Source organism: Bubalus bubalis, chromosome 17, assembly GCF_019923935.1.
Source record: "Bubalus bubalis isolate 160015118507 breed Murrah chromosome 17, NDDB_SH_1, whole genome shotgun sequence".
Classification (NCBI taxonomy): Eukaryota; Metazoa; Chordata; class Mammalia; order Artiodactyla; family Bovidae; genus Bubalus; species Bubalus bubalis.
Window position 1 is genome coordinate 56210680 of NC_059173.1, and position 144179 is coordinate 56354858.

The window sequence follows — 144179 nt, forward strand, 5'->3', positions numbered from 1 at the left end:
TAAGAAATCTTTACCTACGTCTAGATTGTAAAGCATTTTCTTTTATGCTTTCTTCTGGAAAGTTTATATATTTTTATCTTTTCCATTTTGGGCTATGAACCATTTGTGTTAATTTTCACAAATGATGTCATTGCTGTTGTTCAGTCACTCAGTTGTGTCTGATATTTGCGACTCCATGGACTGCAGCACGCCAGACTTCCCTGCCTTTCACTATCTCCTGGAGTTTGCTCAAACTCATGTCCATTAAGTCGATGATGCCATTCAAGCATCTCATCCTCTTTCACCCCCTTTTCCTGCCCTCAATCTTTCTTAGCATCAGGGTCTTTTCCAGTGAGTTGGCTCTTCGAATCAGGTGGCCAAAGTATTGGAGCTTCAGCTTTAGCAACATTCCTTCCAATGAATATTCAGGGTTGATTTCCTGTAGGAATGACTGGATTGATCTCCTTGCTGTCCAAGGGACTCTCAAGAGTTTTCTCCAGCACCATAGTTCGAAAGCATCAATTCTTCGGCACTCAGCTTTCTTTATAGTCTAACTCTCATACTTGTACGTGACAACTGGAAAAACCCTGGCTTTGACTAGATGGACCTTTGTCAGCAAAGTGATGTCTCTGCTTTTTAATATGCTGTCTAGGTTTACCATAACTTTTCTTCCAAGGAGCAAACATCTTTTAATTTCATGACTCCAGTACTGTCTGCAGTGATTTTGGAGCCAAGAAAATAAAGTCTGGCACTGTTTCCATTTTTTCCCCTTCTATTTGCTATGAAGTGATGGGACTGGATGCCATGATCTTAGTTCTATGAAGGTTGAGTTTTAAGCCAGCTTTTTCACTCTGCTTTTTCACCTTCATCAAGAGGCTGTTTAGTTCCTCTTCACTTTGTGCTATTTCTGAGGTTGTTGATACTTCACCCAGTAATCTTGACTTCAGCTTGTGATTCATCCAGCCTGGCATTTCCTATGATATTCTCTGCATATAAGTTAAATAACCAAGGTGAATATACAGCCTTGATGTAATCCTTTCCCAATTTGAAACCAGTCCATTGTTCCATTTCTGGATCTAACCATTGCATCTTGACCTGCATACAAGTTTCTTAGGAAGCATGTAAGCTGGTCTGGTATTCCCATCTCATTAAGACTTTTCCACAGTTTGTTGTGATCCACACAGTAAAAGTCTTTAGCGTAGTCAATGAAGCAAATGTTTTTTCTGGAATTCTCTTGCTTTCTCTATTATCCAATGAATGTTGGCAATTTGATCTCTGGTTCCTCTGCGTTTTCTAAATTCAGGTTGTACATCTGGAAGTTTTTGGTGCATGTACTGCTGAAGCCTAGCTTGAAGGATTTTGAGCATTACTTTGCTAGCATGTGAAGTGAGTGTAATCATACAGTAGTTTGAACATTCTTTGGCATTGTACTTCTTTGGTATTGGGATGAAAACTGACCTTTTCCATTTCTGTGGCCACTGCTGAGTTTCCCACATTGGTTGGCATATTGAGTGCAGCATTTTAACAGCATCATATTTTAGGATTTGAAATAGCTCAGCTGGAATTCCATCAGCTTCACTAGCTTTGTTCATAGTGATGCTGCCTAAGGTCCACTTGACTTCAAACTCCAGGATGTTGGGCTCTCAGTGCGTGACCACACCATCATAGCTTTCTAGGTCATTAAGACCCCCCCCGCCTTTTGTTTTTAATACTTCTTCTGGGTATTCTTGCCACCTCTTCTTAATCTCTTCTGCTTCTGTTAGGTCTTTACTGTTTATGACCTTTATTGTGCCCATCCTTGCATGAAATGTTCCCTTGATCTCCAATTTTCTTGGAGAGATCTCTAATTTTTCCCATTCTATTGTTTTCCTCTATTTCTTTACGTTGTTCATTTAAGAAGACCTTCTTATCTCTCCTTGCTATTCTCTGGATCTCTGCATTCAGTTGGGTATATCTGTTTTTTCCCTCTTGCTTTTAACTTCTCTTCTTTGTGTATGTATTAAATGCATACATACACATGTATATGTACAATACATATGTATATGTGTACATATGTATTTATATATGGAGAAGGCAATGGGAATCCAGTCCAGTACTCTTGCCTGGAAATTCCCATGGACGGAGGAGCCTGGTAGGCTGCAGTCCATGGGGTTGCTCAGAGTTGGACACGACTGAGCGACTTCACTTTCACTTTTCACTTTCATGCATTGGAGAAGGAAATGGCAACCCCTCCAGTGCTCTTGCCTGGAGAATCCCAGGGTGGCGAAGCATGGTGGGCTGCCATCTACGGGGTTGCACAGAGTCAGACATGACTGATGTGACTTAGCAGCAGCAGCAGTATTTATATACATACGTACACACATATCTATATGTTCTCAAAGTTTTGATTTTAGCAAGAATTTAAAACCAATAAATGACAGATGAAACTATTTTTTAACAAAAATAAACTCAAATATTTATATAGGGCCTATTTGCTAGCCATATGATCAAAATCAAAGTCAATGTCAGTTTAACTTGCTCATGTAGATATTACTGGTGTTGACTCTGGTTCACATCCTTTCATTAAAATTGTGACATATTGTAAAAAGTGCTTCATTTAAATTAGAGGACTAACTCAAGTAATGTGTCTTTTCCATCCTCAGCAAGTATATGTGATGAAAATGAAATCCCTTTTTATAATTAGTCATTGAAATAAATGCCAAAAAACCCAGTTATATTGTGTACATTTATAGTACACTCTCATAAACCTAAGTAAGGTAATTAATGTATTTTGAACTAGATTGTAATTGATAAGATCAATCTTCAAAGACTGTTCAGAGTAGTATTATTAGCACATTAAATTTCTCTTGGTTCTATTTAAACACCTTCTTACTAAATAACAAAACATTTAAGATACTATATACTTTTAATCATATTAAGTATTATGTCATTATTTAATTATTTTAAATTCATTTACAGCTTGACACTAGGGGCCCTTTCTCCTTCTATGCCACGGGCATGCTTTGACTCTGCAGTCCAAACAAAATTACTATCTTTAATGGGCATCTGCCGAAGGTATCAGCCACTAGTTCTTCTGTTTATGACCTGCAGCAGAGCTCTGCCAGCCTGTTGTCAGTGATTTTATTCAAATAATCTTTTTCATAAAGTAGTTGCAAATTTCATGGCAGTTTCATTACAGAAACACAAGGAGATCAGGAAGCAGAAGGGAACTGATGAGTTTCCTCCCTGGTGGCAGCTAAAATTACTCTAGAGCAAATAAAATATAACCGTCAGATACTGCCTGAGAGCAAAGGCTTCTTTTCTCAGAAGCCGTGGAAGGTGGGTCAGTTTAGAGGTGGCAGGGGTTAGGGGTAGACCCAAGCTAGACCACCCAAGATCAGATCCTTGTGGGGGACTACCCAACTGCATGTGAATTGCAGGAAAATTGTGAAATTTCTTGTGGCCTTGGTTTCTCCATCAGTAAAATGGAGGTAATAGTTGTTCATATTTCATAGCATTATCATGAGGATTTAATGAGCTAATTTTTGTCTTAGTAGGCACACTTCTAGGAACTACAGAAATCAAAGCTAGTATTGCTCTACCTCTGAGAAAGCAGTAATTTAAGAAACTCTTAAAAACTTTCTTTAAGAGGAAGAATGTTGCTCTTTGTTGTCAGGACCACCAAAAACACTGGAAGCAATCTCGAGGTAAGGTTTTAACCAAAATGGCACCTTGAGGGGTCCCAGTCTATGTTTTACATAGACCAGAAGGTCAGCTTTTTCTTGTTCTGTGATCTGCTCCTTAGGAGAACCATAAATAAGGTCACAGTCGTGGACTTTGAACACGAAGTCAGATGAGCTAACTTTCAACTGCTTTGATGTAGTCACCAAAGCTACAGAAAACATTCGTTAGCCATTTATTTTAAAGAAGACTAGCCAATTAGGTAATATTGTATTTTGAATGAAAAATCAGATATTAAAATTTATTCCATTATTATTTTATTATTTTTTTAATTCAAAGAAAGATTATTATTGTCACTTCTGTGAGATTTAGTTAATTTTTAACTTCTTTCTACATGGTACTTTTATTAGTTACCTTTAGGCAATTTGATCAATCTTGGCCTTTGCTTTTAATTTATACAGTGGGATTTACTTGTTCATTGGTGTGAGCAATTTTTAATACCCTGCCAAACAACCTGTGGCAACTGAAAATACAAGTTGCATACTTTAGATTTCTCTTTTTGAGGCACTGCAACAAAAACATGCTGAAAACCCAACCTCATTGAATTGCATGCATTTATATAACCAGTTCAAATATACATTTGTGTGTGTAATTGAGAAAACAAATTTGACCTACATGCTCAGGAGGCAAGTATGTAGTTGAGCAAAGTCTCTCCTACGGCCATCATCAGTTTCAATTTCAATTTGTCAATTTAAAAAATATTCACAACCTAAAAGCTAAGAGTTATGTTTTTTTTCAACGGGAATTTTTAGACCTTTGAGCCTGGGAGACAGCATCTCAAGTGACCCTGAGAGAACTGTGCTGAGGAGGCAAGGGGAGAAGCCAGGTTATATACAAGTTTTGCAACAAAGGGCCAGTAGTCTGAACGTCACATGATTGCTGTTAATTAAAGAAAACCAGATAGCCCTAGTTAAGGAACTTAGAGCTTTCTATGTATGGGAAGATGCAAGAGTCTGAGCTCACGGAAATCATTTCTTTCTTTTGCATCTCAGCTATCTGGGGCCAGTTTCTGGTGTTTTTCACATCCTGAGCTTCCTCTCCTCAGGGCTCACCATAGGGAGTGGCTGTAGTCCCATGGCTGCTAGCTCGAAGGTATTCTTCTCCTTCCTGAGTGCCCTTAGGGTTCACCAGCTCGCACTGGAGGGTTGCAATCACTGATGATTGTGACATCTTTGTTCACTGATGACGTCACATGTGTGTGTGCTCAGTTGTGTCCGACTCTTTACAACCCCATTGACTGTAGATGCCAGGTTTCTCTGTCTCTGGAATTTTCCAGGCAAGAATACTGGAGTAGGTTGCCATTTCCTACTCCAGGGGGTCTTCCTGACCCAGGGATCAACCTGCTTACCATGTGTCTCCTGCATTGGCAGGCAGATTCTTTACCACTGAGCCATAGGGCAGGAAATATTCCGTTCCTCAACTTTCTTGTCATTTGTGTTATTTTATCTCCTGACTAAATGCTTCATATTTCATTCAGTCCATCTTGTTCTAGAGTTTATACATGTATTAGAAGCTCAATCAACATCCAGAGACCATTTATACTGATTGTATTTTACAGTTTGGCTACATGAAGAAAATTCCCATCAGTTTCACAGCACCATGAAAACTTCTCCAGTAGCTCAGAAAATTCATGGCGGCCACGTATTAAAAGTGTGCTGTCAGACACTGATGTCTCTCAGCCCTGGGGTCAGCCAGAGCCACCAGGCTAGTGAGCTCCAGCTAAGAGTAACTTTTCTAAAGTGCTCTTAGGCAGCCAAGTGCAGCATGTAATGACCTGACCTCTGGTGGCAGTGATATTTACTTCTGCTAGTTGTTGCTGAATGAAGCCAAAGAGGGGCCTTCCTATCTGGACAACTGCTTCAGCCATCAGCTGCAGATCACACAACATCTGTAGGGGGGCTGAAGGACGTATGGGAGTTCATCTTGCAGGAGCCAAGAAAGACTGGAGCAGTTCAAGTCGATGAGCAGACACAGATCCACTTCTCCGTCATTAATTTCCATATTCACATACACACATGTTTTGCCTTTGGGGCTGCTATGTCTATTGTAACAGAAACCAATCCTGTACACACCTGATCTCAGGATGCATGTTTGTTCTGCAAATCAGAGCTTCAGTGTATAGTTAGTCCCCTGCATACAAAAATCTCGGAGTTGAATTCCGAGAGCACATTCCTTAAGTCCAACAAAGTTAGCCTAGGTGCCCAACTAACACAGTCAGTTATATAGTACTGTACCATAATAGTTTTATAACACTTTTCACTCAAATAGTACATAACACATGCAAAAAATAAACATTTTAAATCTTATAGTACAGAACCTTGAAAAGTACAGTAGCATGTATCAGTACCAACTACATCACTGTTACTTTTACCTTACTTCCAGAGATTCTGAGCTTGAAATATACTGAGCTACTATACTCTATACAGTACTGTATAGTAAAGTGCACAGAAGCACAGTCACTTGTAGACAATGCACATACATGACAATGTATGCCAGACAAATGAGCTAACTCATATGACTGGATGTGTGAACGCACATTTGCATCTTTGAAAGTTTACAACTTGAAAGTTTGTATGTAGGGGACTTAGCTTTGCCATGGACAAGTCTGATTGGATTTTAAATCACTGGCATTATCATAGGAAAAATCAGTATTACATTGTCTTAAACAGAAAAGAATAATTGCTTTATTTCTTTAAATATAATTTCCAACTATGGTAAAATTTTGAATGGTTGTAAAAGAGTATTTACATTTTCATCTCATTTTGTTGATAGTGACTACCTAGAGCTCAAACTTTTCATAAAAAGTGAAGTGATTTTATATGGAACTTTAGGTACATTTAATATTTAAATCACTTCTAATATGTTTCTATTTTATTTTTAACATGTTTATGTGATGCAAAAGAAAGTTAGTGAAATGCTTTACCAAGCTCTGGGGAGCTTTATTTTTTCTATGACATAACTCTGAAAAATTTGGGGAAGCACCCTTCCCTTAGGGATTTTCAGTGATTCACAATGTGTGCAAGATTCTCCAAAGTGCCTCCAAAAAACTGAAACCTTTTCTGCAGGCTTTAAGGCATTAGAATACCTTAGCCTCAAGGAACTTGGTTCTTTCAGCAGTAACACCCTACAATAACAACATTTCACATGGTCCTATTGTAATATGTCACACTGGACTATGCACTAGACTGGGAAAGTGGCCGGCAGCCAGGCTCCTTTCAATTTCATTCACCCTCCGTGCCAACTGCCTTGGACAAAGTAGTCGCCCAGACGTCTTCCTTCCATGGTTTCTTTAGCAGAACTTCAGCTTCCCGTCTACCTACCGGGGAGGGTCAAGGTCTGAGGCAGCCGCCCATCCCTACTCAACACATTTTCCCTCTCTTGCAGACGCCTTGGACCTGCGCCGCGCCCAGGTCTCAGTCGCAGCTCAGACAGCCTCGCGTCCCATGGGCCCGTGGATGCGCAGATGGACTTCGGGTCACCTTCTCGCTCCTTCCCTGCATGTGTCCCAAGAGGGAGGGATAGGCCAAGGCCACGGCCAACGTCCCAGGAGGCGGGGCAGGAGCGCCTAGCCTGCCTTCCTCCCCCCTGCCCTCCAGGTTCTGCGCCCCCGGGCTTGGCACTGGAGTACACCTCCCAGGGGGCGTGGAGCCAAGACACCTGGGGCACCCGGCCAAGAGCTGCTGCCACCCGCCCCTCCCCCAGCCTGCGCTGGGGGTGTTTATCTTGGCCGTTCCTCCTCGCTCTCTTCTCTTTCACTTTTCTTTTCGTTGGGGGTTGGGACTCCTTGGGTTCCAGGAGCCCAGGGAAACCCCAGCTGATTTGTTTGTGGCCGCAGAGGCCCGACGCCCGGGATGGGAGCCGGGTGACCGCGCCCGCCCCGCTGCACTGCCTGCCGCCCCTGACCCTGCAGCCCGGAGTCGATGGAGGTACAGAGCTTGGCTTCTCCGCTTCGGGAGGGGAGGTGCTGGTGGCTGGAAAGGGCAAGGGAATTTTCCCCGAAAGCCTTCGTCTCGGTCCCCTCCCAGCACTGGCCGGACCCACCCGTCTCCCCGCCGACTAGCTGCCAGCCGGGCCGCCCCGCCCTCTTACGGGGGAAACACTTGACCGTGACTTCGGTTTTCGGTGGCGCTAGGCGCAGAGGTTTTTCCCCTTCTGACCCTTTATTCCTGTCGCGGGCTCTCCACGCCATCCTCCGCTTCCAGCCGAGCACAGACTGCTAGTCCACTTGTGGCTCCCGCGCGGGTCCCCAGCGGCCCCGCGGTGCGCTCTGCTCTTTCCGCGGGGTGCCGTGCGCTCCACCTACTCCGCGCCGGGAGGCGGAGAGCAAGGGAAGCGCACCCGGCTGCCCGCGCCGAGCTGCGGGGTTCGGAGAAAGAGAAGTCCTGCCGCACAGAGCGCTGAGTTCTGCACCTCATCCAGCTCAGAAAGTTCAAGTAAGGTACTGCAGTTCCCCGCTTCTTCCCTCCCTCCTCCCAAACCTCCCACCGACCGTTGCCAACTCGCCGACCGGTGCCAACTCCTGTGTGAGCTTGCACGTCTGACTCTATGTTTGTCAGTCAAATTGCCCTCCTCTTTTTTGATCAGGACACTTATCTGCCTTGGAAGAGGAATTTATAGAATGGCTACCTTTTGACAGTCAGGCCTGGCTTTATATTATTTCCGGAAAATCAGTGCTAGAAACTTCAAAGAAATGCAGGAGACTTGTATTGCTGTGAACTGCTTATTCAAAGGGGCTTTAAATGAAAATTCAGTTAATTTTTCCAAGTGTTGTTGAGATGTTGCAAGCATATACAATGTATTTGAATTTAGCTTATAATGTATTGAATTTAACTTGATTTTCTATGCGTTTAAAAGTTTCTTAACGTCGAAGTATACGTAAAGCAAGGTTAATTTTTAAGTGATGCTTATAATAGGTTCTTAAATAGGGTGAATCAGAAGTTTCAAAACTGGAAGTAAAGTGGTTGTCACTAGCGATTCCCATGATGTTTTTAAACACTACTGTCTGATGTTATGACACTGGGGATGGCATCTCCTTGTAACTGATAGGCATTCTCATTTTGTCAGTGTGTTTAAAGCGGCTTAGTTGATTTGACTGAATAAACAGATGAGATCTAGGTGGTTACAGCATCCTACTCTGCAGAGGTGGATGTTCTATGATAATGCATCAAGGTACAAGATACATTAAACTCCTGTCGTTTTATTGGAAAGCAGTGCAGAGAGCATGATAGATAAAGAGGGAGCAGATACAAAGAGAGAAACATAAAGATATAGAAAGGAAAGGACTGATGACAAAGCAATAGCCATTTTAGAGTTAAAAAATGGTGAAAAAAATTAAAATTTTGCTTAATAAAGTTAAGAAGTCTAGAAGATTGTGAAGGTTTGTTCTGGTAGGCAGAAAAGGCACATCCTTGTATTTCTTCCTCAGTTTTCTTGCAGAGTTTTGATCATACTCAGAATGGCCTTTCCAGCAGGATTGTCTGCTCTAGGACAGGGTGACAGAGGGGTTAGGTTGGGTGCTGGCCTGGACTTGTGGTAGGCAGAATGTTCACCATTCTCTGCTGATTTGGAATGGAAACTCCAGAACCTGATTTAAAGCTACAGTTTCTGGAATTAGGAATTTTCCTACAGCTTACTAGGTGGGTTTAAGAAAAACAATTTGATGCTTTTTGTTTTAATCCATGAAATTAATATGTAAATGTCAACAGCTGTATCTCAGGACATAATGTTTGTCAGTGAAATACATGTTTATAAATTTCTTTGGAGGAAGGGGGAAAGCAGTGGTCTAAAGTTTGATAATTGAAAATTTTAAATCCTAAAAGGGTCTCCATCTCAGGTTTTATCAAACCTGGACTTCGGGAAGGCTGTGAATAAAGGGACTTTTTCTGAAGAAAATAGCAGTAACTCTAATGATCTTTTTAAATGGATCTTGAACACAAAACAGTTTGAAAAACATTAAAAACTTACAAAACTGCCCTTTCTTCCTGTCTCCCATTGAGTATACTAAGTTTTATTCATTATGTAACAGTTCCTTTGCAGGTTAGTTAGTGATAATGCAGAGAGTGATAATGCAGAGAGTCCTGTTTCAGGTCCACAACTTGAACTATGGGAAATAATATGAATCATAGCTAACACTTGATGACTTCTTATTATGTCCCAGACATTGTTCTAAATATGTGTGTAGTTTTTTTTTTAAATATCATAATAAACTTTTGTGGTAGTAGGGACTGTATTTTATAACTGGAGAAATTGAACCATAGAGTCATTAAATAACTTTCCCAAAGTCACAGAGAGAGAAAGTGGTAGAGATTTAAAAACACCAGTATTTATGAAGGCTATTATTTCCATAGAAATATTTCTCACAATTTGACAGTGACAGCCATGATTTCATTGCAATGTAGTGTGAGATAATGATGGAACACTGGTTTTATAGTAACACTTATATGGTACTTTCATTCTAACATTATTAATTATATATTTAAAGATTACATTTAAGAACAAATAGTAGTCACATCACATGGATGTCTATATGAGTTTGGTTCTTGAAGAAAATCTTTTTATGGTTCCTGAATGAAAACATTTGTCCATTTCACATAGTTTTTGCTGATAGAGCTTGACAAATGGTAGGCAAATGTGGATTGATGTATGTCTGTATCTAGCATTCATCCAAGTGAAAGGCTGGGATTGAGGGAGTCTTCAGAAGACATTCACATAACACAGGGGAGGTGGGTGTGGTCAACTGTATGGGAAGTCTCCTTTTCAGAAAATATTTCTGGTCTGAGTGTTGGCAAGAAGCCAGCTTCTTTCTTTAGCTCAATATTAGCTCTTATATTTATTGATCCAGTGGTTACAGATTATTGTGTGAGACTATTGAGTTGAACATTGTTTATATGCTGGCTGGTATCCTATTTTATGGATTGGGTGGAAACATCCCATAGGAAAGTTGAGAGAACATTTGTGAGTTTTGCTAGTAGTATTTACTCCTAATTAATCGTGAATTTTATTAAAATAACTGCGGTCAACTTTGTATGTGTTATTATTTACTAACTTGCTGCATGTCGGGGAATGTTACCCTTTTTTTAAGTTATTCAGTACTAGAATCAGAAATAGGAAATAAAATGCTCTTTGATCTCAGCTCAATCCAATGGTAGTATTTGTACATATTCTATATCTGGAGGCAGAGTATGTGTACTCATATATTTTCCAGTGTTTTATCCCACTGAAAATCTAATGGTGCACGGCAGGTCATTTTTTGGAAGAGCAGAAGACTGTATATGGACCACATGAAAATGAATTTTAAAAAGTCAGAATGCCTATTAGGTGGCCATGTTCTAAGTCACGTCTTTTCCAAATGCTGAAGGAGAGTGACAGAAAGTGTTTGGTTAAGTAAAGGAACTGAAACTGAAAATGATCCCAGAAGAGGAAAATATGATGACTGTAAGGTTGGGGGTGGGGATTCTAACGATCTTTGTGACATACCAGCCCAGTGACGTAGGCAATGAAACCTGCACCACTGAAGTCTCCTTACCTGCTCTTCTGCTCATACGCCTTCTGACACAACTTTGGGAGAGGAAGTACATTGGCCCTTGAATGACAGAAGTTTAAACTGTGAGATCTACTTATATGAGACTTTTTTGGACAGTAAATACCACAGTGCTACAGTATCCGTGGCTGGTTGACTCTGTGATGCAGAACTATGGACACTAAGGAACCGAGGTACCCAGGGCTTGCTGTAAGTTACAGCAGATTTTCCATGGAGCGGAGTGTTGGAGCCCCAACCCTGCGTTATTCAAGCGTCATCTGTATCATTTGCACACTTTTAGCACTGACTGCTAACATTTTCAAATTATTTTCTAATTGAACATTTTAGTTAGATCTTTAGCCATATATTTTTCCAACTTGTTTGCTCTCCTTACTCCTCGGCGAGCTTCCCAGATGGCGCAGTGGTAAAGAATTCGCCTGCCAATGCAGGAAACATAGTTTCCATGGAAAATTCCATGCATAAAGGAGCCTCGCACACTACAGTTCATGGAGCTGCAGAGTCAGATGCAACTAAGCACACACAGAAATACACCTCAGCACCAAAAAGAAGCATATACTTAGAGATTCCATTTTAAAATAAATATTAATATTTATATTGTGAAAATTATTATTTATGTTATTTTAAGCATAGTTATTAGTACACAACTAACCAAAATAACCCATTCACTTTTGATAAGTAATTATTGCTGCTGCTGCTGCCGCTAAGTCGCTTCAGTCGTGTCCTACCCTCTGCAGCCCCATAGACGGCAGCCCACCAGGCTCCGCCGTCCCTGGGATTCTCCAGTCAAGAACACTGGAGTGGGTTGCCATGTCCTTCTCCAATGCATGAAAGTGAAAAATGAAAGTGAAGGCGCTTAGTCGTGTCCAACTCTTAGTGACCCCATGGACTGCAGCCCTCCAGGCTCCACTGCTTTGATTTAAAGAAGTGTCTCTAATAGCAATTTTCCCCCTTTCCCCTATGATTGACACCCTGGACAGGCAAGGCACGAAGCAGGATTCTGAGTGGAGGCGAGGTCCACCTTTCTTTTGTAAAATGGGACAAGCATGGTTATGAAAGAGGAAGAGGGAAAAGAGAACTTGCTAGAAATCTGCTTGCTTCAGGGTCATTTCAGGCATATCATTCATAAAAAGGGGCTCCTATGGAAGTAGTGGATCTGGAAATTCATTTCTTTAGAACTCTCTGTGGTCGTTCAGACCTTGGAAAGTCATGGAGGTTCCCTGACGAGCTCTGATCTAGTTCAGCCTTATCCCCAACAGCCCCTTCCCATGGTTTCTGAACTGCCAGGGCTCACTGTGCTTCAAAGCAAGTGTGTGTGTGTGTCCACACACATGTGTGAGTGTGCCTTGTGGGGCAGACAATAAAAGAGGGAATCTGGCTGCAATAGAGTCTTCCCAATGATAGGACTGAAGAGTAGGTTCTAGTCAGGCTTAGACAGCCTTTGTAGCTTCATTTCCAGTCATCTCTTCTGTGCTCCAGACACACTTGCCATACATATACCTCATCACTCCTTGACAGCCAAGTGTCCTGCTCACAAAGCCCACCCTCTCTAACTTTGGCTGCCCCTTTCTACTGCCCAGGAAAAAGTATTCTCTCCCTTCTCTGAATTTATTTGGTGCTGTCTACATTCCTTTATGGGCTTCCCAGGTGGCACTGGTATAAAGAACCTGCCTGCCAGTGCAACAGACATAAGAGATGCAGATTCACTCCCTGGGTCAGGAAGATCCCCTAAAGGAGGGCATGGCAACCTACTCCAGTGTTCTTGCCTGGAGAATTCCATGGAGAGCAGAGCCTGGCAGGCTACAGGCCACAGGGTCACAAAGAGTTGAACGTAATTGAAGCAACTTAGCAGGCACACGAACATTCCCCTGTAATAGCATTTCTCTCTGTGAATTCATCTTATTATGTGTCTGTCTCTACACTTACATTCTGAGTAAAGACAGGACAATGTGTCCCATGTCCCCAGCCAGGGGTTGGACACGTAGGTGACTTCTATTGACTTCAGTGATCATTGAACAGTTTAACAGCTAAGCAGAGGCATATACAAAACAGGTAGGAAACAAGAAACTCAGCAAAACACATTGCTGGAACATTATCATATAGGCAGTATTTTAGGAAAATTAGTGTAGGATAGGCTTTATTGAAGAGAAGAAAGAATTGGAGCTAAGGAAACCAGCCAGAAGTCCATTCAGGGATATGCTCTTGTTCCTATCATCTTCTCAAGGACCTGCCTGTGTCATTTTGCCTGCTAAGTCGCTTCAGTCACATCCGGCTCTTTGGGATCCTTTAGACTGTAGCTCGCCAGGTTCCTCTGTTCATGGGATTCTCCAGACAAGAATGCTGGAGTGAGTTGCCATGCTCTTCTCCATGGGGTCTTCCCAACCCAGGTCTCCCGCATCTCCTGCATTGGCAGGCAGGTTCATTGTTACTAGTACCACCTGGGAAACTGAGCTAATGCTAGCAATTCTTCTTTTTTTAAAATTCGTCATCAGTTTTTCTTCTGTCTCTAATGAGTCTTTCCTTCACCATGCAGCTTTGCTATAATTTTTCCCATTAAAAAGGGAAACCAGAAAGACTCTCTTGATCTCATGTTTCTCTCCAGCTACCACCTGGTTTTTCTGTCCCCATTTTATAGGACAACCTTGATAGAACAACTCTGGTCCGTATCCAGCATGTCTTTCTCATCTTCTCTTGACCCAGCGAGACAGTCATCCCCACCACCCTGTGAAAAATGCACTTGTCAAAGGTACTAGGAACCCACGAGAAATCCAGTAACCAGAGCTTGGTCTGCTTCCTAGGTGCCACATTAGCAGAACCGGAAGGTTCTTTGTATGGCTTCCAGGGAATCCCTCATCCTGATTGTCCTTTTTCCTCACCAGCATCAAATTTAGTCTCCTTTGCCACCTCACTTTCTTAACCTCTGAATATAGGCATCTGAGGGCTCAGTTCATGGCCTTTTCTCTGTCTATGCTCACTCCCTTGGTGATCTTAGTCTCTTGGCTTTCAATACCTTCCTAAATGATGACTCATCAATGTATGTGTTAGTCATGACCCCTCTCTGAATTCCAGAGTTATACATAAAAGTCCCTTCACCACTCCCAATCGGATATCTAGTGCTCATTGGATTCTTGTGAAGTGAAAGTCACCCAGTTGTGTCCAACATTTGGGACCCCATGGACTGTAGCCCGCCAGGCTCCTCTGTCCATGGGATTTCCCAGGCAAGAATACTGAAATAGGCTGCTGTGCCCTTCTCCAGGGGATCTTCCCGACCCAGGGATCGAACCCGAATCTCCTGCATTGCAGGCAGGTTCTTTGCTGTTTGAGCCACCAGATGGTAAAGACCTGGATTCCTGACTTTACCCCCAAAATTGCTACACCCATGACAAGTCCATTCTTGTAACTGCACAGATCACCAATCAACCTATTAACCGTGGAGTATTCCCTTCTTCCCCTTCACACCCCGCCATTTATTCCGCTGAATCACTTAGCTGTGCCTTCAAAATAGATCCCACGTCTGCCCAGGTCCAGGTCACTATTATCCTGTCTCGAGGTACAGTGGCAAGAGTGGGTCTCTCTTTTGCAACTCTTGTCCCTCCCCTCGCCCCCCACCAAAGTTTCAGTTATCTGTTTTTACTTACATTTTTCTTATCTACAAACAAATGAAAACCACTCCAGTATGTCGTGGCTTAAAAAAACAATAGCATGTTATTTGTCATGATTCCGAGATTTGGGCTACATGCAGCTCCTCCAAGGCTGCTGGGAGTGACGCACCCAGGAAGATTTCCTCATCTTCCTGCCACACACCCAGGCGGATCTAGCACCTGGTGTCTACAGTCTAGCACTGGACTGGCTATGAAATTAAAGGCACCTCCTTTCTTTCTTCCTTTTCCATAAGAAATAGTTCTTATTAGTGGTTGAGCATGCCATTTCTTTAGAGATTTAGGGATCTAGAGACTTTCTCCGTCCTTCTTTTTGTTTAGCCGGTGGTGCTTTTAAGGGGGGTACATTTTTCTTATAAACCTTGGAGGCTTCCCATTTGTCTATTAAGGATCGGTCCATTGGAAAAGACATACCCAGAAAACTCTTGAGACAGGCTGCAGCTGACCTTGACTGTGAGTCAGAATGCTGTAGGAAAAACCTTCAAGGTCTTTAGAAACTGCTTTTCCTCCTGGACAGGGTCTATGAGGTGCCACCTTAAATCTCTTCTAGGTCTTAATGAGACATCTTCCAGCCACATGCTTGATTTAATATTTAACCTCAGGGGACACTGTACTAATAGACCCTGGATTTGATCTTTGTCCTAAGACTGCTTCTTTGAGAATCTTGTGTTGCCTCGAGAGGCAAGAAGGACAGTAATTTTTGTTTTCCAACCTCATAAGTCCTAGTTTGAATGATTTCCTCTAAGTACAACTTGAACATTTTAGTTCCTCTTTCTCTTCCTGTAATTAATCCTAGGTCACAGAGTAAAGCCGATTATCACATTCAGAAATTTTCTTAGCCAGGTCCACAAGTTTTTATTAGACACATTTTCTTTTGTTCATACTATTGCAGGCAGTTATGCAGCATGGAATCACCTTCTCTCCAGCCTCTAATAATGATTTCATCACACCCTTTCTAGGCTCACTAACAGTGAGTATCCGTGCTACATACTCCTCAGGTGTCTACTCCTCACCTGAGCTCATACCAATTTCAGTCAATTATTAATTACCATGTATTTAACTACCCCCAAATTTAGTAGGGTAAGATAAGAATTATTTTATATGTTTGAAGCTCCGAGTGTAGAAATTTGGACAGGATCCCATGGCAATGGCTTGTCTCTATGTCAGAATGTCTGTGATCTCAGTTGTTATGACTCCAAAGGTCCAGGATTGTCCGAGATTGTACAAGAAATTGGGTCATGTGTGGGGCCTCGGTTCTGCCTGTTGCCTGGTTTCCTTTGTTCTTCTCCACTTCACTTTTTCTACGTGACTAGATTGGACTCATTCGCAACATAGTGGTCTCAGGGTTGTCAGACTCCTCACGCAGTACCCAGCTTCTATAAAAGAGGAAGTGGAAACTGCCGAGGCTCGGAAAGCCTAGGTCTGAAATTCCTAGACTGTCCAGTTTGTCTCATTTTATCAGGAAAAGCAAGTCCGGAGGCCATCTCGATTCAAGAGGAGAGGACATAGACTCAGCCTCCTGCTGGGCTGTATGTTACGCTTGTTCCTAGAAGGAAGACGTTGATTAGTGGCCACTGTCTTGGAGATCATCTGCCACACGTTGTGATCCTGTTAAAGCCTTGATCCGGTCATGCCACTCCTCTATTCAGAACTCTCCGTTGCCTACTCATTTTACTTCAGTAAAAGCCAAATTCTATTATAGTAGTCAGTAAGGCCCTCAGTGATTTGTCCCTCTGTTACCTCATCTTCTCCTCCTCTTTTAGCTCAGGGCTTTGGTAACTCTGACAACCTTTCTTTTTAAAAATTATTTATTTTCAATGGAAGGATAATTGCTTTACAATATTGTATTGGTTTCTGCCATCTATCAACATGAATCAGCCATAAGTATGCATATGTCCCCTCCCTCGTGAACCTCATTCCCATCTCTCACCCCATCCCACCCCTCTAGTTTGTCACAGAGCCCCAGTTTGAGCTTCCTGAGTCTTACAGCAAGTATGGTAATGTGTATGTTTCCACGCTACACTCTCCATTCATCCCACCTTCTCCTTCCCCTCTCGTGTCCACAAGTCCGTTTTCTATGTCTGTGTCTCCATTGCTGCCTTGCAAATAGGTTCATCAGTCCCATCTTTCTAGATTCCATATATATGCATTGATATATGGTATTTGTTTCCATTCATTGTGTGTACTGTGCTGTTCTTGTCTCTGGGTCTTTGAACTTGCTATTCTTCTGCCTAGAACGCTTCCTTTCAGATGTGGCCCACTCCCTTACCTCATGCGGGGCTTGGCTCAAATACCCGCCTTCCTGGGAGGCTTTCCCTGACTGGTGTACTTCCTGTTGCATTACCACATACACTGTCTCTCAGCTCAAACATTTCTCCAGACACCCATAACTACCCGACATACCACCAGGTTTCTGCTACCTTATCCAAAACACTTAGGGTCAGATGTCTTTGGAATTCAGATTTTTTTCAGCCTTTGGAAAGGTAATTGTGATAGACTGAGTTGTGTCTCTCCCTCTCCCCACTAAATCCATGTATAGAAGTTCAGCCTCCAATGTGACAACATTTGGAGACAGTGCTTTCAGGAGTAATTCAGGGTAAGTGAGGTCAAAAAGGCGGGGCCCTAATGGACTAGAACTGCTGTCTTTATAAGATGAGAAAGAGACCTTAGGAGTCCACATGTGCAGAGGAAAGGCTGTGTGCAGACCTAGTGAGAAGGGGGCTGCCTGCAAGCCAGGAAGCAAGACCTCACCAGAAACCAACCATTCCAGCACCTTGACCTTGTACTTCCAGCCTCCAGAACTATGAGAAAATAAATTTCCATTGTGTGACCCACCCCATCTATGGTATTCTGCAATGGCAATCCTAGAAGAACAGACTAATAAAGTGACATAATGCCTTTGCTATATATCATGTGACAACTCTGGTATATAGTAAGCTTATTCAGGAAGCTACTCAAAAGTGAAACAGATACAGATTCTAAGTAGTTTTATGCCAGTTCATGTTTTGTTAACCAACAAATTAAGCAAAACCTTCAGTTCTTAGAGTCTTTTCAATTTAAGATTTTCAGATAAGGGATGATGTTTTATTCAGTCATGTTTGTTAATTCCCACCTTTCCCCATTTGTACATGAGCTACAGGAGAGCATTTTTGTTATTTTGTTCATTGGCATATCCCTATCATCTGTTAGTGCTTGGCAAATGGTTGTGCCTCATAAATATTTGCTGAATGAATGCCAAAGAATATGATATGTTCAAAGTAATGGGGAATAAAACAAGAGCTATGTCAAGGAAGGTCTAATTTATTCATATGCTTTATTTGTTCATAGAATTTATTTGTAATAATTTTGAGTGCCTACTATGGGCCAGGCACTCTTCAAAGCCCTTGACTGGCTTTGATTCAGTTGGAGGTTCAAAGTGCAGGGAAGATCCTGATGACTTTCAGATTTTAATCTTGGGAATCAGGAAAAGTAAACACTGTAGGAACCGATATGGATTGTGGCTAAAATGTGAGGGGAAGTCAGGGAAATGGATGAGTTTCATTTTAGAAACCTCAAAATTGAGGAAAAAGTGGAACAGAAAGCCAAAAATGTCCGGTGACTCATTAGAAGTACTGCACTAAAGACTGGGTGGGCTATTAGTCCAAGAGATGTTGGTTTATGAGTTCACTGTCAGGAATTACTGACTGAAGCCAATTGTGTGAATATTTCTCCAGGAGGCAAATGTAAGTAGAGAAGACCAGAGGCCCATTACTAAGCTGGCCACTCCAGAAAAGGAAATGCTCAGAAAGGATCTTCAAGAAAGGCTTGGCCAATTTCCAGGTCTTCAAAAGAGAATGTTAGGCTTTTCACATCTTCTAACCCTTGCTTGCATATCATATCCACACTGTCTGCTTCTGTTGTGATGGATTCCATATACCCCATAGGCCTATTCTTACACACAAATCTTTTCTTTTTCTAATTGAAGTATAATTGACATGTAAATTCTATGAGTTTCAGGTGTCTGACATAATGATTTGACTTTTGTTTATATGGCAAAATGATCACCACCATAAGTTCAGTTAATGTCTGTCACCACAGAGAGTTATCATTTGTTTTTCTTATCATGAGAACTTTTAAGATTTATTCTCTTATCAACTTTCAGTTATGCACTATAATATTGTTACCCAGGGATTTCCCCAGTGGCTCAGTGATAAAGAATCTGCCTGCAGTGCAGGAGACACAGGAGACATGAGTTCTATCCCTGGGTAAGGAAGATCTCTTGGAGACGAACCCACTCCAGTATTCCTGCCTGGAGAATGCCATGGACAGAGGAGCCTGGCAGGCTATAGTCTCATAGAGTTGCAAAAAGTTGGACACGACTGAAACAGACGAGCATGGCACAATTGTCTTATAGTCACCATTCTGCACATTGCAGCCCCGTGACTTACTTATATTCTAACTAAAAATTTATGCCTTTTGACACCTTGCATACATTTGCCTCTACCTCTGGCAACCACCCATGTGTTCTATGAGTTACTTCTTCTAATGTAGTTCTCTTGACAAAACCTCAAGTTTACCTGCTCTCTGTGCATGGATTCTAAGTCGCCTCAGTCATGTCCAACTCTATGTGACCCTGTGAACTGCAGCTCGTCAGGCTCCTCTGTCTGTAACATTCTCCAGGCAAGAAGGGGTTGCTTCAGGGGATCTTCCCGATGCAGGGATTAAGCCTGCGTCTTTTATGTCTTCTGCATTGGCTTACCTCCTCTCTAGCCAACTGGAAACATTGATCACATCCTGTTTTGTGCTCTTGCCACTGATGGATGCTTCTCTAAGTATCTGCAGTATTTTCTATATTGACTCATGTTCTTATTACCCGTCTCCTCAGATAAATGATACCGGTGGTGCAAAGGATGACAAGAATCATGAATGAGTTGGAAGGGCTAAAGTTTGGAAAACACTGTGTCTTCATGCACTTGCCTGGTACATGGTAAAACTCGAATAATGTTATTATTGTTGTCAGTAATCTTTCACGTATTGCTGAGAGGTCAGGTAATAATACTAGGTTCTGAGAAAAGGAGTTTGACTGGAAATAAATCATGAGTGATCACATAGCTCTTAGAATGTCCCAGCACATGCTTTTCTTGTCAGGATCAGGAAGGGAGATAGAATTTTCTGAGAGTCTAATTTGGGCCGAACTACAGATAGAATCTTTATGTTCATTTTTAGATAATACAGGTGAGCTTCTTAGATTAGTGTGATGGTTTTTAGAACTGACTGAAAAAAATAGGGTTGTTTAATATTTCTTTTTCCAGTTTTATTATCTGAGAGGATAATTTTAATCAATTGCAAAGTAAATGCTTCACTAAGTGAAAGGAAGTAGAAGCAAGCCACACCCTATTTTCTAAATTCCTTCAAATAGAAATTCTTTGGTTTTCCTAATTCAACAATATTTGCTAAGTATTTTGGAAAAAAAATATTCAATAGTACAAAAAAGATGAGAAAGCTTTTGTAAAAATAGTAGTAGCATTAATACTTAATTTATTTGATGCTTCTTTCCCTGGGAGGCCAAGAGAACAAATGTGCACTCATAGCAATACTATTTGTCACTTTTGATATTTGGCAAATCTAATACAGTTATGTTAAGTTTAAAAATAAAATAAAATTAAAAAAAAATGAATAAATCAAAAAAAAAATTTGCAGTAATTCTAAATGTGACTTTTTTTTTAATCTATGTTTCATATTTTTAACTTTACTTCTAGAAATAAAGATTCTCGTTTTGTTTTGTGAAGGACCTCTAAAACTTCAGACGTGTGGTTTTATGTTGGCATATTAGATTTAATATTGATATAGTTCTCTTCTATACTTTCACCTCTCGATTTAAGACACATTCCTCAGCCTCTGTAGTTCATAAAGCATTGGCTTGTAGGGATGGTTTTGAATCAGGTAGGATAACAACAGACCAGAAACTCTCCCAAACAATAGCAGATATTTATGACTTATTGAATACTTTCTCTGTGCTTGGGTGTCTATCAAGTGCTGTGAGAGATAAACACATGAACCAAACATGATTACTTTTAGGAACTTATTATCTAGTGGAGCAATGAATATTTGTATATGAAGAGCCAAGTTACCCAGGATACACTGTCCATTCTCTGAACAATCCATATTTTCTTTCATTGCTAAATGCACAGACATGCACATCCCTCACTGAGAATACTTCAACCAACATCTCTTCCTCACCTCTTTGTCCTGACTCACTTACCTGGTCCAGTTGTCTCATTTTGATATTGTTTTCTCTGGGACTATTTCTCTTAAGACTCCAAGATTGGGTTAGGTATCTCCCATTCTTAATTTCATGTAATAAATATTTCAGAACAGTTGGCCTACTCTATTTGTTGGGTGCCATAACCTCAGGATCAACCAACTGCAGATCGAAAATACTAAAAAAAAAAAATCTAGAAGGTTCCATAAAACAACTTGAATTTTTGGCTCATTGGCAACTATTTACATAACATTCATATTTAGTTAGGTATTACAAGTAATTTATAGATGGTTCAAAGGAGAAGGAAATGGCAACCCACTCTGGTGTCCTGGCCTGGAGAATCCCATGGACAGAGGAGCCTGGTGGGCTGCAGTCCATGGGGTTGCCAAGAGTCAGGCACGCCTGAGCAACTAACACACTTCAAAGTATACAAAAAGATGTATATAGGTTATAGGCCAATATTCCATCATTTTATATAAGACTAGTATCCATGGGGTTCCTTGGACTAGTCCCTGGTGTATACAGAAACAGGGCTGTGGTTAGCATTTATTGCCAGCCACATGCGAAGCACTTCCACTTGTGTAACCCTCCCAAGCTCCTTAAGGTGTTTACAATTTCACCACTTTTCCAGTGATGCAACTGAAGCCGCAAGAATTTAGGTGACTTGGCCAGGCTCCACAGTGAGATGGAATTAGACTTTTAACCCAGATCTCTCTCCAGAGCATGCACTGTTCACCTAGTTGGTGCTGCCTCAGTGTAAAAACTAATATGAGATATAAAGATTAAATGGGAGGAGATAAAATTATCATTGTTTATAAATGAAAGTTCTGAATATTAACAAACTACTACAAGTAGTTGGCAAGTTCAGCAAGATTGCCAGGCAGAAGAACAATGGAAAATCAATAGCATTTTTCAACACTAAATAGAATGTTAGCTAATGTAACAAACAATAATCACAGAGCAGACGGACTGAAAACCACAGTCACAGGAAACTAATCAATCTGATCACATGGACCACAGCCTTGTCTAACTCAGTGAAACCATGAGCCGTGATATGTAGGGCCACCCAAGATGGACTGGTCATGGTGGAGAGTTCTGACAAAACGTGGTCCACTGGAAAAGGGAATGGCAAACTACCTCGGTATTCTTGCCTTGAGAACCCCATGAACCATATGAAAAGGCAAAAAAGATAGGACATTGAAAGATGAACTCGCCAGGTCTGTAGGTGCCCAATATGCTCCTGCAGATCAGTAGAAAAATAACTCCAGAAAGAATAAAGAGATGGATCCAAAGCAATAACAACACTCAGTTGTGGATGTGACTGGTGATGGAAGTAAAGTCCAATGCTATAAAGAACAATATTGCATAGGAACCTGGAATGTTAGGTTCATGAATCAAGGCAAATTGGAAGTGGTCAAACAGGAGATAGCAAGAGTGAACATCAACATTTTAGGAAATCAGCGAACTAAAATGGACTGGAATGGGTGAATTTAACTCAGATGACCATTATATCTACCACTATGGGCAAGAATCCCTTAGAAGAAATGGAGTAGCCATCATAGTCAACAAAAGTCTGAAATGCAGTACTTGGATGCAATCTCAAAAATGACTCAAAAATGATTGATCTCTGTTCATTTCCAAGGCAAACCATTCAGTATCACAGTAATCCAAGTCTATGCCCCAACCAGTAATGCTGAAGAAGCTGAAGTTGAATGGCTCTATGAAGACCTACAAGATATTCTAGAACTAACACCAAAAAAAGGTGTCCTTTTCATTGTAGGGGACTGGAATGCAAAAGGAGGAAATCAAGAAATACCTGGCATAACAGGCAAATTTGGCCTTGGAGTACAGAATGAAGCAGGACAAAGGCTAATAGAGTTTTGCCAAGAGAATGCACTAGTCATAGCAAACACACTCTTCCAACAACACAAGAGAAGACTCAACACATGGGCATCACCAGATGGTCAATACCAAAATCAGATTGATTATATTCTTTGCAGCCAAAGATGGAGAAGCTCTATACAGTCAGCAAAAACAAGACCAGGAGCTGACTGTGGCTCAGATCATGAACTCCTTATTGCTAAATTCAGACTTAAATTGAAGAAAGTAGGTAAAACCACTTGACCATTCAGATATGACCTAAATAAGTCCCTTACGATTATAAGTGGAAGTGAAAAATAGATTCAAGGGATTAGATCTGAGAGACAGAGTGCCTGAACAACTATGGAGGGAGGTTCATGACATTGTACGGGAGGCAGGAATCAAGACCATCCCCAAGAAAAAGAAATGCAAAAAGGCAAAATGGTTGTCTGAGGAGGCTTTACAAATAGCTATGAAAAGAAGAGAAGCAAAAGGCAAAGGAGAAAAGAAAGATATACCCATTTGAATGCAGAGTTCAGTTCCAAAGAATAGCAAGGAGAAATAAGAAAGCCTTCCTCGGTGATCAATTCAGTGCAAAGAAATAGAGGAAAACAATGAAATGGGCAAGTCTAGAGATCTCTTCAAGAAAATTAGAGATACCAAGGGAACATTTCATGCAAAGGTGGGCACCATAAAGGATAGAAATGGTAGGGACCTAACAGAAGCAGAAGATACTAAGATGAGGTGGCAAGAATACACAGAACTGTACAAAAAAGATCTTCATGACCCAGATAATCACGATGGTGTGATCACTCACCTAGAACCAGACATCCTGGAATGTGAAGTCAAGTGGGCCTTAGAAAGCATCTCTACGAACAAAGCTAGTGGAGGTGATGGAATTCCAGTTGAGCTATTTCAAATCCTGAAAGATGATGCTGTGAAAGTGCTGCACTTGATATGCCAGCAAATTTGGAAAACTCAGCAGTGGCCACAGGACTGGAAAAGGTCAGTTTTCATTCCAATCCCAAAGAAAGGCAATGCCAAAGAATGCTCAAACTACCACACAATTGCACTCATCTCACACCCTAGCAAAGTAATGCTCAAAATTCTCCAAGCCAGACTTCAACAGTATGTGAACTGTGAACTTCCAGATGTTCAAGCTGTATTTAGAAAAAGCAGAGGAACCAGAGATGAAATTGCCAACATCTGTTGGATCATGGAAAAAGCAAGAGAGTTCTAGAAAAACATCTACTTCTGCTTTCTTGACTATCCAGAAGCCTTTGACTGTGTGGATCACAACACACTGTGAAAAATTCTGAAGGAGATAGAAATACCTGCCCACCTTACCTGCCTCCTGAGAAATCTGTATGCAGGTCAGGAAGCACCAGTTAGAATTGGACATGGAACAACAGACTGGTTCCAAATCTTGAAAGAAGTATGTTAAGACTATATATTGTCACCCTGCTTATTTAACTTATCTGCAGAGTACATTATGAGAAATGCTGGGCTGGATGAAGCATAAGCTGGAATCAAGATTGGCAGGAGAAATATCAATAACCTCAGATATGCAGATGACACCACCCTTATGGCAGAAAGTGAAGAATTAAAGAGTCTCTTGATGAAAGTGAAAGAGGAGAGTGAAAAAGCTGACTTAAAGGTCAACATTCAGAAAACTAAGGTCATGTCATCTGGTCCCATCACTTCCTGGCAGCTAGATGGGGACACAGTGGAAACAATGACAGACTTTATTATTTTGGGCTCCAGAATCACTGCAGAAGGTGACTGCAGCCATGAAATGAAAAGACTCTTGCTCCTCGGAAGTAAAGCTATGACTAACCTAGCCAGCATATTAAAAAGCAGAGACATTACTTTGCCCACAAAGGTCCATCTAGTCAAAGCTATTGTTTTTCCAGTGGTCATATATGTATATGAGAGTTGGACTATAAAGAAAGCTGAGTGCTGAAGCATTGACGCTTTTGAACTGTGGTGTTGAACTCTTGAGAGTCCCTTGGACTGCAAGGAGATCCAACCAGGCCATCCTAAAGGTAATCGGTCCTGAATATTCATTGGAAGGACTGATGCTGAAGCTGAAACTCCAATACTTTGGCCACCTGATGCAAAGAACTGACTCATTGGTAAAGACCCTGATGCGGGGAAACATCGAAGGCGGGAAGAGAAGGGGGACAGGATGAGATGGTTGGATGGCATCACCGACTCAATGGACTAGAGTTTGAGTAAACTCCGGGAGTTGGTGACAGACAGGGAGGCCTGGTGTGCTACTGTCCACGGGGTCACAAAGAGTTGGACATGATTGAGCGACTGAACCAAACTGAACTGAAATGAGCTATACAGTAGGTTCTCATTAGTTATCTATTTTATCTTAAATAAGAGCTTGATAATATTCAATGGGGTCATCCAAATAAATACATGAATGGATTAATGATATCCACTAAAAAATCTCTAGTAAACATCACACATATAGAACTTTAAAAAGCATTTTCTTTACTTTTTAGAGATTTCAATGCAACTATTTTAATCAGCAACTGAAGACCAAAATAATAGTAACAACGCATTTTCATGGAGTACTCACTATGTGCTAAGTAGTATTTTAAGTGCTTTCTATGTTTTGCTTATTTAAATATTAATAGAGTCTTAAGGGGCTTCCCAGGTGGTGATCGTGGTAAAGAACCCACCTGCCAATGCAGGAGACATAAAAGATACAGGCTTGATCCCTGGGTCAGGAAGATCCCCTGGAGAAGGACATGGCAACCAACTTGAGTCCTCTCCTGGGGAGTCCCAAGGACAGAGGAGCCTGGAGGGCAATACCATCTCAAAGAGTCGGACACAGCTGAGAAACTTTGGATGCGCACACACACACACACAGACTCTTCTTTACTTATCTTTGTTTCCTCTATCTTTTTGCTTTCTCCCCAAATTATTTCACAAATGGGAAATGAAGGGTGAATTTTTCAGAGGTCTCATATGCCTGTGGATATAGTCATTTTGTCTGCACATTTAAATAATGGTTTCCCTGGATATTTGATTCTAGGGGCAAGGCTATTTTTCTTCAACACTGTGGGGACTCTATTATCTTCTTGCATCTGGTGTTTCTTTCAAGAAGCCTGATGTCTGTCTGACTTTTGTCTGCTTTCACTGTAATGAATATTTCCAAGGTTTCTCCTTGGCCTGAATATTCTTGAATGCACTAAAATATTCCTGACTCCGAGTTTTTAATTTAACTTCTTTGCTACTCTATTATCTTCTTTATTTTGAGGTCTTACATTTGCAATTTTAGCAACATCTTGATTATTGTATTCTCATTTCTGTCCTTTTTTTTTTGTTTGCAGACCACAAGTGGACAGAAGTTGAAATTTCTGCTTTCATCTTCCATGTCATTTGACTCTTCCTTCCTTTTCCTTATGTAATTGTTAGGCCCAAATGCCTCTGAGGACGATGCCTGATGTAACTGTGTAGCTCATTCTTTCACTCTACCGTGGTTTTCATCCTGCATTCAAGCTATTTGGCTAATTCCTTACTTTATCACTTATTTTAAAAATATTTATTATACCCATTTATTTCTTCACAATTTCTTCTTCTTGACTCATGTTTCCAAAATCCTTCTTACTGCTCCAGTATTTATTATTTTAAAAAATTGTTGCAGTATAGTTGATTTATAATGTGTTAGTTTCAGCTGTACAGCCAAATGAATCAGTTGTACATATATACATATATACATATTCAGTCTTTTTATATTATTTTCCCATTTGGGTCATTATAGAGTATTACCTAGAGTTCCTTGTGCAATACAGTAGGTTCTAATAGTTATTTATTTTATATATAGTAGTGTGTACCGGAGAAGGCGATGGCACCCCACTCCAGTACTCTTGCCTGGAAAATCCCATGGATGGAGGGGCCTGGTAGGCTGCAGTCCATGGGGTCGCTAAGAGTTGGACATGACTGAGCGACTTCACTTTCCCTTTTCACTTTCATGCATTGGAGAAGGAAATGGCAACCCACTCCAGTGTTCTTTCCTGGAGAATCCCGGGGACAGGGGAGCCTGACGGGCTGCCGTCTATGGGGTCGCACAGAGTCGGACACAACTGAAGCGACTTAGCAGTGTGTACAAAGAAACTATACCCCAATTAAAAAAAAAGGTGCATTCTGGGGGAAGGTGAGGGATAAATTGGGAGATTGAGATTGACAGGTACATGCTGCAAGATGTTTATTATTTTTAAAAATTTTTGTTTAAATTCTGAGTTCTTCCATTAGGCTTTCCCCATCTGGCATATATTTTTCCAGTTTTTGTCACTCTTTTATGGAATTCCCACTAATATTGTTCCAGGTAAAATTATATTTCTTAAATTGATATCTTTGCTATCTTAGTATTATCAGCTTAAAGACAAAGCCCTTGGTTATGGTTGTATGGTTCTCCAAATGCGTTGGGTGGGGCACCCTTCAGGTTGAAGATTCTTTGTTGCCGTTGTTGCTCAGTTGCTAAGTCATGTCCAACTCTTTGCAACACCCTGGACTGCAGCATGCCAGGCTTCCCTGTCCTTCACTGTCTCCTGGAGTTTACTCAGTTTCATGCCCATTGAATCAGTGATGCTATCTAACCATCTCATCCTCTGCTGCCCCTCTCTCCTTTTGCCTTCAATCTTTCCTAGCATCAGGGTCTTTTCCAATGAGTCAACTCTTCGCATCAGATGGCAAAAAGTATTGGAGCTTCAGCTTCATATCAGTCATTCCAATGAATATTCAGGGTTGATTTCCTTTTGGATGAACTGGTTGGATCTCCTTGCTGCCCAAGGAACTCTCAAGAGTTATCTCCAGCACCACAGTTCAGAAGCATCAATTCTTCTGAAGACTTTTTACTGGATTTAACAATTCCATGGCTCTGTGCTCTTCCGATACCTTGTTTCCCAAGTATCCTTCCCAGTCTTTTGCTGTTGGTGCCCTGCTCTCTGGTAGTTATGATGGAAAGATCCGTGTTCTAATGATAAGAGCAATGTTCATAATGTTCTAATGATGAATAGAAGGATGCTAATCTGCATGGAGTCCAGTAAGAGAAAAGATAGTGACCATCACCATTATTTATATGAGTCCAAAGAGAAGGGTTTTATTTCTACAAAGATGGATGTTTGTGATCCAAGCACATGGTTGTGATACTTTTAATGCTATTTGTTTAGAAGGCTATGTCCTATAGCTGAAGAAGATAATTTTCCATCCCATAGCTATATTCTATAAAACTTTTTAGTTTTCTTTGTTCACTGAAGTTAATAGTGCAGCCTCTGTTATTTAGGAATAGCTCTGGTGCAAGAAGCAGCCTTCTACATTTACCTTTTTATAATCCTCTGTGATAACAAACAAAAAAGCTCTAAAAAAAAAAAATCTAGCATTTTAAACTACAAAAATGCAGCCATCTTGGGCATCTTGTACAAGTACACCCAGTAGAAAGGGTCAAACTCTTAAAGACTCTAACAAATATGTAATCCCATAGAAGGAATTGAGTATTTCAATCCCATGGAGGCACACTGGATATTTGATGATGTCTATAGCTCCAGGAGTTGATGATGGACCAGTAAGCCTGGCATGCTGCAGTCCATGGGGTCACAAAGAGTTGGACACAACTGAACTGATAGCCTATTTTCTTGGAAGAAAAGCTGAGGAGCTTGGAAGAAGTAAAAAGCAGAGAAAAATGGAAAGCAAAGTTTAGAAAGAATAAAGGAATAGCAGTCTATTCATAGTAGTAGTTTTAGTAGCTATTAAATAAGAATATTTAATGATCTCATGTCTGTGTCTCTAATAAAATCATCTGTAACATTTTCTAGAGTTTATATGTAAGTATTAATAATACTTATTAATAAATAATATTTATTGTACTTAATAAATACAATATTTATTTTTTTCTTTCTGACTTACTTCACTCTGTATGATAGTCTCTAGGTTTGTCCACATCCCTGTGAATGATCCAGTTTTGTTCTTTTTCATGGCCGAGTAATATTCCATTGTATATATGTATCAAGGGGGAAAGGGGAGGGTAGGATGAATTGGGAGGTTGAGAATGATGTATATACACTATTTATACCATGTATAAGATAGATAACTAATAAGAACCTACTGTATAGCTCAGGAGACTCTACTCAATCCTTTGTGGTGACCTACATGGGCAGGAAATCCAAAAAAGAGAATATACATGTATATGTATGGCTGATTCGCTCTGTTTACAGTAGAAACTAATACAGCATTGCAAAGGAACTGTACTCCAATAAAAATTCATTCAAAAAAAGAATAATGAGGCCAATGAAAGAAGAGGTAGAGAGCTAAAACTACTTTAAGTCTCCTAACTGAGGGGCAGCCATTCTGTTGGCTGTTCCCAGATAAGGACACACAGCTCTAGTGGAAAAGAAGGAACCCACCAGTGCTGAAAAGGTCGGGAAGTTCCACCATCCAGTCCAGGGAAGAGAAGGCCAGCAGCCCCACGGACCACATGGAACTTAGGAATGTAAGCATGCTGCCAGTTAAATAAACTTAATTGATAGAAACATCCAGCCACCTAGTTTTGTAAGCACTACTGACTTGAGAAGTTGAATCTACTTGTCAGGAAGGAACCTACAAGCAATGCCTTAGAAATAAGACCTTTGGGATTACTACACCAAATCTGTGGCCATGATGTTGATTCAGAGATTCAATGCTTAGGATAAATCATTTGACCCATTTCATAAAAAGCCCAATATCTGGAATGGGAAATATAAGAGGCCTAATCAGCAAGAAATATAAAACCATAGGAGAATGGTAATCAGCTCTTGTGAACTGGAAACGGGTTGCTGAGGAATTATTGGGCTAAAGTACATATGTGGTTAACAAAAGATCACGTTTGAATTAGATTTTTTTTTTCTTAATTTTAAGTGTTGTTTATGAGGATTGCGGTGATTCTCCTTTCTGCTTCTGTTAGGGATTGGTGAGAAGCAAGAGAAATGTTTGAATCCAGTTATTTGCCAGCGGGAGACGTGCTGTATAATTAAGCTGTCGTTTTCACTGATAGGTTATTATCAGCAGGTAATAAGAAATGCGCATCAGTATAAATTGTCACACGGCATTTCATGCCACAACAGATGAGGTATGTCTTCCACGGCAGCACCAAGCAATCATGTAGAGATTGGTGCCATTATGGCAGTTATAAATCACAACATACACTTTAATAGTTAAACAATTATCTGTAGTGGCAGTACTGGAAAATTGTTTAGTAATGATTGGCTGACTTTTATGATGAAGAATAATTTTGATATGGATCTTTTTCTATAAATACCTGAAGAAGGAAAAAGAACACTCATTTGAAACACGTACTTGGGAGCTTTTTGGTTTGGAGCTCATTTATCTTTAATTGCAAATATTTGAAGGATCAGAAAGTTGCCAAAATAGCTTTCCATATATAACTTTAGAGAGTTTAAAATTATTATGTATTTCATATTTTTATTCTAGGTAGATAGATACTGCATAATAGGACTAAGGATGCCCAAAATCAAGTCTATCTGATTTTCTCTTTGGAAAGCCATGACTTAACAAGGGAATGTCTGGGCTTAAGGGATAAGAGGAAAATACTGCTTTGTTCTTGAAGGGCTAAAGCTAAAGTCTTCTCTCCCATCTTTCTGTTTCCTTTTTCTTGATATTATTCCTTTGTTATTTTTCTTACTTATCTCTCTTTCCTCATCACAATTCTTATGTTCTTCAAAATTGAGCTCAGGGCTACCCACTATAAAAACTTCATTTACACTGACCCAGCTTTCTTTTGTCCTTTAATTCTGTTGTCTTAGACTTTGCTCTACTCATGGAAAGGTTTAATAGACTTCTTTGTGAGAATTTTTTTTTTCAAGAAGTATTATTATTTTTTAAATAAATTTATTCATTTTAATTGGAGGCTAATTACAATATTGTAGTGGCTTTGCCATACACTGACATGAATCAGCCACAGATCTACATGTGTTCCCCATCCTGAACCACACTCCTAGCTCCCTCCCTATCCATCGCTCTGGGTCATCCCAGTGCACCAGCCCCAAGCACCCTGTCTCATGCATCGAAACTGGACTGGCGATCCGTTTCTTTGTGAGAATTTTAAAACCATATCAAGGGGTTTATGTGTTTCTAACTAGACCATTGCAGGCCAAAGTATCAAAATGTTTGTTCCCAGAATTTGGCCCCGTGAAGAGCTTACCCCAGAATGTAAATGCACCACACCACTAACACGTATTTAGTTCAACTGACTTTTTTTTTTTAGCAAGACTTTTTTGAAGAAAGATTTAGTGCATGCTTCAGTTCAGTTCAGTTCAGTTCAGTCACTCAGTCATGTCTGACTCTTTGTGACCCTATGAATCACAGCACGCCAGGCCTCCCTGTCCATCACTGACTCCCGGAGTTCACTCAGACTCACGTCCATCAAGTCGGTGATGCTATCCAGCCATCTCATCCTCTGTCGTCCCCTTCTTCTCCTGCCCCCAATCCCTCCCAGCATCAGAGTCTTTTCCAATGAGTCTACTCTTTGCATGAGGTGGCCAAAGTATTGGAGTTTCAGCTTTAGCATCGGTCCTTCCAATGAACACCCAGGACTGATCTCCTTTAGGATGGACTGGTTGGATCTCCTTGCAGTCCAAGGGACTCTCAAGAGTCTTCTCCAACACCACAATTCAAAAGCATCAAGTCTTCGGCACTCAGCTTTCTTCACAGTCCAACTCTCGCATCCATACATGACCACTGGAAAAACCATAGCCTTGACTAGATGGACCTTTGTTGGCAAAGTAATATCTCTGTTTTTCAATATACTATCTAGGTTGGTCATAACTTTTCTTCCAAGGAGTAAGCATCTTTTAATTTTATGGCTGTAATCACCATCCGCAGTGATTTTGGAGCCTCTCAAAAATAAAGTCTGACACTGTTTCCACTGTTTGCCCATCTATTTCCCATGAGGTGATAGGACCAGATGCCATGATCTTCGTTTTCTGAATGTTGAGCTTTAAGCCAACTTTTTCACTCTCCTCTTTCACTTTCATCAAGAGGCTTTTTAGTTCCTCTTCATTTTCTCCCATAGGGTGGTGTCATCTGCATATCTGAGGTTATTGATATTTCTCCCAGCAATCTTGATTCCAGCTTGTGCTTCTTCCAGCCCAGCGTTTCTCATGATGCACTCTGCATAGAAGTTAAATAAGCAGGGTGACAATATACAGCCTTGACGTACTCCTTTTCCTATTTGGAACCAGTCTGTTGTTCCATGTCCAGTTCTAACTGTTGCTTCCTCACCTGCATATAGGTTTCTCAAGAGGCAGGTCAGGTGGTCTGGTAAAACTGGTATTTGAATAGCACTGACCTAGACTGTGAGAATGTTGAAGACTACTCTGTGGGAGGGGTGGAAGAACCTTTTTGGGAGGAACAAGATGACTGGCTCATGGTGAGGTGTAATATTCACAGTAGTGATAGTCACTGAGAGGTAACATTTTACGTGTTCACTGTGTCCTGTGAAATCTGCATGAAAGAGCTCGTTTGAGCCTCACAATGACCCAATGACATAAGTTTTCTCATTTTCCCTATTCTCCAGATGAGGAAACTGAGGCTTTGAGAGATCAACTTTCCCTAAACTGTACTTCTAGTAAGTGCCTAAGTTGGAATTCAATCTACTAATGTCCAAAATCAATTTCTGTACTATACCTCAAACAGTGTTATCCAGAAGTTTCTGCAGTGATGAAAATGTTCTCTGTCTGCTGTGTCCAGTATGGTACCCACTAACCATGTGTGACTTTTTGAGCACTTGAAATGTGGCTGGCTCAACTAGGGATGTGAATTTCTAGTTGCATTTCATTTTAATTAAATTACATTTATATGTAAATAGCCACATGTAGCTAGTGGCCATTGTATTGGACAGCGCTGCTTCAGATACTTTTAAGTGTTGCTGACTGTAGGCTTATAAGGGGAAAACCAAACCAGGAAAATACATTAAGAGAATGTGCTAGTCTTTCTCCATTTTTAGAATTTCCCTAGATCTCAAATTAAAAAAAATAATTTTTTTTCAGGAAGGAAGGACTGCTTTAAATCTATTGCTATATAGATGCAGTAGGATTCAATTAAAAAACAAACAAATGATCTACCATCTCCTCTGGTTCAGGCACTCCACTGGGCTTTGGAAATTATAAATAAATGAATAAAATATGATTCATGTCTTCAAGGAGCTCCCAGTATAAGTAACTTTGTAGAGGATGTTATACATTTTCCAGAGTTTCTTCATATATGATTAGACAAAGTATTTAAATATCTGCTATCTAATATTTTGCAGTGTTTTGCTTTTAATTTGTAATCGTTTCATTGTTTGAAGAGGTCATCTATTTCCATGGTTTAAAATGAAAAGGTCAAAGTGCTTTTCATTTTCTTCTACAGAAACAACTAGTGCTATCATTTTCTAATGTATGCCTTTCCAAATATTTTATGCATGCAGGAGAAAATGTACATGTATATTTAATCCTTCCCTTTTTCAAGAACAAGTACACACAGTCAGCTAACCTTGCTGTTTGGACTAAAAATATATACTTCAGATACTTTTTCATTCTAGAACTTAAAGAATTTCTTATTTCTTTCTATAGATTCATAATATTTCATGAAATATCATAATTTATATAAACATTCCTCTATTGTTTTCTTTATTGTTCCCCCATTGTTACTTCCCTTCTTTTGCCATTACAAGAGGGATTGACATGAGGAACTTTACCAATTATATTCTCATGTGAGCTCGAGTGAACTGCGTTCATGTTTCCCAGAGCATATTCCATACAGTATGGATCTCAGAAGATGTTCGATATAAGAAGAGCATTCTGTGGTTAAATAACTTCTGGATATTCATTGAAGATTCACAGTGCACATTGTCAAATTAAAGGAGATCCCCCTCAATCTAAGTAGGGTTGATCCAAATATTTCTCAACCATGCATTTTCTCAGCTAAGAGAGTATAATGTTTTTGTAGATTGGCTTCCCTGGGAAGCAGACTCTGAGACAGGAATGTACATGCAGGAGTTTCATGGGGTGTGTCTTCAGGAACACCTGATGGAAATGAAGGGGATGGAAGTAAGTGGGTAGAAGGACAAGTTGAACTGGGGTGCAGTTGGAGCAAAGACAGCCAGTCAATCCCATAAGGAGTTCTCTGAAGCTTGACGACCCTTTAGGAGTGTTCCAACTCCAGGGAAGGAGGCCAGGTCCCCAGAGAGGGGTCCATGGAGGGCATCTCTGCAGAGACTCAGTTCTGAGCTCTCAGCTAGTGTGACGACTGCCTCCATGTTCACGACAGTTCTGCCGAGCTTCTTTACATCTTTTATGGAAGGGCATAACAATCCTTAGATGGCTTTGCTGGTCAGAGGAAGGCATTTCCTTTGGGAACCATTTATCCTCTTTGAAATACGGATGCCTGGACGGAAGTTGTTTGGAGTATCAAACACTCTTTGATTCTATTCCATTTCAGTGTGTACAAATTGAAGTCCAAAGTAAGAGACAAAAATATTTCCCAAACATGCATTTGGCCACAGAGAGGCCAGTGATCTGGATCAGTCAGCCTTAACTGCAGTGTGGAGATGGAGGACATGCACTGTTATGGCATTTTCAAGAGGGTGTTATATTAGTTGAGGCAGGTTGTTGGGGCAAATGGCAGCAGAGCTGAGTTGAATTTGGTTTTTAAATATTTTGATTACCCCTTCTTAGGTATTTCCTGAAGAAGCTTCCCTCCTATTTTCTAGAAACATTATCCCTTGTTGCTAATAATTGGAACATTAGCCAACAGAGGACATGAAAGGCAGGGATCTATCTAGCTTTAAATCAGAGATGTAGGTGCTTTTATTCATCCTCTATTTTGAAGCTTAAAAGGGTAAATGTGCATGCGTGTGAAGTTGCTTCAGTCGTGTCCAACTCTTTGCAACCCTGTGAACTGTAGCCTGCCAGGCTCCTCTGTCCATGGGATTCTCCAGGCAACAATACTAGAGTGGATTGCCATTTACTTCTTTAGGGGAATCTTCCCAACCCAGGGATCGAACCCACATCTCTTATGTCTCCTGCATTAGTAGGTGGGTCCTTTATCACTAGCGTTACCTGGGAAGCCCAGGAGGTAGCCAAAAGTCATAGCAGCTCTCAGGGTCCTTCCTTTTGAGAATCAGATGGGTCTGCATGCTCATCCTTTGCCTTTCAGCATATTTGCTGATTTCATTCTCACACATTCTGTGGAATTCTCAGTTGTGGTGCCTATCCAGGAAGCTCATTTCTTGGTTGCAGAGGGAAAATGCCCAAGGAAGTGATTTCTCTTAGGCATTCCTGATCAAGTTGATGCATGTTTATAAAGTGGATGGGAAAATATCCAAGAAAAATCTCAAAGAATAAATTCTGAGATAATAGAGTTCAGTTCAGTTCAGTTTAGTCACTCAGTCGTTTCCGACTCTTTGCGACCCCATGGACTGCAGCACACCAGGCCTCCCTGCCCATCGTCAACTCCTGGAGTCTACCCAAACTCATGTCCACTGAATTGGTGATGCCATCCCATCTCATCCTCTGTCATCCCCGTCTCTGCTTGCCCTCAATCTTTCCCAGCATCAGGGTCTTTTCAAATGAGTCAGTTCTTTGCATCAGGTGGACAAAGTATTGGAGTTTCAGCTTCAGCATCTAATAAATCTTCTAATAAATACCCAGGACTGATCTCCTTTAGGATGGACTGGTTGGATCTCCTTGCAGTCCAAGGGACTCTTAAGAGTCTTCTCCAGCACCACAGTTCAAAAGCATCAATTCTTTAGTGCTCAGCCTTCTTCACTGTCCAACTCTCACATCCATACATGACCACAGGAAAAACCATAGCCTTTACTAGATGGACCTTTGTTGGCAAAGTAATGTCTCTGTTTTTCAATATACTGTCTAGGTTGGTCATAACTTTCCTTCCAAGTAGTAAGCATCCTTTAATTTCATGGCTGCAGTCACCATCTGCAGTGATTTTGGAGCCCCCCAAAATAAAGTCAGCCACTGTTTCCACTGTTTTCCCATCTATTTGCCATGAAGTGATGGGACCAGATGCCATGACCTTAGTTTTCTGAATGTTCAGCTTTAAGCCAACTTTTTCACTCTTCTCTTTTACTTTCATCAAGAGGCTCTTTAGTTCTTCTTCATTTTCTGCCATAAGGGTGGTATCATCTGCATATCTGAGGTTATTGATATTTCTCCCGGCAATCTTGATTCCAGCTTGTGCTTCATCTATCTCATGATGTAGTCTGCATAGAAGTTAAATAAGTAGGGTGACAATATACAGCCTTGACATACTCCTTTTCCTATTTGGATCCAGTCCATTGCTCCATGTCCAGTTCTAACTGTTGCTTCCTGACCTGCATACAGATAATACAAGTAGGAAGAAAAACCAGAGCTAAGGAGTTGGCTGTTGTATGAACATGATGTAGAGGAGAAAGCAAAAAAAAAAAAAAAGAGAGAGAGAGACAGAGAAAGAGAGAGAAAGGTTTGTTAATGGCTGTGTCTTAAGATCAACTTTTGAGTTGAATAAACATTTTCCTCAAAAATCTTTTTTTCTTTCAACAAAAAGCTTCATAAAAATCCTTGTTATTCTTATTGTTATATAATAGTAATGGATTAGGTGAAAGATTGTTAAAAAGGGAATCTGAAAGGGAATAAACTTGAAAAGTGAATTCTAGAAAGTGGGAGAAATGATAGAATAGGAATTTGCCTTAAAGCCAAAATGAGTTACTCTTTTTTGAACAGTCATTGCCTCTTCCTTTTTCCTTCATAACACATGGTATCAAACACCTAAGTATGTTGACTCTTCAGTGTTTCAGGTATAGCTTCTCTCATAATCCATTTGTAATTATCCAATCACAAAATTGTCAGATCAGGTGGCATCTTGCTGCTAAGTCACTTCAGTCGTGTCCGACTCTGTGCGACCCCATAGACGGCAGCCCACCAGGCTCCCCCGTCCCTGGGATTCTCCAGGGAAGAACACTGGAGTGGGTTGCCCTTTCCTTCTCCAATGCATGAAAGTGAAAAGTGAAAGTGAAGTCGCTCTGTCGTGTCCGACCTTCAGCGACCCCATGGACTTCAGCCTTCCAGGCTCCTCCATCCATGGGATTTTCCAGGCAAGAGTACTGGAGTGGGGTGCCATTGCCTTCTCCAGGTGGCATCTTGATCACTTCCAATTATTGAATTGTCTAGTCCATTTAAAATTCCAGTCTCATCTCCAGATGATGTTCACTCAGCTCAAGTTAGGCCTGTGGAACCAGTTGAGGGAAGAGGGTGTGATCAACATTTTCATGCTTTCTAACCTCCTTCTGGTTTTAACCACTGGAAGTTGAGGGCCTAAAGGGTGGTGAAGGACAGACGTACCAGATGGCTCCTGACTTAACTAGGCTATACTCTGTTATGTTGCTTCCCTTCCGAGCTAACAGGAACAGGTTATTGATACGTTCTCTGTGGAAGGTTCCAGAATTGGGCTTTTCCTGCCCTTTCAGATCCCTCCCCTGGGGGTACAGCACAAGATCAAGATGCCAGCTGATTGAGTTCCCTGGGGGAGGCCTCCCTTCCTGGCTTGCAGATGGTTGCCTTCTTGCTGTGTCCTCATGAGGTGTAGAGAGAGAAGGGAACAAGTGCTCTAATACCACTTCTCATAACTCCATATTAATCCCATCATGAGGGTCCCACCCTTATAACCTCATTTAACCCTACTCACCTTCCAAACCCCATCTTCAAATGCCGTTACAATGGGGGCTAGGGCCTCAACACAAGAATTTTGGTGAGACACAGCTCAGTTTATAATGCAGTGTCTCTTGTGTATAGTCCCATAGAACTTCCTGCCATGTTGCTGACTGGTGATTCCAATCATTGTCTCTCACTTCCCATGCTAGTATTTTAGTCTTCTGTATATGGACCAGTCGTGGGATCTTGGAGTTGATGGTGTTGAAGTAGAAGTAGAGTAAGGGTTTGCCTGCCTCTGAATTCTCCCTGAAGTAGGTGTCTAGACATAGCTACAAAACTCTCTTTAGAATGTAGGGCAGCTTAATGCTTCTTTATCCCCAATATTTGGTTCTCATCACCAGTTTCAGGGCAAGAGTAAAAAAATCCTCCTTTTGAATAATGTCTGATTATTTCTTTTCCCAAATGAAGCAGCTATATTCAACATGGATGTGAGTTAAATTATGAGGAAGACTGAAGATTTCAGGGACAATTAATTTTGAAAACTTCCTATTGACTTCTGAAGCTTTCTCCATATGAGTCTTCCTGTCTTTTCCAGCATCATGAGATGCAGAAGTCATTATAAATTCAAGGAAGGGAAGATTATTCAGTACATAATTTTTAATGTCTTTATCCTGCCTTTGACTCCTACAGAATCCATTCCTACATATGGTCACGTGGCTCTTCAAAATAATGTCTCATCATGTGCCATGTTGGTGATGTCACAGGAAGTCAAGAAGTCAATGTTAGCAGATAGCCAGCATATAGGAGGTCATGTAAGTAAGGTTTCAAGAATTACATCATGCAGTATAGACCCACTTATATAATAATGTAATTAACAATAATGAAGATGTGGCAAACTAGCAGATATTATATATGTACCTGAGATTTTTAAGAAGTGAGCATCTTAGTAAAAACTAAAATGACATTTATCATAGAAGGTTGAAAGCATTTTCTGAGGACAGAGAACATTGCACATAACAGGTGGGCAAATTTTCTTCCGAAAACAGCCAGACGGTAAATATTTTAGGCTTTTCAAGCCAAATGATGTCTTTTGCAACTACTCAACTCTGCCCCTATATACTGAAAGTATTGGGAAAGTATAGACATAGATGGGCATGGCTTTACGCTAACAAAACTTAACAAATGGCAAGTGAGATTTAGCCTGTGGGTCCGTTTGCCAACCCTTGGCATATTAGTTGAAGAAATTCTGCCTCCCACATTTTGCTATTATTAAGTCAATTTTAAAGAAACTAGTGTTCTTAGAATTAGATAATAAAGGTAATGCAGCGATCCAATCTCTGAATGATTTTACAAAGGTAAGGAGATCAGAGAATAATATAGATTAGAGTTCTAGAATGACTATTTGAAACTTTTGAAAAGTGAGAGCAATGTAAAATCAAGTAGTCTCAAGAACTAAACAAAATAAAGTCACAGAAATGGAAATCCAAGGAACTAGCTTCTTTTTGATAAAGTGAACACATGATTTAATTTTACTTTCAGTTATAACTCTGTGAGAAAAATTTCTGTATCATGTGTTTAGATCAGAATATGCAGTAGAGTAAATACAGGGGTTTATGAAAAGTGAAACCCTTTACAAGAATCCTAAGAGGGAAAAAAGTAATTCCTTTCTTATGCAATCATTTCTGGCATAATAAAATAATAAAGTAAATATAAATTGAAAGAAAAAGAATGAAGAAAATGTCCTTTGTAATTACCTACAAAGTAAGACATATCTTCTAACTTCATGTGTTTCTTTGAAACTGCTCTGTTTCCTAGAATCTTGATTAAGAATTCCCTAAACTTGAGAAACAACTTACTGAGAATCTTAGAGATAAACACATTTTGCGTGTTGCTACCATTGAAGGCTCAAAGAAGAAGTTGGAGGGTCCTTCGGATGTTGAGGAATAGAACTTGGGACATCGTTGCCACAGTAACGTAGCTCTAAATTGTCACTGATTATGAAAATTAATAAACATGTTATTTTAAAAATTCCATTATGATCAATTCTGGGGCAAAAACCAGGGGAATTTTCATTAAGTGAAATCATACTTGAAATATGCAAGAAATTAAGCATGATATTCCCCTCAGTTGTTTTCAAGTCATAACAAAAGTACTTTCTGTTTATTGGAATTTTTTATTCCTAGTTTTTGAGCAGGTGGTTTCTTAAGTTTAGGGATTCTTAATAAAAATGCAGAGCAGCTTCCTTTGGGGTCCTTAAAAACAACCCTTTTGATGGTTTGTGGAGGCCTGCAATAGCTGTTCTTATCTGTGGAAGAGTGTCTCAAGATTTTTGTTTTGTTATCTTTCTGATTATCAAAGTAACACGTGCTCACTATCATAAGAGTAAAGAGTACAGAAAAGTATAAAGTGAGAGAAACATTGCCGGTAATGCAGTAACTAAGAGGCAGATTATTACATGATTCTTTCCAGGGCTATTTTTTTCTACATGGTTGATATAAAAAATATTGAAAATTTGCCTTGTACTTTTGTCTGTTTAACAGCAAACTGTGACATTTCCTTGTGATATTACATAAGTTGATATTATTTTTCATGTGTGTATAATACTTCAATTTAAATATATCGTAACCTATTATAATGTCATTAACTTGTGGTTATTAAAAGAAAACTTCAGTAAGTATATTTTTTAATAAATCTGTGACCAGATTTTTGAAATTTTTATTAGGAAAATTTTCTAGGAAAATTCAAATGTTTAAAGTTATAAATGGTACTTCAGACATATTCCAGAAAATACATACAGATTTACGTCTTCATCATCCCATTGTGAGTTTTGGTGACACTACATTCTCTTCAGTGCTGACATTTAACAATTTTAAAGCAATCTTTCCTGCTTCCATGATGAGCAGTGGATTGGACCAAATGTAATTCTCATCCTGGAAATCATGTATTAATAGAATGGGACTGGGAAAGACTCACAAACTAAGTGTAAAGCAAAACTCAGAGATAGTGAAAAAGCTGTAAAATCTGAAATGAAACGCTGTAAAATCCAAACCTGTGGGCTGTACACTAAAGCACCTGAGGCTGGTAGCATTTGCCAGGAAGTTCCCTTGAGGGACTGAGAGAAATGGAAGTACGGAGGGGGCCCTGTGATGACGTTTGTCAGCAATCACCAATGGGAAAGAAAGAGCCCAGTTCTGTGTGGGGACTGAGCCTGAGCAAGGAGTCGTTGCCAGGGGAAACGGAGAAAGGTTCTTTGTCCCCGTGAGTGGACAGATCTCAGAAAGCACATTTTTCAAAAAGGAAGGAAAGGCATTGGTATGAAGTGGCTGTGTCCTTCAGTGACAGGTGGGGTGGGTTACAAGCTCATATCCTGGATTTCCTGCATGGGGTTTCCTCCTGATGGAAATGTTGGCAAGTTAACAGGCTGTCTGGCTAATCTTTGGCCGTGGGTTGTAGGAGTTAGTAACACATTTTTGCAAATCTTGCCCCTTCCTCTGCCTGGGGGTGACTGCAAAGGTGCTGTTTGTGTAGCTCTGTGCACTTAAGAATGGCCAGCCTGCCTGGGCACTTCCTTCTAGGGGCTCGCCCCTGTTCTCCGGCTTCCCATTTGTACCTTCTCTCGTTTTCTTGGAAGTGCACTATTTACTAGAATCCTTTTTCTGTGCCTAATGATGATGTCATATCTTTTTTATTTGCTTGAATTTGTGAGTTCTTTAAGAAGTCTATTGTTTATTTTTCACACAGTTGAGAATTGAGAAAATAAACTAAGAGTTTATTATTGATTTCACAGCCAGAATTCTATCAGATAGTAAACACTGAATAATTTTAGTTCTTTAAATATAATGACTTGCTTTGTGGTCCAGCACATGGTCACCTTTGGCAAATATTCCAGAAGTAGAAGAGTGAATTTTTCCATTTTGAGGTATAATGCATCATACATGTCAGGTAGATCAAGCTTTTTTTTTTTTTTTTCAGGCCTACTCTATCCTTGAATTTTGTTTCTCTGTTGTTCTATTAGCTTTTGAGAGAGATATTTTAAAGTCACCCAAATGATGGTGAATTTGCCTTTTTCTCTTTTCTCTAGTTCTACTTAGCTTTGCTTTATAAACTTTAAAGCTATAATTTTTAGGAGGCTGCATTTTTTTATCATGATACCCCCCCTAGTGCATGGACCTTTTACAGGGTATGAAATGCCAGCCTATCTTTCTAGTAAGTGACTGGCCTTCAAGTCTGCTTTATCCAACATGAGTAGAGCTGCCCCAGCTTATTTTTTTCAGTCTTTGCATGATACATATTTTCCCCTCCATTTCACCCTGACATTGTCCTTATATTACAGGTGTGCGTCCTGTAACAAGAGGTAGCTGTTTTACATTTTTGTTTTTAACTTAATCTGGCAATCCTAGTCTTTTACATAGAGTATTTAGTCCATTTTCATTTAGTATAATTACTGATATAGTTGGATTCATAGCTACCAGCCTACTATTTGTTTCCACTTGACTCATCTCTTTATGTAGTTTTATCCTTCCTTTCTTGACTTTACATGGACTAATGAATTTTTTGCTATCCTTATTTCCTCTACTAATTTATTAATTAATATTATTTCACTCTTTATTTTTCCCTTAAATATTAAATGTATCTTTAAAAATTGTACCTCAACATATTAATTGTTACCTAGATATTACAGTATGCATCATTTGTATATTACACCCTATCTAATGATTTTTTAAAAGAAGAGAGTACTTCAGTGTGATTTAAACCCTTCCAGAGGAATATAAAGTCAGCTTGTTTTAGTGAAGGGAGATTATCACTGACACCTAAATATGCTCAAAATTTCACAAGAAGAAAACTATTTTCAATTTTATTTATGAATATCAATGAAAAACTCTTCAGAAAGTTATTTGCAGCTCATTAAAGGAATTATGTATTCATGATGAAGTAAAGTTCATTCCAGGGATGAAAGATTATGAAGTCAATTAAAATATTTCATCGTAATAGTTGATCTAAGGGAAAAATCATATGTTAATTTCAACTCATTTGATAAAATTTAGCAACCATTCCGGATGTTTTAAAAAAGAGAGATAGCTCAATAAAGAAAGAGTCAAACATTTTATAACCATGACAAAACAATAAACTGTATGTTCACACCTACACATACACAAACATAACAGCTAAATGCTAGAGGTACTTCTGTTATTTCTGCTCAAAGAACAAACAAGATAATTGTTTACCTCTCACCCTTGCTAGTGATGTTGTACCAGAGATATTAGTTAACAAAACCAAAAAAAGGCAAAGGAATTTGAGGTATGAAATTTTAAAAAGTGTAAGTAAAGCTGTTATTTGTAAATGACTTAATACTTAAAAAGAAAAATGGAATCTAGCTGAACATTTTCTATTGCTCAATTCCAGCATCTAAAAGAGAGAGAGTAAAAAGGTAACTCTGACTCATTAAAAGAAATCCTTTGGTTGGCAAAAATACAAGCCAAAACAAAAGAAAAACTCTGGAGAAATTCTAAAGGAGAATGGTAAGCTGGGAAAAAATATTTGCCTCTCAAATGACCAGGAGTTTTCTCTCTTAAATATATTTTAGGAATTGTGGGAGTGTAAAGAAATACAAAGCACAGAACAGCGTGTTAGTCCCTAAGTTGTGTCCAACTCTTTGAGATCCCATGGACTGTAGCCCGCAAGGCTCCTCTGTCCATGGGATTCTCCAGGCAAGAATATTGGAGTGGGTTGCCATGCCCTCCTCCAGGGGATCTTCCTGACCTAGGGATCAAATCCAGGTCTCCCACACTGCAGGCAGATTCTTTCCCAACTGAGCCAAGTAGGCAAAGATAAATGAACATTAAAAAATACAAATAGTGGGCTTCCCTGGTGGCTCCATGGTAAAGAATCTGCCTGCCAGTACAAGAGACACAGGTTCGATTCCTGGTTCAAGAAGATCCCACGTACCACAGGACAGCTAAGCCTGTGCTCTAAAACCTATGTGCCGCAGCTACTGAAGCCCGAACACTCGAGAGACTGTGCTCTGCAGCAAGAGAAGCTGCTGCAATGAGAGCCCCATTAACCAACTAGAGTAGCCCCCACTCTCTGCGACTAGAGAAAAGCCCATTCAACAACAAAGACCCATTACAGTCAAATAAATAATACAAATAGTGTTTTGATTCATAAAAAATATGTTCAACCTCATGTGAAGTGCTGCTTGTTATTTAATTTTATTTGAGGAATATGGAAATATAAGTATATATTACTAAATTTGCTTGCATTTCATAAGGAAACTTTTAAGTATTTGCAAGAACTAAAAATGTTTGCCTAAATCAAGGCAGGAAGGTGGAGGGAAAACAGGTGAACAGGGACAGGAATCAAGGTACAGTTTCTAAAATGAATATCTTTTCTTTTTGTTTTGTTTTTCAACTATGTACATTACTTTTATAAAAAATATAACAAACTGTAATTTTTTAATTACATAAGTTTCAGCTGTACAATGTTATAATTTGACATATGCATACATAGTGATCACTTCCTAATGTCAATAAAATGTAACTTTTTCCCCAGATTTGAAAAGTAAGAAATGCATTTGAGTCTAATTTGCTTTCTTGATTACTGTAGATACTGGATTCCATAAAGTGTTCATTTGTTGTTTGTATTTTTACTGCAATGATCTTTGTTATTTATATTTAGAGATATTTTTGTTTTTCTTACCAAATTTTATAATCCTTTAAAAATATAAGGAACAAGTACATTTTAGTATTTTTTTCACTTTTCTTAACTGTTTACCCTTTCATTTGGTTTATTGTACATTAACTTATAGAAATATTAATTTTTATTTTGTCAACTCTATCATTTTTATTTTGTTGAATTTTTAAAAAATTGCTTTAAATCCTATCCCCAAGTCAAGCTTTTATACATTTGTTTCACATCTGTTAGGTCTGGTTCCTCTTTATTACTTTTCTACTTCAAAATTATTCTCACTGTTTTCACTAGTAGATTTTTCCGAGATGAACGTAAAGATTGTAATGTCAATTTCATTTCCTATGAAATAATTTGGAAAAATATCTCTGTAACATAGTGTTTCTATCCAGGAATAAAGTATACTTCTCAAATTATTTGTCTTTTTTGCTTTTTAGTTTAGCTTTATTGATTTTTATGTAGTTCTAATATAGTTTTTATCATAAATATCCTAATTGTACACTTTTGTCAATAATGTGAGTTACATAATTTCCTCTACATATTGCTAACATATAGAATGATGAATATGAAAATTATGGTTATTCAGTTTTTATTTATCATTTGTTTTGCTCCAAACCATCTTAAAGAACTTGCCATTTCAGTCTGTGATACCTCAAGTACTGTATTTAGCTTTGTTGTATTAAATACTTGTTGAATTTATAAAAGTGATGGTCTTATTTTTTTGAGTAGTTATAACTAGAATTTCTTATTTTTTATACTTTATTAATCAGAAATTCCAAAAAAAGTTCTTAAGAATAGCCACCAGGGTATCTTATTCTTAGTTCTGAATACGGTGGGGACACAGTGATTTGTTAGTAGGTTAGAAGTTGGTATTAGTTTAAAGAAGACTTGATTATGTTAAGAAGTAACTATGCTATTCCTTTTATTAAGAATTACTTTTTTTTAGGAGAATGGATGCTGAATTTTGTGAAATGCATTGTGGGACACTATTAGAATTTGAAGCCCGGCTCTAGCACTTAGGAGCACTGTATCAAACGCAGGCTAGCTAATGCTGCTCACAGCTCTATTGTTTGTAAAATGGACACAGCAGTTGTATGGTTTAATTCATACCCTATTTTTTCAGAACACCACTCTTAGTAAGTCACTCACCTTCAAAAAAAAAATGTATTTGCTTCTTCTAGTCAGCAAAATTAAGAAATAAGCTTGTCTTCTGCTTTTCAAGGCTCTGTTTATTCAGGAAGGAAGGGTGGAGTTGAGTTAGATACTAATTCTTGAGATGTTTAAGTTCTCGTAAGGTGGAGCGTGTTTATTTTTGTCTTGGTGTCCTAATGTGCATAATATTCAGGAAGTTGTCAAAATACTCTGACTGGTTAGTCATCTGCCCATATGTATGGAGGGCTAGTCACAATGTGTATAAGCATGAACCTCACTGCCAGTCTATGACTATCTGTTTTACTATTAGTAAGCTTACTTATTCATCTTCTGCATGTGTGCTTCAGTCCTGCCTGACTCTTTACTACCCTATGGACTGTAGCCCGCCAGGCTCTTCTATCCATGGGTTTCTTCAGACAAGAATACTGAAGTGGGTTGCAATCCCCTCCTCAGGGGATCTTCCTGACCCAGGGATGGAACTTGCATCTCTTATGTCTCCTGCATTGGCAGGCGGGTTCTTTCCTACTAACTAGTGCCACCTGGGAAGCCCCATTTTATCTTCTATCTTGTCTTAATTCTAATTTTCTTATACAGGTGGTTATTCTAATATTCTGTGGAAACCTCACCTGAAATCTTAACATTTTTTATGAGGCAGTGGAGATTTGTATACTGTGAGTAGTAGTAAACTTATGTTACAGAACTATAATTTGTACATTCAAATGTGCAGAAAGGAGGTATACCTTTTATTAATACATATTGTATAATTGTGGTTAAAACACTTTGTGGTTTAATTGAAACTTGTTAAATTATTGATTTTGTGATAGAGGTAATACTTAGTACTACATATGCACATCCATGTTAAGAAATCTTTTCTTCAGAATAAAGGATCCTTTTTTAAATTTAAAACATTTAAAAATTTTTGTTTGTTCATTTACTTTTGGCTGCCCTGGGTCTCGGTTACTGCCCACAGGCTCTCTCTAGTTGCAGCAAGCAGGGGCTACTCTCTGGTCGTGGTGGCCTCTCTTGCTGTGGAGCACCAGCTCTAGAGCGCTGGCTCAGTAGTTGTGGCTCAGGGGCTTAGTTGCTCCATAGCATGTGGGTTCCCGGTCCAGCAATTGAACCCATGTCCCCTGCATTGACCAGTGGATTCTTTACCACTCGACACCAGGGGAGTCCAATGGAGGACCTTTTGCAAGATAGATCCTGCAGATCCTCTGAGCCTCGGTCTACCTATTCAGGCAATGCTTTTAAACTATCTCTGCTTTAATTGGCTTATCTTCCTTTATGTCACCTCACCACTGCCTCTCCCATACAAGTATGGCTCTCTCCTTAGCTATCCTTACCATTCTTTTGTGGGTTTTGGCAGAAACTTCTGGATCCCTTCCAGTGAGGAGGCTTGGGTGTGTTAATTCAGTCCTCTCTGCCTAGTTAATCCTCACCTTTATTTTTCTATCACATTTGGCTGCCTGTTTAGTGGGGGTACCCTTTTTGTTGATATCCATCAAGGAATTCCAAAGCATGAGCCAGGACTAAGCCTTGTCACCAAATGTACTATCAATCCACTCCACCAAGGGTACTGATCCCTCAATGGAGAGTTTATCTCGCATCTGTCGTCTCCTACCTGTTTTAGCTTTCTCTCCCTCCTGGCTGAAACATTCACTTGGATCACATCTTTCTGATCTTGAGAATTTTCTACCTGTCTCTTTCTACTTCTACTGTAAAAGAAACTCTATTTAGACCCACTTTCATTTTCAAGGAGCCTCAGGAGAGCCAAGTGGTAGGAATTTTCCAAACAGGAGGTGACATTAGTTTAATTCTGAGAGGAGCATGGTGCAAGGAAGCAAGCCAGCCTTCCTGCTTTCCTGCCCTGGTGCTGACACTTACTGGCTGTGTAACTTTGGACCTGGAATCCCTGTTCCTCAGATTTCTTAACTTTAGAATGATGATAGCAATCCTTTCCTTACAAAGTTGTTGTAACAAAAAAAATTGGTTCATACTATGTAAATGTAATAGCTTAGAACAGTAACTAAGTAGTCAGAACTTGATATTTGTTAGTAATTATTCTTTTATTATGATTTTAAATAATAGTTTAAAAATCCTTCTTTTATATATTGGAATATGGAGAGCATAAGTAGAATACAATAAAGTGAGGAGTCTAACTGAAGGTAGGTAAGTAACTTCTTATTTGTGTGTGCTAAGTTGCTCAGTCTTGTCCGTCTCTTTGTGACCCATTGTACTGGAGCCCACCAGGCTCCTCTGTCCATGGGATTTTTCAGACAAGAATACTGGAGTGGGTTGCCATTTCCTCCCCCAGGGGATCTTCCCAACCAGTGATTGAACTTCACCTCCTGTGTCTCCTGCATTACAGGCATATTCTTTACCACTGAACCATAAGAGAAGCCCAAAGTACACAGGTAGAGGAGGTGGGGGTTGAACCTGGGGCCTCGTGCATGCAAAGCATGCAATATACCACTGAGCTACACCCCCTGCAACTTTTTATTGGCCACCATTTAATTGGAAAATAAAGTTAAAAATGAAGGTGTCTGATTATGAAGGACTTTGAAAATGCTATATAATTTATTTATTATCTTTAAAGAAACTTTTCCTTTTATTAAAGAAACTCTTTAAATCATTCAGACTTCTTTGTAAACTCCTCTTTTGGCTGTACCTCTGTCCTATAAGATCTAAACTCCTAAATAGGTACTTTTACCTGGGGTTTATTTTCCTTTTTCTTTTTTCAGCTTTTTGTTTTTTATTGGTGGATAGCCAGTTAACAATGTTGTGATAGTTTCAAGTGAACAGTAAAGAGACTCAGCCATACATATACATGTATCCACTCTCCCCACAAACCCCTCTCCCATCCAAGCTGCCACGGAACAGTCAGCAGAGATCCATGTGCTATATAATAGGTCCTTTGTTGGTTATCTATTTTAAGTATAGCAGTGTGTACATGACCATCCCAAGCTCCCTACCTATCTCTCCTCCTCGGCAACCATAAACTCGAATAATGCCATGTAATTTATACATACAATAGTAAGCAATGGAAAACTTGATACACTTTAAGTGATCTATGATGATAATAAAGTTGTTGTTTTAAATTAACACATTAGAGGCACAGACAGCAGAATTAAAGCGTGAAACAGAGATTATAGTTATGGGCATTCAGCCTTAAGGTGATGCAAGTTTCAACTAAGTTGTTGAAAATAGCAGTGGTGAAACTCAAAAGCATAGAAATGGTTATCGGGGCTCAGAGGGAGGCTCTGGCGATAGGTGCTTCTGAGCCAGGGGTCATGGTCGAAGCAAGTTGACTGAAAAGTTAGCAGAAGGTGTTATCTCAGCAGAAAAGCTTTGCTCTTAGATTAATGAAGTTTGAGAAAGTGATACCCTATTTGGGTGGAAATACCATTGATAGCGATCAAACTTTTTTGTATAAAGGGTCAACTATTTTAATTGTTGTGGGACAACTATTGTCTCTGTTACATATTCTTCTTTTTTAAATTTCTTTTTTTTTTTTTTTTACCAATTTTAAACTGTAGAACAGAAGCTTCAACCTGATTTTCCCCATCAAGCCATATTTCCCAAACCCCTGCTATAAGTCATTGTCAGAGAACAGAATGTTGGCAGACATGTCTGGGCTAGAAATCTAGATTTCCTAATCTTTAGCATATATATGTTTTGAAAAGTCATTACTGAAGTGGGTTGCCATGCCCTCCTCCAGGAGATCTTCCCAACCCAGAGATCAAACCCACATCTCTTACATCTCCTGCATTGGCAGGCTGGTTCTTTACCCCTAGTGCCATCTGGGAAGCCCAAAATTAATATAGACTTTAAAAAAATTGTTAGAATTAACATAATAGTTTCTGAAAATTCTTAAGTTCATAATTCTAAAGAAATTACTGTAAAGTTCAGCTTACATTTGGTATATGAGAGCATGATGGTAAATGATAGAACAAAACAGCACATAATTGTAGCTAGCTGCACTTGGCATCAAGGATTGGGGATTATTTATGTTTTAGCCATGGGATTAAAGGGTGTTATAATCTTTTAAAACTGACCAAAATAAATGCATTATAAAAAGCATTTAATGAAACAACTTGAGTTCTTTAATTCTATCTAAATTAACCAAAATCAATGGCACAGATTAAAGAAGCCTCTTAAACTAGCTAAAATTAATGAGTCCATTTATTCCCTCAATTCAAGTAGATCACAAGAGAATAATTATATTTTCCTGACTGAGTTTTATTGATCTTAAGTTTAACTAAGGCATTTTGCTTCTTACAACAGATTTCTAGAGAGATTCAATCTCATCCCATTAGAACCAAGACATTATTTTATTGGTTTTCTTTAACGTGATACCTTATTTCAGACAAACTTTTGAAATTTACAAAGCATTGCTTTCTTATAGATGCAGAATTCAGATTACAGAAAGGAGTTTTCGATAAATTCAATATTGTGTTTAGTTTTAGGTACTAAGTTTTGAGAAAAACATTGATATATTAGGTTTTACTTACAAGGAGGCAATCAGGAATAGAAGCTATCTATTACTAACTCAAGTGAAAAATAGCCAAAACACCTAGCAAAGAAAGACTTTGGATGGGCTGTGCATGGGGGTGGCTCCATGTATATCAATTGGCGGATTCATTTTGATATTTGGCAAAACTAATACAATTATGTAAAGTTTAAAAATAAAATAAAATTAAATAAAAAAAACATATTTATAAGAGTAGAGGAAGTAACGGGTTGATTCATCCATCCATTTATGCATCCATCCACCCAACCATCCATCCATCCAACCTTTTAAAAATTTCCTTCTTTATGTTTGTCATGTTGCATGTGCTTGAGATTCAAAGATGAGTAAGACATCCCCTACCTAAAGAAGATCACAGGTTAGTGAGGATATTTAGTTTTGTGGGCACAGTTTTAGCTAAGTAAACTAGTCAGCCTTTGTTTTCTCTTCTTTACATCTGGATATTAATAATAACTAGCTCATAAAGTTATGGTTAGGGGAAAAATTAGGTTGTGAAAAGTACTGCAAAATGCTGTAGAAAGTTAGATGGTTTAACATTATAGGCTTAGATTTATTGACTAGAGATTACTAACTCATATTTTCTAAATCTTATAATTTAGAAATTTGTATGTGGTGAATCAGTTATCTATTGCTATGCTAAGTCACTTCAGTCGTGTCCAACTCTGTGTGACCCCATAGACGGCAGCCCACCAGGCTCCCCCGTCCCTGGGATTCTCCAGGCAAGAACACTGGAGTGGGTATGTAACAAATTATCCAAAATTAGTGGACTTAAAGCCACAGTGCTTTATTATTTCTTACAATTCTGCTTGTTGACTGGTCAGTTTCTCTGTTGGTCTTGTCTGGACTTACTCAAGATTCCTCACTCACATGTCTGGGTCCATGGGGCTGGCTGTGATCTGAGTTTTTCTTTCTATATGTTTATTTCATTTAGCAGTCTAGCTGGATTTTCTTTCATGACAGTGGAAGCATTCAAAGATGGAGAAAACAGAGAGGCATGGCTTCCTACAACCTAGCCCTGGAAATTCCTTTTTATTTTTGCCAATCTTCTCAATCTCAGCAAGTTATAGAGATAGGGCCAGCCCAGGTTAATGGGACAGAAAAGAGATTCCATCCCTCTATGGAAGGAGAAGTGACATTACTTGCACAAAGGCACAGGGAGGAAGGGATTGTTGTGGCCATCTTTGCAATATGGTGAGTTTTCATTTCACCTTTGATAAAATCTTTCTATATACGGAGACTGATGGTTGTATTTTTTTTTTTGGTAATCATTACTAGTAAATAATTATATGAAATAAGATAAAGGAAATATTGCAGCTTCTTCTGACTTATGCATTCATTATGAGTAAAGGTTCTATCTGTATGAGTAAAATCTACTAATTTGAATTTTACATCCCATTAGTTGATCTTCAGTGGTTTAACAATAGAAATAAGTCCTACCTTTTACTGGCTGTCATTTTTATTCCTTTATAACAAAAAGATAAATATATTTTAAGTCAATTTTCCTTTTATTTCAGTGTAGAGTCAAGGCTTAGAGATAATAGAGTGGAGGTGGGGAGCAATTTTGGTTTATTTTTTAATCTAGTAGTTTTAATGGCTTCCCCAATGACTCAGCAGGTAAAAGAATCTTCCTGCAATGGAGGAGACTGGGTTTGATCCCTGGGTTGGGAAGGTCACCTGGAGATGGGAATGGTAACCCACTCCTGTATTCTTGCCTGAAAAATCCCGCTGGATAGAGGAATCTAGTGGGCTATAGCCTGAAGGGTCGCAAAGAGTCAGACATGACTGAGCAACTGAGCAGAGCTGAGTAGTTTTCATGTCATTTCTGTTTTAATGTCATTTCTAGCTGTTTAGTCTCCTTACTTTTTAAAATTTTTAATTGAGGGATAATTGCTTTGCAATGCTCTGTTGGTTTCTGCCATACATCAATGTGAATCAGCCGTAGGTATGCATATTTCCCTCTCTGTTGAACCTCCCTCCCACCTCCCATCCCATCCTACTCCTCTTATGATCCTGTGTATTTTTGCATTGTCTTTTGTAATCTTTCCTTTTTCATTCCTAATTTTGTTGATTAGAGTATTCTCCCTTTGTTTTTTAATTTTTTTTTGAGTTTGTCAATTTTGTTTATCTTCTTAAGGAACCAGCTTTTAGTTTTATTGATCTTTGTTATTGTTTCTTTCATTTCTTTTTCAGTTATTTCTGCTCTTAACTTTATGACTTCTTTCCTTGTACTAACTTTGGAGTTCTTTTGTTCTTCTTCTTTCCAGTTGCTTTAGGTGTAAGATTAGGTTATCTATCTGATGTTTTTCTTGTTTCTTCAGGTTGGATTGTATTGCTATAAACTTCCTTCATAGAACTGATTTTGCTGCATCCCATAGGTTTTGAATCATTGTGTTTTCATTATCATTTGTTTCTAGAAATTTGTTTTATTTCCCATTTTATTTTTTCAGTAACCTGTTGGCTATTTAGAAATGCATTGGTTAATCTCAATGTGTTTGTATTTTACATATATATATATATATATATATATATATATATATATATTTCCCTATAATTGATATCTAGTCTCATAGTGTTGTGGTCAGAAAAGATGCTTGATTTGACTTCAGTTTTTCTTAAATTTACCAAGGCTTGATTTGTGACCCAAGATGTGATCTATCCTAGAGAATGTTCTGTGTGCACCTGAGAAGAAAATATGTTCTTCTGCATTTGGATGGAATGTCCTGAAGATATCAATTAGATCTAATTAGGTGTAATATGTCATTTAAGGCTTGTGTTTCTTTATTTTCTGTTTTGATGATCTGTCCATTGGTGTAAGTGGGTGTTAAAGTTCCCTACTATTATTGTGTTACTGTCTATTTCCCCTTTTGTGTCTGTTATAGTTTGCCTTGTGTATTGAGGTGCTTGTATGTTTGGTTCATAAATGTTTACAATTGTTATGTCTTCTTCTTGTACTGATCCCTTGATCATTATGTAATATCCTTCCTTATCTCTTATAATATTCTTTATTTTAAGGTATATTTTGTCTAATATAAGAATTGCTACTTTGGCTTTCTTTTGATTTTCATTTGCATGGAATATCTCTTTTCATCCTCTCTCTTTCAGTTTGTATGTGTCTCTAGGTCTGAAGTGAGTCTCTTGCAGACAGCATATATATAAGTCTTGTTTTTGTATCCATTCAGGTAGTGTGTGTCTTTTGGTTGGAGCATTTAACCCATTTACACTTAAAGTAATTATTGATATATATGTTCCTATTGGCAGGGAAAACAAATTACATATATTGATTATAGTCTCTCATGATAGGGAATGTCTTTTATTTTTCTTGAAGATGAACACAATTTCTTATCTTCTGACTTTTAAATATTCTGCTACTTTTGGATAGAATGTTTTGTATATGTCTGTTAGGTCAGATGACTGACTGACCTAACATGTGGTTTAAATCAAGGGTTTCCTTATTGATTTTTTGTCTGGATGATCTACCCATTGATATCATTGGGATGTTAAGTCCTTTGCTATTATTGTATTTTTTTTCCTTTTCTCCCCTTGGGTACATTAATATTTGCTTTATATATTTAGGTGCTCCTATGTTGGTGGATAAATATTTACAAATGTTTTATCTTCTTGTCGGATTGACCCTTTGTCACTGTGTAATGTCTTTTCCTTAACTCATGGAAATATATGACACTCATGTTTGTGTCATATATATGTAATATTTTGCTGTCATCCTAACAGCAGTCTCATAGATTCACTTATAATAATCCTACTATATGGATTATCCTCTTTCAAAGTATTCTAGTTTCTTTCTAACTTTATTACATGGTTTATCTTCCTTCAGAGTACTCTCATTTCTTATCCTATTCCTAATATTCCAACATAATTAATTTTCTGCTCTTTTCTGTCAAGCCACATTTCCAGTTTCATAACTATGCATTATTTTGACTAGCCAAACCATATAAGCAAATTGAGCATTCACAAGGCACTTAATCTTTCCTGTTTGGGTCCTAAAATTGAGCAAGTTTTGCTAAAGTTGACATTAGCCTTGCACAGGTTTCAGGTAATTCTTCAGTTGTTCTTTATTGTAATAGTGAACCAGAACCTAGAGCACTTGTGACTTTATTTATCAGGATTCTAATCTTGTTTAAAGATATCTTTTAAAAAAATTATTATTATTTTCTATGCTCTACTGAATTGGAGCATGTATAGGATGAAAATATAAATGAGCCAAAATGATTTTCAAATGTACTTTGTGAATCATCTGATTAATTTAATGTGTTATCTCACATGACATTTCATTTAAATTAGACCTGTTAAGTCTGTTTAAGGTATTGGTGGCCTTGGCAGAAATAATGGCCAAAGAATTTTGCAGGGGATTTCAGAATGGTTGACTTCAAAAATGTGACAGATATCTTTGAAATGTCATAAAATAAAATATTTAAAAGTACAGTAATTGCTTCTTAATTTCTTATTGCATGCTAATTACTTTGCTAGGTTTATTGTGTGCATCATCTCTTTACTCCTCATTACAACTTCTTATGATTTATATTGTCATCTTTGGTAGTTTTCTATGCCGTGTAACAAATCATTACAAACTTATGGGCTTAAAATAACATCCATTAATTATATCACAGTTATGTCGATCAGAAGTCCAGACAAGCTTGACTGGGTATTTTACTCAGGGTCTCACAAGGTAGAAATCAAGGTGTTTTCCAGGCTGGGCTTTTATGTGGAGGCTTTGAAACTCCAAAAACATCTATTGCCAAGCATTTAAGTTAAATTTAATTATTCAGCATAATTTGTTGTGAGCATAATTCAGTTCCTGTGGTTGTACGAGTGAGGTCCTTGTCTCCTTGCTGGCTGTCAGCAGGGGCTACACACTAGTCCTAAAAGCCACCTGTATTCCTTCTTACATGACTCCCTTCATCGTGAGACCAGCAAAGGCATGTGTAGTCCTTCTCATGACTTGAATCTCTCTGGCATCCCTCTGTGCCACCATCCAGAAAAAGTTCTGAGCTCATGTGATTAAATTAGTTGTCCTCCTTGCCCACTTCCCCTCATATAATCTCCCTATTAAGGTCAACTGTGCTATATAACATCTCCATATAACAGGGGTAATACCTCATCATATGCACATTTTAAGGTAGGATTTGGTAGAGGGGCAGGGTGAGGTATATAATTTTGCTTGTCATGCCCTGTTCCTCAAAATAGTAATTGACTGAGTTGGGCAAGCCTGGATTTGGTTGAACTACAGAACTTTGTCCCCATAGCACATTCATCAGAGGGCCTGATTTTATACACGGGGATTATGGGAACAAACATTATTGCTACATAGCCGGACTGCGTTGGTTCTACATACTGCTGTGAAAAGTACTGCATTAGAGGGCGCCAGCACCAGCTTTACATGAGCACTGGTCCTATAGAGTAGGATATCCAGATGGTCAAGAGTAACATAAATTAGGTTTTGTTATGCTCTGGATATTTCCGTAATTTGCACTGAGCATCGGTTTAATCCACCCTATTGTATTTCAAGCTGTGGTTTCTGCTTGCACCCTGTCTCCTCTCTACTTATCTTATAAATGCACTTTAAAGACTTGATTAACTGAGTCAAACTCATTTCAGTTTCTTTTGGAAATCAGAGTGCAATTGTAGTTTTTCTTTTTTATTCATATTCTTTTCAGAGGTAATTGAATAGAATGACTATAATTCCTTTAAGAGTGTGCTAAGGGAACTGCAAAAAATATAAAGTCAATGAAGAAAATTCCCACTCTTGAGGATACCAAGCTACCATTAGCTAGAGACCACATGGAGTAGAATATTTGATCTGGTGCACGCACACACACATATACAGCACATAGTGTTATATTGAATATATGATATATACTACTTAGGCTATTGAGTGTAACTTTTTCTGAGAGTACTATTGATTTCTTTGTTGACTGCTTTTGAATCTTGTTTTTTCTCCCCATTAAGACAATGAGAGAATCTATTTTTCCCCCATGATTTAGAGGTTGGATCCAGCCTCACAGTTGTGGGACCCAGGTCAGTTGTATTAGGAGCAGTATAGTTTATACGTGAAACAGTGTGCATTCTGGATTTCCATAATAATAATTATTTTAATAATTATTATTTACTCAGTAATTAAGTAATTTGGGACAAGTCAGTAGACATCTCTGGACCTCATTGTCCCAACTATAAAATGAATAACCTACTTTGGCTAGTTTCCAAATTGCTAGAGATTTTTAATTTATTTTGGTTTGACTACCTAGACTTTGTTGGATCTCAAAAAAACATATGAAGAAAATTTACAGATGAATGTTTGTGACTATTTTGTAAAATTTAATTAGGTCCCATTTGTTTATTTTTATTTCCATTTCTGTAGGAGGTGGGTGTGTGACTATTATAATAATAAAATTGATTGGAAAGTGCATGGCGCCCGACATACTTAATCAAGTTATAGGATTGTTTTTCTTTCTTCACACAATGAAACTCTTTCTTAGCTTCCAGTTTTGCATGCTCTGCTCTTCTCAAGTGTTTCATTTTCTCTTTATTTTATTTTATTTTTTTTTTGCCTTTTCGCCATTTCACCAGACATATCTTTTATACTGATTATTTGATTATTTAGTTACAAGCTAGGCATGATTATTCTCACTTTAATGAGACATTCATATTCCTGCTATCTAGGATAAATTACCAAAATATTAAGACACAGGTCTGCATCATAATAGCATACCAGAGCCAGAATAGTTATCACACATTGTCTTAGCAAAGTTGTTTTTGCCTTTCTTTGTGAAATATGTTGTATGAAATACTGATGTCATTCTGACAGGCTCTCCCCCAAATTGATGGCCCAAGTCGTAGCATCCACAGGACATTTTAAACTGTTAAAGAAAATTAAGTGAACAGTTAAATTAGAAATGGGGTCTGAGCTATAACTTCTCTCCCTAGAGGGGAGAATATTATGAGCAACATGCATCTAGGGAATGATTTTTCTGGTAATAAAGTTTGGAAAATAGCAACCCAAACAGAGCAAAACCATTCATGCTGCCATTCAGTATGTAGGGAACAAAAAGACTTCTCACAATGCAAGAACCTTTGCTACGATATGTTTGCAGCAATGCCTTCATGCAAGGGGAGACAGCTGTTTATCTGTTTTTCTTTTGGTTTTATTTTCTTTTTACTCTGCCATTCTGTCAGCGCGTGGCTTCATAAAGCTGTAGGATTCTGATAGGAAAACTAGTGAGTCCATGTGCTTTGGAAGCCAATGTGTTGATTTTCTAGCTGGATAACAATATTTTATTATAGCTAGAGGGAGCGTGTGACTACAATCGTTAGAGGCAGGAGGCCTAATGCCACCCATATCATGTCCAGAGTGAGCTATCTCCTGTGTTTTATGTGCTTCACTCTACTGAATGAATATTGTACCACTGCTTTTATTTTTTTCGTTCTTTGAGTATCAGAGACTTGTCAGATGGTTCTGTTTCTGTCAAATACTTGATGGAAAGTAAAGCTTCCTGCATGGAGATGACTTTACAACTTGGCTATAAAGGAAATCTCATAAAAGTTGATTGGCAGTTGTCTTTATGAATTTTTCCCTCTGTGTTATTAAAAAGTTCATAACTCAGTGCTGTTTGCCCAGTGTATTTGGACACATCTTTCATCTGACCACCTTCTTCTGACAGAACACCTGTCCTACCAGCCTTCTTTGAGGGCTCAATCAGTTCAGTTCAGTTGCTCAGTCATGTCCGACTCTGCGACCCCATGAATCGCAGCATACCAGGCCTCCCTGTCCATCGCCAACTCCCAGAGTTTATTCAAACTCATGTCCATCGAGTCGGTGATGCCATCCAGCTATCTCATCCTCTCTCGTTCCCTTCTCCTCCTGCCCCCAATCCCTCCCAGCATTAGAGTCTTTTCCAATGAGTCAACTTTTCGCATGAGGTGGCCAAAGGATTGGAGTTTCAGCTTTAGCATCATTCCTTCCAAAGAACACCCAGGGCTGATCTCCTTTAGAATGGACTGGTTGGATCTCCTTGCAGTCCAAGGGACTCTCAAGAGTCTTCTCCAACACCACAGTTCAAAAGCATCAATTCTTCGGTGCTCAGCCTTCACAGTCCAACTCTCACATCCATACATGACCACAGGAAAAACCACAGCCTTGACTAGATGAACCTTTGTTGGCAAAGTAATGTCTCTGCTTTTCAATATACTATCTAGGTTGGTCATAACTTTCCTTCCAAGGAGTAAGTGTCTTTAATTTCATGGCTACAGTCACCATCTATAGTGATTTTGGAGCCCAAAATAATAAAGTCTGCCACTGTTTCCCATGAAGTGATGGGACCAGATGCCATGATCTTCATTTTCTGAATGTTGAGCTTTAAGTCAACATTTTCATTCTCCACTTTCACTTTGATCAAGAGGCTTTTTAGTTCCTCTTCCCTTTCTGCCATAAGGGTGGTGTCATCTGCATATCTGAGGTTATTGAGATTTCTCCTGGCAATCTTGATTCCAGTTTGTGCTTCTTCCAGCCCAGCGTTTCTCATGATGTACTCTACATATAAGATAAATAAGCAGGGTGACAATATACATCCTTGATGTACTTCTTTTCCTATTTGGAACCAGTCTGTTGTTCCATGTCCAGTTCTAACTGTTGCTTCCTGACCTGCATACAGATTTCTCAAGAGGCAGGTCAGGTGGTCTGGTATTCCCATCTCTTTCAGAATTTTCCACAGTTTATTGTGATCCACACAGTCAAAGGCTTTGGCATAGTCAATAAAGCAGAAATAGATGTTTTCCTGGAACTCTCTTGCTTTTTTGATGATCCAGGGGATGTTGGCAATTTGATCTCTGGTTCTTCTGCCTTTTCTAAAACCAGCTTGAGCATCTGGAAGTTCATGGTTCACATATTGCTGAAGCCTGGCTTGGAGAATTTTGAGCGTTGCTTTACTAGCGTGTGAGATGAGTGCAATTGTACGGTAGTCTGAGCATTCTTTGGCATTTCCTTTCTTTGGGATTGGAATGAAAACTGACCTTTTCCAGTCCTGTGGCCACTGCTGAGTTTTCCAACTTTGCTGGCATATTGAGTGCAGCACTTTCACAGCATCATCTTTCAGGATTTGAAATAGCTCAACTGGAATTCCATCACCTCCACTAGCTTTGTTCGTAGTGATGCTTTCTAAGGCCTACTTCACATTCCAGGATGTCTGGCTCTAGGTGAGTAATCACACCATCGTGATTATCTGGGTTGTGAAGATCTTTTTTGTACAGTTCTTCTGTGTATTCTTGTCACCTCTTCTTAATATCTTCTGCTTCTGTTAGGTCCATACCATTTCTGTCCTTTATCGAGCCCATCTTTGCATGAAATGTTCCCTTGGTATCTCTAATTTTCTTGAAGAGATCTCTAGTCTTTCCAATCCCGTTGTTTTCCTCTATTTCTTTGCATTGATCCCTGAGGAAGTCTTTCTTATCTCTCCTTGCTATTCTTTGGAACTCTGCATTCAGATGCTTCTATCTTTCCTTTTCTCCTTTGCTTTTTGCTTCTCTTCTTTTCACAGCTATTTGTAAGGCCTCCCCAGACAGCCATTTTGCTTTTTTGCATTTCTTTTCCATGGAGATGGTCCTGATCCCTATCTCCTGTTCAATGTCACTAATCTCTGTCCATAGTTCATCAGGCACTCTATCTATCAGATCTAGTCCCTTAAATCTATTTCTCACTTCCACTGTATAATCATAAGGGATTTGATTTAGGTCATACCTGAATGGTCTAGTGGTTTTCCCTACTTTCTTTAATTTCATTCTGAATTTGACAATAAGGAGTGCATGATCTGAGCCACAGTCAGCTCCTGGTCTTGTTTTTGCTGACTGAATAGAGGTTCTCCATCTTTGGCTGCAAAAAATGTAATCAATCTGATTTCAGTGTTGACCATCTAGTGATGTCCATGTGTAGAGTCTTCTCCTGTGTTGTTGGAAGAGGGTGTTTGCTATGACCAGTGCATTCTCTTGGCAAAACTGTATTAGCCTTTTCCCTGCTTCATTCCGTACTCCAAGGCCAAAATGCCTGTTACCACAGGTATTCTTGGCATCCTACTTTTGCATTCCAGTCCCCTATAATGAAAAGGACATCTGTTTTGGGTGTTAGTTCTAAAAGGTCTTGTAGGTCTTCATAGAACCATTCAACTTCAGCTGCTTTAGCATTACTTGTCGGGGCATAGGCTTGGATTACTGTGATATTGAATGGTTTGCCTTGGAAATGAACAGAGATCATTCTGTCGTTTTTGAGATTGCATCCAAGTACTGCATTTTGGACTTTTTTGTTGACCATGATGGCTACTCCATTTCTTCTAAGGGATTCCTGCCCACAGTAATAGATATAATGGTCATCTGAGTTAAATTCACCCATTCCAGTCCATTTTAGTTCGCTGATTCCTAGAATGTCGACATTCATTTTTGCCATCTCCTGTTTGACCACTTCCAATTTGCCTTGATTCATGGACCAGGTTCCTATGCAATATTACTCTTTACAGCATCGGACCCTGCTTCTATCACCAGCCACATCCACAACTGGGTATTGTTTTTGCTTTGGCTCCATCCCTTCATTCTTTCTGGAGTTATTTCTCCACTGATCTCCAGTAGCATATTGGGCACCTACCGACTTGGGCAGTTCCTCTTTCAGTATCCTATCATTTTCTCTTTTCATACTGTTCATGGTGTTCTCAAGGCAAGAATACTGAAGTGGTTTGCCATTCCCTTCTCCAGTGGACCACATTCTGTCAGACCTCTCCACCATGACCCACCTGTCTTGGGTGGACCCACAGGACATGGCTTAGTTTCATTGAGTTAGACTGTGGTCCGTGTGATCAGATTGGCTAGTTTTCTGTGATTATGGTTTCAGTGTATCTGCCCTCTGATGCCCTCTCACAATACCTACCGTCTTACTTGGGTTTCTCTTACCTTCAACGTGGGGTATCTCTTCACGGCTGCTCAAGCAAAGCACAGCCGCTGCTCCTTACCTTGGTTGAGGAGTATCTCCTCACAGCCGCCCCTCCTGACCTTGATGGTGGAGTAGCTCCTCTTGGCCCTCCTGCGCCCGCACAGCCACCGCTCCTTGGACATGGGGTTGCCCCTCTCGGCTGTTGCCCCTCACCTCGGGCATGGGGTGGTTCCTCTCGGCCACCGCCCCTGACCTCGGGCGTGGGGTGGCTCCTCTCGGCCGCCACCCCTGACCTTGTGTGAAGGGTAGCTTCTCTCGGCCATGCTTCTGCATGGTCCATCGTTGCCAGCTCGCTTCTAGTCTTGTTCAACTCATCCTTGCTGTACATTAGAATCAAGCTTTTGGAGTGCTTTCCTTGGCTGTTTGCACTGTCAAGGATCTAACATCATTTATGTTCAGTAATTCACCTCTTTTATTACTCTAGGCACAACTCCTAAGAAGTGCCTCCGACCAGGGAATCCTCGCTGAGCATTAATTAAACATCTTGGAGAGGTTTTTTTTTTTTTTCTCCCATTGAAATGAGCATACTTTAATGCCAGTTTTTCCTTATGAAAATTTCTCATTCTCCGCTTATCCTTTGTGGTTACATCACCTGGCTATGTATCCTTACTGGCTGACATTTCTGGTACTCAGCTCAGCCTTAACACCCTCCCAATAATTCTGTGACTCTAAGTGGTCTTGTTTTACCTTAATTAAGCCAAGCCTGAGAGAATGCCTGTTTCTCTCACTGTACATTTTCCTTCTTTCCCAAGAACACTGCTTGATTCTTGCTCAGAACTCTTACATGAGATGCACTGTGGAACACGGTGCCTTTCCTTCTTCTGTTTTCTTAAGAGTTGGCATGTCTAATTAACCTGAGTTAAAAGAATAAGACATTTTTTTAGAGGGTTACTAGAAGTCATAGTAATCTTTTCTTTGCCTGGAAATAGGTTGTCCAGCATCCCAATGGAATCTAAGAATACAGATATTTCTTCACATTTTCCTTAAAAAAAAATCAAAGGGTAGGTGGCAGTCTAGAGGGTCTATTTCCTTGTGCCTTAATGACCTATGGTAGCCCAGATGTTGAAATGTTCTAAGTGGGGAAAGAATTTTCTTTCATCATCTTTTCTGCTAATGGTGTTTATTTGATGTAAATATTCAGTTCAAGCATGATAATGGGTGCCCGAAGGAGTCGAAGTGAAAAAACAAGATTTTTAACATATTTTTCATTCCCGTATAATTTATGTTTTATGTGTTTCTGTTGGAAACTGAGAAAGCTTTTTTTTTTTTTTTTCCTGAAGGCAATTACTCTGCGTGGCCTTTTACTCTATTATGGGGCTTCCTTTCCTTTCAGATAACAATCCACAGACTCTTCAGGAGCTCAAGTTAAGTCATTAGTTGCTTGATAAGCGATCATTAGTGCAGAGCTTAATCTCCATTGGTTGTACGAAACTCCCCGACATCAAGTGATCCATTTTGTTGTTTCTGGGGCCAAGAATTACTATTTTCTCTTGGCATCATGCAGATTGTGTATTTCAATAGAATTCACAAATTTACAGCTCATATTGAAGTAGTTTATGCTGAAGACTAATTTCTCTATACAGTTGTTCAGTTTTTTTAAAACAATTTTTTCCACTGCTGCTTTCTGAATTTTTGTTCTGAACTCTTCTTAATTTTTTTTGGACACGCATCCAGAATGCAGAGTCTTTGTTCCCCCACCGGGGATAGAGCCCATGCACCCTGCCATTGAAACACAGAATCTGAACCACCAGACCACCAGGGAAGTCCCCCATTTTTTTTTTATTAAGAAAGAAAGAAAGAAAGAGAAGTCATTCAGTCATGTCCGACTCTTTGCAACCCTGTGGACTGTACCCACCAGGCTCCTCCATCCATGGGATTCTCCAGGCAAGAATACTGGAGTGGGTTGCCATTTCCTTCTCCAGGGGATCTTCCTGACCCAGGGATCAAACCTGGGTCTCCTGCACTGCAGGCAAATGCTTTAACCTCTGAGCCACCAGGGAAGCCAACATTAGATATGTTAGATATATTTGAATGGTATGTTCTGCTACAGAGATGATTAATGTTAATACTTTGTTCTTTTAATGTATTTTTTCCTTCAGGGATAGTTTGTGACATATTGTGAGTGTTTTCTTTTTTCTGTATTTATTTCTTTGGTTTTATTTTTTGGCTGTACGGGGTCTTCGTTGCTGTCTGTGGGCTGTCTCTAGTTGTGGTGATCAGAGGCTACTCTCGTTTAGGTGTGTGGGCTTCTCGTTGCCGTGGCTTCTCTTTTGTGGAACGCAGTCTCTGGGCACTTGGGCTCGGTAGTTGTGGCATGCGGGTTCTAGAGCACAGGGTCAGTGGTTGTGGCACAGGGGCTTATTTGCTCCGTGGCATATAGAATCCTCCTGAACCAGGGATTGAACCCATGTACCCTGCATTGGCAGGTGGGTTCTTATCCACTGGGCTACCAGGGAAGTCCATTGTGAGTTTTTTTCCGAACATTTATTAATGTTAACAATAAAGACAGGTTCAACTATTATCTTTCTATGTAAGTGACTACAACCATAATATCCAGCTTTGTTCTCCTTTCTTCTTAAATTCAGATCCATAAGAAATGTTAACAACTAGGTGAACTTGACTTAGTGAAATCTGAGTTTTCTGTCAAGTCTAACCTTGGAAAATATTGATAATTGAATTCCACAAAAATTTTGATTTTATCTAATTACAAGCTTTTCCCCATCAAACTTTTGATCAAAACCATTTAAGGTATAAGGTACTAGCTAGAATTTTCCATCAGAAGGTCAGTACTATATAGCTCCCCATGGCTACAGCACCCTTACATAATAAATAGTCACATCAAAAAATATATAAGGTTTATAGAAGCGGAGACTTTTATCAGATTCTATGAAATGGGAAAGATGTGTGTCTGTGCACATGCCATGTACACACACACACACACTCATGCACATGGATAGACATACAATGGCAAGCCAACACTGGGAAGTTCCCCGGACAGTTAAGGAATAGTGAGAGACACTGTGATGTCATAGGTAAAATGTAGGAACCTGGTATAAATTACTTAACAACTTATGGCTCGCTTTTATCCTATCTATATGTTAGGACAGCATTCTCAAGTTTGGGGCTTCCCTGGTGGCTCAGAGGTTAAAGCATCTGCCTGCAATGCAGGAGACCTGGGTTCGATCCCTGGGTCGGGAAGATCCCCTGGAGAAGGAAAGGGCAACCCACTGCAGTATTCTTGCCTGGAGAATCCCATGGACGGAGGGGCCTGGTGGGCTACAGCCCTCGGGGTCGCAAAGAGTCGGACATGACTAAGCGACTTCACTTTCTCAAGTTTACTTCCACTTTCAGTCATTGAAATAATATTTGTTTGCCAGTGGAAAAGGTGGTGCTTAAGGGGAAGAATAACGTTTTTGGCTGGAGAGCAGGTGGTACAAATTTTCTGGGAAAGAAAAAACATTGTTTACTTTTCACTTTTATCAATAGTTAGAGTTCTAAAGAGGGCTATAACCAAATGTACTCTGAAGGGATTTATAAAGAGATTGAATGAAGGCTGGCTTTAGTAGGCCAGTCAAAATGCAGAAACACCATGAATACTTGATACATCGAATGATGTATATGTAATACATTATGTATATTACAAGAGACAACAGTCACAACTCAGATGGAAGTTCCTATTGGGCATATGTGCTGGAGAGGCTGGAGAATTTTATGCTGGGAGGATTTTATGCTAGTTATGACCCAGTCCTTTATTTATGCATCTAATAATTAACATGTGGGTTCAGCATGCCATCAACTACAAATTTCACTCTTAAATAATCAACAGTCTCTATTTTCCTGGAACAAAAGGATGATTGTTGATGACCAGGAAACAAAAGCTAATCTTTTAAAGTAGAAGAGCTATCACTCAGATTAAGGTAATTGTTTAATAAGTAAAGACTTGGTTGAGTATCATACTAGTTGATGTTAAAAAATGATGAAAGATTTTTTTCTCTTCAGTTATGGGTTTAATTACTGACTAATTCTTGTAAAGTATAATTGTTAGGTAACTCACTGTCTAAGAATCTGAAGTTGTATTCTGTTGTCCAGAACAAATATCTGATTTTTCACCTTGACTTGGAAGGTCGTATGGAGTCTCACTCCAATTCACCTCTTCAAATGTATTTCCTTTGACTTCCTTCATTACTTTCCAGTTGGTGACTCCTCTTAGGCTTTCTCGTCCTTGGATAGTATAATTTATGCTGGGTCTATATTAGCTGGAATAGCCTCCTTCTTCCTATTCAAATCATATTCACTCTTCAAGAATAACCTCAATTCCCCACCCCACCCCCCATCCAAAAACCTCCATTTGCAGCAGTCTTTATCCTGTCTTATTTATTATTCATTTATTCATAATCCACAAATACTTGAGTACTGCCTATGTTACAGGTACTCTCCTCACCTAAATGTGAATTTTTATTGCATGTATAGTTATATCCAAGTAGTTATACTGAGTTTGTAGTTTAATGTTTATTTTACTTCTGCTCTAAACCTGAACCCACAGTAACAATAATTATGTCTTTTTTTAAAAAAGGAAATCATGAAATAGTGTAAGATACAACCAGGCAAAGAATTACAAGGATGGTTCTGTGTCTTCTGTTGACTACTTAGTTCTTGGGTAATTGAAATCAGTGGACATTTATTAAACTTCCATCGTGTTAACTGCAATGTTAGGCACTGTAGGAGATAAACGAATGTATTTTATGTATGTGTTATGCATATGCATTAAAAAAAAAATCACTTTGCAGGGCCAAAAATCTAGAAAAAAGGTATTCTGAAACCTCTAGAGGATTTAATGTTTTAGCTTCATATGATTTCATCCAAATTTTTGGATATGTGTTTATATGCATTTTTCTGAGGAGAGAGTGCATAGCTTTTAGATGTTAAAGGTGTTATTGATCATTTAAAAAAAAAAGATTAAAGAGCTCATGTTTTCAATTTGTATAAAACAAGCACCCAACTAAGGAACAGAAGCCTTGGAAGAACAACAATACTCTAAGCTGGGTTTTGTCTGCATACACTCAGATTTCCTCTTTCATGTGATAATGATTCTTAATGTTTTCTATAGGGAGAATAGAAGGAAAAGTTATTATTTCCTGTGGCAGAGTAGATTGAAAAAAAATTTTTTTTTTTGGTTGATGGTTTAGGAAGTATTCTTTACCTTCAGAATGCATTACCAGAAGTAGTGCATTTTTAACCTCCTCCAGGGTTTCTTGCTCAGGCAGTCCCTCTTGTTTGGAGCTAAGGCTCAGTGAAGTTCAGTTTTTGGGTTTCACTTGGCCTGATCTCAGACAGCCAGTGTCTCTCCAGTGGGTCCAGCCTGGCCACGTCCTCACTGCTTCTCTTAACTCATCATCCCCACCCTTGTGGGCAGGTTCAACTGTGAGAAGAGGGGAAAAACTCATTAGTTCAGTTCAGTCGCTCAGTCTTGTCTGACTCTTTGCTACCCCATGGACTACAGCATGCCAGGCTTCCCTGTCCATCACCAACTCCCAGAGTTTACTCAAACTCTTGTCCATTGAGTCGGTGATGCCATCCAACCATCTCATCCTCTGTCACCCCCTTACCCTCCTGCCTTCAATCTTTCTCAGCATCAGGGTCTTTTCTAATGAGTCAGTTCTTCCCATCAGGTGGCCAAAGTATTGGAGTTTCAGCTTCAGCATAAGTCCTTCCAATGAATATTCAGGACTGATTTCTTTAGGATGGACTGGTTGGATCTCCTTGCTGTCCAAGGGATTCTCAAGAGTCATCTCCAACACTACAGTTCAAAAGCATCAATTAAAAAAAAAAAGGCATCAATTCTTCAGTGCTCAGCTTTCTTTATAGTCCAACTCTCACAGCCACACATGACTCTGGAAAAACCATCACTTTGACTAGATGGACTTTTGTTGGTAAAGTAATGTCTCTGCTTTTAAATATGCTGTCTAGGTTGGTCATAACTTTTCTTCCAAGGAGCAAGTGTCTTTGAATTTCATGGCTTCAGTCACCATCTGCAGTGATTTTGGAGCCTAAGAAAATAAAGTCTGTCACTACTTCCACTGTTTCCCCATCTATTTGCCATGAAGTGATGGGACCAGATGCCATAATCTTAGTTTTCTGAATGTTGAGTTTTAAGCCAGCTTTTTCACTCTCCTATTTCACTTTCATCAAGAGACTCTTTAGTTCCTCTTCACTTTCTGCCATAATGGTGGTGTCATCTGCATATCTGAGGTTATTGATATTTCTCCCAGCAATCTTGATTCCAGCTTATGCTTCATCCAGCCCAGTGTTTCTCATGATGTACTCTGTATATGTTAAATAAGCAGGGTGACAATATACAGCCTTGATGTACTCCTTTCCTGGTTTGGAACCAGTCTGTTGTTCCATGTCCAGTTCTAACTGTTGCTTCATTAGCACATATCTAAATAGAGCATCTGGGTTTCCTAGGTGGCACTAGTGGTAAAGAACTCATCTACCAGTGCAGAAGACATAAGAGACATGGGTTTGATCCCTGGGTCTGGAAGATCCCCTGGAGGAGGGCATAGCAATGCACTTCAATATTCTTACCTGGAGAATCCCAAGAACAGAGGAGCCTGGCAGACTAGTCTTTAGGGAGGCAAAGAGTCAGACATGACTGAAGGAACTTAGCACGCAATATACAAAAATATAATATCTATATAAAGTAGCTGAAAGCCCTGAGGAATCAAGGCACCAGGCTTGGTATTCAGGTCCTTGAGAGTCATGGATAAGGTTTCGATTCCCTATGAGGTCTGCTGGGGTTAGGTTGTCATTGGAGTCAACGTAGATTGAGGGGAGTGCTGGCAGCCTGCCTGCTGATAGGACCTGCTGTTAACCTGAGATGCCAACTAGGAGGTAGAATGTGACACAAGGCTGGGGTCACCCTCCATGCCTCCACTACAGGGCTGGGGCTGTTCCTTCCTTGCCGTGTAAGAAAGGAGCATTGGAACTTCAGAGCTACTAATTACATGATAAACCTACGTCATTCTAAGTGCTCAGAGAGTTAGAACTTAACCATTATTATTTAGTCTTTTGTCCCAAATAATGTTTCAGTCAGTCTCTGGGAATTTTGCAATGAATGTCTTTTAAAAATCTTATATATTACTTTAAATGTTCCAGAGTAATTCTCTTTCTCCACTTTGTGCCAAACAGGGTGGGATTCCAGATGACCTAACCTTTTACTAAAACAGATTTTTAAATGGCTTGTTCCAAGGAATATTTATGTTTGAAACTTCATGATCATATTAAGATCAAATCACATGGAGATAAAAGTGCTGTATTTCCTTCATTCTTGAGAATCATCTGCAGTGGATGCCATGCTATGGCTGTATTTTCCTTAAGGAATGATGATTTTGCTGTCCCGATGGTTGGGAGTGCCACTTGCTGGACAGTCCTCTCTGGGAGAACCTCTTGTTGCCCAGGTCACGGCCACTCCCGGGGCATTGTACACGCAGTGTTCTTTGCAGAGAGGGGAGTGTTACAAAAGCCCTGTTTTCTCCAAGATTGACAACGTCAGGAGCCATTCCATCTTCAGTGCTCCACAGAGCCGAGACAGAGACTGGGCCTTACTGGGCTTTCTCCTTCCCTACCCCATAGGGAGTGATCGCAAAGACCCTTCTCAATATACATCCTGCACAGAAATCTGTTTCAGAGTCTCCTTCCCAGAGAACTTGCCTTGAGATGCTGTCATTGTCTTTAAGAAGCACCTATCTTTTTACTATCAGCTTTTCTAGAGATGAGATTAGAGATCATTTATTAGATGGGACCCTACTTCAGAAATGTTTGAATTGAAAAAATATGCTTTGTACATTCAAACAAACTGTGCTGAGTCCACAGGAGAGCTGTAATTGCTGGCTGCGTGATCATGTTTTTGATGCTCATTTGCTAAGTTGCGTCCAACTCTATTGTGACCCCATGGACTAGCCTGCAAGCCTCCTCTGTCCATGGAATTTCTCAGGTAAGAACACTGGAGTGGGTTGCCATTTCCTCCTCCAGCGGATCTTCTCTACCCAGAGACTGGACCTGCATCTCCTGCATTAGCAGGTGAGTTCTTTACCACTGAGCCACCAGGGAAGCCCAGGATCATGTTGTGGTTGTTGTTCAGTTGCTCAGTCGTGTCTGACTCTTTGTGACCCCATGGACTGCAGCAAGCCAGGCCTCCCTGTCCATCACCGACTCCCGGAGCTCGCTCAAACTCATGTCCATTGAGTCGGTGATGCTATCCAACCATTTTATCCTCTGTCATCCCCTTCTCCTCCTGCCTTAAATCTTTCCCAGCATCAGGGTCTTTTCTAATGAGTCAGCTCTACACATCAGGTGGCCAAAGTATTGAAGCTTCAGCTTCAGCATCAGTCCTTCCAATGAATATTCAAGATTGATTTCCTGTAAGATTGAGTTGTTGAATCTCCTTCCAGTCCAAGGGACTCTCAAGAGTCATCAGTTCTTTGGCAGTCAACCTTCTTTATGGTCCAACTCTCACATTCATACATGACTACTGGGAAAACCATAGCTTTGACTATATGGATCTTTGTTTGCAAAGTAATGTCTCTGCTTTTTTTTTTTTTTTTTTTAATATTCTGTCTAGGTTGGTCATAGCTTTTCTTCCAAGGAGAAAGTGTCTTTTAATTTCACAGCTGCAGTCACCATCTGCAGTGATTTTGGAACCCAAGTAAATAAAGTCTGTCACTGTTTCCATTGTCCCATGATCATGTTAGCTGTGACTAATCCCAAGCAATTAGAAGCCTTTCACCAAAACTATCATCTGAGGAAAGTTTAAAGATTATTCCTCCCATTTTTCACTGCAGTTTTCTCTTTATATGCTCTCCTAGCTTGATCTGAACTCATGGTCTTAAGCCCATGCCTTATATCATCAGCCCTGCCCTTTCTTAAGATTCTAATTTGCATATTCATCTGTCTGCCAAATCATTATCTTTGCTATCCCACTGCCGTCCCAAACTTCAACACTGAGTGAATCATCTTCCCTTCCAGCCAACCCTGTCTTATGTCCAGTCTCAGTTAGTAGCTCCACTACTCTGACATTCCAAACCCAAAACCTGTGAGTCATTCAAGCCCCTTCCTGCTTTTTCATTCTACATATCAGACAGTCAATGCGACCTGCCAATTTTTCTGGGAAATGTTACTCCAATAAGTAACACTGTTACTACTTTGGAATTCCTATTACTACTTCTTCAAACCTGAACTATGTACTGTAGCACATGAACTATCTATTATAATAATGTTTGATTTGTTTTGTTACCTTCAGTCTTGCTTCCTTTAAATATATTCTCTTCAGGGTGGTCAAGATATCTAAATCAAATGCAAATTTTGATTGTGCCTTGCACTTCTGAGCCCAGTGAGCAGTAAGTTCTATCAAGCAAGGTTTTCCATGACAACTCATTTATCATTGATCATACCACTTTCATAACACTTTCGGGCTTCCCTTGTGGCTCAGCTGGTTCAGAATCCGCCTGCAATAGGGAGGCCTGCGTTTGATCCCTGGGTTGGGAAGATCCCCCGGAGAAGGGAAAGGCTGCCCACTCCAGTATTCTGGCCTGGAGAATTCCATGGACTGTATAGTCCATGGGGTCTCAAAGAGTCAACTGAGCGACTTTCAATTATACCACTTTTACCCCCTTTCTCCAACTTGATGTGCTGGTAAAATTGAAGTGCTTGGAGTTTACCTGAATGCTTCATAATATTTCTTGCCTCCATGCCTTCCCCCACTATTTTCCTCTGCTTGAAAGGCCCTTTCCCCCTTTCTAAAATTGGCTAACTTTAATCACCCTTTAAGGTAATCAATTTTTGTCATCTCCTCTAGGATGCTTTCTCTACCTACAGACCTGGATATCCAAACTAGTTTAGCATTTACAGTATTGGGCTTCCCTAGTGGCTCAGTGCTAAAGAATCTGCTTGCCAATGCAAAAGACATGATTTTGACCCCTGGGTGGGGAAGATCCCCCGAGGAGGGGAATGGCAACCCACTCCAGTATTCTTGCCTGAAGAATCCCACAGGCAGAGAAGCCAGGCAGGCTACAGTCCTTGGAGCAAAGAGTCAGACACAACTGAGTGACTAACATACACTTTACTGCTTATTTAGTATATTATCAACATTCCCAGTATTCTTTTTGTGGTCTTTGTCCTGGAATCCAGTTCTCGTTCTCTTCCTAACATCTTGAGAAAATTGGATACTTAACAGTTGTGGAATTTAATCTTTTCAAAACTGAACTCCTGACTTTTCTCTTACATCATCTCTCCCTGTCTCCCTCAGTTGAATAAACAGTAAACTGGCTCTTGCCATTTCAGGCCCAAATCTTTGACGTCATCCTTGACACTTATCTTTCTTTTATAACTAACATCCAATTCAGCAGAAAATCCTTTATCTTCAAAATATACATTCCCTCTCTCTCCATTTCTGTCATCTTGGATTACTGTAGCAATATTCCAATTGTTTCCCCAAGCCCATGCTTACCCAAGCAAAGTCTTTCTCAGTATGGTAGCCAGAGTGTAGCTTTAAAAATCTAAACCAGAACAGAATGGACAGTACTGCAACCTCAGCAGTTAGGAACAAAACGAAATGAGGTGGATATTAAAGAAGACTTAAAAGACAAAGAAATATGAGAGTGAAAAAGGAAAGAACTTATTCCCATTAAAAATGGAATAGTGGTTACATTTAGCAGAAGGGAGGAGATTGTGTTTGAGTAGAGAAATGTAAAAGATTCCTTTCTCTGTTTGGAAAGACTGGCTGAAAGGTACACAAGAATCTTTTGTTATTATTACAACCATTCTGTGACTCTAAAATTATTTCAAAATAAAAAAAAATTTAATTGTAAAAAAAATAAATAAAATAAAAATCTAAACCAGTTTACCTCCTTTTTGTGCTCAATATGTTTCAAATAGATTTTCCAATGAAAGCTCAAGTACTTGCCCAAGTCCATACCTCTTGCCACTGTCCCCTACTCTCATGTTCCCTCACTTCCTGAATTTCTGGCTGAATTAGAGCCTCTTTGGGGCCAGTGGTTAAGACTCTGTGCTCCCACTGCAGGGGGGTAGGGGGACAGGTTCGATCCCTGGTCTGGGAATTAAAATCCCACATGCCATGCAGCAAGGTCAAAAGGATTAAAAATAGAGCCTCCTTGCCTTTCCCAGCAAGCTTTTCCCATACAAGGGTCTTTGTATTCCTTGTTGCCTCTGCCTGGAAAACTGTTTCTTCAGGCACTGTCTCACTCTCTTCCTTTAGGACTTTGCTTCAATTTCAGTTCAGTTCAGTTCAGTCGCTCAGTCGTGTCTGACACTTTGCGACCCCATGAATCGCAGCACGGCAGGCCTCCCTGTCCATCACCAACTCCCGGAGTTCACTCAGACTCACGTCCATCGAGTCAGTGATGCCATCCAGCCATCTCATCCTCTGTCGTCCCCTTCTCCTCCTGCCCCCAATCCCTCCCAGCATCAGAGTCTTTTCCAATGACTCAACTCTTCGCATGAGGTGGCCAAAGTACTGGAGTTTCAGCTTCAGCATCATTCCTTCCAAAGAAATCCCAGGGCTGATCTCCTTCAGAATGGACTGGTTGGATCTCCTTGCAGTCCAAGGGACTCTCAAGGGTCTTCTCCAACACCACAGTTCAAAAGCATCAATTCTTCGGCGCTCAGCCTTCTTCACAGTTCAACTCTCACATCCATAATGACCACTGGAAAAACCATAGCCTTGACTAGACGGACAAACGTCACCTTATTAGTGAGGTCTTTCTTGCCCATCTCTTGTAAAATAGAGGTTAACTTCGCAAGTACTGTCTTCATTGTTTCCCATGGTAGTTTGTTTTGTCAGTCATACATTTTTTTTTTCGCTACTTTAGTTATGTCCCAACTTCCTGGGTTGTTTCTTTTTTTTCCTTTTTTCCATGCTGTGTCCTTAGAATAATGACTGACACTTAGTAGGGGCTTAATGTATTTTTGATGAATGTGTGAGTGAATGAAGGAACCAGGAATAAACTCCAATTATGTTTCTGCTTACCATGTGTAATGTTGGGCAGATGATTTCACTTCTCTGAGTTTTACTCCCTTTCTTTGTGAACAGAGGCTGATAATAATGGTGCCTGCCATATTTTTCTCAAAGGTTGTTGATGAGATGCCAGTGTGATATTCATAGACGATGTTGTGAGTCCTTACTATGCCTTGTGCACAATATAAATTTTAATCTTCACAATGATCATAAGAGGTATGTTCTACGATCATTTCCATTTTGATGATTTGGAGGGGAAAAAAAAAAAAGAACTAAGGCATATGCATGTCTTGAAGTCACCTAGAGAGTAAATGAGAGGATTCAAACCTGTATAGTTGTGACCACATCAGTGTTGACCGGCAGCCCTGAGTATGTGTCTCCTCATTCAGGGCCTGTACTTTGTGAAAATGACCCCAGATAGGAATCTTACAGGTTTGTATTAGACACTGTTTTTCAGTTGGATCTTATTTTGATATTTTAAAAATTTTGTGCTGAATTTTCTCAAATTATTTTTTCCATCTACAAAGGCTACAGTATGACTTTTCTCTTTTTATCTGTTAATGTAGTAAATATACAACTAAGGGCTTCCCAGGTGGCGCCCTGGGAAGGAACCCGTGGTCAAGAACCCGTCTGCCAAGGCAGGAGACATAAGAGACACAGGTACACTGGAGAAGGGCATGGCAACCCATTCAAGTATTCTTTCCTGGAGAATCCCACAGAGAGGAGCCAGGCTGGCAACAGTCCACAGGGTTGCAAAAAGTCAGACATGACTAAAGCAACTTAGCATGTGTGCATGCACACAAGTAAACTTCCTGATGCTGACCATCTTTTCAAGGACAAATTTAATTTTATTCTGTTAACACTCTACTTAGTAAAATTTAATATTTTTGAAATTAGTATTTATGTTCCTATAAGAGATTGCTACATGATTTTCTTTCCTAGGTTATCATTACATAGTTTTGATGTTAGATTTTGGCACCCATGAATTAGAATAATACTGTAATTACCATAAGGATTTGTAAATTTCCTAAATTTTTGGTAAAAACCTTCATAAAGAATTCAGTCTTTTAATGCATGTCTGTGTTAGTTGCTCAATAGTGTCCAACTCTGCAATCCCATTGACTGTGCCCGCCAGGCTCCTCTGTCAATTGGATTCTGCAGGCAAGAACATTGGAGTGGGTTGCCATTTCCTTCTCAAGGGGATCTTCCCAACCCGGAGACTGAACCCGGATTTCCTGCATTGCTGGTAGATTCCTTAGTAATCTGAGCCACCAGGAAGCCCCTTTTATTACATATATTTTGATTAATCTTTAATTAAGTTTTCCTTATTTTCATGAACCCATTTTGATAATTTTTTTAGAAAATCAGTGTTCAAATAGATTTGCATGAACATATAATTTACAAAAATTATACTCTAATGGCCTTTTTGTATTTTAATACATATATATGTAATCTGACATTTTGCTTTCTAGTTTTGATCAGATTTATTTTTCAAAGCTATATCTTTTAGTTATACTAATTACCTTTTTCTACTTTATTACTCTTTTTATCTTTAGTAATACTGAATTCTGCTTTTAAAATGATTTTATAGATTCTTGTGATTAATAAATAGTAAAGTATTTCAATCTAATTATTTTCTGTGAGAGTCTATAGAATTCTATGTTATGCTTTTGCCATAATGTTTTTTTAATGACATGTAATTTTCAAATTGATTTTCTTTTATACCAGCTCTATTTAAAAGGGTAATTTACATTTTCAAGTGTATAATTCTTTTTATTTTCTATTTTTATTGCTTTTTAATTCAACAGCATTGATATTATTTTAATTCAATATTATTCGATTCAATCATCCAATATTATTGATATTATTGATTTGTGGTTATAGCATGTGGCATATAGAATCTGGTTTCATTTTTGTGTAATTTTTTTTGAGACATTAGGTTTAGCACATTGATGCTTTAGGCGTATAAGCAACCTCTTAGGAATGCCCTCTGTATTTATTTTCTATGTGCTATGTCTATGAGGTAGAATGTTTCATCTATCCCTGGTTAATCTAATGTACATACACACTACCTAAAACATTGTTCATTGTGTTTTAAAATTTACCACAGGCAGTGGTGTGCTAGAGCCAGCTCTAATTGGCTGAGCCAATGGTTAAATATGCAGAAATTTTGTGAGCCAGATGTTAAAACACTGTGACTTGAAATCAGTATGGTGAGGTACTTACATAACAGAAATTGCAGAGGCTACAAGATGACGGTGGTGGTGGTGGTGTTTTGAGAACTAGCTAACTCACATACCCAAACCACAGCCCTACTCATGTTTATGTTTAAATTTCTGAGCACAGTTTAAGATTTTTAAATGACTCCTTGTTTTTCTATTAGATTTTCCTTTATATAATTTGAAGCGATATTGTTATATATTGGAAACTATGTTCTTAGAAGCATAAAGCTTCATATCCTCTTACAGATTGTAACTTTCATCCATATCTGTTATCTTTGTATTGCTTAGAATTCTAATTGTATTTTTGTCTTGAATTCTAATTTTATGGTATTATTATTACTATACTCATATTTGCTTAGCATATCTTTTCTTGTACTTTCATTTTCAAGCTTTTTGTAACATTTTTGTTTCACTTTTTACAAATACCATATTAAAAAAACATTATCTGTTATCTTTCTGCCTCTCTATTTTTAAAACTCAATCCAAGTGTCTTTTAGTAATCAAATGTAGTTTTTAATCACATCTTTTCATGTATGGGTGAATGTGCTTGTATATTTAGATTTACTACTGCTACGTTACTTTTTATGTGTGAACTTCTTATTGTGATTTCTTTGTTTAATTTTCTCCTTTTATGCTTACCATTACCTTCTGTTAGTTTGCTTAAGTTTTCTTTGCCTCATTTTACTTTATTTTATTTTTAAGCTTGAAAATTATGATATATCCAGGATTTTTTTTTCTATAGTGAACTTTTGATTTCTGCAATTAATCATCATGAAGTGCTGCCTGTTCACCAAATAAAGTAATAATCTTAGCATGAGTTTTCCTCTTCTTTTCTCACAATATTTACCACGTGGAATTTATCTGTGATTTTCCTTCCACACTGCTATCTGGAAAAGTACATATTAGGTCAGGAGTTGCCTGGTGTTAAGGTTGGGACTGGTATGCCTGTAATGGGGCATGGGAGAAATTTTGATGATTATAGCTGTTTTCTGTTGTTGTTGGAGCAATTTCATGGATGTATACAGTTATCAAAACTCTGCATATCATATACCTAAAATGGGTATGTTTTATCACTTTATTATATCAATAAAATTGATTTTAAAAGTATAGTGGGGGGATGTCAGAAAGAACCAGAAATCATTAGCAAGATGTAGAGAAGGCCCAATTAAAAATTGCATCTCAAAAAATTATAAGGGAACATTTTTTCCAACAATACTATGTAGCTTGGAATTGGACACTGGCAAAATAAAAGGATCAGAAAGGTGAAATGTGGAGAAAACTCAGTGGAGGAAGATTTCGATTCTCTTTAGGATAGTATTACAGTGGCCGACTGGGACACCTGCTGGAGAGGGAAGCAAGTGCGGGTGAGAGTCTGATAGTTCTGAGTGTGTGTGTGTGTGTGTGTGTGTGTGTGTGTGTGTTATGGGGGCAGTGTAATTGTAAAGAAGTGAAAAAATCAACAAAGATGTGATATGTGCTCGTTATGTACCTAGTATGGTTTTTTGTTTTGGATTTCAGTAATGAACAAGATAAATAAACTTTCTACCACAAGAATCTTACATTTTTGCAAAATTAAATGAATGAATGAGATTTATTAAAAAAACTTAAAAAAAATGTGGCGGTTATTTATACCCAAGTGTGAATATGACATGTGTTGGGCTCCATGATTTCTTATATCCCATATTTTTCTTTTTCCTGGATAACTTTTTTTTCATTTTCCTAGAATGTATTTTCACATTATTATTTCACAGACATTCAGTGGATTTTAAATTTTCTGAGGTCTGGTAGGAAGAATGTTCTTTATCCTCTTTCTCAAATACTAATGTCCTTCTGTACTATGGTTTCATCCTCACCACTTTTTGGAACAAAGTGCTTTTGGAAACTAAGCTAGAGGAATAGATCTTATTGACCATTTCTGGACAGTAGGTTAAGTATTAAAGTTGTGCTGCTCTGCAGAAGCTGTCTACTTATACCTGCCCTAGAGTTAGCCTTTCTCAAAAACATTTACCCAAAACATTTTTCAACAACTCTTACACCAAATGATAAAAAATGCACATGCTGTGTAGAACTATTATCGAAGAGTGGTAAGAGCACCGTTTGTATATGCCCTTTAGCTACATATATGCTTCATTGTCTGGAGAAGGAGATGGCTATCCACTCCAGTATTCTTGCCTGGAGACTTCCATGGGCAGTAGAGCCTGGCGGGCTACAGCCCATGGGGTCGCAGAGAGTCAGACATGCCTGAACGGCTACCATGCACACACACACACATGCATCATTGTTGTCTTTGATGATAAACTACCTTAGGTGTTTCTATATTCATTTTCTGTAATAGCATCTGTCTAGTTAAGGCCTTTTGAGTTGTCATGGCAACTAAGGTGTCCAAAATTTATAACTACCTTTGTCCTTGACAGTGTGATATTTAAATGACTGTGATGTGTTTGGAAGCATTTCAGTATAGTTAAGCAATTTAAGTACTCCAAGAACTTCATGTTGTTTTATTTAAAATATATATATGTATATTATTTTATAGGTCTTATATGAAATAGCATTTTTTGAATACTAAAAACATCTTACTTAATCATTTATTTTTGTTGTTTTCATAAATTGTTGTGATTCATAGGCCTTAAAAACATATTGTGTGGAGTCATGAAAATTAAATGCCAACTTCAAATCTTGTTTTAATTTTTATTTATTTATTTTATTTTAATTGGAGGCTAACTACTTTATAATATTGTGGTGGTTTTTGCCACAATGTATTCACATATATTCACATGAATCAGCCATGGGTGTACATGTGTTCCCCATCCTGACCCTCCCACCCACCTCCCTCCCCATCCCACCCCTCAGGGTCATCCCAGTGCACCAAATCTTGTTTTTAAATGGAAGTAATTTTTAAAAGTCACCGTAGTAACTCATGGTAAGATAGTTCACACTGGATTTTTTTAGCCTTAATATTGAACACAGATTGTGTGTTTAAGAAATTTCTTATTTGAAAGTTTCATAATATTGGTGTCAGTTGAAATCAGCTTGAAAGAAGTTACTGAAAAAATGCCAGTACACTTAATGGCAGGACAATTCAAGATGTTAAAGATACCACTTTCTCAACTCTACTGAAATTGGGACTGCTTATGAAATCCATATGTGTCAGAGGCTGGCCTGTGGGTCAAATCCATCAACAGTCTATTTTGATAAGTAAAGTTGTATTGGATACACGCATTCATTCATGCGTTGTATATGGCTGTTTTCACATTGTGTCAGCCTTATTAGATAGTTGAAACAGAGACTACAAGATTTATAAAGCATGACGTTTACTATCTGACCCCTTACAGAGAATGTTTACTGACTCCTGCTATATACAATAGGGACAGTTTTGTTTACAATTTCCTCCCATTACTTTCACACCATTATCAAATGACTCACTTTTCTCTGAGTATACAAGTCCTTGTCAGGCTCTTTTCTCCACCTAAAGTGTTGTTTTTCCTTTTGTTCATATCTAAAATCTATCTGTTCTTCAAGATATGATTCAATTGAAGTGTTTAGTTCCAAAGTCTTGTCCAACTCTTTGTGACCCTATGGACTGTAACCCACTAGGCTTGTCTGTCCATGGGATTTCCCAGGCAAGAATACTGGAGTGGGTTGCCATTTTCTTCTCCAGGGGATATTCCCCACCCAGGGATCAAACCCACATCTCCTGCTTGGCAAGCAGATTCTTTACCACTGAGCCATCAGGAACGCCCCATGATTCCATTAACCCATCCTTTATGAAGCTCCACAATTACAAAAAAAAAAAAAAAAAGCAATATTACCTAGACACATGTCTCTTATACTCCCTTAATGCTGCTGCTGCTGCTGCTAAGTCACTTCAGTTGTGTCCGACTCTGTGTGACCCCATAAACAGCAGCCCACCAGGCTTCCCCGTCCCTGGGATTCTCCAGGCAAGAACACTGGAGTGGGTTGCCATTTCCTTCTCCAGTGCATGAAAGTAAAAAGTGAAAGTGAAGTTGCTCAGTCGTGTCCGACTCTTAGCGATACCATGGACTGCGGCCCACCAGGCTCCTCCGTCCATGGGATTTGCCAGGCAAGAGTGCTGGAGTGGGGTGCCATTGCCTTCTCTGATCACATAGTTGGTTCTCCCTGAAACCAGCCCACATCCTTGGGTGGAGTCCAAAAGTCACCTCATGATAATAATAAAAGATCTCATCACTCTCAAAGACTCCTTATTGCCCTCATCACTAGAAATTCCTAGGGTTTTAGGAGCTGTGGGCCAGAAATGAGAATGAAGACCAAATATATATTACAAATCACAATATCCCAGATATCATCCTCACTTGCCTATTCAAGAATATCACTCTGACAATCGTTCCCCTCTCTTGTGTGTGTGTTAATCGCTCAGTTGTATCCAAGTCTTTGGGACTCCATGTACTGTAGCCTGCTAGGCTCCTCTGTCCATGGAATTTTCCAGGCAAGAATACTGGAGTGGGTAGCCATTTCCCTCCTCAGGGGATCTTCCTGACCCAGGGATTGAACCCGGGTCTCCTGCTTTGCAGGCAGATTCTTTACCATCTGAGCCACCAGGGAAGCCCTATTTAAGAGTGTCCCTCTGACAATTGTCCCCCTCTCTTCCACAATCAGTTTTTACCGCAGCATACAAATGTGCTGTTATTTCCCTCACTTTCTACCATCTATTATCACCTTTTGGAGCAATATTCTTCAAAACATTGTCTGCACTAGCAATTTAGAATCCTTTCCCTTTCTCTGCTACCCATTTCATGTAGGTTTCTGCCTCCATTACTCCCCTCTAAGTGCTCTTTTCAGTGTGACCCATGACCTTCATGTTGCTAAGCACACTGGTAAGCACTCAGTCTGTGTCTTCCTTGACCTGTCAGCACATCTGACATGCTCTTCATTTCCTTTTCCTGAATGTACTTTTCTCACTTGACTTCTAGAACATCACCCTTCTTAAAGTTGCAACCTTGTCCTTCTTACCTGTTTTCTTTTTCCTGTATCATTTAGCCACTCTTTAATGAAATATATAATCCATTTACTTATGTATACTATATATAGTCCATCTTTCTTCCTGAAACCAAGGTGCTTCTGTGTTCACTGATTTGCTTTGTGAACAGGAATGCCTCGGTCATACCGAAACATCCAGCAAGTAGTAAGTACTCAATAAATGCATACTAAATGGTTAAGGACAGCCATGTAATCTTACATTTTTTATATTCCACATAAGCATTCAACCTTGGTCTGCCCTCGGTTTTAGTTTTTTTTTGAGTGACTAGCTGAATATATGTACCAAATAAACCAATACTTATAGCCCTTCTTTTCTTGCAGAGTCTATTTAAGTTTATTTTAAATGTGTGACTGGGCAGGTAAATAATTAAACAGAATAAAGCAAAAGAAAACAGCAGTACGCTAGATTGTTTTTCCTCACTGAGAAAAACTACTATTGGTATAGAATAGGGGCGTCCCAAGTGGTTAGAGAAACCACTTGCCAATGCAGGAGACTTAAGAAACACGGATTCAGTCCCTGGGTTGGGAAGACCCCCTGGAGGGATGGCAACCTACTCTAGTATTCTTGCCTAGAGAATCCCATGGACAGAGGAGCCTGGCAGGCTATAGCCCGTAGGGTCACTAAGAGTCGGACCCAACTGAAGCAACTTAGCACGCAGAATATTTACAATTGTTTTCACGAGTCAGTCCAGAATTAAAGCTACTGGAGCCACCCCGTGTGTGCATTGTCCCCTTTTCACGATGTCTGACTCGTAGGCAGTGACACAGATAGTATTGCTGCCCTAAGTTCAGGGAGTGCCCTGCAGTGAGACCCTGTCTCAGGAGTCCAAAAAAATCAGCTTCAACTCTGATAACCCTTTGACAGTAGGGCTTGGATTTAGTCTTTTTTATTCTTGGATCTAGGTATGCAGGTCATGTACGAAGGACACTTCAAAGATGCTGACTGTTAGGGCCTTTCATGACCATATGCAAACAGTGTGCAGGGATTAAACCCTGCTTCCATAGTTCTCCACAAATATGACTTTATAAGGAAGTGGACAGTTTATTTCATCGCTACACTTCTGGTCTCAGAAAGTAATTAACTGGTTTCAGCCAGTTTTATCTAACAGGTACTTTGTAGGGGTCAAATGAGATGATGTTTGTGAAAGGACTTGAGTTCTGTTTCACATCACAACAGTTTCAAACATGTTTGTCTGTTTTTTTATTGAAGTACAGTTAATTTACAACATCTTGTTAATTTCTGCTTACAGCAAAGTGATTCAGTTACACACACACACACGTATATAAATAAACACATGTGTTCTTTTTTATATTCTTTTCCATTATGGTTTACCTGAAGATATTGAATATAGTTCCCTGTGCTATGCAGTAGGACCTTGATGTTTACCCATTCTGTGTATACTATTTTGCATCTATTAATTCCAAACTCCCAGTCCATCCCTCTCTCACCTCTCTCTCCCTTGGCAACCACAAATGAAAGACCTGTTTGTAAACTATCAGAGAGCAATGACTTTTTATGGTTCACATGGGATGGATCAGCTGCTTTCTATAGTAAGGACCTCCACTTCTCAACCAGAGTTTATTATTTCTTTCATCTCTCTTCTACCTGTGCAACCTGGATTGTGAGGTAGAATTTTGATAGCCACATGTATGACATTTATCTGAAGCAAGTCACTTAACCTCTCAGAACCTCAACTTCTTCACTGTAAAAGAAGAGTTATATCTCTCATATAAAGATATTGCCAGGATGGAATATGATAATGTATGTGAAATAATTTTGTAGACTTAAAAGCACTTGGTAAACAATTCCTACTCTAATTAGTATTGCCATCATGAGTGATAATTATATTAAATGTTAACACTGAGTCTTACTCAAAGAGAAAGTTACAGAGTATTTTACCTTTTTGGATCTTCTTTACTCTCCTGGATTATACACACTCACATTCTTAGTAAAGTTATTGATCCACAGAAGTATGGAATGTCGAAACTTCCAAAGCTGTTATGAAAATCTGTCTGTCAGCCAGAAAACCACGTCAGTTCTTTTGCCAAATTAACAAAGCTGTAAAAATATCCTCAGTTAACACTGGTTTTTATTATCATTATTTGTTAGAAGTCTTTGAGGTCATTTCCTACTTATTCTACCATACTTGGCATGGAGCATTCTGACTAAAGCTGTTAGTTGTCCTTGACTTACACCAGGGCAGGACAGTGAAAGTCTGACTGGTAAGATTTTAACATCCTGCGTGTGTGGAGACTCACTGATGCAAAAGCCCAGGATTGAAATTCTCATTGCTTACTCAAGCAGCTTCATGAGGCCTCATTAACAATCGTTAATCACCCTTTGTACTGCTTGGTCCCAGCTCAGGAAATCCTGTTTCTTGAACAATGTGGAGTAGGGGGATCCTACAACTAAAAAGGAAGTAGGGAATTTAAAAGAGTTTGAGTGAAATGGTGAAGATAATTTTAAAGTTTTGCAAATAATTTGGAGCAGTGAGATAACATAGACAAAGAGAATGATTAAGATGAGAGTAACAGGTTGCTTTAATTAAACTGATTAATGGGTGGCTTAGATTATGTGTAATAGGAAGATTAGACTTAATATTTTGTTGTGGAATAGACAGCATTTTTATTGGAAATACACGTACACTTTTTTAATAGTTAAATTCTAGTTTTTCTTTTAAAGAGTTATACATCATATATTATAAGGTAATCATTTTTACATTTCAAAAACATCTGAAAATAAAATAATTATTTCAGTCTACAAAACTTAATTGCAGTGAATACTTATGTTGAGAGACATGGCAGATTTTGGTTTTTGAAGGGGGAGTCAACAAATACACACTATTTTAGAATGATGGACAAAATAGGTGTTTAAATTTTATATATTTTGGTTTTAATTGTTTTTAATAAAGTGGAATTGGATATGGGAATGCGTAATCTTCATATACTTAATCACTTTGAATTAAAGAAAACAGGATTTTGTTACTTATGAAATCCTCAAATGATGTTTCAGTTAACAGTGATATAAAGACTGAAGACATCTATTCAATGTCTATAGAAGTAGCTACTTCTGTTGTAAATTATATTAATAGTCAGTAGTTTATATGCATTAAGGTATTTGGCTGCTTCAGCTTTTCATTAATATGTCTTTGGAATTCAGTCAATTCAAGAACCTAATATAGTGGAAAGGACTTGGGCTTTGTTATCAGACAAACCTGGTCTCAGATCGTGGCTGTCTTGTACTTCCTGTGGGGCCTGGGCGGCTCACCCAAAAGTTGCTAACCCTCCGTCATAGGATTGTTCTGATGATTAAATGAGATACACGTTTCTAAGTAACTAGCAGAGTGACTGTGAAAAAGTTGGTGCTCAATAACTGTTAATTCTCTTCCCTTTCTTTCCCCCTACTAGTCCACTTGTGTTTTTAATGGATCCTCTTTACTCTGGGTTGTATTGTAGGAAGTATTCTGGATGGATGGCTGCTGGAAACCCATTGCCATAGCCAGCTCTTCTTCGATACTGAAAGATTTACTCTGGCATTGAGTAATGAGAATTTTGGTAAGAAAAACTAGATGAAGATAGTATATGGACTTTTCTTAAAAGGTCATTTGTGTCTCAGATACTTCATAATAATTTATATGGCTCTTCTCTGGAGATTTTGGGATGTCACAGATGTCTGTTGACATATGGGTTATTCTTATTTTGAAAATAAATAAACTAGGTTTTTAAAGTCTATTAACACCTTGATGTGCTCTTCATGTTGTTTTTCACTTATCTCACTCTATTTTGTTCCTTAAATGTCTAATCAATAAGTTGTGTAGTCTTTGAAAACAAGGTCTAGCTGTTATTCATTCTTTCAGTGTGAATAACATGGAGCACAGATTCTTAGAAGTTAAGTCAACACTGCTCTTTGGGGACTTCCCTGGCGGTTCAGTGGTTACGACTCTGCCTTCCAATGCAGGGGGCTGTGGGGTTGACCCCTGGTTAGGGGGCTGAGATCCCATGGCCAAAAACTAGAAAAGCATTGCTCTCTGAAACTATAAAGATTTTGACCACATGAAAGAGGCAGGCAGAAATATCAAAACTCCAGGAAGTTCTGAGATAAGTAATCTTCCTAAATCACCCAGAAAATGTATTATATATCAAGTCTTAAGATAGCATAGAGTATATTTGGTTGGTTCCATTTCTATTCAGTTTGTCTCCAAATGATATTAATATGTAATTAATTTTCATATTGTTATGTGGAATTATTATATAACTAGCGTACCTATATTAGTAATTCATAAAACTAACATGAAATATGTTGGACAATTAAAAAGGAAGAAAGAAAAAAAGAAGAAAAAAGGAAATAAGGATGAGAAGGAAGTTAAGGATAATAGAAACAAATTATATTACCATATAGGTAAATTAGTAAATAACCATATTTTCTATGCATCATTATTATTGAAATGTGTCTGGAGAAATATGTATTAAAAAACTTTGCATGTAGGAGACAAAGTTGAAGGTAGGGGAGAAAGCAAAAAAGATACATTCTAATTTCATTAATTCCACTAAGGAATTCTGAAAGTTTGATATATTTACATTTTGGAACCTAAAAATATGATAAGGTATCATTTTGAATCTCAGTTTTTCACTGAGAAGTTTAACCACTTTGTCTGTGATTTTATTTTTCAGAAACCATATTTGAGAAGTACTTCCATCCAGTGCTACTTGTGTTTACTTCTGAACAGTCATTTTTTAACAGAGGCTGGCATTCATGTCTTCATTTTGGGGTAATTTTATTTTTCAGCATAGAATCATCATGTTAATAACCAGGATCATTGTTCTTCAATATCTTCTCTATTAAATTGTTTCGTGTTCATTGCTTAAATCTTTAGGTTCTCAGTATGTGGGATGTGGTAGCAGATTATGGAGATTCAGAGGAGGTTTAGTAAACATCCTACAGAGAATTTCTATATTCTTATAAAATTCCAAATGAGTATTACATCCTGCAAATAAATTGGACTTCTTGGTATCTGACTAAACTTGGAAGGAAACTCTTTATTAACATCCTGTGTCATTTTGACACCAGTAAGAAAATAGATATTGAGGGCTTACCCATGTTACTTTTTTGTTTTATCTACCCCTGGCATTGACTCTTCCTATCCTTTGAGCCCCATCTTAGTTCAGTTTGAAACATTTGTTTCTCCATTTAGGCCTTTTGATTTTCCTCCTAATAAACATTCATATTTTGCCATGCCTATTAACTTTTTCCTTCTCTGTTAGAAGCAACTAATATACTGCACTCACCCAACTTGTAGTTTTGCCATCTGACTTGCAGTTCAGTTTTATTCTGCCAATGCCTTCATATTATGGGGAACCATAGATTTGTGCAGGTAACTCCTCTTCTCAAAAACAGAAGAGTTTTGGCTTGCATGCTTCTGTCCTGGATCCATCAGGGAGCAACTATTTTTCCTGAAGCTCTAAGAATTATTCTGCAGTTACTTGGTCAGTGTGTGTATCTTTTGTCCTGATATTAAATTTCCATTTTACAAAACTAAGTAAGTTGTATGATCTAGTTTTGTGACTAGGCCCGAGTCCATAATGTTTATGGAGAAAGCTGCTATAAGGTGCATGTAAGGGGAATATATTTACTGTCAAAATCCTTACATGAAAAAGGTGATTGCTTATTTAATGATTTTACCCTCTTAGACTTAAAAGTCTGATGGGACTTCTACTTAAAGGAAAGTAAAATTTATTCAAAAACATATTCTGGGCACAGTCACATATCAAGCAATGTTTTTCTTTCAATGTGATAAATTGCACCAGCTTTTCTATAAATTTGGAGAAGGCGATGGCAACCCACTCCAGCACTCTTGCCTGGAAAATCCCATGGACGGAGGAGCCTGGTAGACTGCAGTCCATGGGGTCACGAAGAGTCGGACACAACTGAGCGGCTTCACTTTCACTTTCCACTTTCATGCATTGGAGAAGGAAATGGCAACCCACTCCAGTGTTCTTGCCTGGAGAATCCCAGGGACGGGGGAACCTGGTGGGCTGCTGTCTATGGGGTAGCACAGAGTCGGACACGACTGAAGCCACTTAGTAGTAGTAGTATATATAAATTATCCCTCTGAATTAGATTTTTCTGTAATCCAGGTTGGTCATCAAGCTAGTGTAAAGCACCAAAATTGTACTATATGTTCAGTGTTTATATTCATCCACGAGGCACAAAGGCAAAGATAGCACTCATTTTTTCACTTGTTGGAATAAAAAGGTCTTGATTGCTCTTTTGCCTGTAGTATTCATCAAGACAGTATTATGTTCATTCAAAATGCTTTACTCTTTGGTTTTGCTTTCAGCTGTATCAGTGCAGGTCTTCCCAAAACAGAAGCAAACTGGCAGTATGTAATAAATGATTTGAAAACAATTGAGCATCTTATTCAAGTAAGTACTCATTTTTCCATAAACTATTTCGTATAATTGCTATGGAGTCTGTTATGCCCGTGTTTTGCTGTCAGTCTTAATGAAATCTCACATAAAACAATACTGTTTTGGTAGAATTGGTATGCCTCATAGAACCTCCAATGAAATCTTTTATTTAGAATTTTCAGAGAGCAATTACCTTTAAACCTCAATTTATAAGTGGCCTAGCATGAAGAGCTCTCTGTGACCACAGGCCAGAGAGACTCCCTTTTCCTGTCAGATATATACCAGATACATCCTTCAGATATAAAACAGACCGGAGAGGCTCGTTAGCAGAAAAGCCAGGTGACTTGGTGACCCTTGTAGGGGAAATAGACTGACCCAGGGAAGGACTCTCTCTTCCATGGGCTAGAAAACCCTCTCTGGAGACACCGGTTGTTCTGGCAGAAGCTGTAGAGGAGAGAAATAGGGGCTGCATTGTTGTGCGGGCAACACAAGAGGACCAGTGAGCATCTCAGGGGCAGCAGGTGTACCAAACCTTCCAAATTTGCACCACAAAGCTTCTGAAAACTAAACCATCAAGAGTCATAGCATACAAACTTAGGTCAGCACCTCTGTGCTGAGCCTACACAGAGTGGCTGCACACTAAACTACAAGACTTACGTAGGACCAGGGTCTCCTTACATAATATCCTAAATACCAGAATATATGGAAGAATCAGTTTTCAAACCAAAAAGCAGGAAAATCACAACTTGAATGAGAACAGCATCTGAAACAGACTCTGAAACTGAGATGGATTAGATGTTGGAATTATTTGACAAGAATTTCAAAGCAGCCATCGGGAAGATGTGCCAGCAAGCAACTGTGGATATCCTTGGAACAACTGAAAATAAAACAGAAAACAACTCAGAAAGTCTTAGCGAAGAAATACAATATGTAAAAACACAGCAAATGGAAATTACAGAACTAAAAAATACAATAGCTGAGATATAAAACAGACTGAAGAGGCTCATTAGCAGAATGAATATGACAGAGGAAAGACAGTCAACTCGAGGGTAGAATAGAGAGAAACAGATTAGAAAAAAGTAAATAAAGCCTCAGGGATTTTGGGGACAATAAAAGATCCAGCCTTCCTGGCATTATCATCCTAGAAGGAGAGGAGAAAAAGAACATTAACAAAAAGATAGATCAGCCAAATCGTTGACAAAATACAAACTTATTTTGTGCTGTCTGCAAGGAAATGGGTAGGTTGAAATTAAGAAAGGGAAAAGAATATGTCATGCTGTAGTAGACTGAATAGTGTCCACCCCTAAATTCACATTCACCTAGACCTCAGAAGTCTTTGCAAGTATACTCAGTTAGGGTGAGATTACAGTGAGGCGAGGTGGGCCCTAAATCCTTGACTATTGTCCTTATAAGAAGAGAATAGGATACATAAACACAGGGAAGAAGGCCCTGTGAGAACAGGCAGCCACAAGCCAAAGAAGATTGGAATGACTGGCACGATGCAGCAAGGGTTGGGGAGCCAGGAGTGACAGTTCTCTAGTACCTGCAGAGGGAACAGGCTCAGTGGAATCCCTGGCTTTGAACTGTAGGAGTATGAATTGTTAGTTGAGGCCCTCACTTTGTGGTACCTTGCTACAGCAGCTCTGGGAAACTGAGGCACACACACATAGTCATACACACAATAATTTTAAAAATCAGAAATGGCTATATTCATATCACAGAATGCAAACTTAACAGCAGATAAAATTACTAGAGTCAGGAGACACATTACACCTTGGTAAAAGAGATTAATTACCAGGAAAACATAATGATCTTAAATGTGTACCCACCAAACAGCAGAGCTCAAAATGTAAGAAGCAAAAACAAATAATAGATCCAAAAGGAGAAACAGATGAGTCCATAAATATAGTTGATTTTAGCACTTCCTCAATGACAAATAGAACTATTAGACAGAAAATCAGAAAGGATATAGAAGAACTGGATAGCACAGTCTACCAACAATATCTAATGCCATGGATAGAACACTTCACAGAACAACAGCTAATAAACATTCTTCTCAGGCACCACTCACCAAGACTGGATGTATCCTGAGCCATAAAATAAACTGGAACACATTTATCAGGACTGAAATCATGCAGCATACATTGTCCAACCACAGTGAACTCAAGTAGAAGTTGATTACATAAATACAACAGGAAAATCTCTTGGAAATTAAATTATACACTTAGAAATATTGCGTGGGTCAAAGAGCAAGTCTCAAAGGATATAAAGTATAGAACTGAATGAAGACAAAAATGCACCATAGGAAGATCTGTGGGATTTAGCTACAGCATTACTGAATGGAAAACTGATAAAATTAAATGATTACGTTAGAAAAGAGGAAAGATCTCAGATCACCAATCTAAATTAGTGCCTCAAGAAACTGGGGAAAGAAGAGCAAAATAAATCTAACCCATGCAGAAGGAAGGAAGTAATAAAGACAAAAACAAAAAGTAATGAAATTCAAGTTAGGAAAGCAATAGAGAAAAATCAACTAAATATAAAGCCCATTACTTGTGGAAAAAATCAATAAAATTGATAAACCTTTAGAAATCCTGACAAAGATAAGAGATGATAGATACCATTAGTATCAGGACTGAAACTGGGGTCTTACTACAGAACCTACAAACATTAAAAGGATACCAAAGAAAAACCATGAGCAACTTGATTCTCATAAATTTGATAATTTAGAGGAAATGGACAATTTTCTCACAAACCACAACCTATCAAAATGTAGCCAAGATGAAATAGATAAGATGAACTCTCCTATAACTACTAAATACTTTGAATTCATATACAAGCTCCCCAAATAGAATCTCCAGATCAGCTGGTTTCAGTGGAGATCCATATACAACTGTGTAAAAATAGTAAATGGGGTAAACAAACTGTAGTTCATCCATACATGCAACGTTACTCAGTAGATAAAAAGAAATGAGCTACTTAGCCATGAAAAGGTAAAGAGGATCCCTAAAACCCATCTGCTAAGTGAAAGAAGCCAGTCAGAATAGGCTACATACTGTGTATGATTCCAACTATGTGACATTCTGGAAAAGGTTGGATACGATAAAATCATCAGTGATTACCAGTGGTTAGGAAAAAGGGACAGATGAGAGATTAGAGAACAGGTGACTTTTAGGGCAGTGGAACTATTTTGTATGTAACCATAATGATCAATGCATGTCATTACACATTTTAATAACTATAGGTATACAATACCAACAGTGAACCCTAATGTAATCTATGGACTTTAGCTGAAAATGTATCAATATTGAATCATCAGGTGTAATAGATGTACCATCCTAATATAAGGTATTAATAATAGGGGGAACTTGGGAAGGGGCCTGGGGCCATATGGGAACTTTTCTGGTCATGTCCTGCAAACCTACAACCGCTTAAAAAATAAAGTCTACTAACTTTTTCAAATAAGCCAGTTTCAAAAGGTTACCTACTGCATGATTCCATTTATATAATATTCTTGAAATGATATCATAGGAATGAAGAGCAGAGAAATGGTTGACAGTATATAGAAGGATGGTGGGCGGAATATGAATGTTTCAGGAGAAAGGTGATTTTAGCTATAAAAGAGTAACGAAATCTTTCCTATGGTAAAGGATTGTTCTGTATCTTAAATATGGTAGTGGTTACATGAATTTACACATCTGATAAAATTGTAAAGAACTATACACATACACACAAAAACTGGTGAAATCTGAACAAAGTGGGTGGACTGTATCCATGCCAATCTCCTCATTACGATATTGTGCCATGTTATGCAGGGCAAAATGTGGTCTACAGGAAAAGTAAATGACAAACCACTTCACTATTCTTGCTTTGAGAACCCCATGAATGATACAAAAAGGCAAAAAGATAGTACACTGAAAGATGAATCCCCCAGGTCAGTAGGTGCCCAATTAGCTACTGGAAATCAGTGGAGAAATAACTCCAGAAAGAATCAAGAGATGGAGCCAAAGAGAAAACAGCACCCAGTTGTGAATGTGACTGGTGGTGGAAGTAAAGTCCTATGCTGTAAAGAACAGTATTGAATAGTAACCTGAAATGTCAGGTCCATGAATCAAGGCAAATTGGAAGCAGTCAAACAAGGAGATGGCAAGAGAGAACATCTATATTTTAGGAACCAGTGGACTAAAATGGATGGGAATGGGTGAATTTAACTCAGATGACCATTATATCTACTACTATGGGCAAGAATCCCTTAGAAGAAGTGGAGTAACCATCATAGTCAACAAAAGAGTCTGAAATGCAGCACTTGGATGCAATCTCAAAAACGACAGAATGATCTCTGTTCATTTCCAAGGCAAACCATTCAGTATCACAGTAATCCAAGTCTATACCCTGACCGGTAATGCTGAAGAAGCTGAAGTTGAACAGTTCTATGAAGACCTACAAGACCTTCTACAGCTAATACCCAAAAAAGATGTCCTTTTCTTTATAGGGGACTGGAATGCAAAAGTAGGAAGTCAAGAGATACCTGGGGTAACAGGCAAATTTGGCCTTGGAATACAAAACGAAGCAGGTAGGAGGCTAACAGAGTTTTGCCAAGAGAATGCATTGGTCATAGCAAACACCCTCTTCCAAGAACGCAAAAGAAGACTACACGTGGACATCTACATATGGTCAATATCAAAATCAGATTGATTATATTCTTTGCAGCCAAAGATGGAGAAGCTCTATACAGTCAGCAAAAGCAAGACTGGGAGCTGACTGTGGCTCAGATCATGAACTCCTTATTGCCAAATTCAGACTTAAATTGAAGAAAGTAGGGAAAACCACTAGACCATTCAGGTATGACCTAAATCAAATCCCTTACAATTTTACAGTGGAAGTGAGAAATAGATTCAAGGAATTAGATCTAAGAGACAGAGTGCCTGATGAACTATGGACCAAGGTTCCTGATATTGTACAGGAGACAGGGATCAAGACCATCTCCAAGAAAAAGAAATGCAAAAAGGCAAAATGGTTGTCTGAAGAGGCCTTACAAATAGCTGAGAAAAGAAGAGAAGGTAAAGGCAAAGGAGAAAGGAAAAGATATATCCATTTGAATGCAGAGTTCCAAAGAATAACAAGGAGAAATAAGAAAGCCTTCTTCAGTGATCATTGAAAAGAAATAGAGGAAAACAATAGAATGGGAAAGACTAGAGATCTCTTCAAGAAAATTAGGGATACCAAGGCAACATTTCATGAAAAGATGGGCTTAATAAAGGACAGAAATGATCTGGACCTAACAGAAGCAGAAGATAGAAGAGGGGGCAAGAATATACAGAAGAACTATACAAAAAAAATCTTCATGACCCAGATAATCACGATGGTGTGATCACTGACCTAGAGCCAGACATCTGGGAATGTGAAGTCAAGTGGGCCTTAGGAAGCATCACTACAAACAAAGTTAGTAGAGGTGTTGGAATTCCAGTTGAGCTATTTCAAATCCTAAAAGATGGTGCTGTGAAAGTGCTGCACTCAATATGCCAGCAAATTTGGAAAACTCAGCAGTGGCCACAGGACTGAAAAAGGTCAGTTTTCATTCCAATCCCAAAGAAAGGCAATGCCAAAGAATGCTCAAACTACTGCACAATTGCACTAATCTCGCATGCTAGCAAAGCAATGTTCAAAATTCTCCAAGCCAGGCTTCAGCTGTATGTGTACTGTGAACTTCCAGAAGTTCAAGCTGGATTTAGAAAAGGCAGAGGAACTAGCAATCAAATTGCCAACATCCATTGGGTCATTGAAGAAGCACTAGAGTTCCAGAAAAACATCTACTTCTGCTTTATTGACTACGCCAAAGCCTTTGACCATGTGGATCACAACAAACTATGGGAAATTCTGAAAGAGATGGGAATACCAGACCACCTGACCTGCCTCCTGAGAAATCTGTATGCAGGCTTAAAGCACCAGTTAGAACTGGACATGGAACAACAGACTGGTTCCAAATTGGAAAGGAGTATGTCAAGGCTGTATATTGTCACCCTGCTTATTTAATTTATATCTAGAGTACATCATGCAAAATACATGCTAGATAAAGCACAAGCTGAAATCAAGGTTGCCGGGAGAAATATCAATAACCTCAGATATGCAGATGACACCACTCTTATGGCAGAAAGTAAAGAAGAACTAAAGAGCCTCTTACTGAAAGTAAAAGAGGAGAGTGAAAAAGTTGGCTTAAAAATCGAAGTTCAGAAAACTAAAATCGTGGCATCTGGTCCCATCACTTCATGGCAAATAGGTGGAAAAATTAGGGAAACAGTGACAGACACTATTTTTGGGGGGCTCCAAAATCACTGCAGATGGTGACTGCAGTCATGAAATCAAAAAACGGTTGTTCCTTGGAATAAAAACTATGACCAACCTAGACAGCATATTAAAAAGCAGAGACATTTTTTGCCAACAAAAGTCCATCTAGTCAAAGCTATGGTTTTTCCAGTAGTCATGTATGGATGTGAGACTTGGACTATAAAGAAAACTGAGCACTAAAGAATTGATGCTTTTGAACTGTGATGTTGGACAAGACTCTTGAGAGTCCCTTGGACTGCAAGGAGATCCAACCAGTCCACCCTAAAGGAAATCAGACCTGAATGTTCATTGGAAGGACTGATGTTGAAGCTGGAACTCCAATAATTTGGCCACCTGATGTGAAGAACTGACTCATTTGAAAAGACCTGATGCTGGGAAAGATTGAAGGTGGGAGGAGAAGGGGACGACAGAGGATGAGATGGTTAGATGGCATCACTGACTTGATGGACATGAGTTTGAGTAAACTCTGGGAGTTGGTGATGGACAGGGAGGCCTGGAGTGCTGCAGTCCATGGGGTCGCAAAGAGTCGGACGTGACTGAGCGACTGCAGTGAACTGCTGATGCACGACATCGTCACTGGAGGAAGTGGTGAAGGGGCACACAGCATCTTGCTGTATTTTTCTTATAACTTCATATGAATAAAATTATCTCAAAATAAAGACTTTAATTTAGAAAGTTTAATTTAATGTTTTCAGTAGGTTGTTCCCATTATATCTAAAGCAGGGAATAGTTTCTCATATTGCTTCTGTTTCTTTTCAGTCTATACATATGGATGCCACTTTATATACTGAAAGTGATGCTCATGTGAGTATATTTTGTTTTCATCTTTGCTGTCTTTTCCAATGTTCAAAGGCTTGGAAATACATTTTTATAAATTTACTGAAACATGTATAGTTTTAAAATCTAATGTTCGGGTGTTCATATGATCAATGAATTTTATATGCAATTGTTGAGATTATAGCACGGTAGGGAGAAAGAGCTACATAGATACTATTTACATTGTAGCATCTTCGTCAAATCAAGACATAAAAGAGCCTTTTTATATCAATGTCAAACAAAACATAGTACCTATTTCTATGATGCAAGTAAAAAATGCAATTGATTCAAGAATCAAGTTAGTCAATTTAACAATATGCAACATATCAATTTTATCCAGTGCTATCACTTTTAATCATATTTTTTACAAATTGTTTAAGCATATTCCTGTTCTACATTTTGCCTGAATCGCTACAGTTGTCAGAAGAGGATTCTGATTGGTTATTCTTTATGTGAGAAAAGAAACTAACACAACCCATAAAATCTATCAGAATTCAAAAATGATCTTAAATCGCTTCATTAATATGCGGACATTGCTCAGGGCATATAGAATTTCTGTTGAGTTGCTGGTCCATTCTCTCTGAATTGGTTACTAAAACCAAGACACAAATCCCTGACATCTTCTCTTCATGGAAAACAAACTCTGTGTTGTGTGTATTCACAACACTGAGTCTTCTATTATTCCTTAATTAGAACTTCTCCGAAATAGAAGGTTTACCCTACCGAGACTTCTTAAGCATTGGAAAGAAGCCACAGCCAGAAATTAGAGGGGGGAAAAAACAGGTTATCTATCAATCACTTGGATATAGTACTGCTGCACTAGAAATAGTCTCCTCTTTAGGCTTCAACATGTTTTCCATTTTTCTTTGCATTTTCTTCAAAGTAGAAAGCAGTCAATTAACTGCCAACACTCAGAATCCTGAGACTGCTGTTTTTGTAAGAAGATAACCTTGCTGCTCCTGGGGTTGTAGCTTGCAAGAAGCTGAGACTGAAATTTAGATTTAAACCCTGACTCAGCCACTTTCTAGCTCTGTTGCCTTGGAAGACACTAAATACTTCTGAACCTCAGTTTTATTATTTATATTTTAGTTGTTATTGACATGCTGACAGTATTTACCCTTTCAATCCAGAGCAGCGGCTGTGGGAGGATAAGGAGTATTTCCAGGGCCAGCCATGTGGCTGTGTCTTTTCCTTCCTTCCTTCCTTCCCTCCTTCATTTGTTCAGTAAGCACTTGCCAAGTGCCTGCAGAGCTCCAGGCACTATGCATGGCATCGAGAACAAGAAATCAGACAGTCTCTATCAAATCCCCCACATGCTCATTAAATACTTTGGTTTGAAGTTTAGGTTTTTGTTAAAGTAATCATCTTGGGAAATGTATTTTTATGGGACCTGAAAAGTACCTTTCTGATTTGGCCAGCCTGTGCATAGGCCATACTCCTGTCTGATTTTTCTAAGAAATTTCTTGGAATCATGTGTGCCACTGGAACTTGCAGGAATAGGATGATTAGCAGCTACCAATATTTAAAATGTTAACAATGCAGTCAGATTCTAAAAAATTCTTCCATATGCACCATCTATATTCATGTTTTGAGAGTTCCAGTCAATATTATCACCCCTTTAGACAGAGGAAATGTGCTTAGTGGGAAAAAGTGGTGTATTATTTCTACATTTTCTAGTTTTATGTTCTTTCTTCTGCACAGCATCCCCATCTTTCCTGACTGTTTTTTGTTCTCACTTTGTTTTGGTTTTGATTTCAAAGCCAAAAGAGAAAAATAAGTGAAGCTGTTTCCTATGTAAAACGTCTTAGGAATATTGTGTTTCTTTATAAAATAGTTGGATTGACTTTTTACAAAATCAGAATTGCATCTGTGTGAAACTGAAATAATGGGAAAATAATTGTTTTCAAAAATGATTCTTTGTAATTCTATTTTAGCCCAATTGCAAAGTAACAGCGATGCAGTGCTTTCTCCTGGAGTTACGAGTTATTTTACACGAGTCCAAAAATGCCACCATTTATGAAATAATAGAAAATCTTACCATGCTAGCAAACAGCAATTTATCTTCTATTGAGGTGAGTTATCCAGTAGTTGTCCAGAGTTGCATCAGATGCTCTTGGATTGACTGCGGGAAATCATTAGCTGGATGGGAATGGACAAGGAGACCCTTGGAGGGAGCACTGGGGAAAAGGAGTTAATTCCAGCAGAATGGCTGCCAGAAGCTGCACCATCACTCCTGTGCACACAGTCCTAAGCATTTTATTGATTTATTCATTCAACAAACATTTCCTACATGCTCCACAGTGTGTGCCTCAGTGCGCACAGGGCTGTGCTGAACTGTGTTGAAATGACAAAGGTGAACTAGACAAAGAGGTCACTGACCTCAAGGTGTTGATCACCAGGTATAGTTACATAGCTGTTAAGCATATGTGTGTGTGTGTGTGTGTGTCCGTGTGTGTGTCCATGTGTGTGTGTTAGTCACTCCATCCTGTCCAACTGTTTGTTACCCTGTGGACTATAACCCACCAGGCTCCTCTGTCCGTGGAGTTCTGCAGGCAAGAATACTGGAGTGGATTCCCATTTCCTTCTCCAGGGGATCTTCCCAACCCAGGGATCAAACCTGGATGTCCTGCATGCAGGCAGATTCTTTATGTCTGAGCCAACAGGGAAGATTCTTAATGTCTGATGCCCAATTGTTGAGCACCCATAGAGTAATACTTGCGTTATTACTCTGTGCCAGATACTGTTCTTTCAGGGTCAGATGGTAACTCGTTGAATTAGTGCAGTTAATCTGTGAGATATGGTTATCATTGTTTCTATTTGAGGTTTAAGAAATTGGGGCTCTGGGAGCTTGCATCTCTCTCTCTAATTCATGCAGTTAGTAAAACGAGGAGCCAGGAATCCCCGAGCAATTTCTCTCCAGAGTCTACCTTCTTATCTACTCAAAGGATAAATGTTGCAAAAAGATAATAATAAAAATCTGAATACTTGGAGTATAAGGTATACTTCTAGGTAGCAAGAGCAGTATAGGGCTCCTGGAGAGCAAATGCCAGGGACCCCTATGCTAGGCTGGAGCGTCAGCTTTGCAAGGCCCTGAAGTACAGATGATCATGGCTTGCATGGCAAAACACTAGTGGCCAAAGGAAAGTGGACTGAAAAAGTTTCACAAACAAACAAAGCCATCATCATAATTTGTTCATTTAACAAATACACTTTGGGACCCATTGTAGGCCCTCAGGATAACAGAAGTTAAAACAAACATACTGTTCCTGCTCTTACAGAAGGAGGAAACATGTAGTAATCAATAAGCAAATAAATAGTAGGTCAGGTGTTCATTAATAACTGTAGTGGCCACAAAAGAGGCAGGTCAGGGCAAAGTTATGACCAACCTAGGTAGCATATTCAAAAGCAGAGACATTACTTTGCCAACAAAGTTTCGTCTAGTCAAGGCTATGGTTTTTCCTGTGGTCACATGTGGATGTGAGAGTTGGACTGTGAAGAAGGCTGAGCACCAAAGAATTGATGCTTTTCAACTGTAGTGTTGGAGAAGACTCTTGAGAGTCCCTTGGACTGCAAGGAGATCCAACCAGTCCATTCTGAAGGAGATCAGCCCTGGAATTCCTTTGGAAGGACTGATGCTAAAGCTGAAACTCCAATACTTTGGCCACCTCATGTGAAGAGTTGACTCATTGGAAAAGACTCTGATGCTGGGAGGGATTGGGGGCAGAAGGAGAAGGGGACGACAGAGGATGCTGGATGGCATCACCGACTCGATGGATGTGGGTTTGGGTGAACTCCGGGAGCTGGTGATGGACAGGGAGGCCTGGTGTGCTGCGATTCATGGGGTCGCAAAGAGTCGGACACAACTGAGCGACTGAACTGAACTGAACTGAACTGAACTGAAGGGGACTGAGGCTCTAGAGAAGGCTTGCTTACATAACTGACAATTGGCAAAAACATGAGAGAGAATGAGCTTCAAGGATGCCATGGGGAAGTATGTTCAGTCAGAGGCAACTGAAAGAGCAGAGACCCTGAGCTAGTGTGGCTGGACACGGTTGATTTTCCCTAAAGTGCCAAGCTACTTTAGGTCTTTATTTCAATGTCACCATCTCACAGCAATGTCACTTCTTCACAACTGCAATCCCGCCCCCACCTCAACATGCCTTACCCAGTTCTCTATATGTCCCACCATCTTAAATACTATATATTTTGCTTGCTGGATATTGTCTGATTTTTCCTACTAGAATTTCAGCTTCAGAGGGGCAGGTGTTTTGTTTCCGTTTTTTTGTTGTTTGTTTTTAGTGCTGTATCCCAACTCCTAGAACAATGCTTGACATGTACTAGAATTCTGATCTATTTCTGAAATGAATATATTAATGTTTAAAATACTCTTGCGATATGTTATCTCTCTGTTATTGGTGGAAATGCTGGGCCATGCAACAGATAATTCATAGCAAATGTCAATGGAGAACTCTTTAATGTGCATTTTTATAGTCCCCCTCATCATGACATAGTGTGGCCTGAATGCACAGTCAGAAGACCTGGACGTGGAGAATTTCACTGATTATGTCAACTAAATGAGTCATTTACTATCTCTGCCTTCCTATCTGACATGATTACTTTCAGAATCAAATAGGACAGCATTATATGGGATATGACAGCACCTGGCAGAGGGTTTGTGCTTGATAAATGTTGGTGAATTTGAATTTTACATGCTTAATGGATGGAAAAGTCTCATTTTGATTTTTCCTGAAACAGCTTTCACAGTTCAGATGATCCCTGGAAAGTTCATTTTGTAGATTGCTACACTTGTAGAAACTGTGTTTAAAGTACAATAATTTATGATATTCATCAAAATAGTTCAAATTAGCCAATAATAATTGGGTGAATATCATGTGCCAAGCCCTTTGCGAAGTAACAATACATAGTCTTGACTTCCTGGAAGAGCCTAGAGCAAACAGTGGTCTAAGAAGCATAAAGCTCCTTAATATCAGCCTAACACATGACGTGATATGAGAGAGAGCCTAAATACGGAGTTCTGAGAATGAAGAGATGGGACGTTTAGTCCAGCCTCGGGAGCTCCCAGGTTCAGAAAAGCCTTCTCAGTGGAGACAGCACCTGAGTGATCTTAAGTGTGAGTGGTTGTAGCTAAAATAGAAGTGTGGAAGGAAGAGAGAAAAGCAGACAGCGAAACACCTAATAGGTTCATGTATGTATAGAACCAAAAGGCATGAGGCCAGTGTTCCTAGGGCTGAATCTTTGAGCTGTGGAAAAAGTGAAAGAAATAGGTAAGGAATAGCTCAAGGAGAGCCGGCATGCCATGCAGGGGGCCAGGGACTTCATGCTGCGGTAGATGACCAGAAACTACTGAAGGCCTCTAAGCAAGAAGTTTGTGGTTCAGTAGATCTTTTTTCTTTTTCAATTATATTTTTCACTGTCCTTAATTCACTCTAGGAAAAAATCAGTCCTTATCAAATCTCTCCAGTTCTCTTTTGCCTTAGTTCTTCCCAATATGGTAATTAATCTGCCAAATATTTTATGTCTGGACATCTCACCATGTGGTTCAAATGATATGATATTCACAGGACAGGTATATTTTAGATTTTCCAGTCTAATCCTTTCTTTTTATTTGCAGAATAAAACAGAATTGGGATGCAAAGAATGTGAGGAACTGGAGGAAAAAAGTATCAAAGAATTTTTGAAGAGTTTTGTACATATTGTACAAATGTTCATCAACACTTCTTGATTGCAGCTGATCCTTTTCCGCATTTCTATTATTAACAAACATCTTTCCACGGCTTAGAGGCAACAAAGCACTCAGTATTTCAAATGTGCTGCCAAAACAAATTCTCCTGGCAAGACGATGCTCAGGATCTTGGTTGGGATGGATTCATAAACATAAAAGTCAAAACATGTCTCCGAGACCACGTTGTCTGCCAAGGACGGACTTATTTTGTTCATTTATTTTTAATTTATTATTGAAATTGTACATATCTGTAGCATAATGTAAAATGTTGAATAAAATTGTGTACATATTTTATCCTTTGAAATTGCACTGATATTTTACATCTTATAAGAAAACAGAGGGTCTTTGGTTCAAGGGTGAGAGTCAAATTATTAAACAATCTATACCACTTGGTGCCACGGCTATAGACATAGAGGATGCCCCAACCAATGTGGAAATTGACTACCAACCTTCATTTACTTCTTCTTCAGGTGTGGCACTTGGAAGGAGAATTGACTACCAACAAGAAAGGAGGAACTAGGTAGAAACCAATAATTTCATTATTGATATATAAAGCCCTTCTTCTTGATATTGTTGTTGTTTAGTCACAAAGTCACATCCAGCATTTTTTGTGACCCCATAGTCTTTAGCCCTAGAACATGGCATCCAGTCCCATCACTTCATGGTAAATAGAAGGGGAAAAAGTATAAGTAGTGACAGATTTTATATTCTTGGACTCCAAAATCACTTCAGACAGTGACTGCAGCCATAAAATTAGAAGACACTTGCTCCTTGGAAGAAAAACTATGACAAACCTAGACAGTGTATTAAAAAGCAGAGACATTACTTTGCCAACAAAGGTCCATAGAGTCAAAGCTATGGTGTTTCCAGTAGTCATGTATGGATGTGAGAGTTGGACCATAAAGAAGTCTGATCGGCAAAGAATTGATGCTTTCAAACTGTTGTGATAGAGAAAACTCTTGAGAGTGCTTTTGACAGCAAGGAGATCAAACCAGTTAATCCTACAGGAAATGAACCCTGAATATTCATTGGAAGGACTGATGCTGAAGCTGAAGCTCCAATACTTTGGCCACCTGATGCGAAGAGCTAACTCATTGGAAAAGACCTTAATGCTGGGAAGGATTGAAGGCAAGAGGAGAAGAGGGCAGCAGGGGACGAGATGGTCAGATATCATCACCAACTAAATGGACATGAATTTGAGCAAACTTCAGGAGATGGTGAGGGACAAGGAAGCATAGCATGCTGCAACTAGTGGGGTTGCAAAGAGTCAGAGACATGACTTAGCAACTGAACAACGACAGACTGTAGCCTGCCAGTTTCCTCTGTCCAAGGGATTTTCCAGGCAAGAATACTGGAGTGGGCTGCCAATTCCTTCTCTAGGGGATCTTCCTGACTCAGGGGTTGAACCTGCATCTGCTGCACTGCAGGTGGATTCTTAACCACTGCTGCTGCTGCTAAGTTGCTTCAGTCGTGTCCGACTCTGTGGGACCCCATAGAGGGCAGCCCACCAGTCTCCCCCATCCCTGGGATTCTCCAGGCAAGAACACTGGAGTGGGCTGCCATTTCCTTCTCCAATGCATGAAAGTGAAAAGTGAAAGTGAAGTTGCTCAGTCGTGTCCGACTCTTAGTGACCCCATAGACTGCAGCCTACCAGGCTCCTCCGTCCATGGGATTTTCCAGGCAAGAGTACTGGAGTGGGTGCCATTGCCTTCTCCACTTTACCACTGGGCCACCAGTAAAGCTCTTATTATGAGAGAGAGTTTGCAAGTGCCTGGCATGGAATATGCATCAGTCCATCTATAATAAACCTTTACTGATAGGTGAAATTGTGTATCAAAAGCTAATGGTTGCAACAATGTTTATATTTCATTCTTCCCTCATGTACAAGTATTTTACTTTCCTACATTGTTTTTGTCATGTTTGTATAATAAAAAACTGCTGATGAGAGCTAACATGATGTGGCATGAAATAATTGTTTCTATTATTTTTTAGTATACTGTCTAAAATTTTCAAACTCTCTTGAAGCTGAACTGACTGAAATGAAATATGCTCATCTCATCACAGATGTCTTGCCCCTAGTTCACTTCTGGCAGACTTTACTGAGAGATCAAAGAGTAGGAATTTATCTTAAGAATTTGATTTCTTTCTATGTCATAGTGCAAACCATTTCTCTATTGAATCATTCTTTAGTAGTCCAGTGCCCCATCCCTGCTCATGTATCTCATTCTTTCAGTCAATGTATGCTTAATATTTTCTTTCAAGATAGTTTTGGAGAAATCTGTATTCCATTTGACCTTCAAAGAGTCATGTATTGGCTCTCAGTCTGTCCCTTGACCTCAATCCAGACAAATAATATTTGGCAGCCATTGAGCTTGTGGCATTTTTTTTTTTTTTTTAGTTTCATCTGAAAAGGAATTTCTTTTTGACAGGAAAATTGTTTTATTTATTGTATCAAAGGTATTAAGCAGACATTTTAAAAGTTTAAATACAGATGTTTGGATATTCATTAAAGATCAAATTATTTAATATGTTAAGAAAATTTTAGCATGTTAATTAAACCCAATTGAAAGAAAGAAAGTTGAAAGTGTAGTCGCTCAGTCATGTCCCACTCTGCGACCCTGTGGACTGTAGCCCACCAGGCTCCTCCGTCCATGGGATTCTCCAGGCAAGAGTACTGGAGTGGGTTGCCATTTCCTCTTCCAGAGGATCTTCCTGACCCAGGGATTGAATCAGGTCTCCTGCATTAGAGGCAGATGCTTTAACCTCTGAGCCACCAGGGAAGCTGGGTATTAAACCCAATACATTATAGGAATTCTGTTTTTATTTGAGTCTCCGTAGAAGTGTCTAAAACATGATAGTATATTTCTCTGAGATGAAACTATTCTAGGTGGAATGATGGCATTTGTAAAACAGAGCCGTGATCATGCCTCCACCATTTTATTTTGGGTCTTTTGTGTCTCTATACAGGTTTTAAGATTTTTATTTTGGGTCTTGTGGTACATTTTGGTCTGTGACGTGGATAAAGATAGAAGGTGTGTTTATCAAATCTGTGGAATATGCAATGAAGATTTACAGTTCCCTCAGGCTAGAAGGGAGTACCAGTGTAACAAGATGAAAATTAATAAGGATATACAAAGAGTTCTGTACTTGGGCCACAATAATGAACAGCAGGAGTAAAGAATAAGGAGGATGCAGCTGGAGTCAGCAAAAAAGATTTTAGGGTTTTTATGCACTAATAACTGGGTGTAAGTTGACAGTTTGATATGACTATCAAAAAGGTAATTGCAATTGTTAGCTACTTTAATATAAATATATTACCTAGGGAAGTATTTTTGAAGTGTACACGATGACATCAAAATCACCGGGAAGGTTTTTGTTTGTGTGTGTTTTTTTTAACAGTTTTATTGAGAAATAAGTTGGCATACATCACTATAGAAGTTTAATCGTGAATTTTGATTTACACATATTGTAAAATGATTAACGTGATAGGTTAGGCTAACATAATCTTCTCCTATAGATACAATAAAGAGAAAAGAAAGGAAAAAAAAGGGAAAAACTTTTCTCCTTGAGGTGAAAACTTACAGGATTTACTCTCAACAACTCTCCTGTGCCACATACGGCAATGTCAGCTATTGTAATTATATTGTCCATTACATCCCTAGTAATTATTCATCTTGTAACCGCATGTTTGTGTCTTTTGACCACTTTCCTCCTATTTCCCCTCCTTGCACTCTGCCTCTGGTAACCATGAGTCTGATTTCTCTTTCACTCTTTTTTGTTTGTTTGTTTTGCTTTAAGATTTCACAAATAAGTGAGATTATACAGTATTTGTCTTTCTCTGTGTGACTTATTTCGCTAAGCATAATGTCTTCAGGTTCTATGCATGTTGTCACAAATGGTGGAATTTCCTCATTTTTATGGCTAAATAATATTCCTCCCTCTCTCTCTTTCTCTCTCTTCATCCATATCTTAGGTCATTTCCATATCTTGGTTATTGTAAATAATGCTAGTATGAACATAGGGGCACATATATATTTTCAAGTTAGTCTTTTTGTTTCCTTTGGATATGTTTCTAGAAGTAGAATTGCTGGATCATATGGCAGTTCTATTTCTAACGTTTTGAGAAACCTCCATATTTTCTCCATAGGGATTGCACCAGCTTAGAATCCCAGTAACAATGCATAGGTTTCCCTTTTCTCTACATCCTTGCCAACACTTGATATTTGTTGTCTTTTTATAGAAATCATTGCTATAGATGTGGATATAATTTCTTATGGTTTTAATTGGTGTCCCTGATGGTTAGTGATTTGAGCATCTTTGTTGGTTTTGTACAACATCTCTTTTGGTTTTGTACATTTTCTTTGGAGAAATGTTTATTCAGGTCCTTTTCCCATTTATTAATTGTGTTTGTTTTTTGTTGAGTTGGATGAGTTCTTTATGTATTTTGGATATGAAGCCTCTATCAAATATATAGTTTGCAAATATTTTCCCCAATTCTATAGGTCACTTTTTTAGTTTGTTGATAGTTTCTTTTGGTGTGCAGATGCTTTTTACTTTGACATAGTCCCAACTTCTTATTTTTTAATTTTTTGTTGCTCATCCATTAGGTGTCATATCCAAAGAATCATTACCAGAACCCATGTAAAGTAGCTTTTGTTCATATGTTTCCTTCTGAAAGTTTTATTATTTCATATCTTGCATAGAAGTTTTAAATTCATTCTATTTCATTTTGGTGAGTGGTGTAAGATAGGGGTCCAGTTTTGTTCTTTTACATGTGAATATCCAGCTATCCCAACACCATTTACTGAAAAGACCTTCTTTTCTACAGCGAGTATTCTTGGCTCCCTTATCAAATATTAGTTGACTATATATGCCTGGTTTTATTTCTAGGTTCTCAATTCTGTTTCTTTGGCCTATTGTTTTTATCCCAGTATTCTTTTATTTTTTATTTTTTTCTCTCTTTTTTTAAATTTTTATTTATTTTTTTCTAATTTTATTTTTAAACTTTACAATATTGTATTGGTTTTGCCATATATCAAAATGAATCCACCACAGGTATACACGTGTTCCCCATCCTGAACCCTCCTCCCTCCTCCCTCCCTGTACCATCCCTCTGGGTCATCCCAGTGCACCAGCCCCAAGCATCCAGTATCGTGCATTGAACCTGGACTGGTGACTTGTTTCATATATGATATTATACATGTTTCAATGCCATTCTCCCAAATCATCCCACCCTCTCCCTCTCCCACAGAGTCCAAAAGACTGTTCTATACATCAGTGTCTCTTTTGCTGTCTCGTTTACAGGGTTATTGTTGCCATCTTTCTAAATTCCATATATATGCATTAGTATACTGTATTGGGGTTTTCTTTCTGGCTTACTTCACTCTGTATAATAGGCTCCAGTTTCATCCACCTCATTAGAACTGATTCAAATGTATTCTTTTTAATGACTGAGTAATACTCCATTGTGTATATGTACCACTGCTTTCTTATCCATTCATCTGCTGATGGACATCTAGGTTGCTTCCATGTCCTGGCTATTATAAACAGTGTTGCGATGAACATTGGGGTACACGTGTCTCTTTCCCTTCTGGTTTCCTCAGTGTGTATGCCCAGCAGTGAGATTGCTGGGTCATAAGGCAGTTCTATTTCCAGTTTTTTAAGGAATCTCCACACTGTTCTCCATAGTGGCTGTACTAGTTTGCATTCCCACCAACAGTGTAAGAGGATTCCCTTTTCTCTACACCCTCTCCAGCATTTATTGCTTGTAGATTTTTGGATTGCAGCCATTCTGACTGGCGTGAAATGGTACCTCATAGTGGTTTTGATTTGCATTTCTCTGATAATGAGTGATGTTGAGCATCTTTTCATGTGTCTGTTAGCCATCTGTATGTCTTCTTTGGAGAAATGTCTATTTAGTTCTTTGGCCCATTTTTTGATTGGGTCATTTATTTTTCTGGAGTTGAGCTATAGGTGTTGCTTGTATATTTTTGAGATTAGTTCTTTGTCAGTTGCTTCATTTGTTATTATTTTCTCCCATTCTGAAGGCTGTCTTTTCACCTTGCAATCTCTTTAACAAGTGGTGCTGGGAAAACTGGTCAACCACTTGTAAAAGAATGAAACTAGAACACTTTCTAACACCATACACAAAAATAAACTCAAAATGGATTAAAGAGCTAAGCGTAAGACCAGAAACTATACAACTCCTAGAGGAGAACATAGGCAAAACACTCTCCGACATACATCACAGCAGGATACTCTATGACCCACCTTCCAGAATATTGGAAATAAAAGCAAAAATAAACAAATGGGACCTAATTAAACTTAAAATCTTCTTCACAACAAAGGAAACCAGTATTCTTTTATTTTGATGGCTATTGTTTTATAGGACAACTTGAAATCAGGAAGTGTGATGCCTTTTGCTTTATTTTTCTTTCTCTGAATTTCTTTGACTATTTGGGAAATTCTGTGATTCCATATAAATTTTAGGAGTGCTTTTTCTATTAAAAAAAAGGCCATTCGAATCTTGAGAGGGATTGTATTGAGTCTATAGATAGCTTTTAGGTAGTATTGCCATTTAAAAAATATTCTTCTAGTTCATGAATATAGGATACCTTTCCATGAGTTTGTTTCTTCTTCAGTTTCTTTCAGCAGTGTCGTATAGTTTACAGAGTACTTTCACCTCTTCAGTTGAACTTATTACTAAGTATTTTGCATCTATTGTGAATGAGATTGATTTATTTCTTTTTCAGAAAATCTGTTGTTAGTGTGCAGATTACTACTGATTTTTTTTCACAGTCTATCATTCTGTCATTTTTGAGACTGCACCCAAGAACTGCATTTCAGAATCTTTTATTGACTATAAGGGCTACTCCATTTCTCTAAGGGATTCTTCCCCATAGTAGTAGATATATAGATATACAGTCATCTGAATTAAATTTGCCCATTCCTGTCCATTTTAGTTCACTGATACCTAAAATGTCGATGTTCACTCTTGCCATTTCCTTCTTGACCATGTCCAATTTACCTTGATTCATGAACCTAACATTCCAGGTTCCTATGCAATATTGTTCTTTACAACATAGTGAAGGTGATGGAATTCCAGCTGAGCTATTTAAAATTCTAAAATGCCAGCAAATTTGGAGATCTTAGCAATGGCCTGAGGACTGGAAAAGGTCAGTTTTCATTCCAATCTCAAAGAAGAGCACTGCCAAAGAATGTTCAAACTACCTTACAATTACACTCATTTCACATCCTTGCAAGGTAATACTCAAAATCCCTCAAGCTAGGCTTCAGCAGTACATGAACTGAGAACTTCTAGATGTTCAACCTGGATTTAGAAAAGGCAGAGGAAATTGCCAACATCAGTTAGATCATAGAAAAAGAACACATATATACCTGTGGCGGATTCATTTTGATATTTGGCAAAACTAATACAATTATGTAAAGTTTAAAAATAAAATAAAATTAAAAAAAAAAAAAGAAAAAGCAAGGGAATTCCAGAAAACAAAAACAAAAACAAAAAAAAAACCCATCTGCTTCATTGACCATGGTAAAACCTTTCACTGTGTGGATCACAACCAACTGTGGAAGATTCCTAAAGAGATGGGAATACAAGACCACTGTACCTGTATTCTGAGAAATCTGTATGCTGGTCGAGAAGCAACTGTTAGAACCAGACATGGAATGACAAACTGGTTCAAAATTGGGAAGGGACTATGTCCAGGCTATATATTGTCACTCTGCTTATGTAACTTATTTGCAGTGTACATAATGCAAAATTCTGGGTTGGATGAATCACAAGCTGGAATAAAGATTGCTAGGAGACTGATATGGTTGATTCATGGTGATATTTGGCAAACAAAACAATTCTGTAAAGCAATTATCCTTCAATTAAAAAATTAATTTAAAATTTAAAAAAAGATTGTAAGAAATATCAACAACCTCAGATATGCAGATAATAACAATCTAATTGTAGAAAGTGAAGAGGAACTAAAGACCCTCTTGGTGAGGGTGAAAGAGGAGAGTGAAAAACTTGGCTTAAAATTCAGCATTCAAAAAACTAAGATCATGGCATCTGGTCCAATCACTTCATGGCAAATAGAGGGGGAAAAAGTGGAAACAGTGATATATTTTATTTCCTTGGGCTCCAAAATCACTGTAGACAGTGACTGCAGCCATGAAATTAAAGGACACTTGCTCCTTGGAAGAAAAGCTATGACAAACCTAGACAGTGTATTAAAAAACAGAGACATCACTTTGCCAACAAAGATCCATATAGTCAAAGCTATGATTTTTCCAGTGGTCATGTACAAATGTGAGAGCTGGGCCATAAAGAAATCTGAGTGCCAAAGAATTGGTGCTTTCAAACTGTGGCTCTGTAAAAGACTCTTGAGAGTCCCTTGGATAGCAAGATCAAACCAGTCAGTCCTATAAGAAATCAACCTGGAATGTTCACTGAAAGGAATGATGCTGAAGCTCCAATACTTTGGCCATCTCATGCAAAGAGCCAACTCATTGCAAAGACCCTAATGCCAGGAAAGATTGAGGGCAGGAGGAGAAGGGGGCAATAGAGGATGAGACAGTTGGATGGCATCACCAACTCACTGGACATGAGTTTAAGCAAACTCCAGGAGACAGTGAAGGACAGGGAAGCCTGGCATGCTGCAGTTCATGGGGTCACAAAGAGTCAGACACGACTTAGTCACTGAACTATAAAAACAAATCCTTTATTGATATATTAAAATTTCAGTGGATGTAGTATAGCTTATTTAACTGGAGTTGTTCTAGTCCCCTAAACAGTTTAATAAAAATTTTCTACATGCATAAAAGGAAAATTTTACACTGCAGATGTAAACTGCTATCCTAAAATTAAAATTAAGTTGAATTTAGATGTGAATATTATGAGAAGTGGGCTTCCTAGGGGGCTCAGTGGTAAATAATCTGCTTACCAAGCAGGAGACACATATTTGATCCCTGGGTTGGAAAGATCCCCTGGAGAAGGAAATGGCTACCCACTCCAATAGTCTTGTCTGGAAAATCCCATAGACAGAGGATCCTGGCAAGGCTGCAGTTCACAGGGTCTCAAAAGAGTTGAACATGACTTAGTAAATCAAAACAACACAGGATCATGAGAAGTGTTACCAATGGTATGGGAATACATTTTTGTGACATTAAACTAATGTTTTCTCTTCAAAAAATTTCCATTAAAAATAAGGATGAGTGAGCTTGTGTCCTTTGTAGAAATTTATTATATGATTTACTAAGTTTATATTAAGGTCCTACCAAAAAAATGAAACATATGGGATGATTTTTTATTTGAATTTTTGTTTCTTATACCAGACTTCATCAAGATGAAGTCGTATTTATTTCTCTGATTAATGATAAGTCAGACTTCTAATTTGAGTATCAATTTATGCTCAAGCTGGCAACTGAAAAATGAAACAGCTATCCAGACAACAGGCAAAATTGATTTTTATCCATCCTCTTTGTATTCCAGTAAATGTTTTCCAAATGTGCTTTTCTGTTTCCGGCAAACTAAAGATTATAATTTTATTTCTCTCAGCCATTAATTATTTACTTCTGAGAGTGAAGAACTTCTTAAAGCACAAGAGTCCTTTTTTTTGTATTTTAATTTTGTATCCTGGAACTTTACTGAATTCATTGATTAGATCTAACAGCTTTTTTGGTTGAGTTTTTGGGATTTTTCTGTATATAAAATCTTGTCATCTGCAAACATAGTTTTACTTCTTCCTTTACAATTCTGAGGGGTTTCCCCATGGCTCAGATGGTAAAGAGTCTTCCGGCAATTCCGGAGAGACCCGAATTCAATCCCTTGGTCAAGAAGATACCCTGGAGAATGAAATGACAACCCACTCCAGTATTCTTGCCTGGAAAAACCTGTGGACGGAAGAGCCTGGCAGGCTACAGTCCATAAGGTCACAAAGAGTTGGACACAACTGAGCAACTTCACTTTTACAATGCTGATAACTTTTTCTTTCCTGATTGCTCTAGTTAGGGCTTCTAGTACTTTGTTGAATAGGAGAGGCAATGTGGGCACCCTGTCTTATTCCTGATTTTAGAGGAAAAGCTTTCAACCTTTTACCATTGAGTATGATGTTAACTGGAGAAGGCAATGGCACCCCACTCCAGTACTGTTGCCCAGAAAATCCCATGGATGGAGGAGTCTGGTAGGCTGCAGTCCATGGGGTCGCTAAGAGTCGGACACAACTAAGCGACTTCACTTTCACTTTCCACTTTCATGCATTGGAGAAGGAAATGGCAACCCTCTCCACTGTTCTTGCCTGGAGAATCCCATGGACGGAGAAGCCTGGTGGGCTGCAGTCCATGGGGTCGCACAGAGTCGGACACGACTGAAGCGACTTAGTAGTAGTAGTTGTAGTAGTATGATGTTAACTGGAGACTTGTCACATATAGCCTTTATTATGTTGAGATATGTTCCTTCCATGCATAATTTGTTAAGAGTTTTTTTTTTTTAATCATGAATGAATGGATGTTACATTTCTAAACCAATTTCCTACATTTATTAAAATTGCCATATGGGGAGAGAAGGAGCTAAGATGGCAGAGGAATAGGACGGGGAGACCACTTTCTCCCCGACAAATTCATCAAAAGAACATTTAAACGCTGAGTAAATTCCACAAAACAACTTCTGAATGCCGGCAGAGGACATATGGCACCCAGAAAAGCAGCCCATTGTCTTCGAAAAGAGGTAGGAAGAAATATAAAAGGCAAAAAAAAAGAGACAAAAGAGGGAGGGACAGAGCTCCATCCCGGGAAGGGAGTCTTAAAAAGAAGTTTCCAATTTGTATGGAAATACAAAAAACCTCGAATAGCCAAAGCGATCTTGAGAAAGAAGAATGGAACTGGAGGAATCAACCTGCCTGACTTCAGGCTCTACTACAAAGCCACAGTTATCAAGACAGTATGGTACTGGCACAAAGACAGAAATATAGATCAATGGAACAAAATAGAAAGCCCAGAGATAAATCCACGCACATATGGACACCTTATCTTTGACAAAGGAGGCAGGAATATACAATGGATTAAAGACAATCTGTTTAACAAGTGGTGCTGGGAAATCTGGTCAACCACTTGTAAAAGAATGAAACTAGAACACTTTCTAACACCATACACAAAAATAAACTCAAAATGGATTAAAGATCTCAACGTAAGACCAGAAACTATAAAACTCCTAGAGGAGAACATAGGCAAAACACTCTCTGACATACATCACAGCAGGATCCTCTATGACCCACCTCCCAGAATATTGGAAATAAAAGCAAAAATAAACAGATGGGACCTAATTAACCTTAAAAGCTTCTGCACATCAAAGGAAACTATTAGCAAGGTTGAAAGACAGCCTTCAGAATGGGAGAAGATAATAGCAAATGAAGCAATTGACAAACAACTAATCGCGAGAATATACAAGCAACTCCTACAGCTCAACTCCAGAAAAATAAATGACCCAATCAAAAAATGGGCCAAAGAACTAAATAGACATTTCTCCAAAGAAGACATACAGATGGCTAACAAACACATGAAAAGATGCTCAACATCACTCATTATCAGAGGAATGCAAATCAAAACCACTATGAGGTACCATTTCACACCAGTCAGAATGGCTGCGATCCAAAAGTCTACAAGTAATAAATGCTGGAGAGGGTGTGGAGAAAAGGGAACCCTCTTACACTGTTGGTGGGAATGCAAACTAGTACAGCCACTATGGAGAACAGTGTGGAGATTCCTTAAAAAACTGGAAATAGACCTGCCTTATGATCCAGCAATCCCACTGCTGGGCATACACACTGAGGAAACCAGAAGGGAAAGAGACACGTGTACCCCAATGTTCATCGCAGCACTGTTTATAATAGCCAGGACATGGAAGCAACCTAGATGTCCATCAGCAGATGAATGGATAAGAAAGCAGTGGTACATATACACAATGGAGTATTATTCAGCCATTAAAAAGAATACATTTGAATCAGTTCTAATGAGGTGGATGAAACTGGAGCCTATTATACAGAGTGAAGTAAGCCAGAAAGAAAAACCCCAATACAGTATACTAACGCATATATACAGAATTTAGAAAGATGGCAACAATAACCCTGTATACGAGACAGCAAAAGAGACACTGATGTATAGAACAGTCTTATGGACTCTGTGGGAGAGGGAGAGGGTGGGAAGATTTGGGAGAATGGCATTTAAACATGTAAAATATCATGTATGAAACGAGTTGCCAGTCCAGGTTCGATGCACGATACTGGATGCTTGGGGCTGGTGCACTTGGACGACCCAGAGGGATGGAATGGGGAGGGAGGAGGGAGGAGGGTTCGGGATGGGGAACACATGTATACCTGCGGCGGATTCATTTTGATATTTGGCAAAACTAATACAGTTATGTAAAGTTTAAAAATAAAATAAAATTTAAAAAAAAAAAGAAAAAAAAAATTAAAAAAAAAAGAAATATATTAAAAAAAAAAAGAAGTTTCCAAACACCAGGAAACACTCTCACTGCCGAGTCTGTGGAGAGCCTTGGAAGCACAGAGGGCAATATAACAGGGAGGAAAAATAAATAAACAATTAAAACCCACAGATTACAAGCCCAACAGTAACTCCCCCAGTGGAGAAGCAGCACAGACGCCTGCACCCGCTCCTAGCAAGTGGGGGCTGGGCAGGGAGGCGTGGGTACATCGCTTAGAGTAAGGATCTGGCCTGAATGCCCCGAGCGCTATCTGAGCAAACTAACTTGGGCTAGCAAACCAGACTGTGGGATAACTACCACATGAAAAGCCAGCCCTAACCTGACACCGCCAGGCTCCTGCACAGAACAAAGGACTGAACAGAGATAGCCGGCTGCAGACCATCCCCCTCCGGTGACAGGCAGCCAGAGCCGGAAGGGGCAATCGCAGCCCCAGAGAGACATTATCTACCAAACTGCAAGCAGGCTTCTTTGCTAACTAAGACCTCTTGGGGTTCTGGACGGTCAATATCCACCTGAGAAGGTGCGTCGGTTATACACCAAGAAAACCGAGCAGCAGGGACCAGGGAAGCAATAAGTTGCAGCGACCATGCTTGCAAAACACCTCATCACCTGAGCTACTCGGACCTGGGAAGGGCACAAAACACAGGTCCAACCGAGTCTGCGCCTCTGAGGACTAGCCGAGTGCCTGAACCTGAGCGGTTTAGACCTGGGAGGTGCATGCAGCCCAGGGCCGGCCTAGGATGGTTCCCAGCGGAGCAGCCTAGAGCCTGAGCAGTGTGGGCAGGGAGGGTACACGTGCCGTGAGCAGGGGCAGGCCCAGTGTGGCTGAGGCACTGTGAGCACACGCCAGTGTTATTTGTTTGCAGCGTCCCTCCCTCCCCACAGTGCGACTGAACAAGTGAGCCTAAAAAAAAAGTGTCCACCACTGCCGCCTTTGTGTCAGGGCGGAAATCAGACGCTGAAGAGACCAGCAAACAGAAGAAGCTAAAACAGAGGGAACCGCCTTGGAAGCGACAGGTGCAATAGATTAAAACTCTGTCGTTAGTACTGACTACATAGGAAGGGACCTATAGATCTTGAGAAATATAAGCCGGACCAAGGAACTAGCCAAAAATGAACTGACCCCACAATACCCATAACAGCACCAGAGAAAGTCCTAGATATATTTTTACTATTTTTACGATCATTATTTCTTTTGTTTTAATTTTTTTTAAATTTTAAGTCCTCTATTACTCCTTAATTTTCACTTTTATAACCTACTATTACTCTGCAAAAAAAAAAAAGACCCTATTTTTTTTAAAAGCAAACTTCATATATATATTTTTTATATTTTTTGTGACTTTGTTTTTTTTTTTTTTCCCTTCTTTTCTTTAACATTGTATTTTTGAAATTCCAAACTCTACTCTAGACTTTTAATTTTTGCTTTTTGGTATTTGTTATCAATTTTGTACCTTTAAGAACCCAATCTTCAGTACCCATTTTTACTTGGGAGTGAGATTACTGGCTGACTGCTCTCTCCCCCTTTGGACTCTCCTTTTTCTCCACCAGGTCGCCTGTGTCTCCCCCCTAACCCCTCTCTGCTCTACCCAACTCTGTGAATTTCTGTATGTTCCAGATGGTGGAGAACACTTAGGGAACTGATTACCAACTGGATCTGTCTCTCTCCTTTTCATTCCCCCCTTTTATCCTCCTGTCCACCTCTGTCTCCTTCCTCCCTCTTCTCTTCTCTGTATAATTCTGTGAACATCTCTGAGCGGTCCAGTTGTGGAGTGCACATAAGGAAGTGATTACTGGCTAGCCTGCTCTCTCCTCTATTGATTCCACCTCATCTCATTCGGGTCACCTCTAACTCCCTCCTTCCTCTTCTCTTCTCCATGTAACTCTGTGAACCTTTCTGGGTGTCCCTCACTGTTGAGAAACTTTTCTTCTTTAACTTAGATGTTTTATCAATGGTGCTGTACAGAAGGAGAAGTTTTGAGACTACTGTAAAAATAAGACTGAAAACCGGAACAGGAGGCTTAAGTCCAAACCCTGACTCCAGGGAACATTAATTGACAGGAGCTCATCAAATGCCTCCATACCTACACTGAAACCAAACACCACACAAGGGCCAAGAAGTTCCAAAGCAAGACATACCACACAAATTCTCCAGCAACACAGGAACACAGCCCTGAGCTCCAATATACAGGCTGCCCAAAGTTACTACAAAATCATTGACATTTCATAACTCATTATGGGGAACTTCATTGCACTCCAGAGAGAAGAAATCCAGCTCCACCCACCAGAACACTGACACAAGCTTCCCTAACCAAGAAACCTTGACAAACCACCTGTACAAACCCACCCACAGCAAGGAAACTCCACAATAAAGAGAACTCCACAAACTGCCAAAATACAGAAAGGACACACCAAACTCAGCAATATAAACAAGAAGAGACAGAGGAATACCCATCAGGTAAAGGAACAGGATAAATGCCCACCAAACCAAACAAAAGAGGAAGAGATAGGGAATCTACCTGATAAAGAATTCTGCATAATGATAGTGAAAATGATCCAAAATCTTGAAATCAATACGGAATCACAGATAAATGGCCTGGAGACAAGGATTGAGAAGATGCAAGGCTTAACAAGGACCTAGAAGAAATAAAAAAGAGTCAATATGTAATGAATAATGCAATAAATGAGATCAAAAACACTCTGGAGGCAACAAACAGTAGAATAACAGAGGCAGAAGATAGGATTAGTGAATTAAAAGATAGAATGGTAGAAATAAATGAATCAGAGAGGAAAAAAGAAAAACGAATTAAAAGAAATGAGGACAATCTCAGAGACCTCCAGGACAATATTAAATGCTACAACATTCAAATCATAGGAGTCCCAGAAAAAGAAGACAAAAAGAAAGACCATGAGAAAATACTTGAGGAGATAATAGTTGAAAACTTCCCTAAAATGGGGAAGGAAATAATTACCCAAGTCCAAGAAACCCAGAGAGTCCCAAACAGGATAAACCCAAGGCGAAACACCCCAAGACACATATTAATCAAATTAACAAAGATCAAACACAAAGACCAATTATTAAAAGCAGCAAGGGAAAAACAACAATATCACACAAGGGAATTCCCATAAGGATAACAGCTGATCTTTCAATAGAAACTCTTCAAGCCAGGAGGGAATGGCAAGACATACTTAAAGTGATGAAAGAAAATAACCTACAGCCCAGATTACTGTACCCAGCAAGGATCTCACTTAAATATGAAGGAGAAATCAAAAGCTTTACAGACAAGCAAAAGCTGAGAGAATTCAGCACCACCAAACCAGCTCTCCGACAAATACTAAAGGATATTCTCTATACAGGAAACACAAAAAGGGTGTATAAATTCGAACCCAAAACAATAAAGTAAATGGCAATGGGATCATACTTATCAATAATTACCTTAAACGTAAATGGGTTGAATGCCCCAACCAAAAGACAAAGACTGGCTGAATGGATACACAAACAAGACCCCTACATATGTGTCTACAAGACACCCACTTCAAAACAGGGGACACATACAGACTGGAAGTGAAGGGCTGGAAAAAGATTTTCCATGCAAATAGAGACCAAAAGAAAGCAGGAGTAGCAATACTCATATCAGATAAAATAGACTTTAAAACAATGGCTGTGAAAAGAGACAAAGAAGGTCACTACATAATGATCAAAGGATCAATCCAAGAAGAAGATATAACAATTATAAATATATATGCACCCAACATAGGAGCACCGCAATATGTAAGACAAATGCTAACAAGTATGAAAGGGGAAATTAACAATAACACAATAATAGTGGGAGACTTTAATACCCCACTCACACCTATGGATAGATCAACTAAACAGAAAATTAACAAGGAAACACAAACTTTAAATGATACAATAGACCAGTTAAACCTAATTGATATCTATAGGACATTTCACCCCAAAACAATGAATTTCACCTTTTTCTCAAGCGCACATGGAACCTTCTCCAGGATAGATCACATCCTGGGCCATAAATCTAGCCTTGGTAAATTCAAAATAATTGAAATCATTCCAAGCATCTTTTCTGACCACAATGCAGTAAGATTAGATCTCAATTACAGGAGAAAAACTATTAAAAAATCCAACATATAGAGGCTGAACAACACGCTGCTGAATAACCAACAAATCACAGAAGAAATCAAAAAAGAAATCAAAATTTGCATAGAAACGAATGAAAATGAAAACACAACAACCCAAAACCTGTGGGACACTGTAAAAGCAGTCCTAAGGGGAAAGTTCATAGCAATACAGGCACACCTCAAGAAACAAGAAAAAAGTCAAATAAATAACCTAACTCTACACCTAAAGCAACTAGAAAAGGAAGAAATGAAGAACCCCAGGGTCAGTAGAAGGAAAGAAATCTTAAAAATTAGGGCAGAAATAAATGCAAAAGAAACAAAAGAGACCATAGCAAAAATCAACAAAGCCAAAAGCTGGTTCTTTGAAAGGATAAATAAAATTGACAAACTATTAGCCAGACTCATAAGAAACAAAGGGAGAAAAATCAAATCAATAAAATTAGAAATGAAAATTGAGAGATCACAACAGACAAAACAGAAATACAAAGGATCATAAGAGACTACTATCAGCAATTATATGCCAATAAAATGGACAACGTGGAAGAAATGGACAAATTCTTAGAAAAGTACAACTTTCCAAAACTGGACCGGGAAGAAATAGAAGATCTTAACAGACCCATCACAAGCATGGAAATTGAAACTGTAATCAGAAATCTTCCAGCAAACAAAAGCTCAGGTCCAGACAGCTTCACAGCTGAATTCTACCAAAAATTTAGAGAAGAGCTAACACCTATCCTACTCAAACTCTCCCAGAAAATTGCAGAGGAAGGTAAACTTCCAAACTCATTCTACGAGACCACCATCACCCTAATATCAAAACCTGACAAAGATGCCACAAAAAAAGAAAACTACAGGCCAATATCACTGATGAACATAGATGCAAAAATCCTTAACAAAATTCTAGCAATCAGAATCCAACAACACATTAAAAAGATCATATACCATGACCAAGTGGGCTTTATCCCAGGGATGCAAGGATTCTTCAATATCCGCAAATCAATCAGTGTAATACACCACATTAACAAATGAAAAATTAAAACCATATGATTATCTCAATAGATGCAGAGAAAGCCTTTGACAAAATTCAACATCCATTTATGATAAAAACTCTCCAGAAAGCAGGAATAGAAGGAACATACCTCAACATAATAAAAGCTATATGTGACAAACCCACAGCAAACATTATCCTCAATGGTGAAAAATTGAAAGCATTTGCCCTAAAGTCAGGAACAAGACAAGGGTGCCCACTCTCACCACTACTATTCAACATAGTTTTGGAAGTTTTGGCCACAGCAATCAGAGCAGAAAAAGAAATAAAAGGAATCCGAACTGGAAAAGAAGAAGTAAAACTCTCATTGTTTGCAGATGACATGATCCTCTACATAGAAAACCCTAAAGACTCCACCAGAAAATTACTAGAACTAATCAATGAATATAGTAAAGTTGCAGGATATAAAATCAACACACAGAAATCCCTTGCATTCCTATACACTAATAATGAGAAAATAGAAAGAGAAATTAAGGAAACAATTCCATTCACCATTGCAATGAAAAGAGTAAAATACTTAGGAATATATCTACCTAAAGAAACTAAAGACCTATATATAGAAAACTATAGAACACTGGTGAAAGAAATCAAAGAGGACACTAATAGATGGAGAAATATACCATGTTCATGGATTAGAAGAATCAATATAGTGAAAATGAGTATACTACCCAAAGCAATTTATAGATTCAACACAATCCCTATCAAACTACCAATGGTATTCTTCACAGAGCTAGAACAAATAATTTCACAATTTGTATGGGAATACAAAAAACCTCAAATAGCCAAAGCAATCTTGAGAAAGAAGAATGGAACTGGAGGAATCAACCTGCCTGACTTCAGGCTCTACTACAAAGCCACAGTCATCAAGACAGTATGATACTGGCACAAAGACAGAAATATAGATCAATGGAACAAAAGAGAAAGCCCAGAGATAAATCCATGCACCTATGGACACCTTATCTTTGACAAAGGAGGCAAGAATATACAATGGATTAAAGACAATCTCTTTAACAAGTGGTGCTGGGAAAACTGGTCAACCACTTGTAAAAGAATGAAACTAGAGCACTTTCTAACACCATACACAAAAATAAACTCAAAATGTATTAAAGATCTAAATTTAAGCCCAGAAACTATACAACTCCTAGAGGAGAGCATAGGCAAAACACTCTCTGACATACATCACAGCAGGATCCTCTATGACCCACCTCCCAGAATATTGGAAATAAAAGCAAAAATAAACAGATGGGACCTAATTAAACTTAAAAGCTTCTGCACATCAAAGGAAACTATTAGCAAGGTGAAAAGACAGCCTTCAGAATGGGAGAAAATAATAGCAAACGAAGCAACTGACAAACAACTAATCTCAAAATATACAAGCAACTCCTACAGCTCAATTCCAGAAAAATAAATGACCCAATCAAAAAATGGGCCAAAGAACTAAATAGACATTTCTCCAAAGAAGACATACAGATGGCTAACAAACACATGAAAAGATGCTCAACATCACTCATTATCAGAGGAATGCAAATCAAAACCACTATGAGGTACCATTTCACACCAGTCAGAATGGCTGCGATCCAAAAGTCTACAAGTAATAAATGCTGGAGAGGGTGTGGAGAAAAGGGAACCCTCTTACACTGTTGGTGGGAATGCAAACTAGTACAGCCACTATGGAGAACAGTGTGGAGATTCCTTAAAAAACTGGAAATAGAACTGCCTTATGACCCAGCAATCCCACTGCTGGGCATACACACTGAGGAAACCAGAAGGGAAAGAGACACGTGTACCCCAACGTTCATCGCAGCACTGTTTATAATAGCCAGGACATGGAAGCAACCTAGATGTCCACCAGCAGACAAATGGATAAGAAAGCAGTGGTACTAATACACAATGGAGTATTATTCAGCCATTAAAAAGAATACATTTGAATCAGTTCTAATGAGGTGGATGAAACTGGAGCCGATTATACAGAGTGAAGTAAGCCAGAAAGAAAACCCCAATACAGTATACTAATGCATATATATGGAATTTAGAAAGATGGCAACAATAACCCTGTAAACGAGACAGCAAAAGAGACACTGATGTATAGAACAGTCTTTTGGACTCTGTGGGAGAGGGAGAGGGTGGGATGATTTGGGAGAATGGCATTGAAACATGTATAATATCATATATGAAACAAGTCACCAGTCCAGGTTCAATGCACGATACTGGATGCTTGGGGCTGGTGCACTGGGATGACCCAGAGGGATGGTAAGGGGGAGGGAGGAGGGAGGAGGATTCAGGATGGGGAACACGTGTATACCTGTGGTGGATTCATGTTGATATATGGTGAAACCAATACAATATTGTAAAGTTAAAAAATAAAATAAATTAAAAAAAATACAATTGCCATATGGTTATTTTATTTCATTCTATTAATGTGGTATATCACATTGATTGATATGTGTATGTGTATGTTAAATCACAGATACTTGTAAGGCCTCCCCAGGCAGCCATTTTACTTTTTTGCATTTCTTTTCCATGGGGATGGTCTTGATCCCTGACTCCTGTACAATGTCACGAACCTCCATCCATAGTTCATCAGGCACTTTGTCTATCAGATCTAGTCCCTTAAATCTATTTCTCACTTCCACTGTATAATCATAAGGGATTTGATTTAGGTCATACTTAAATGGTCTAGTGGTTTTCCCTACATTCTTCAATTTAAGTCTGAATTTGGCAATAAGGAGCTCATGATCTGAGCCACAGTCAGCTCCCGGTCTTGTTTTTACTGACTATAGAGCTCCATCTTTGGCTGCAAAGAATATAATCAATCTGATTTCGGTGTTGACCATCTGGTGATTTCCATGTGTCTTCTCTTGTGTTGTTGGAAGAGGGTGTTTTCTATGACCAGTGCATTCTTTTGGCAAAACTCTATCAGCCTTTGCCCTGCTTCATTCTGTATTCCAAGGCAGATGACACCACGCTCACGGCAGAAAGTGAAGAGGAACTAAAAAGCCTCTTGATGAAAGTGAAAGAGGAGAGTGAAAAAGTTGGCTTAAAGCTTAACATTCAGAAAACTAAGATCATGGCATCTGGTCTCATCACTTCATGGCAAATAGATGGGGAAACAGTGGAAATAGTGACTGACTTTGTTTTGTTGGGCTCAAAAATCACTGCAGATGATGATTGCAGCCATGAAATTAAAAGACGCTTACTCCTTGGAAGGAAAGTTATGACCAACCTAGATAGCATGTTGAAAAGCATAGACATTACTTTGCCAACAAAGGCCCGTCTAGTCAAAGCTATGGTTTTTCCAGTGGTCATGTATGCATGTGAGAGTTGGACTGTGAAGAAAGCTGAGGCCCGAAGAATTGATGCTTTTGAACTGTGGTGCTGGAGAAGACTCTTGAGAGTCCCCTGGACTGCAAGGAGATCCAACCAGTCCATTCTAAAGGAAATCAGTCCTGGGTGTTCATTGAAAGGACTGATGGTAAAGCTGAAACTCCAATACTTTGGCCACCTCATGCGAAGAATTGACTCATTGGAAAAGACTCTGATGCTGGGAGGGATTGGGGGCAGGAAGAGAAGGGGACGACAGAGGATGAGATGGCTGAATGGCATCACTGACTCGATGGACATGAGTTTGAGTAAACTCCGGGAGTTGGTGATGGACAGGGAGGCCTGGCATGCTGTGATTCACCAGATCACAAAGAGTTGGACACGACTGAGCAATTGAACTGAACTGAACTGAAACTTCCTTAAGAGGATTATTTTGAGTTGTTTGATAATTCATAGATCTTCATTTCTTTAGGGTTTATTGAAGCTTTAATATTTTCCTTTGTAAGTGTCATATTTACCTGATTTTTCATGGTCTTTGATTCTTTAATTTAGTGTCTGTGCATTCAATAATCCGGCTCCTTCTCCAGATTGCACAGGTTGCTTTGGCAGAGATAGTTCTTCAACAATCAGCTTGGATTAGGTTTCTGGACGTGTCTGCTGCTAGTGTCCTTAAGCAGGTAGGAGCTGCTTTTATGGTCTATGCTTTTTGGAGCGGGGCAACTTTGAGTATGGGGCTTGATGGGACGTGCCACTGGCTGAGAATGGTTGGACAGGACTACTCACTTGGTTTCCTACCAAGTTGAGGCTGTAGAATGGGGTCTGCAGTTGCCTACATTCTCTGGTCAGACTTACTAGATGGTCCAGAATGGGTACCACTGTCAGGAGCACATGAGGTTACAAATTAGTTTCCCTACCCTGGCAGCAGAATGGGACCCAGGACCTGCACAGCTCATTGTTTGAGGACCAAAATCAAGCCAAAGTGTGCACTGAATTCCCTAATCAGGTGAGTCCACTCGTTTTGCTCTGCAGGCTGGGGAAGCCAAGGGCTGTGCTCGCTGCTCAAGTGCCGCTGTACGCAGGCTGTTGAATGGGCTCCGCACTTCCCTGTGTGCTCCGGTTAGGGCTTCTCGGTAGGACAGGCTGAAGGCTGTATACAGCAATGAGTAGAGCCGTGAATTAGAATCCTTGCCAGGATGCAGTGGGAGGAGCAGCACTAAAGTCAGTAAAGCTCTTTTCTGTTTGTCTTAACTCAAGCTAACCCACACCCCCAGGTTTCTCTACACAGTAGGGACACTGGCTTTATTCGGCAAAGTCAGCTCTGCCTGCCTGACTCTTGGCTCAAATGCCACTGGTCTGCACAACCAGTTGTGTTCAGCCCTTCTGATCGGGCGGGATCAGAGGACACTCTCCATGGTGGGTGGAGAGCTGAGATATAGCTATATCTCAGCTCCCTGGCCTGAATGAAAGGGGAGGGCCTGCTCCAGTCTACTCTCAATAAGATGAAAAATTTTTAGGGTTTTATTTTTTTCCCTAGCCTTTTTATTGATGGAAAATAGAAAAATGTGCCATTTTTAACTGCAAGTTTCTAGTCCAGTCCTTACACAAAGATTGGCCTCTCTTCACTGCTCGTTGGGATGGAGGAAGGAAAACCATAATGGTGGTCACATTACCAATAGCAGTCTACAGTGACCAGTCACCTATTCTGGTTATATAAGCACAGAGTGGGTTTAAATTTTGGCATTTTCCAGCGTTCAAAATTAGAATTCCTCCCACATTAGTTACTTAATACGGATCACTTTAGTTAATCTTAAGAAACTCAAAGCATATATATGCAACTTCTTGAAACATTCTTAGCTAACTTAAGAAAGAAAGCAATCACGTAAAACAATCTAATTTTTATTTCTCATGCTTATATTCTTACCAAATTAGTCTTTCATTTGTGTTTCAAAAATTTCCTTTCTTGAGCCGTTCTCCTTAATTAACCAGCCCAATGCTATTTGCCTAGACTGGAATGCAATGTTTATGTCTCTTCTGCCTTAAATGCTGAAGGTATTTGTCTTATGTTACATATAATAAAGAAAGCACAAATTCATAGACCTAGGATCTCAAATAGTAAAGGTAAGTCTAATAAAAATCAGGTTTGCAGCCCAAAGTCATATTGATAAATTACATTCGTGCCTTTTCTTAATTTCAGATAAAGAAAAAGATACATGAGAGAATATTATTTGTATACTCTTCCTGGCAATAAGCAAAAAGGACTAGAAGGCAGAGGACAAGGAATACAAACAGAACCAATAATAATTTGTGAGCCCAGAGATTTTAAAGCCCAATCACAAGTTTAGTTTTATAGGCTCTCATTCTTTATCTTAGAACAGAGGATCTGTGCGATTGTTTTATTTTGCTGCTGTTGCTATTGTTATGTTGTGAGAAAGACTTATAAGTTTTGATGTGTTACTGTTTCTGCCCATCAAAGTCAATGGCTTCTAAGTTCAAATTGACATATGATATAAAAATCAAGGAATGTGATTGATCCCTCTCCTCTTCCCACATACACAAATATACTGAAAATGCATTTTCCCCTTCATCTGCATTATATCAGGCTTAGTATAAGCTCTCTGTATTCATAAGTGAGTCACGATTAACATATGCAGGTCATGTATAAATATTTTGCCCAGAAGAAATCCCATTTCCATAGAGATGTGGTTCAATGCTTCTGAATATCTGATGACTAAATTTCATCTTCACTGAGGAATTTATTATGCAAGGTAAACTTCAGCTTTATTGAATACTCCCCTAATTGTATAATCTCTCTGATGCAACAAAGAAGAAAAATTAATGAATCATTAATAAGGAGTCACAATTTTGTCCTATATTTTACTTTAATCCTGGATTTCAAAGTAAGTGAACTGTTGGAGAAATTAAAAAGAAAATTGTTACACAGAAGCAGATTTGAACATTGTACCTTTAATTTTTACAAACTGTATCAACACTCCCAAAAAGTGATCATCAGAGAACCCAGTGTCAGTCTCTAGGCACTTTGTCCTCATCCTCGTTATCATTAAGGAGTTCATTCCATCAATCATGTCATAACTCCATTTATGGAAAAGCTACTGTGTGTGGGCTTTATGCTGGGTTCTGTAGTTACATCTGTGACTAAGACAGCCATTATCTCTGTTTTCATGGAGTTTACATTCCAACGGGAAAGCCATATTATCAAATTAATCACTCAAGTGTTTATTCAGGTATTTTGAGTTCTAGGAAGGGTACCAGTTGGGCATATGAAAAGAAAAGCAGTTGTATTCAAGATGTCAGAGAGCTTCTTTGAGACAGTGATATCTGAGCTCTGCTATGAATTGTAAAGAATCAATCAGAGAAACAGTCTGACCAACCTTCATTCAGGAAGGATGATGGCATGTTCAAAGAGCAGAAGGAAGGTCAGATGGCTTAGGGTCAGAGAAAGCACTGAAAGAAGCTGGTAAGATAAGTATCAACTGGTCTCATAGGCTCTAATAAAGTTTTTCATTATACTCCAAAAAAGGGGATTCTTATTCCGACACATGTGAAAAATATACGACACATTTTTTCTGCCTTTGAAAGAAGAGTCAGAGTCAAAATTGCCTTACCACTAAATTCCAGCATAATAAAATTATTTCTAATACCATCATCTTACATGCGCCTCAGGATTGCAGTCATTTAATGAATTCTTTGCAACACCTGATAGAAATCAACTTTAGCAAGTAATTTTTCACTGCCCAAAATAACAAAGCTGTTTGCAGTACCTCTGACCTGAGAGGCCAGTGTCATGAGAATTAGCACCTAAGTCTACCTAGCACTGGGATCCCAGGACAGTCAGTATTGATGTGTGGTCCAAATATGAACACTGGGAAGGCTTCTCGAAAGAAGGACTTTCTACATCATTTTTTAATGAAAACTATTTGAGGGAATGGAGGCCATTCATTCTCATTAAGAAAAATAGGGTAGAGGAAGGCAACAGGATATAAAGAGAGCGCTCATTAGGGCACAGTTAAAATGAGAAGTGGAAAGAAGCAAGAGCAGCAGGGCCAGGTGGAGAGAGAGGAATCTTTGAACACACAATTTCAGCAATGCAATAAGGGACTCGTGGGATCAGGCTGTACAATGTCTTGGAAGAGACAAAAGTTGATTTTTTTTTAAAGGAGATGATATGAAAGAAGCAACATTTCTGAATCTTAGTGACAGCTAAGAGCCTAAAGGTAAGCCAAGAATGTCAGTACAGTGATCGTTCCACATGACAAGTATCATCTTTTCAAGGGTTTTAAAGATCATGGTCGTCAGCCAGGTTCAGTTTTCTGAGTTAATATAATAAAGTCAAAGACCCCTCACCCCAGTGGTCTATGGATTCTGTTCTCTTAAGGACACACAGATGCTGCTGGAAATAATATGATCTTCTTACACTTCCGTGGTGCTTTCAGTTCAGTTCAGTTCAGTTGCTCACTCGTGTCCAACTCTTTGTGACCCCATGGACCGCAGCACTCCAGGTCTCCCTGTCCATCACCAACTCCCGGAGTTCACTCAAGCATGTGTCTATTGAGTCAGTGATGCCATCCAACCATCTCATCCTCTGTCATCCCCTTCTCCTCCCGCCCTCAATCTTTCCCAGCATCAGGGTCTTTTCAAATGACTCAGCTCTTTGCATCAGGTGGCCAAAGTACTGGAGTTTCAGCTTCAGCATCAGTCCTTCCAATGAACACCCAGGACTGATCTCCTTTAGGATGGACTGGTTGGATCTCCTTGCAGTCCACGGAACTCTCAAGAGTCTTCTCCAACATCACAGTTCAAAAGCATCAATTCTTCAGCGCTCAGTTTTCTTTATAGTCCAACTCTCACATCCATGCATGATGCTTAAACATTCACAAAGCACTTTTATCTTACTATCTTATTTGATAAGAGTTTTTGACCCTCATAGGTATAGGTGAAGAGAGGCAGAACCTATGAAAGATTTTGCTTATGTTTGTAATATATTAAAAACCAAAAAGAAGGAAAGAAATCAACCTGAAACTCTTGTCCACATTCAGCTGTGTATTTTTCTATGCCTTATTGTCTTTTATATTTCTTTTCAAAGAGGCATGAGCATAATACTTGGGGTGGAAAATTATTTGTTGTTAAGGAAATCAAAACAGAGTTTAAGCATGTATTTTTATTCCATATTTTGATTATTTTTTCTTCACACAATTCTATTCTGGTGTTTTATTTGCTTTGCCCAGATGGCAAATGCGCCATTAAGTTTATTCAGCCTGAATTAATTATCTTTTTATAGTAAAAGAAAATCCTCTCCTTTTGACAAGTAAGATGTTTATGCTCTATTTGTGAATAAATAGAGGCAGCTGTTATACACAGCATTATTAATAGCGTTGTTTTAAACATCTTATCTGAAAAGAAATCCAGTCTTCAATATAATGTAAGCTCTTGGTGTCCCAGAGTTTATTAAAGAATGAAAAACCACAGACCTCTTATCCACATTACAGCATAATGAGAAAAATAGCATGCTTTCTATAGAAGAGGCACTGAATTCAAATTGCAGGCATAAAGCAGTGCTCTTAAATGGTCATTGTCTTTGCTGGTCACTGGCCCCTGATTTTTCAGGGTTTCTCAGGTTAAGAGTATTGCTGAAGCTGCTCTCCCTGGAAACAGAAAGCTAACAGAAGCCACACACTTCGTCTAAATGACCACAATGATGCTATTTCTTAATTTCTCAGTTGAATGGCATTTGATATAACCATAGTAGAAGGGATTTTTCCTTTGGTTAAGAGTGTGTAGTTTTGCAAAGCCGAGAAAATTTTACTCCCTCAGAAAGGTCTTCTGGACTCTTGGCCAGAAAAAATAAGATGAAGTATTTAATACTTTGTCACCACAGTGAGATCATAATTCTCCAAGGCATATGATTGGACTTCGGAAATTTCCTGTTTGAAGGAGTTTGCCTTTCCAGGAGGCCATAAAGCCAGTTTTTGTTTTTTTTTTTTTCCCCTCAATAAAGTTAACTTGTCTAAGGATTCATTTCATTTCTTAGTCATCTTTATTTTATCTTGAACAGCAAACATAAACTGTTCAAGGGAATGAATATTTGCAAGCAGTGTTATACCAAGGCTTCAAGCGGGTACATTGTCTTTAGAGAACTAAAAACAACAATAAGACTGACTGAAAGTCCGTCTGCCTTTAGGATCATGATGTGCCAGTGATTCTAAGCAATGCCAGTGGAAGAACTATTGTTCAGTGTGTCTGACTATTTGTGACTGCATGGACCGCAGTGCTCCAGGCTTCCCTGTCCTTCACTGTCTCTCAGGCTTTGCTCAAATTCATGTCCATGGAGTCAGGGATGCCCTTCCCTGAAAAATAATTGGGGAAATCTAAGTCTTAAAGGAATACGTCAAGGCTGTATATTGTCACCCTGCTTATTTAACTTATTTGCAGAGTACATCATGAGAAGTGCTGGGCTGGAGGAAGCACAAGCTGGAATCAAAATTGCCAGGAGAAATATCAATACCTCAGATATGTGGATGACATCACCCTTATGGCAGAAAGTGAAGAAGAACTAAAGAGCCTCTTGGTGAAAGTGAAAGAGGGGAGTGAAAAGGTTGGCTTAAAGCTCAACATTCAGAAAACTAAGGTCATGGCATCCGGTCCCATCACTTCATGGCAAATAGATGGGGAAACGGGACACAGTTGCTGACTTTATTTTTGGGGGCTCCAAAATCATGGCTGCAATCAGATGGTGATTGCAGCCATGAAATTAAAAGATGCTTACTCCTTGGAAGGAAAGTTATGACCAACCTAGATAGCATGTTGAAAAGCAGAGACATTACTTTGCCAACAAAGGTGCGTCTAGTCAAGGCTATAGTTTTTCTCGTGGTCATGTATGGATGTGAGAGTTTGACTGTGAAGAAAGCTGAGCACCGAAGAATTTAAGCTTTTGAACTGTGGTGTTGGAGAAGATTCTTGAGAGTCCCTTGGACTGCAAGGAGATCCAACCAGTCCATTCTGAAGGAGATCAGTCCTGGGTGTTCATTGATGGGACTGATGTTGAAGCTGAAACTCCAATACTTTGGCCACCTGATATGGAGCGCTGACTCATTTGAAAAGACCCTGATGCTGGGAAAGATTAAGGGCAGGAGGAGAAGGGGACGACAGAGGATGAGATGGTTGGATGGCATCACCGAATCAATGGACATGGGTTTGGGTGAACTCTGGGAGTTGGTGATGGACAGGGAGGCCTGGAGTGCTGCAGTTCATGGGGTCGCAAGGAGTAGGACACGACTGAGTGACTGAACTGAACTGAAGTCTTAAAAAATTGTTTGTGCTGTGCTATGCTTAGTTGTTCAGTCTTGTCCAACTTTTTGCGATCCCATGGATTATAGCCTGCCAGACTCCTCAGTCCATGGGGATTCTCCAGGCAAGAATATCCAGAGGATCTTCCAACCCAGGAGTAAAACCCAGGTCTCCCACATTGCAGGTTGATTCTTTACTGTCTGAGCCACCAGGGAAGCCCAAGAATACTGGAAAGTGTAGCCTATCCCTTCTCAAGGGGATCTTCCCTACCCAGGAATCAAACCAGGGTCTCCTGAATTGCAGGTGGATTCTTTACCAGCTGAGCCACCAGGGAAGCTCAAAGAATTGCTTAGGTTATAATTGTAATAATACACATGAAACCTGCAAATTGGGCTTTTGGAAGCCCCATGGAAGTCAGTTTGGAGACCTCAGTTACATGGCTGGCCATCAACCCCAGTGGATTCAGTTGACCATGACTTCCAAAGAGTTCAGGCTTGTTCATACAGTTGATGTTTTCACCACCCTGTCTTGCATATTCTTTAAATAGTTTGAAATAGACAATGATAACACAGTGATTGCAAAGATTAAGAAGAAAAATTTTACCTCAATTTTGATTTCTGTTTAACACTTAAAACTGAAAAAGAGAACAAGCCATGTAGCATAATAGTTCACCAAATTCATTCATGAAGTAGTTTACTAAATGTGACCAATATCTTTAACTTTGAAATATCCTATTTTTTAGTTGTTAATTATTCCATTTAACATTTTTTTAAAAAACAAAGAAAAGAAAATGTCCCATTTGTGGTTTGATTCATTAGTTGTATCTTTTGCAAACATTTGTTTTATTAAAATTTAATTATTAGTATTAGTTAATTATGTGAAAATAAATAGAGGAAATATCATTTTAATGGAGTCAGGGAGAGACTTTCCCTGGCAATCCAATGGTTAACGCTGCGCTTCCACAGCAGGGGATATGGGTTCAATCCCTTGTTGGGGAACAAAGATCACATGTGCCTCACTACACAGCCAAAAAATTGAAAAATTAAAAAATAAATGGAGTCAGGGATTCCTGTTGAGAGGACTCTCATTCAGATCCCAAACAGGAGGAAGCTTACCTTATGAGTCTCTGCAGAACAAAGAATTTCTCCTTGCGCATCAACAGGCCTGCTAATGAGAAACCGCCGTACTCAGCCAATGAGAAATGGTAATCAGGGAACTGTTTGGAACAGCATCTCCCAACTTCCTCCTTTGCCCCTATAAAAGCAACTACTTTCCCTCTGCTCCCTAGTCTTACCTATGGTTCACAATACTTGGCTGGGCCCAAATCACAATTACTCTATTCCCAAATAAGGGCTTCTCTGGCAGCTCAGTTGGTAAAAAATCTGCCTGCAATGCAGGAGACCCTGGTTCAATTTCTGGATTGGGAAGATCACCTGCAGATGGAAACGGCAACCCACTCCAGTATTCTTGCCTGGAGAATGCCATGGACAAAGGAGTCTATTAGGCTACAGTCCATGAGGTCTCAAGAGTCAGAAATGACTTAGTGACTAAACCACTACCACCACCATTCCCAAACAGACCCATATTTTGCTGGAAAAATAACTGGCTCTTTTGTATTTTAAGGTAAATATTTGCATAAAATGTGATTTTATGACATTGTTAATAAAGAATCAAATTCTAAACAGTTATGTAGATTTAAATCAACTTAATAGCTTTAGATTTTTTTTCTCCAGACATTTTGAGGTACTTATAACTATTTATAGTATTTTTGTGTGTGAAAGTAGCAACTGATTCATAGTTATTCTGAATTTTGTAAAGAAATTTATGTGAGGGATCCATAACCAACATGAAATTACATTGACAGTGAATCCTTTTCTAGGGGCACTGATGGTAAGGAAGAGAAAAGAAATATTAGCAAAATTCAAAACCAACAAGAATATTTTTTAATAGGGAAGAGAAAGGTACTGGTAAAGGATAAATAAGACTAGACAAAGGCACTAGGAAAGACCTGGGCAAGATCAAAACTTTTTTAAAGAAGAGAGGATGGATAAAATCTACTTTTATATCTTTATCTATCCAGAACTGGCTTCAAATGCCTTGAGAGTTATTCTGGTTAGGAGGGAAGTGAATCTCTTCAGAATAAAAACAAACTTTTTTTTGAAGTCCAAGGAAAAGTCAAAAGGGCAAAGGAGGAGTCAACATCTGATGACTTTATGGCTTTAGAAATATTTTTAAAATGGTGAAAGGGGTTGAGCACTTGGACAGCATATTCAAAGTAAGAAAAGTATTTGTTTTTGCTGCAGACTTCCGTTGTTTAGACAATAGCCAAAATATCCAGCTTTATAACTGGCTAGATAGTTATGAGGCAACTGAAATTTATTTTTTGAAAACATAATTGAAATTATATCCAAAAGTCTAAGAATGTGATATCTGAACATCATTGTAGAAAAAAAAAAATGTTCGTCAATATGAAAGATCTTGACCCTGGGACTGAAACTGCAAATAACTATGGATAAGATTCATTGAGAAGAAGTGAGTAACAAGAGAAATAAGTGGAGACAAAATATCTAGGAAAATCCATTGTGTCCACATCAAAATGAGTTAAAGAAAATGTTCTGCCAGTGTTTAGGACGGTGTAAGTGGTTCAGTTTGTATACAGTGTTGATGATTGAAAGAGTAGACTTTTTCTTTTGTCTTGGTTTTTCACTTTTTGCATTCGTTATTATTGCTTTGATTTCTCCATTATCTTAATTGCCTCTCAAAGGTGTCTTGAACTTGGAGTCTACAGATAACTGGGTTGCCCATGAGTGTGTTTTCAGAGGTCTCTAACACTCAGGAAATAAATCTAAGTGTGATAATGTGGTTTAGTTGCTAAGTCGTGTCCAACTCTTTTTGACCCCAGGGACTATAGCCCGCCAGGCTCTTCTGTCCATGGTATTTCCCAGGCAAGAATACTGGAGTGGGTTGCCATTTCTTTCTCCAGGGGATTTTCCCAACCCAGGGATTGAAGCCAAGTCTCCTGCATTGCAGATAGACTCTTTACCACTTAACTGCCAAGAAAGCCCACATCTAAGTGTATATCCATATGCATATATTATTTTCAAGAGCAGGTCCCTAGTGTTCATCAGGTTCATAGAGTGTTCCATGAATCAAAGTTTTCAAGATGCCCCTCTAAGAATCCCTTTTTCTCCCTATCAAGTCAAAGGGTCAAGCAGTTTTATATCTTGTAAAACTTGCCTTCATACTTTAATGTACATATCAGGATCTTCTTAAAATGCAAATTCTGGCTTATTAGCTCCCAGGAGATGCAATTCTGTTGGTTCATGGGTCGTCCTTTGAGAAACAACTGTTTGACATCAGTGAGCTTTTGCCTCTGAGCTTTTCCAGAATGCCATCACCATTACTGAATGGACACCACCTAGAGAGACATGGAACCAGGTGTGGCCTCAGTCATTGGAGCCCTGGCAAGCTGCCTAGCTGCTTTGGGATTCTTTCCTTGTTTCTGCAAAGCAAGAACGATATTATTCGACTACCAGGATGGTTGTCAATTAAATCAGATGCTGACTCCAGTTCTTGGTACAGAGTAGATAGGAAATAACTTTCTTCCGTCCCTCTTCCCTTGAGTACTTTGTCATTTCCTTTTACTCTAGTGAGGCGATTACTTAGGAGTTATACAATCAACAAATCTGAGGATAACCTCGGGTTGAAAATTAAGTACAGTATTACATATGACCAGAATTTCCTTGAAAGCATTCTATTTCAATACCCCCTGGTCTCAAGCAAAATTAGAATTCTAGTTTCTTTCTGCCTATCAAATTTCAACAGTAAAATGCCAAAACAAATTGTTTATTTGGCATGGTTTTGGCTTAGCAACTGGTTGCCTGGGGAATGCTGCCTTTAAACCAGTGTGACCACTTCTCTTACTGCTATTTCTACTTCAATGCTATTTGCCCCAGTTATATTAGTTAATTGTCACCTATTACAACAGATACTGCAACATTCTCAAATTCTTATCTTTTCTCCCGACTCATTTTCAGGCTATTCTAACTTGTTAGATTTCACTTGTCTCACTGCTACTGAATGTAATTGCTTATACTATTTATATTAATTATTGATTTAATGTACAAACTTGGTTACTCCTCTGATTTTTTTGTCCATCTCAGATTGTCAATAATCAAATACATCTAAGCTGCATTGCATCACAGCTCCCATGAGTCAGGTGAAGCTGGGGCCTTAGATGCTTTTGGTCAAGGTTATTCTTTTTTGTAGTTTAGTTTACTGCCCTTGCTAATAAATGATTTTGTGCTCTCATCTTTAAGCTACAAAAGCAGGATAATTTGGTCACTACTTTTTTATTAGCAAAGTAACAAAGTCATGATTAAGATGAAATTTGCTATCAAATTCTCACCATTGATAAAGTCTCTGAGAGGGTCAGAGTAAACAAATGGGGCAGAAAACAGATATCCTGATTCATAATTTTTCAACTCTTTAAGTTGCCACTTGTGAAGAGGAAAAAAAAAAAAAAACACAGCTTAAAAAAATGGAGAGAAAGAAAGACTGTTGTGTTATTCTTGAAGACTATTAGGCTCAAGGTTACCAGCCAAGCATAATTCTTGTTTAATTCTTCCATTAACACCTAATCCTGTTTATGTCAAGAACACCTTTAATAGAATGTCACTTCAAATCACTGAAATACAAAGACAAGCACTGTAATTTACATTAGCTACAAAATGAATGCCCTTTCCACAGGGACCCCTCAGCTAGCAAGTACATGAATGACAATGCAGGTTGCCTCTGAGATCTCCCTAGAAGCCAGAGCCATTTCTTGATGGATCCCACCCCACACATAAAGGTCATGTCTTTTTCCGTGACATGAGTCAGCGCATTCTCTTCCTCCTTTCTGAAGGAGGTTCTGAGTATTCATCTGGGAAAAAACTGTGGTTTCTAGCATTATTGTTTAATTTGAGTCTCTGTCTAAAAAGAGAGGATATGACTTATTATGCAGGTCCTGGGTGTTAGTTCTGTGGTGGGGTGTTTTGATGTTCCCAAGGGACTTTGCTATCTTCAGTAAGTAGTGTGACCCCATGGGAGGAACTTTCAAAATAGTTGACTGCCCGGATATAATTAAAGAAATCTGTACTAGCTTCTTTAATACTGCACTGGTTATATATATATATATATATGTGTATATATATGTATATAGCCATGTATGGCTTTCTCAGGTGGTGTAAGTGGTAAAGAACCTGCCTGCCAATGCAGGAGACCTAAGAGATGTGGGTTGGATCCCTGGGTTGGGAAGATCCCCTGGAGGAGGGCATGGCAACCCACTCCAGTATTCTTGCCTGGGAAATCTCATGGACAGAGGACCCTGGTGGGCTGCAGTCCATGGGGTTGCAAAGAGTAAGACACAACTGAAGTGACTTAGAACACACATGGCCATGCATATAGTTGGCTATTGGTAATTAGAGAACAGAAAATATAACAGAGTAGAATTTGTTGATAGGACCTCAAAGAAACAATTTGAGGAACAAATCTCTAAAAATGAAAACACTTACACAAGTATCATATTATTTTTTTCACTAATTCAATTATCACCTTGATAAAGCAAGGATATAAATTGCCGACTATGCCCTCTGAGAACAAGAACAAACCCAGTGATTGGTCTTAGCCATAAATTGGGCAGCAGTATATTCTTTGATTCTAGAAATAATTGAAGTTTATGGACATCATTGCTAGACTGGCTAATAGAATTTATTTCATGGCAAACAAATCCCCATGGCAAATTTACCATCTGATAGGTACCCTACTACTAGACATACTTTGCAAATACAAAATCACAACAGCAGTTTCCCTTAGTCTCTACCATGTGTACTACAGAACTTTGAGTGTCATATCTCTGAGTTGTCCACGTTTCAAAACTCCCCAGACTTCAAAGAGGACAGGATGGGGAAAAAGGATGCAGAGTCATACTTCCGCCTATCTCTAATTCAGTAGAGTCCTAAGTGGAAGTGTGCTGTAAGATTTATTCTTAGGAATGTTAGAGGAACTCAAAAGATATTTTTTTTCATTTTTAAAGAATTTTGGGCACATCCCGTGGAATGTGGAATCTTAGTTCCCTGGTAAGGGATCAAACCCACACCTCTTGCACTGGAAGCATAGAGTCTTAAACCTTGGACCACCAGGGAAGTCCCAGGAACTCAAGCATCTTGAAAAGACCCTGATGGAGGGTAAAGCATCTCTTGAAGAAGGTAACATCAAAAATGTAAAGGATGAGTAGACACTGACCAAAAAGCTTGGTGAAGGACATTAAATGTCCTTTACCCTGACCTCAGGATTTTTTTTATCTGTCATCTCTGCCCTCATCACTTTCTCTTAGGTACTTTTCCTCTGTTCCTCCCTTACTCTTACAGAAGAATGGAAAAAGACAAGCATCCTTTTCGGTGTATACATCTGTCATTCTAAGCTCATACTGGAGCTTAGAATTTTTCTGATCTTTTGACTTTAAAAGAGCTGCACAGATTGTTCTCTGTTAGAACAAATACAAAATTATTTTTCATTTTTTCCTCACCATTGTTTTCCCCAAGGACTAATAATTTGCCCTTTTCTGTACAGCTCTTCCCCAAATAACTGAAGGACAACATTGTTACTCCAGATGATTTGGTTTTAACGACCATCAATCACATACAAGAAAATTAATCAAACCCAAATGATGATTGGTGTTTGAAAAGGAAGGCAGGGTCCAGAGAAAGGCTGATCCTAAACAATCTGCCTGGGAATTTGGATGGCTTCTCCGGCACCCAGCTGCTGTATTCTGGGAAAAGTGATCAACAGTGCAAGACCTATGGCTTTTCTGGTAGTCTTTGAGAGTAGCTTAAATTCTTTTGTGTCCTTGCCATTTCAGACATTTCTGAAAAATGCTGTTGACTTTTTGAGGCCACTTGTGGTTCTATAAAGCACTCAACTTAGTCCAACATCAATAGGATAGGCTCTCTGCAGTCATAGACCCCATCACATTCCTGGTTTTCACATCTATAGAACTCCCTACTCTATGCAGCCATTTGATTGTACAACCGCTGAAAGGTCATGACACTTTTATTTTACTGATTTTTTTATTAAATGGAAAATTCTTTTGATTCGATAAGGTTTTACAATTTTCAGAAGTTTCACGCTCATGATTTCATATAATCTTGTAATAACCCCTTTTCCCCCATTGCCCCTCCCCCTCCTTCTCCCCAGTAGTAACCAGTAGTTTATTCTCTGTATCTGTGTCTGATTCTATGTTTTTTTTTTTTGCTGTAATTCACTAGTTCATTGTACTTTTTTAGATTCCACATGTAAGTGAGATCGTGTAGCACTTGTCTTTCCCTGACTTTTTTCACTTAACATATTACCTGCCAAGTCCATCTATGTGGCTGCAAATGGCAACATTTCATTCTATTTTATGGCTAAGTAGTATTCCATTGTATATATGTACCACATCTTCCTACTCATTCATCTCTTGATCGACACCTAGGTTGCTTCCACATCGTAACTACTGTAAATTGTGCTGCTGTGAACATTGGGGTGCATATATCTTTTCAATTTAGTGTTTTTGGTTTTTTTTAGGATATATGTCAAGGAGTGGAATTGCTGGGTCATACAGTTTTGAAAAACCTCAATACTGTTTTCCATGGTGGCTACACCAGTTTACATTTCTACCAACAGTTGTATGAGGGTTCCTTTTTCTCCACATCCTTGCCAACATTTGTTATTTGTATTCTTTTTGATGACAGCCATTCTGACAGATGTGAAGTGATATCTCATTGTGGTTTTGATTTGCATTTCTCTGGATAATTAGAAATATTGAGAATTTTTTCACGTGCCCATTGACATCTGCATTTCCTCTTTGGAAAAATAGCTATTACATTTTTCTGCCCATTTTTTGATCGAGTTGTTTGGTTTTTTGATGTTGAGTTGTGTGAGCTGTTTTTATACATTGGACACATATTTTATACTGAAGGGTCATCATAGAAATCCTGGACTCAGAGCACAAATCCTGATTGCTAGTGCCAACCCTTTCAGAGAAGTGTCTGAAAAATAAAGTACAAAAAAAGAAGACAGACAGTAACTTATATTAGCAGCTATCACTGGATTAGGGTTTGCCACCTTCAAGCCCCACTATGAAAGTTTTGTGGGCTATGCTGGATGATGGAACTATGATCTCACTTACATAGTAAGCCTGACACTGTAAGCCCATCCCCTGAATCTCAATGCTCAGTACCAAGGCTGAGAGAGTGAAATAAACTATCAGAAAAATCAAATAAAGATGGACCATTTCCTTAATCCTTAGTTAGAGGAGAGTTAGCTTGGCTATCCAGGCCAAGAATTGTTAAGGAGGCTTACATTACCAGCTTCATGAGAAGAGGAGAATCTCTAGGGAAAAGGAGAGTCAAAAAGACATCCTCCCACCCCCCAGCCATACACACACAATACATACTTGATGACTCAGAACTTTAAATCCTCCTTAACACAGTGGTCTAGAACAAACATCTTTGAATCTAGCCCTGCTATGTCTTGGCTTTATAGGGTGTTTCTGTATGGTTAGAGATTGTTTAGGGTTCATATTGTATAGTGGTCTCATTGGTTGGCATTGATATTACCTAGAAGTGGTAAAATAGAAAAGCAACAGCCTTGAGCCCCCTTAGAGTCTCCAAAAATGTGTTCCATAGAACAGTTGTGGGACAACTATGGAAACTTGAATGATGGGGCCAGTTCAAAATTTTTTCTTAATTTTTCAATAAAATAGAAATTCCTCAATTTGAATTCTGCAACTTTTGATCCAATGGGCCCACTTTAATTTCTCAAAAACTTTCCTCTCTATTTCACTAAACTTTCCCCCTCCCCTAACTTCATCAGTTGCACCATCATGGAATAACTAAGTCTTTCCTTTCTGCAAATCCAAATTCTATGTACTCTGCCTGCTCAGGGTAAGCCATTTCTCCTCCAAGAATATTTTACTATAATAGTCTAGGACGTCCAAAGCTATCTCACTCTTCATGGTGCTCAGGAAAAACCTATGCTTCGTGCCACATTATCATATTATCTTGGGAGTGTAATCAAGTTATTCTAAGCAAGTATGATTTGTTTCCCAAAATAAGCATCAAGTTTGCAGCAAGTTTCTCTCAGGAGAAGTCTTTTTCTTTTTTGCATCCCCAGGGCACTAGTAAATTATGCATTCATTCCACTTGCAAATGTGTGTGACTAGTTGGATAGATGAATGAATGTGCAGGTCTCCAATAGGGTTCATTTGAAGGTGAGAGTAAATAACGTAAGGTCAAAAAGGAAAAGGTAAAACCAGACAATATTTACCCGAGAAAAGACACACACAAGTGAGATGTCCATAGCAGTTCCTGATAGTCCAAACCAAGCTTTTTGAATTGATTATTGAATTGTTTGGAAGTGGCTCCTGCATAAGTCAAATGTTTACCTTGTTCCTCAGTTGAGGAACACAATCGCACCTTTCATTGTAATTGACCCAATCACCTGTTCTTTCATTAATTTTTTCTTATATTGTGTAAGTTCTATATGTTTGTTATGGGAAGATTAGACAATTCAGATTTTAATGAATAAAAATTAAAATCACACATAGTACAACCACTTAGAGATGATCCCTATGAACAACTATTTTTAGAAGATTCCGTTCTTGTGTATGTATACTTCTTAGATATAAAAATAAAATTATATTATCTATAATATTTTATGAATTATTGCTACCTAATTTGTTGTAAACTTATTTTAATGGCCATAAAGCAATCTCTTGTATTAATGTAATGTATTTTCTTGCTTAAAGCCCTTTTAAAAATATTCTGTTTTTAAAAAGTTTTACTGTTGGATATTGGTAACGTTATATTCTTTCATTGCTACAAATTCTCTTCAATGAGTATCCTTGAGACAAATCTTAGTGTATACATTTAATCATTCTTTTAAGATTTTTTTAAAATAAAAATACATGAGTTTAAAGAGGCAGTGAAATTAAAAGATGCTTACTCCTTAGAAGGAAAGTTATGACCAACCTAGACAGCATATTCAAAAGCAAAGACATCACTTTGCCAACAAAGGTCCGTCTAGTCAAGGCTATGGTTTTTTCCGGTGGTCATGGATGGATGTGAGAGTTGGACTATGAAGAAAGCTGAGCGCTGAAGAATTGATGCTTTTGAACTGTGGTGTTGGAGAAGACTCTTGAGAGTCCCTTGGACTGCAAGGAAACCCTAAGGAGATCAGTCCTGGGTGTTCATTGGAAGGACTGATGTTGAAGCTGAAGCTCCAATACTTTGTCCACCTGATGCAAAGAGCTGACTCATTTGAAAAGACCCCAGTGCTGTGGAAGATTGAGGGCAGGAGGAGAACGGGACAACAGAGGATGAGATGGCTGGATGGCATCATTGACTCGATGAACATGGGTTTGGGTGGACTCCGGGAGTTGCTGATGGACAGGGAGGCCTGGAATGCTGAGGTTCATGGGGTCGCAGAGTCCGACACGACTGAGCAACTGAATTGAACTGAACTTAAAGAGGCAGTATTGTTGAATGGGACCGTCCTCTTTTCCCACTTCTGCCCATTCCCATAAGAAAGACTGAGTATGCCCCAGCTTCTTCATTTAGGGGAATGTTGGAGGAAATACAACTGACCTTTCTCCACTTCATTCTCCACCATCTCTTAGGAGGAAGAATGGCTAATTGATCAGAAGGCTCTTTCCACTAGTAGCTTGGATCTATAAATGAAAAATTCTGGCTTGTCTCATTCTTCCAGCACCTTGCATTTAAGTCTGGGCCTGACCATATGTCTAGATGTTTTTTGAATCAGTCATGTTCTCGCTCTCCTTGTTCTGATTGACTGAGTAGGTGGGTTAGCTGAAACCACAATTCTTTGTCTTGGTTCCAGGTTCTTGTGACTGGTGGGTAAGTAGACTCCGGTTCAAAGATTAGAGGTTAAGAAATAAAAAGTCATACCTAAAAAAAAAAAAAAAAAGTCATACCTAATACTCCTGTCTAAGCCATGATGTCAGCTTGTTCAAGTGTGTCTGTGTTTATGTGATGGGTATGAAGGCATGTTGGTATAAATCACTGGAAAATATTAACTAGACCAAAAACTTTACTTTTTTTTTTTTATTATTATTTCTTTTGTGCATCCTCTCTCATTAGTGAAACCTAGAGTAGAGAGTGTGTGAGTGCTGAAATTTAAAAATCTATGCCTACTTCCTTCAAAAGGCTGTGAGCATGAAAAGAATTCAGAGCATATTGAGCATATTATCAAGTACATTTGTCATGTTTTTGATAGGACATTTTTTTTATGTCAATATAGTTGTGGTCAAACAGACCAAATATTTTATACTTGGTTCAAGTCATTGTGTCTTGCTTGGAAAGGATTTCCTCAGCTCTAATTCAAGTAAAGTAACTTTACTACAGGTAGGTTTCTGGTTACATTCTAGTTTTTAAAACAATTTTAAAATAATTCAAAGTGAGATGGATGGAGTCTCTGCTAATTATCCCTTCTCAAATTTACCAATTTCTTTTTATTAAATGATTATTCTTCCACATATATACTTAGAACCGTTTCTTGACTCTCTCTTTTCTTTATTCTTCATCTATCCATTATTCTTATTTGAGCAAACCAAGAACATTCTGCTAGTATTAGTGAAATGAACAAATCAATATGTGGAAAAAGGACTTTAAACTTTAGATTTGGAAGAAAACATAAGGGAAAAGTTCACCCTGCAGAGAATGATGAATTCAGAATTTTTCAAAGGCTTAAACAAACAAACAAACAAAAAGAGCAATGAATAGAATATAACTGAATGGATAGAGCTACCATAACTGAGAAAGGAGTGTGCTCATGATAAGAAAGAAAGTGAAAGTGAAGTCTCTCAGTCGAGCCAACTCTTTGCGACTCCATGAATAGTAGACTGCACCAAGCTCCTCCATCCATGGGATTTTCAAGGCAAGAGTACTGGAGTGGGTTGCCATTTCCTTCTCCAAGGAATCTTCCCAACCCAGGGATCAAACCCAGGTCTCTCACATTGTAGACAGATGCTTTACCGTCTTTGGTCATAAATGGAGAAAAGATAAAGAAGAATTCAGAAGCAAATAGATGTTGGAGAGGCTCATGTGTTTGCTCCCTACATAAAGTCTTCCTTGATTGAGGTTTGAATTATTCACTGCCAGAGATGGGTATATTCCTTTTTCTGTAATACATGTACCAGCTTCTCAGATCCCAAACTTCACTAAATTTTATTTGCTCCCTTTGCTCTGACCTGCTGCTCCAGGAGCAAATCTTTGAATAAAAGCTGGCTTCCTACTATCTTGCCTAAAGAAAGAGAAGATGTTGGCCTGAGGATGCATGTTTCTGGTCCCATGGCAGATACAAGTCTCCTTGTAAAACTTTAAACTGTCATCCTTTTGTGAGCTCGTTGATGTTGGTGTCACTGAGCTTTGGGTCTGCACCAACAGAAGCAACACAATAACTCTAAAAGAGTTTTCCTCTAAGAAGAGCCAGCAGAACTTATGTAATAATCAGATAGTCAACATTCTTCTCAACTGAACCAAAGTGTACTTTGGTACCTAAGTGTACTCTTAGATACCTAAGAGTACACTTTCTCTATTTCCATAAATTAGAGTTCATTTTCATTTTTTTTTTTTTTGGCGTATTTTAAATGGGAAGAGAATAAAGTTTATGGGACTCCCTCCTTTAATAATGCCAAATTATTTTTAAAAAAATGTAAGATAAGAGCTCATAGATGTCACTTCTTTACCTTAGTGAAGAATATTCAAGTTAAAAAAGTATTCACTCCTCTTAGAAAAAGACTCCAAGAAAATTATCCTCGGTCAAGGCCACGTGCATTGCATCAACTCCAAGAGGTGCTTAAGACTAAAAAAAAAAAATTGTAGACTACTCAAAGAAAGAAATGTTGGCATCAATAAGTAGGAGAATTCTATTAAATTTGCTTTTGAAATCCTGAAAAACAAACAAAAGGATCTAATTATCAGCAATTCTTGACACATCAGGTGGTTCAGTTTAGTTCAGTTCAGTTCTGTTCAGTTGCTCAGTTGTGTCCGACTCTTTGCAACCCCATGAACAGCAGCATGCCAGGCCTCCCTGTCCATCACCAACTCCCGGAGTTCACTCAGACTCACATCCATCAAGTCAGTGATGCCATCCAGCCATCTCATCCTCTGTTGTCCCCTTCTCCTCCCACCTTCAATCTTTCCCAGCATCAGGGTCTTTTCAAATGAGTCAACTCTTCACATCAGGTGGCTAAAGTATTGGAGTTTCAGCTTCAACATCAGTCCCTTCAATGAACACCCAGGACTAATCTCCTTTAGGATGGACTGGTTGGATCTCCTGGCAGTCCAAGGAACTCTCAAGAGTCTTCTCCAACACCACAGTTCAAAAGCATCAATTCTTCGGCACTCAGCTTTCTTCACAGTCCAACTCTCACATCCATACATGACCACTGGAAAACCCATAGCCTAGACTAGACGAACCTTTGTTGGCAAAGTAATGTCTCTGCTTTTCAATATGCTGTCTAGGTTGGTCACAACTTTCCTTCCAAGGAGTAAGTATATTTTAATTTCATGGCTGCAATCACCATCTGCAGTGATTTTGGAGCCCAGAAAAATAAAGTCAACCACTGTTTCCCCATCTATTTGCCATTAAGTGATGGGACCAGATGCCATGATCTTAGTGTTCTAAATCTTGAGCTTTAAGCCAACATTTTCACTCTCCTCTTTCACTTTCATCAAGAGGCTTTTTACTTCCTCTTCACTTTCTGCCATAATGGTGGTGTCATCTGCATATCTGAGGTTATTTATATTTCTCCAAGCAATCTTGATTCCAGCTTGTGCTTCCTCCAGCCCAGCGTTCTCATGATGTACTCTGCATAGAAGTTAAAAAAGCAGGGTGACAATATACAGCCTTGACATACTCCTTTTCCTATTTGGAACCAGTCTGTTGTTCCATGTCCAGTTCTAACTGCTGCTTCCTGACCTGCATACAGGGTTCTCAAGAGGCAGGTCAGGTGGTCTGGTATTCCTATCTCTTTCAGAATTTTATTTGTGTGTGTGTGTGTGTAATAAAGTTTTATTAAAGTATAAAGGAGATAGAGAAATCTTCTGACATAGGCATCAGAAGGGGGCTTGCTAGTGTTAACAATTAAGTTATATAATCCAAAGAATGTCTGGAGGTTGTAAAGACCTCATCAGATCTACTCCCATAATTTACATTTTAAGATAACACTGTCCTCAGGCAGGATACATCCTTGTAAAGACCAGGTCTACTCCCATAATTAACATTTTAAGATAACAGAAGGTTTAATCCAAAGACTGTCCTTAGGCAGGATACATTATGTTATATAATCCTAAGGAATGTGGAGAAAGAAAAAAAGTTTGTCCTTTCTTCCTCCTTGAGAATTCCAGACCCCTCTCTCCTTGGGGACCCCCTAGATTCCCTATCAACCTGCCTAGGAAATGACTCTCTCATTCCCCCCTTTTCTTTTAGGAGAATTATGCTGCCTAGAGAAAAGGGGCATCGTTCTCGTTTCATAACTGCTTCCGAGGTGACAAGAGGCGTTGTCCCTAAATTGGTGAGGCAACATATTCTCCTAATCCTCATATTGAGGATATCTGATCCAGGGGCCCCAAACAGTAGCTGGAGGAAGCTACAGCAGTAGCAGGAGTTTGAGCAACCATTTGTAACTTAAAAGCTTTCATGCGGATAGAAACAAATCCAGTTATACAATTACAGATGCAGGGAGCAAACAGCAAAAACACAACATTCAGAATCAAAATTAAAAGTCACATCATGTCCATAGTTAAAGTGAAAAGTGTTACACCAGTCCATTTTAGGGTTGGTAGATGTCATCAGATGAAGAAGAGGCATCGCATGTGATTGTTGTCGAAGGTATTCACAGACTTGGAGAAAGTCTTTTCCTTGAAGTGGGGATGTCCACCACGGGCGCGCTCCAAAGACCCAGCAGTTAGACCGATTGTGGAATGCAGCATAGGAGTGAGCCCAGGACAGGAAGACATTGTCTTGAGGATCCAACGGCAGACTCAGGATATTTGGAGTCAGCAGAAGTAGACTCACATAGATCATCAGGCCTATCCGCTGCCTTTTGCTTAACTCTAGAGCTCGGGTCAGAGCCACAAGCTCCGCTAACAGAGCACTGGTTCCCTGGGGGAGAGATTTTGCTTCCAAAGCCTGTTCAGCAGTCACCACGGCATAACCTGCTTTACGCTTTCCATCCTGAACAAAAGAACTGCCATCTGTAAATATTTCTGTTAGGTAGGTAGAATAGGGAAAAGGAGTCCAAAATGGCAGTGGCTAAAAGACAAGGAAGGTCAAAGGAAGGTCCAAGGACCAGAGTGAAAACTTCAGGCAGAACAAACAGCACTCCTGGCTAAGCCCAATTTGCATAGGGCAGGCCCAGGTGGAGGAAAAAACATATAAAAGGAGGAGCCAAAGCACTTTCTCTCGGACTCTCTCTCACGCGTGCATGTGCGCACTCTCTCTCTCTCTTTCTCCCTCCCCACGCACTTCTCCACTCCCTTCTCTTTGAGTCTTGGATTCTCCTGCTATCTTCTAAATAAAATGGAGCTGTAACACTGATTTGCCTAAGAGCTGTAACACGGTTTGTCCAAGACCCGAGAGCTGTGATGCGCCAAGGGCTTTAATGTCCGTTGCTCCAAATCCTTGTTGTGATGAGACAAAGAACCGAGGAACATACACTCGCGTGACATTTCCATGTCAGGATTGTCTAATGGGGTATTCTTTAGATCCTCCCGAGCTTCATAGTTTAAAGTTAGGAATTGAGAACAATCGTGATCAGGGTTAGGGTTTATTGTGATCCACACAGTCAAAGGCTTTGGCATAGTCAATAAAGTAGAAATAGATATTTTTCTGGACCTCTCTTGCTTTTTTGATGATCCAGCAGATGTTGGCAATTTGATCTCTGGTTCCTCTGCCTTTTCTAAAACCAGCTTGAACATCTGGAAGTTCACGATTCACGTATTGCTGAAGCCTGGCTTGGAGAATTTTGAGCATTACTTTACTAGCGTGTGAAATGAGTGCAATTGTGTGGTAGTTTGAGCATTCTTTGGCATTGCCTTTCCTTGGGATTGGAATGAAAACTGACCTTTTCCAGTCCTGTGGCCACTGCTGAGTTTTCCAACTTTGCTGGCATATTGAGTGCAGCACTTTCACAGCATCATCTTTCAGGAT

At 39.0% G+C, this 144179-nt stretch overlaps 1 protein-coding gene across 8 annotated transcripts; it reads left to right on the forward strand.

Moving 5' to 3' along the window:
- Positions 1–6450: 6450 nt before the first annotated feature.
- Positions 6451–99919, forward strand: IL15 (interleukin 15). 8 transcript variants are annotated; one of them, XM_025268106.2, is made up of 8 exons: positions 7483–8137; positions 38380–38501; positions 83760–83858; positions 84975–85072; positions 86642–86726; positions 93816–93860; positions 95807–95944; positions 99505–99919. In XM_025268106.2, the coding sequence occupies exons 3-8, from the start codon at positions 83847–83849 to the stop codon at positions 99613–99615; spliced, it is 489 nt and encodes a 162-aa protein (XP_025123891.1). In that variant the 5' UTR covers positions 7483–8137; positions 38380–38501; positions 83760–83846; the 3' UTR covers positions 99616–99919. The 8 variants fall into 8 exon arrangements, 5 of the variants coding, with proteins under 5 accessions (XP_006079300.1, XP_025123891.1, XP_006079301.1 ...); XR_329398.3 differs by lacking the exons at positions 38380–38501; positions 99505–99919 and having other exon boundaries at positions 6462–7625; positions 7902–8132; XM_006079239.3 differs by lacking the exon at positions 38380–38501.
- The last annotated feature ends 44260 nt before the right edge of the window (positions 99920–144179 follow it).

Bases quoted from the DNA above. Each gene is read 5' to 3' on its own strand.
- IL15 (XM_006079238.3), top strand. From the start codon at position 7,163: ATGGACTTCGGGTCACCTTCTCGCTCCTTCCCTGCATGTGTCCCAAGA. The intron at 7,626-7,901 runs GTACAGAGCTTG...CTCCGCTTCCAG, and splicing joins GCAGCCCGGAGTCGATGGAG to CCGAGCACAGACTGCTAGTC. The intron at 8,133-38,379 runs GTAAGGTACTGC...TGACTCCTACAG, and splicing joins ATCCAGCTCAGAAAGTTCAA to AATCCATTCCTACATATGGT.